General features: G+C 41.7%; 3 protein-coding genes across 3 annotated transcripts; 1 reads left to right on the forward strand and 2 right to left on the reverse strand.

Annotated features, from left to right (window-relative positions):
• Positions 1-68,014: 68,014 nt before the first annotated feature.
• On the reverse strand, positions 68,015-68,704 carry LOC147421650 (uncharacterized). The gene has a single exon (XM_086503577.1). It carries the CDS (start codon positions 68,702-68,704, stop codon positions 68,015-68,017), a length of 690 nt encoding a protein of 229 aa, XP_086359703.1.
• A 14,472-nt stretch (positions 68,705-83,176) lies between these two features.
• LOC147421651 (65-kDa microtubule-associated protein 1-like) lies at positions 83,177-86,876 on the forward strand. Its single transcript, XM_086503718.1, has 12 exons — positions 83,177-83,575; positions 83,661-83,753; positions 83,969-84,172; positions 84,311-84,565; positions 84,653-84,868; positions 84,958-85,113; positions 85,208-85,367; positions 85,485-85,636; positions 85,723-85,810; positions 85,889-85,962; positions 86,047-86,121; positions 86,225-86,876. Exons 2-12 carry the CDS (start codon positions 83,700-83,702, stop codon positions 86,579-86,581), a joined length of 1,791 nt encoding a protein of 596 aa, XP_086359844.1. The 5' UTR covers positions 83,177-83,575; positions 83,661-83,699; the 3' UTR covers positions 86,582-86,876.
• A 2,394-nt stretch (positions 86,877-89,270) lies between these two features.
• On the reverse strand, positions 89,271-91,469 carry LOC147421652 (LOB domain-containing protein 4-like). Its single transcript, XM_086503719.1, has 2 exons — positions 91,051-91,469; positions 89,271-89,973 (listed from the first exon to the last, which is right to left on the reverse strand). Exons 1-2 carry the CDS (start codon positions 91,219-91,221, stop codon positions 89,713-89,715), a joined length of 432 nt encoding a protein of 143 aa, XP_086359845.1. The 5' UTR covers positions 91,222-91,469; the 3' UTR covers positions 89,271-89,712.
• Positions 91,470-144,179: the final 52,710 nt, after the last annotated feature.

Consider the following 144,179-nt stretch of genomic DNA (forward strand, 5'->3'; position numbering starts at 1 on the left):
CCTTGACTTTGGAGTTGATGATGAGGTATCCATCTAGAGATTGTAGCAGCCTTGGTTGCAATTGGCTTCTGTTGGTTGTTGGTTATCATTGTTTGCCTTTGGGTAGAAGCTTGTGCTGCATGATTTCTCTTGGCTGTCCCAGATTGAGCTACAATTTTTAGTAACATATTTGTGTGTTACCTTCATAAAATCCTTGTGCTTCGAGTAGCATAACTAGAATAATTCGTTGATTCACCTGTTTGCGTTGGGTAATTTGACTAGCGAGTGACTTTGGTACCCAAACTTGTCGCATTCCTTGCTGCTTTGATTTTTCTTTTGCCTTTTGTGGTAGTTCTTTCTCCTGATTGAGTTGTTTGTCTTGCATTTATAGCTCGTCTTTCTCTTTGTGGAACTCTTTGGATGAGGAGAGTAGATCCAAGCTGTTACTTTAGGCTTTTTGGCCCAAACGTTAGTGTTTCCTTGGAAGTAGCCCTCAGCAGTGATTGACTCATTTGATGCTACACACCCTGTCACCTTTTGCTGTTGTCTTTGAACTTGTGCTTCATGTATCCAAACTGGGTCTTTGACTTTAATGTGATCTTTGGATACCAACACTTGGTTGACATTCTTTGGCTTCTTTTGTATGCTTTTTTGTCATGGAAACTTTGGTTGATAGACTTTTTGCTTTGGTTTCCATTGCATTGTAGGTGATGTGGCTCTTGATGTAGAGGCTTCGCGAGAAATTTGATGAAAGCTTGTTGAAGGTAAAGTCGTATGGCGAGGTTGATATACTTCAGTGTTTATCTTTGCTTTACCTTTTTTCGTGATGGTTGGTGAATTCTTCTTTGCATTGATTTGAAAAGCTTCATGAAGTCTTACCGTTGTCGTTGTTGAAGCTTTTGATTGTTGTCGAAAGAAGATGTTCTTCCAGCTTTCTGTCAAGACTAGACTCTCATTGATGTGATGGGAGTCGATTATGTGGAAAGTATCCTTATACTCTCCGGTACTCAACTTGAGTAGTACAGCTTCTGCCATGCCAAATCTAGGAGTCGGTATTTTTGAACTTGTGTATACTATCTCCTCTAGCTCAGTGATTGGCGGCTTTCCCATCATGATCCACGTTCCATAAGTCATTAGATTTTTTGTCACTTTTGAATCTATCACAGCTGAACATGTGATTTTGAGTCTTGTTTCTCTGCATATGTTGAATTTGATCATCGTAGGAGATAGTCGATCTTCTTCTCTGTCCCTGTTCTTCTTTTGATCTTGCATTTTCTGAACATTTGATGTTGAGCTTGGAAATTTTCTTCCTTCTTTTGCTTTCATTTACTCTTTTTTAGGAGTCGACTTCCTTGAAACAGCTTTTATTGATTCTTCAGGTATGTCAATGATGACATATTCTCGTTGTTGCTCTGCTTCCTTCATGTGCACTTTGGCATCATGCTCCATGACGTAGCTATCTATTTCACCTTTTCTACTTTCACACTCACAAACTTCGTTAGCTTCCTTCAACACCTTTATCGTAAACAAGGGAGTTGCATCATACCTATCCTCATCGCAAAACTTAGTAAGGGTCACCTCATTCACGCAGACATCAAGAGTCGCCAGTATTTGATCCCATCCAAAGGGTTCAAATAACTCCTCTAGAAATGACTCTGGTACATACGCCTCATCTTCTATTGAACGCTCTAGGATGCAATCTTGGTTTCTAAGACTTCCACTCTCAGGAGCTCCGTACATCCAAATATGCGCTTTGCTTTCCAAATTAGTTGTGGAGCTTAAGTCTTCCCCTGGGGTTCGCACTACATCTCTATAACTATGATCTTTGACACTGATTTTTGTTGTGACCTCTTTGTGTCTCAAGTAGATATAGTCATAGCCCCAGTCTTGTACCATTTTGAGCTGACGCATGAATGGTCTGCCCAATATGATGTCAAAGTTGCTGCTCTTGTCAAAATTCATTATGGCAAAAATGTGCTCATACTCTATACCACACGAGGACAATGATTTGTTCTAATATTCCAATTGGTTTCTCCGTGTATCCATCCGCTAATTGCAGTTTCATTCGAGTTTTTGTAAGAGCAGGCTTTCCCCATTTTTTCCATATCTCTTTGGTTGCAATGGCAATTCCTACCCCACTATCTAATATAGCAACCGTCTTTAATCCTTTGTACTCAAGTGGTAAGGTGGTGTTTCCTTCTTCTCCTTCACAGTAGTCACCCACCTTATTTACTGGTACTGGCTTTGTCTCTGGTTTCTTAGGCAAGGTGTCATCCATGTTTTCATATGAAAGTTGGTCATGTGAAGGGATTTTCAACCCCATCTTTTCTAGGCTTTTTCCCATTTGGCCCAATAGATGCGGTCTAATTTTTAGTAGCTCTGAGAGGTAAAGTGTGCATTGTATAGGAGAAGATATAAATTCGTGCAAGCTCTTGGTATCCATCATTTTTGGTGTGGCTTTCCACTGAGAAGGTACCATTTTAACCTCCGATTTTGTTTCAAGTTCTCCTATGAAAGATGGCAACGTCTTTAGGGAGTGTGGTTTACTCTCTTCAGATAGAGAGATCTTATATCCCCTGGGGAAAATTTGTGATCCATGTTTATCTCAGGAATAGGTGTTGACTGTAAGGTAGTACTACCATCTTTTTGGTTTCTGATTGATTCCCACAAGGATTGTGGCCACGGTTTTTGCACATTTGCAACCTCTCTTTTTCATACCCTGGATGAGGATACGTCAGCCATCTATCCTCCTGGGTTTGATTGGGTTTTAGCCTAGCTTCATAGGCTTTCAACATCGCATCCAAAGGTTCAAACACTTTGACGACCAAGACTAAACCTCCTGAGTTAGTCTTTGACTCTTTAGGTCCCTTTGTGTTCTTGTTCCTTTCTTGCTCTTGTCTAAGCTGCTCTCTTTTTTGATTCAATTCAGTTTCCAAAGCTGCTTTCTCCTTCAGCCTCTTCAATTTCATTTTGTCTCGTCTGCCTTTCCATGATCTTCTTCCGAAGTTTCTCACCGATTTGTTCTCAAATTTTGTTTGAATAGGCAATGTGGCTTTTTCAGTTGGTTTGTTTTTGGTAGCTTCTTGAGCTTGAGCTCGAGTCATCACGTTTAAAGGAATGGCGGGTTCTACCTCGGATCCGCTTGAAGAAGGCATCACGCCTACAACATTCATTGTTGCTTTCCCTTTGTAGTCTGGATTTTTAACACAATGTTGGCATAGATGGTCTATACCACAACGTTCACACAGAATACAAATAATTCGATTTGTGGACCCTTGTTTGGACAACTTCGTGCCCAATGATCACCTCCACACTCATAGGATGGACCTTCTTGTTTCATAGTTGGTGATCCAGTCAATGGTTGGTCTTGCCTTGTGAGGATGTTCTTTGGACCATACTCATGATTGGCTATGAACTTGAGTGTATTCGCATCCATGAAGTATTGGTTTCTCATGGGTTGTGGCACATACGTTGGTTGAGCGTAGTTGACTATCACTCTCCCATCGTTCAAAAGATGCGGTTGTTGCACTAGCACTTGTTGCGGCTTCTGTTGAGTGCTACACCATGGAGTGGGATGATCCCCTCCACAAGTACTACATCTCCTCAATTGAGATTGTTGTACAATCAGCTTTTGTTTGTAGCCTTGGTTTATTCTTCTAATCACCCCCTCGACCACTTGATCAATGATTGGTTCCCAAGGAGTTTGAACATCTCTCTTTGTTGTTGATTCGCTCTTCGGAGATGAAGCACTACTAGTCACATTGTTTGTATCTTCAGTCACCTCTCCGTAGGCCTTACTATTGTCAACTAGATAAAGAGCTTCTCTAGTGACTTGGTCAAACGTCATGCATCCTTTTAGATGTAGGTCCTTTTTGAGAGTTTCATTCCTCAAGCCCTCTATAAAGAGAACTGATAATCTCTCATCTTGCGGTAACTCTCTCATGGGACATCTATCAATGTATTGTTTGAAGCAAAGCAAAGCTTCCTTCACTCTTTCGTTCGCTTTTTGTTTGAAAGCGTAGATTTGGGACATGGTGTTATGTTTGATTCCCCTTTTTGAGAATTCCTCTACAAACTCTTGTAAGAGTTGTGCTATGTTGGGAAAATCATCCCTATGCAATGGTTGGAACCAACTCAAAGCTGTTCCTTCCAATGTCAACCCAAATCCCTCATATTGAGTATGAAAATCCGCAATTCGTTCAGCTCTCAACACTTGTTTGAAAAGTGAGACATGAGCATATGGATCCCCTGACCCATCATATTTTGTCTTGACACGTTGAACCACTTGATATGGTCTTAATCGTTGTGGTTCAGTCACCAATTTAACCAATTCGTGGTCTCTTGGAAAGACATCTCTCGCCCTATCCTTGCGTCTTGGAGAGAATCTTGGTGGAATCCTCTCTAATGTGTACTCTGGCATCGTTTTTGGCTGAAAGTAAGTAGAGATTAGAGTACCCTTGTATGTATATCTCTCGAGGTCAATGGGATCAACAAGTTTGTACTCACGTCCATACTTATCTACTTATCTACCATCAAAACTTGCACTCCGTGGGCATCTGTATATGTGAATGCATAGAGGTTCTTATGGGTGGTCAACTCTCTAGCATAGGGCTCTACACACTTGTAGAAGATATATGGATCCCCGTTTGTGAATCTATATAGGCCTCATAAGTGTAATCTGTAAGCACTCTCATGGATTCATTGGCTTTGATGAATCTCACGTTCGGTTTGTCGTTTAAAGGATGCCCCTCCTCTATGTATTCTCTCAATCCCCCTGTTGAAGGCATTGCAGCGTTTCTTGCGTTTTTCGTGTCTCCGAGTGGAGTAGAGAACCCTGGTGGTGGATGAGATTTTTCATGGTCAAGACTCACTTAAATTTTTCAAGATAGTACTTGACAAGCCCAACTTGGCTTAGTGCAATTTATCTCTTTTTGCCCCTGGTAAGGTCTCTCAAAAGTCAGGAATTTGTGACTCTTTTGGTCTTTGAAAACTAGTTTTGGGTACCCTAAAATTTTGGATTTAGGAAACCTAGTAAAATTCAGCTCTAAAACCGCAAGCTTTCTTCCTAGCTATACCTGACTCAATTTGGAGTTGTCTATCAAAAGTTAGAGCAATTTTGGTGACCTGCACTTGAGCACTCAAAACAGTCTCAGGACCAGAACACAGGAACTTTGGCTTGTATCTTGGCCTCCCAAAGGTATTTTTAGCTCAAACTTGAGATTTGGGATGTTCTCAAGTATGTGTACAAGATCACCAAGTCAGATACCCCCACTATGCTGAGAGGTACATGGATCACGATCCATGTTCCCTGTCAGATTTTTTTCTCCAAATTTTTAATGTGTGTAGACAAGGCATATGCAAGCTATATACCAATTTTCAGCAAATTTTGAGGTTGAGGTACATGGATCACGATCCATGTTCAACCACATCTGAACTTGATCTCTTGGCAGCTTATTGCACTCTATATCCACAAGCTAAATCTCAAATCTTTTTGGATTTGGACTTGTTTTGACAAGCCAAATGGTCAATACAAGATCTGCATTGGGTTTTCAGTCTGTCACCTGTTTTGTTCCGTTTTGACCCAAATTTGCTCAATTTTTTCCAGACTTGGACTTGGGGATATGTTTTCTTGTGTAAGCACTACTGATCTGGAAAGTTTCAAGTCAAGCTGTCACTATGGGTACATGGATCACGATCCATTTTTGGAGCCCAAATTGACTTCTCTTGGTATCATTAGAATCAGCATGACTAGTAGGTCCTATGGTATCAAAATTTTTGAAAATGGACCTCTGGATTGAAAGTTAGGTCAGTTCTGGCACTTGCACAGAGTACTTGGCAGTTCTGGACTTTTGGTTTGGTTTTTGGTATCCAAATTCACTTTTGAAAAGACCACTAGACTCCTGGTGATGTCCTCTAGCAATGGTGCAAGTTTGATATCAGTCTGTGACAAAGGAACATGGATCGCGATCCATGTACCTATGTGTCAGATTGCACTGAAACTTGGCACACAGCTTGTCCTTGGTCTCCTGATTCCTGCTATATGGTTTTTGTATGATTTGGACTTGTTTATGTCAGGCAAAAGTCAATTCACAAGTCTGTTTTAGAGTTTTCACCTTGAACAATTTATGGAACTTTTGATGACTTTTTTGGACTTTTTTGAAAAAACTCCTTTGGAGACTTTTGTTCACAATAGTCTCTACAGGCTGGAAAAGTTCCTGTCCAAAAATTTCTCAGAGGTAAATGGATCGCGATCCATGTTCCACCACTTTTGGATCTGAAAGTTTGGTGTGCTAATAGCTTGTGATGTTTGTAGCTTGCTCCACAAAAAAATTTGGATTTGGATCAGTTTTGCCCAACCAAAACTGACTTCTACAGTCTATTGTGGCAGTTTTGACAATGTTCTATTTTTGGCTCTTGTTGGAATTAGGGTTGCAGAGAAACACACACACAACTTGGAGAAGACAAAGGAAGCTCAAGGAACACGATAGAGAGTGTATAACTTAGTGTACAATGGAAAGATCGATAGCCCTAGAGTGATGGGCATTTATACAATGCTCGGGGGAAAAAACCTCCTAAAGAGGGAAAAAATGCCCCGGGGGTCCTAGTGTGTTCACACACATCACTACCACATGTATATGGTAACAAATCCCCCCTGGAGTGATGCGGTGAACGAGAGCTGGCACATGAGTAAAGGGAAGTGCCATGCCCTAAGGACATGATCAGTCCACAAAGGGGAGTAAGCCCAAAGCTTTGCAGAAAGCTTCAAGCTTCTCATGAGACAATGCCTTTGTGAAAAGATCTGCAAGGTTGTCCTGGGTTGGCACATAAGCCAAGCTGATCTCTCCTGTTGAGAGCCTCTCCCTGACATAGTGGAAATGCACCTCAATGTGCTTTATGCGAGCATGAAAAACTGGGTTCCTTGCAAGTGCCAATGCGCTCTGACTGTCAGTGTAGATAGTGTTGGTAGTGTCCTGTCCAACACCCAAATCAGCCATAAGGCGTCTGAGCCATACACACTCAACCGTAGCTGTGAAGACCGTCCTGTACTCAGCCTCACAACTCGAAGTGGCCACAGTAGGTTGCTTCTTGCTCAACCATGATATACATGAACTTCCAAGCATGAAACAAAAACCACTTGTGGACACTCGCGTGTCAAAACAACCAGCCCAATCTGAGTCCGAAAAAGCATGTAAGTCTGGCGGCAATGATCCCCCCTTGGGATAAAACAAGCCAAGATGTAAAGTGCCACTAAGGTAGCGGAAAATCCTCTTGACAGCCTGCCAATGCTTAGACCCTGGGCTATGCAAAAACCTGCTGACCTGTGAGACTGCAAACTGAATATCCGGCCTTGTGTTGCATACATAAATGAGGCAGCCAACAGCAGTTTGGTAAAGAGTGACATCAGCAGGATCGCCAGCATCATGTAGACTCAACTTCAAACCTGTTTCCATGGGAGTGGCAATAGGTTTGCAATCCTCAAGTCCAAACTTACATAGCAATGTCTCTATGTAACTTTTCTGACACAAGGCAATACCACCATCATACTGCTTAAATTTCATACCCAAGTAATGATGCAACAGCCCCAAATCTTTCATCTTGAAAGTAGCATTCAAATCAGCCTTAAATTCAGCAATATGTCTCTCATTTGGTCCAGTGATCAGCAAATCATCAACATAAATAACCACAATGAGAAGTAGATCACCCTCACGCTTTACATACAATGTGCTTTTTGTTGGACTGTTACGAAAGCCTTGTTTGACCAAATGAGTGTCAGCTTTCTCATACCAAGCGCGAGGAGATTGCTTCAACCCATACAAAGGCTTGTTACATTTGCACACTTTGTCCTCTTGTCCTTTTATGACAAAACCGCAAGGCTGCGTTACATAAACTTCCTCAAATATGTCACCATTCAAGAAAGCAGTAACAATGTCTGATTTATGTACATCCCAACCAAAATGAGCTGCCAATGCACATAGAAAATGCACAGTAGTCATACGACAAGTGGGAGCAAAAGTTTCTTCATAATCTATGCCTTTTGCTGTGCATAACCCTTTGCAATAAGTCGAGCCTTATGGCGATTGATCTCACCATCCGGCTTGCATTTCAACTTGTAAACCCACTTCGTACCAATGGCCTTTTTGCCAGGAGGTAAATCACATAAAGTCCATGTGTCATTTTCTATAAGTGCATCATATTCTGATTGCATGGCAGCCATCCAATTTTCTGAATTCTATGCTTCATCAAAAGACAAAGGCTCCTCAACATCATGTAAGCTAGACACAGCCAAAGCATAACAATCTGATGCATAAGATGCATGGCGAGAGCCTGAACGAGTACGACTAGACAAAGGTGCATCCAATTTACTGTCACGCAAAGTGTGCACCAGCCATTTTGGCATACCTCTAGCCTGCTCATGTTCAGCCCTTTCCTCATCAAGTACATCATGTACATCTGCATCAGTTATAGGCTGATCTAGAACATTTTCAGAAACCCCCATAGGTTGTACATTTGCCTCATTGGAACTTACATTCATATTTCCACCACTGAAAAGAGGCAACAAAGTGTCTTAAATGTCCTGTGAGCTTACATTACTGTCTCTAGTACATGACAGCAAGGGCTGAACAGAATCTTCCATAAACACTACGTCCCGTGAAACCAGAATACGTTTTGTTTGTGGATGATCCAACCTGTAACCTTTGCTTTTAGCACTATAACCAACAAAAATACATTTGACAGCCTTATCATCCAATTTTCTGCGCTGCACTTGTGGCACCAAAGCATATGCCAAACAGCCAAAAACACGCATGTGCTCAATAGAAGGCTTTCTATCATGCCATGCTTCATATGGAGTAATAGATTGCAAAGCTTTCGTAGGACACCTGTTAAGTACATAAGTGGCACACGTGATGGCCTCAAGCCAAAAAGAATGCGGCACAGCTTGACTTTTGACCATACATCGTGCCATTTCCATAAGTGACATGTTTTTCTTCTCAGCAACACCATTTTGCTAAGGTGTATAAGGCACTGTACATTGGTGTTTTATCCCACGACTAGACAGAAATGCATTAAATTCATGAGACATATACTCCCCCCCCCTCGATCGAAACAGAGGGTGCCCATAGTACATTTCGAGACAATTTTAGCCATAGCCAGAATTTGTTTGAAGCATGCCTGGAGATACCCATGCATGCCTGGAGTAATCATCAATGAAAGTCACGAAGTACAGGTAATTGCCCAAGGACGGAGTTTGCATGGGCCCACAAACATCACTATGTACAAGTTGCAACCTGCATGTGGCCCGAACTGAACCATCCTTTGGAAACTTAGAACGTTGCATCTTACCCAAATACAGCCTTCACAAACATGTTTGACAGGTCCTTCAAGAGGCGGCAAAGCAGCAACCATATCAGATTTCTGCAAACGTTGCAAACTGGCAAAATTCAGATGACCAAAACGTGCATGCCAAAGTTTTGCATCTGAAATAGCCCTTGAATCTGCAACAGCATATGCAAAATTTTGTCCACACTTGTCATACAAAGTGAGCTTATACAGCCCATGACACAAAAGGCCAGATGCAACAATTTCATCACCAAAACTGAGATCATCAACTGTATCTCTGTCATCCACAAATTTGACTACAAGTCTAAGTCTAGCAAGTGCGGATACAAACAAAAGATTCTTCTTGATCCCAGGTACATAAAGTGCATCAACAAGTGTGAAAGAACTGCCATTAGCAGCAGTAAGCACAATCTTTCCAATTCCCAGAACTGGATAAGAGGCATTGTTGGCACAAGTGACAAAATTCCCATGAGGGACAGACTCGAGAGAGGTAAACAATTCACAATGTGAGGTAATGTGCTTTGTAGCACCACTGTCGAAATACCACATGTGAATCTACAGCAACTGACAAGCATGCATCATGGACAGCAGGATTGTAAGTGCACTCTGCGCTAAAAGCCCATTGTGCATCAACATCAGCATTACAGTCTCCTTTCACAGAAGACTCAACAATGGCTGCATGTGTAGTGGAACCAGTATTTGCAGTGGAACCACCCTCTTTCTTCTTAGCCTCTTTGGCCGTCAACTTAGGACACGACTTGATCAAGTGATCATTAGCTTTACAATAATGGCAACGCATCTTCTTTTTGCCCTTATCACCAGAATTTCTAGACGAATTGCTGCTAGCAGAAGCATTAGGAACAAAAAAAATTCCACTCACAACAGAACCATAAGAAGTGGTTGCATTACTGTTACCACCCTTTCTTTGAGAAGCAATAAAACCCTGTTCAACTGCACGCTGCCTAGTCTTGTTTTTTCTAGAAAGTGACTCTTGCAACAGCAATGTGCATAATGCATCAAACTTGACAACTTCAAGATTTCCTTGGGTCATAAGTCTCCAAGTACTAGCAAAAGTCTGGTAGGAATCTGGTAAGGCATCAAGGACAGTCTGCACAAGGGAACTATCTGAAATGACTTCACCTGCAGAAATAAGTTGCTCATTTATATCCTTGACACTAGCAAGGAAAATGTCCATATCATCTTCCTCATGCATAATCTTCGACTCCAGCTCTTTACGTAGCAAAGCAATTTTAGCCTCATTGCGACTTGCATAAAGACCAGCCAAAATATCCCAAGCCTGTTTTGCAGATTTTGCTGAACGGATGTGAGGAACAATGGTGCGCTTCACAGACAACGCAATTAATGCATTAGCCTGCACATCCTTAACATCCCAACGAGCTTGTTCTGCCGTAGGCAAAACAACTCTAACAGCAACAATCCTTGCAGCAAGACCTGCAACATCCTCAACATCGCCTACATTCTCAGAATCAGGACGTACATCAATGCCCTGCACAATGTTCCAGACGCCCTTTGACACAAGAACATGTTGCATCATATAAGCCCACATAGGGTAGTTGTCCCCATCCAACGTGTCCTCAGCAGCAAACATCTTGAACACATATGTCTTGTTGTTGTCAGCCATGGTAAATGCTGCACCTGATGTGAAAACTGCTCGAAAATAGGAGAAATGGAAAAATGGAGCATATGGTTCTTTTGGGAAAGTTGTTCCAAATGGTACCAGCTACCTACTGCTCAAATCTCAGCCAAAAAATTTTCAAAATGTTTTCATGAGGTACATGGATCGCGATCCATGTTTGACAACATTTTGACATGAAACTTGCTCAGCTTGAAGTTCATGTTATGGTGATACTCTTCCCGAAATCTTTTTGAATTTGGACAAATATTTCCTAGTCAAAAGTGAGTTTTTCTGTTTGCCCTGCGGTTTTTGACTAGTTTCTGTATTTGGCTATTTTGACCAACTTTTTTCAATTTTTTGTTGTGGCCCCTTTTGGCAAAGTTGTTTCACTAGTTATCAGGGATGTACTTGTCAAATATCAGCCCCAAATGCCAAAAAGGTACATGGATCGCGATCCATGTTTGACAACATTTTTTCATGAATTTTGTTCTGCAGGTTCTCTATGCCCTGTAGAAGCCAAATCTTACCCCTTTTTGAATTTGGATCCCAAAATCTCAAGATTTTCCCAATTTTGTGTTTAAATCCATGTATTGGCTGTTTTTTCCCTAACAACCAATTCTGATGTGATTTTTGAGTTTTTCTTTCAAGCAAACTTGATCGAAGTACTATCCACTGATGTTCAATGTCACCGATCACTTTTCATAAAAAATGGTCTCTGGGGTACGTGGATCGCGATCCATGTTCCTCTACAGAATCTGGCCAAACTTCTCAGATTGCTTCTAGAGAGTCTGTTGATAACCTTGATCCACAAATTTTTGAATTTGGATCACTTTTGAGGTCTCTACCATCAAGTTTTTAGAATTTCAGAGTTATGGTTTTTGCCAAAATATGGTTTTCACCCTTTTTTTCCTCAATCTTTTAGCTCAATTTTGATGGTGGTAGTTTCTACTTACCCTACTCCTAAGTACTGAAATGAAGTACTCAGTTCCTCAATCCGTGCATGTAATTTGGGCACGACAAGGAGTACAAAATTCTCCACTGCAACATGCTCCTCCGCTCCCTTGTCTTCCATAACTTGTTCATAAACTTTGTAAAATTTAGAAATATCACGACCTTCAAAGCGCACCAATTTATCTATCACCGCTTGTCTAGCTTCACAAATTTGAGCTTCCATTTTCCTTTCCGAACTTTGAGTCATCATCTGTTGATGATGCAGATGTTAATGTATAAGTGCAGAAAATTGATGCATTAACTGTTGCATACCATTATCTTGGCCTGCCAACATAGTTGCCTCCGTCTACCTCGGTCTCATTTTGCATCGGTTCACCAAAATTGTCGGAGTGTGCATCTCTCAAGGGTCAAGCGGGATAGCACTGGGCTTTTGGCTATAGATGGAGATGCAATCTAGGTGCAAACTAAGGGAAACTAGTGTGGTTAGGGCCACTTTAGTGTTAATAAGATGATATAGAGGCGTTTAGAGAGAATTGCAAGAGATTAACACAAATTGGAACATAGTTAGTTGGCTAAAATCCAACTTAGAACAGATATTAAAATTTAATTAAGCTAACAAACAAAAGACGCTTCCATTAAACAGATATCTAGAACCCTGGATACAAATCGGTTGCATACGCCAACGTCGGTATGCCTGCTGATTTGAAATCCCCTACTTAGATAACCCAAACCCGATAGAAACAACCCTCATCTTGCCAGAAAAACTTCATCTTGCTTAGCCCTTCTCATGCTATCTTATCTTCAATATCCCTCTGCTTTGCGAGCTCAAGAGAGCTTCCAAAAACTCCCTTCTTCTTTCACCTATTTGCTCCCCTTCGTTGCATCAAGCTCTTGAGAAAGAGAGAGAGCATTTTGATCTCCTTGTGCCCACTGAAAACCCTTGCTTCTTCCTCTTCGTCCCCCTCTCCCGAAGAACTCCCGCCCCTCTTCTTGCCTTGAGTAAAAGGAACGGCCTTCTCGTCCTCCTTCCTTGGCTCTCCAACCCCTGAATTCTCCATAAAAAACCTTACTTCCTCTTCCTTCTCGGCTCTCTTCAAGAGCTCCCCTTCCAAATTGTCTGAAAACTGCCAAAAACTGCCCTAAACTATCAAAAATGGGGGCCCTCCTGGGCGTGTGCATGGACCCCTCCCTATTCTTGGCCGAGCCTTCTTCTTTTTTTTAGCACCCCACGGGAACCACCCCTTTTTATCTTGCTTGGGCCCCAAACTTTCCATGAACCACCACTTATCCAAGTGGGGCATCAGCGATGCCGTCGGTGCTCACGGACCTTGCTCTCAAAAGGGTTTTGCCCACATGGGCGCGGGAACCACACCCAATCGGCCTCTCACGTCACAATTCAATTGCCACCAGCTACTGCCAGCGTGCCACCAACCAGTCCCCCATCGGCACCATTCGCAAGTGTTAGTAGCAAGCTAACTCAGATACTATTTTTTGGAGCTCTCATTGTAAAAACATTTATTATTTTGATGAATCGGGAATATTGTAGCTTCTGTTTTCCGGATAAACCTTGTAATTGATCAGTCGGGGCTACAAGCTTCCAGATTGTATGAACCTGTCTTTACCTATCTTTAGTCAGAGCTCCCAGATTATTAGTTTTGACCACCAAAAACCTTGGCTAAGGTATAAAAGCCAATTTTTGTAAGTTATTAAAAAGTTTTTTGGATAATGAAATACACAGCGTGAGCTAACGGCGCTCACTTCTCTCCTTCTCGCACTTCCTACTCCCTTCCCGGTTGTCACATTACAGTTGCATCTGTTGCGTTGCAACCGAAGGTAAGAGCTCTACGCAATGACGTAAATGGACCAACCATGAGACTAATGAGAGCTACTACTGACTAAAGTATGATGGGAATGTTCAGTACGTGCCTATGATACCACAAGGACAATCCATGTACAGATATCAGCCTAATATGGCCCCAGCTCAAAGACCACCAATGGGTATGGAAAGACCTCAATTCGTGTTGGGTCAACAACCTCCATATCCGGGACATAATGCAGTGTCTGTAAAGTACATGCATCCAGAGGGAGTCATAAATGAACAAGCACTAGTGCCTGTTACACCATATTCTGAACCTAGTCCATCTACAGTACTGGTAGAAGGAGATTGGTATAATTCACATCTACCACCAGTGGAAGAACGTGTGACTTATACCCCACCAGAGCTTGCACCAATGTATTATATAGCTAATCAAGGTGTTAGACCTCCTATGGTAAGACCCATGATTAAGCCAAGAACTGGAAACTGTCATAATTGTGGCACAGATGATCGTTGGAAAAATGAATGCCCAGAGCCTGACATAAACCTCAAGCCAGTTGAAGCTTATTGCATACAATGTTGCAAAAAGGGAGGATATTTTCCACAGGATTGTCTTAAGAATCCTTTAAACAAGGGTAAAACAGTAGTGAACGTAGTTCAAGTGATACCTAGTAGCTCATCTGCGAACGAACCAATTGTTCCAATCAAGGTAATCACCGGAGCCCAGGCTAAGAAAAAGAAACATAACACGTCTAATGATTCAGAGAATACAAAAATTTCCTCTCAAAGACCAAAAGAAGCAGAAACAAAAGGTATGAGATAAGAAAACAAAAACTACGGGCTGAAATCTAGGAGAAAGCAAAGAAGCTATTCCAAGAAAAGGTGAAAGAAATTGGAAGTGAAATCAAAGAAACCACCGTGAAATCTGGAGGATCACTTTTGGGAGACAAAATTTTTGAGCCTATTAATATAGCCTTGGAAGCTTACCAAGCGGGACTTAAAGCAAGCCAAAGCATGGAAAAACTATCCTTCTCCAGACATGGAAGCAGCTAAGCTTGAAGCTTATCAAAATTTGATAAGAATCACTCAAGAGATGCTGAAAAAACAAAAACCCAAGCTCGAAAGTATGACAAAACCTGAAGAGCTCGTGATAGGAACCAATAAAGAAAAATCCAAAGTGGTGGTAGAACCCCACCTTGAAACAAAAGATCCAGAACTTATAGTGCTAGACAGCGAAGATGCCTTAGACGAAATTCCATTGGTAAAAGAAAACTAGCCAGGACACTTATGGGAAAAAGTTAGACAGATTAATGATGGGAGCTTAACTATGAATTCAGCTCCTATAGAGGAAGTTTGGTTAGGCAACCTACCTCCTGATATGGATATGGATGTACAATCCTTGTATGGGGATTGGGATCTGAAGCATGTCTACACCAATGACCTTGAAAACATTACCCTCTTACTTGGGAGATAACGAAGATGAATCCATAGTGTGTAAAACCACTCAAGTAAAAAGAGCGGAATAGACTCTAGAAGTAGACAAATAGTAAATTCATGTGGGATTGAATATCAACACACTTTTTCCATAGTAGACTTTGGAAAGAAACTCAATTACGAAATCATATTTGGAAGACCTTTGATGCCATAAGTACAACTCATCCAAGATTGAGAAAACAATTATCTGTACTTGAAGCAAGTGGGATCAATAACAAGGGATAATCTTTAAGATCACACTCATAGAGATGTCATGAAAACACCCATAGAAGAGTTCGATTCAATCTCTTCGGCTGAAACTAAGCTTCCATCTTGGTTGAACAAAGACACTCCTATTTGGATGTGTGGAGTTTCAGAAAACGGGAGCTTAAAACGAGAAGAATGTATCTTAGAAAGGGATTGTACATACGAAGCCTATGTACATTAACCCCTTCCAGAGCATTTGTTTGAGCCATTTGAGTGGACTCAAATTTTAGCAACAATGGATGTATGTGTAAATACGTCTATGACTACTCAATTTTGCAATGAGGACGGCTATGGCATAATTCCCATACAAATAGATCTCAACCCTTCACATTGGAGACAAAATATGGGATCCAAGGACTTGATGAAATCTCAACAAGTCTTTTCAAACCTCTACTATGATGCAACAGAGGAGTTAGAAGAACATGCAGCTACCTCAGATGATTCGGGGTCGGAAAAAGAACATGTGAGAGCTAAACTGCTCACCACGAAAGGAGGGGAGAAAAAGTTTTTTGACTTTCCAAACCAGAAACCGAGAAGACAAAAATGGTATAGACAAAAAAGAGACACCAAAAACGTGAAAGCTAACCTATGCCATCAAGTCTCCAGTAGAACACAGCTCTTGATGCAGATAGATGCACATGAATGTGTCGAGGACAAAATCATTGGTAGATATCCTTTAAATGAAGAACATGAAATGACAAAAACATCGAGAAAAACAAGAAAGGAAACTCAAGCAAAGCCTAAAAACCAGGACAAGGGTTCAACCATGACACGAGTCGAACAAAAAAAAGAAGTATAAAGAGTTGAAAAAAGCTCTAAAGGAGATATACACGACCAAAATGGAAACCACAGAAGGGGATGGTACAAATGTAATAAGAGTTCTATCCCATTACAAGAGTTATACTCTCCAAGATCAAAAAATCATAGCCGAACAACCTGTCGGGAAACTATGAAAACAGGGTGAGTCCTATGAAGGACCTGAAAACGCAAAAAAGATAGATCTAGCTGAACCAAGAGAAGAGCCTAGACTTGCCTACATTGCAAATGACATGACACAAGCAGAAGAGGAGCTTTTGCTAAGCTTACTGAAAGAATACTGAGATATCTTTGCTTGGTCTTATAAGATCTCAAGGGTGTTGATCCAAAAATCTGTCAACATACCATATCCATAAGAGATGATGCGAAACCAAGTAGACAAAGGCCATACCCATATAATAAGACATTTTCCAGAAAGATCAAAGAATTATTGAAATACTAAAGGAAGCCAAATTTATTTAAGGAATTGAACACACATATTGGGTATCTCCAATTGTGGTAGTACCCAAGAAAAATGGAAAACTACGGGTGTGTGTCAACCTCAAGAAAGTGAATGCACCTACCATTAGAGACAACTTTCCTCTTCCTATCACTGAGCATGTTTTAGAACGAGTTGCAAGTAAAGAAGCCGACACATTTTTTTATGGCTTACAGGGATACAATCAACTTTTGGTTGACCCAAAAGATCAACATAAAATTGCCTTTACAACGGAGTGGGGTATTTTTTCCTATTGGGTTATGCCTTTTGGGTTAACTAATGCTCCTGCCACCTTCCAAAGATTGATGAGCCATGCTTTTAACAAATACCTAAGGAAATTCTTAGAAGTATATATGGATGATCTATGCGTACATTCATCAATCCGGGCTGATCATTTTGAACACCTCAAAAAGGTATTTGAAAAATGTAGACTTTATAGGATTTTCTTAAATCCTAAAAAGTGCACATTTATGAGTAGACAAGGAAAAATTGTTGGACATATAGTGTCTAAAAATGGCATAGCTACTGATATGGATAAAATTCATCTTATCACTGATTTTCCTAGACCGGCAACAATCAAGGGGGTTCAAGCCTTCATGGACATTGTGGATATTACATATGGTTCATTTATATGTACGCTATAATTGTAAAACCCATGTATAGCTTGATTACACACTTTAAATGGACTGATGGGTGTGAAGAATCCTTTATGAAGGTTAAGCAAGCTCTCACTTCGGCTCCAATATTGAAAGCACCAGATTGGAATAAGATATTCCACATACATGTAGATGCTTCCAATTTTGCCATCAGATGTATACTAGCTCAACCAGGAGACAAGAAAATTGATTTTCCTATTTCTTATGCTAACCAACAGTTGAACATGGTGGAAAAGAATTATACCACCACCGAGAGGGAAGGACTAGGAATGATCTATGCTGTAAAAAAGTATAGACATTACCTATTAGCAAACAAATTTGTACTCTTTGTGGACCACCAAGCCTGATTGTATTTGGTCAACAAGCCATGCAACACAGGAAGAATAGTGAGATGGTTCATCATTCTTCTGGAATTTGATTTCACTGTAGTTGTAAAAAAGGGCACTACTCATCAAAGAGAAGATCATTTGTCAAGGATTGTTTTAGGAGAACCACCTAAAGGAGCAGATGATGATCTACTAGATTCATATCTATTCTCCGTGGAAATGATACCTCGATAGTCGGAAAATATGGTATCATTGATGACCATAGCTCAAGTGGATTCACAAATACCACTTCCTATCACAATCGAATTGATTGAGCAATCAGCTATGTATCAGTTTTACAAGATGGTAGGCTATACAAAAGAAATCGAGATGGAATATTGTTGTTGTGCATTAATCCTGAGGAGAAAACCCAATATCTAAGTCAAGCACACATTACCATAGTAGGACTTCACTTTGCAAAAGACGAAACTATGCAAAGGATCTTGAGACTTGGAGTATATTGGCCAACTATGAGGAGTGATGTTCGTTCTTTTGTAAAGGATTTTCCTCAATGTAAAAAACAAACACCCATACCTCATGTAACATTGATCCAAATGTCATATGTTCCTAAGTGGAGTAACTATCTAGTCACTTACTTATCGAGCTGAATATTTCCTGAGGATATGAGTAAACGCCATCAAAGAGCAATTGAAACTGAAGCAAGGGACTATGCTCTTATTGGAAACCAATTGTATCGGAGAGGTGAGGATCAACATTTGTGTCTTTGTGTAAATGAGGACGAATATATTCCCATTATAGAGCAAGCACATGCTGGATTAGCTGGAGGTCACTTTTCTAGTGAGACCACCACAAGAGCAATCTTACTGGAAGGCACATGGTGGCCAACACTTTTTGTAGATGCCAAAGAATATGTTCGAAGGTGTGATGCTTGTCAACGAGAAAAAATGCCAACCCATGTAGATAGCATACCCTTAAGACCAATGATGGAGACTAAAGCTTTCTCAAAATGGGGTATAGATTTTGTTGGGCCAATACAGCCACCTGCTTATAGAACCCAAGCTCAATATATCATTGTAGCTACGGACTATTTGACCAAGTGGACCAAGGCTAAAGCAACTCAAAAGAATGATGCCAGAACCACTGCCGCATTCTTATATGAGTATGTATTCACAAGATATGGACTGCCAATAGAAATAGTCAATGATAGAGGAACTCATTTCCTCAATCAGGTAATTGACTATATGCTTAATGAATTTATGGTCATCCATAACAAATCAGCTCCCTATCACCCACAAGCAAACGGACAAGCTGAGCATACGAATAAAATTCTTAGCTTGGTATTGACTAAAGTGGTTAGTTCAAGAAGGAAAAACTCGGAAATGAATCTCCATGCTGCTCTAAGGGCTTATCGAGTTTCATTCAAAACGGCTTTAAATGCTACACCCTTTAACCTTGTTTATGTTCATGATGCCATATTGCCAATAGAATTTCTATTGCCGACACTAAGGGTAGCTAAGGATCTTGAGTGGACTGGGCATGAATTGTCAGAGAGACTTGAAGATTTAGAAAACCTAGATGAGCAAAGGCTAATTGCTGTAGCTCACATATACGTACAAAAGCGAAAACAAAAGCAATTTTTTGATTCCCATCTAATTATCAAAATGTTCAAAAAAGGGGACTTTATTTTAGTCTATTCCCTTAAGCAACACATTCCCAAGTTTAAGAAAAAGGGAAACGGGCCGTTTATCATTCAAGATGTATCCCCAAGTGGAGCAATTAAGTTGTGTACCCTAGATGGTGAACCGATGGCTAATTGGATCAGTGGATATCGTTTAAAGAAGTACAATTTTCCACTAACCAATGAATTGCTAGAAAGAATGCATGCAGCTAAGCAAAAAAAGATAAAACGACAGCAGGTTATTGATGAAGCCCAAGAGGAAGCTCGGCTTTTGAATATTGAAAAGGAAAGCTGCTCTCAAGAATCAACAAATACCTATTCCCATCAACACTCTGGAAATAGATGACCGACAATGGGAATTGCAGAAAGATGCAGTGTCAACAAATGATGAATGGTTAGATGGAATGGACCTTCGCATCAAAGTACAGCTCAAAAATCATAGAACGAATGCATTGGTCGACACAGGAGCTCGAGTAAATGCAACCAGTTATTCCACGTACAAGAAAGCAAAAAATCAGTCTTTGACAGCAGGAATAGCGATTATCAAAGGATGGGACAAGAACCCAACAGCAACATTGGGAGTAGTCAACTTAAATGTGATAGTACATGGATGTTCATGTCCTCATCACTTTGTATGCTTACCAGATGAACACATGAATGAGACAATGATTCTCGTAATCCCCTCAATGCGGACTTACAAGGTAGTACCAGGCTGGGATACCAATTAGCACAAGCCATCACCTAAAGGCGGACAACTCGTTGTTCCAATTGCACCAAGCAAGGAGGAACGGAAAGGAGGTTACCAGTAGAAAAAACCAGGAAGCAATCAATCTTCTCCATCATATCGACAAGTAAATGCTACAAGTAGCATGCAAGGAGTCAGGCAAATTTGGGTACCAAAAGCACAGCTTAAGGACAAGCCGATTCAAATCTAGGTGCCCAAAACATCATCGACAATACCAGAGACGGTTCCAAGGTTCAAAACATAGAGACGAGCATCTCCGAGCAAGGAACCTAGCATGAAATGAATTTGGAAGAAAAAAGAGCATTTATCTTCTGCGCAAACTGTAAAACCGATCAAGCAATGGAGAGTTAAGTCTCAGAAGACTCAACCACACCATTCTAACCAAGACAAACCAAGATATCAATGGCGGCTAAAAGCTCAACAACAGTCACTAGTGATACCAACAGCTCAGAAAATCAGCATGCCAAAGCATCCTGAAGGTACAATCAAGCAAAGAGCACACAAGCTACAAGATTTGAAGAAAGCATCAGAAAACCTCGACATCAGAAACCCTTGAGTTAATTACTCAAGACCCAACTCTTGCACAGCATGACGGTTTGAACTACATTGATCTTCAAAGCATGGTAGAGCCAACCAAGGCTATGCATAGACACGATTGTTCAACCCATGCACACAGTCGTCCCGGAGTATGCCATCTAGGAGGGGTGGAAGGAACTAAGTAATTAAGGGCAATGTTTGAAGAGGGAGGAAAAAGTTTGATGTTTACGTGTGATTTTTTGCAAAATTACCTAATAATGCCCTTATAAATCATCAACAGGTGAAATTTAACGATAATATCTCCCCAATGAATGTAAATAGTATATGTACTATCAGAAAATCATCAAAAAATAGTCCTTTTTTGTTATTTTTCATCATTTTTCTTGATATTGAGACTTAAAAATGGAGAAATCCAACAAAAAACAATAAAGCTATTTTTTCAATGGATTTTCTTAATTATTAGATTTTTACTTTGCTTTTTTAGCGTATTTTTTTATTTTCTTTGATTTTTTCAATAACAAGGTCAAAAATTAATAATAAATAGCAAATGAGCTCAGATGGAAAAGTTGAAGATATACTGATGATCAGAAGAATAAGGCAGACAGGCACAAAAAATTTAATCAAACGGTAGATGGAAGCGGGAAGCCTAAATTAGGCAGCCATACCCACTTTTGCAAAATTCTTGCAGAATGAGCTACAAGAATCCGATTGGGAAAATTTTTGACTCTAACATAGATTTCATGGCCTAGTAGGACTAACAGTGAAATTTGGGGAAAATGGTTCGCGAAGTCCGAGAATAGATACCCACGATAGACGAAAACCACCTCATTTCCACTTGTTGCCTTTGGAGAGAGAGCTTTTCGACCTCCTTCGCGTGCATTTTTTGGAGTCTACAGTCGCCTGTTTACAGCGCCGTCTCACACAAGACATGAGGGGTAAGTTCTATACTTATCAATGATCCATTCTGTATGACCGGTAGCTAGTTTAAACCCCTGAAAAAAAACCCTAGAATCCGAGCAGTGCAGGAAGACCTACGACCAAAAATTGACCATAGCGGCCTGTCAGCTCAACCAAATCATACAAGATTTAAATTGTAGCATGCCCCTAGATAATAGAACACATCTATGTCAAGAGTCGACCATGCAGTAAGGGTCGAGGGGGATCCCAAGTAGAAAAGCTAGGTTTTTGACACATGCCAGAATTGGATTCTGATCCACTGACAGCTTATATACGGGGTATATATACAATGTATATGGTTGGTTTCATAAAATCAATCAACTCAAGCCCTCAAAAAGCAAAAAACAGGTCAAAGACTAGAAAGCATCAAATTTGACATGAGAAGTCAAATTGATTGCAAATGGGCCAAAATTGGATGAGTTACTTCAGGACTATGTAGCGGACAAGTCCATAGCCTCAAAAGTGACTAACCAACTCTACAGCCATGTAGCCACAAAAATCGGTGATTTTCAGAGTCGACAAAGCATGAAGTGATGCCGGCAACACAAAAATTTACCAAATTCAATTTAGGACTTGTTTTAGGTGTATAGACTATGTTTAGGTCAAAATTCTCAAGTTTTGCAAAAAAAAGTTGACTGCTGTAAATAATCACGATCATTTACTTTTGCAATATTTTGGCTTGAAAATTGTATCATCACCTCATCTATCACTTTTGTACACCTATTACATGCCACATTCAAGTATGAGCCAAAATGATCAATGATAACTTGAAAAATTGCCAAATAATGCAAAGAAGTCCTTTCAAACCAATTTTTGAGTTATATGTCACATTTTTTGATCCAAATGATCTCAAAACTCATACACACAGTCTGCATCATGCCTAAAACCAAGATGCTTCAAAAAATGCCCATTTTGATGAAAAGTTAATAATCACGATTATTTACATTTTGGTCAAGATGGAAGAAAATTGCAACTTTGACCTCATGGGACCAAAGCACATGATGTCCTAAGCCCACTAACCAAGTTTGAACAAATTTGGAGCTCAAAATGTTTAAATTCTTTTATATCTACTATTTCAAATACCTAAAGCCTAATTTGGCACCATTCTCACCCTGTGCACTCAAATGAGCCCATATTTCACTCAGAGTGTCTATTTGATATATACTTCAAGCCTATAATGCCAAAATTGCAAAAGTTGAAAAGATCCATCAGCTGTAAATCGCGATTATTTATTGTTGCAATTTTTTTCTTGGACTTCATGAATTTGATCTTTACATGTTTTTATACATCTATGCATGTTGAAACATTGATTTGAAGCAAATTGGACACAATTTGTCAGCAATTCAGACTGAAGGATATTTCAAAGCGGAATCTGCCAAAATTGCTAGCTTTGACACTCTATTCACTTAACAGGAGCCATGCAAGCTGGAGAAAAAGTCCAAGAAGAAGGTCCCTCAAAAGGAGAAGCTGCAAGAGCTGCCACCATACCAACTAGACCCCAGTTTAAAGACAGCCAAAGTAACCTATCTGTCGAAAGAACAGCTTGAGGAGAACAACACAACGGTTTTCACAAGTAGATTCAAAGGTGAAGAAGGACGTCAGGTAGAACTACAACTTTTGCCAAAAGAGGTCTACCATGTCGCAGCAAAGCCTCAAACAAAAGAAGCTAACAGAAGGCTTGGACTTAGAGAATTCTACGACCAAGAGCCATGTGGTGTAGATTTTCAGAAAACTTATGAGCTCCTGTCCACAATCAAGGAAGCTGGAACATCCTAGATTACTGACCAGCAAGGGCACAAGGTAGAAGTCGTAATTACTAAAGAAATAGCGGCTGAAGCTCTCAAGTTGCCAACAGAAGGGATGACCATGAGGGTTAGAGACAGAAAGACAACATGTACCTTCACCAAGGAAACCATTGTGGCAACCTTTGTTGATCTCATTCAGAAGCAAGTGGAAGAACCAGCAAGATTTTATCATCAACACTTCCACTTTCTAGCAAAGACACTGCCAAGGTACACAACACCCAATCATGCAATTGCAACCACATTTACACAAGTGCTAAAGTCGACAACCAGGCAACCCATCAATCACGCACAGTATGTGCTATCCACACTGAAGGGTACAAAGAAAGAGAGCAAGATAACCTATCCGGGAGCACCTGAAGTACTCACAAGAATAGCATACCATGCTATTGGCATGGCAGACAATTTGCCACCTGCCCCAGATCAGAACACATGGATTGTGTCTGCACTACCATCTCCTCGAGCCACAAGATCCATAAAACGAGTTTACAAATCTGATGAAGAATCTTCAGAGAGCTCTGATGCAGCACATAGCAGCGAAAGCTCAGACAATGAAGAGAGGAGATTCAGATGTGAGGAGATGAAGAAGAAGGCAGTGGCCGCACATCAAGAAGAGCCTCAGCAAAAAAAGGCAAAGATTGAATGAGAAAAAGAAACCTACGAAAGAAGTCGCCAAGCTATAGGTGAGGACCCTAGAAAGTGGGTACCAAAAGAGCTAAAGGGACCGAGAACAAAGAACCCTGCACAGAAAGAAGCAGGAGACCCAAAATATTTTTTGAAAAGAATGTACTAGGAAGTAGAAGCATTAAAGCTAAAAGAAGCCCAACAAGCTGAGAGAAAATCTAGAGAAGATGTGTTTGAGCAAGAGAAACATGCAAAAGAAGCAACAGCACGAGGAGAGACCCAGCATGAACAAAGTGATATGTCTCCCTGACCATCATCACCTATTACAGAACAACATGACCACCCCATGCCAAGCCCTCCACCATCACCAATAGATAGACCCACAGAAGGGCGAGCCAACCAAAGAAACGGATCCTGAACCACAAGAGGCAACAGATTTTGCACAACAAGCAGCAACTACTACTGACCAAGCTAAATCAAAATAATCAGAGCCGGAAAGGGCAACAAGTCCTGCACCACAGGATGCAACAAGTTTTGAGCAACTAAAGGAATGGGAAACAGAGGAAACCTCGTCTACCACCACCCAACAAGAAACGGCCGAGGCATCCAGGACGCCTCAAGAAGACAAAGTGATAGAAACAAAAGCACAGCCTCAAGGGGAAGAACAAACCCGGCCGCTACCACAAACAGACGCCATAGCCCCACCAAAGGAATCACAAGAGACTGCCAAAACGTCTAGGCAACTCACAAAAACTGAAGACTGGCGGACCAATGATGAGGTAATTCTCCAAGTTAATGAATATGCAAAGCACATGCAGGAGATGACAAAAAAAAATGAGATCAGCAACACTTAGCCGCAGTGCTAAGGCTAGAGAATTGGAAATGGTGATAGATTCTCTTCAAGGAGAGCTAGAGGACAGATTAAATGTCATCACCTATCTGCAGAAACAAGTCCAAGAATTGAAAGTTGAAGCTGAACAACACCAGCTAGCCAAGGAAAATCAGCAAAAGGAAATGGAAGAGCTAGGCGAACTTCTCATAAAGTTAACAGAGGCCTGCAAGACCAAAGGCGAACAGCTGATAGAAGTTACCAACAAACTCTTAACTAAAACTCTGTCATTTCAAAAGATCCAAGTGCTGCTAGATGTAGCAAACGCTTCACTACAATACTCAGAGTAGAGGATCAACGATCAGGCAACCTTCTTGCAACAACAGATTAGAGAAAATCCCACAGTTGCCTCGATCAAAGGTACAAACGAAGTTTATAAAGCACTGGAGAAAAAGAATAAAGATCTCGAGCTAGACCTGAAGCTAGAGCAGTCACAACGCAAAGACCTCACATTAATGCGGGTACAAAGAGAAGAAGAACTGCTCAAGGAGATAGCAGAGCTGAAGAGAGTTAACCAGCTACTGCGGGATGGACAGCAAGAGACACAGGAAGAAGCAAGTACATCCGAACAACCCCACATTGATATTCCCTCAGTCTCATTTGCTGAGATGGAAACACAGCCAGTAGAAGGGCTCGGGAGAGAAGAAGAATTTCAAGTACCATTAACAAATGCCGATCAAGAGCCGATGGTTCAGCTGTCAAAAGCTAAAGAAGATACGCTTCAGGAGAAGGTTTCCTAGGAGACGGATGAGCAGTGGAAAGCAGCGATGGATTGGGAGTTGAGAGTTATTCCTTCTGTCAATGTTGAAGTCCACCCCAAGTGGAGAAAGAGCTGGCTGAACAAGAATCCTAGATACTGATTCTCTTCATAAGAGCATCTGCGGCACTTCAAAGAGACACAAATTTTTGTCCTGTACCAAGAGTAAGGATGTGGCAAGCACACGAGGCAATGACAAAAAAGCGGCCTACATGGCTGAATTATCCAAGATTGCTAGCTCTAGAGAAGGGAACGCCAACAGAGGAATACACGATGAAAACCCTAACGGGCGCCATGGCATTCTTCAAAAGTCTCCCTGATATTTCATGTGCTATGCTCTACAAAATTTGTCGAATGCTGCTCACATGCATTGAATTTTTTCTTGAGCCAAAGCAAGCAGAAGCACCATGGATATCCTTCCTTGAGGGCAATAAGGGTCTATGCTACAACCTAAGCGGCCAACCTTTTGAAGAAGTCCTCTATGGCTTCTATGCCCGCTGCATGTTCTTGTCGTCTCATAATATGTTGGCATTTGAGGAAGCGTTCTACATAGGATTCTTCACTTGGCGAACAAAGATTTTTGGGCCAGTGATCAACAATCTGACTTCCAGATTCGTAGGCTACTCCGCCGTCGAGCTAAAGAACAGAGTCACTATGCAATTTTTGCGGGTTCCAAACAAAGAAAGAAAGATCAGGTATGAAAAGGCTTTACATGCACTTAAGGACCGCCTCGCCAGCCGTCAATCCGAAGATTATTTCAACCCATAAAGTTGTGTCAAGGGACGACACAGGCAAGGAGGGGGGAATGTTAGCAACAAGCTAACTCGGATACCATTTTTTGGAGCTCTCATTGTAAAAACATTTATTATTTTGATGAATTGAGAATATTGTAATTCCTATTTTTCGGATAGACCTTGTAATTGATGAGCCGGGGCTACAAGCTTCCAGATTGTATCAACCTGTCTTTACCTATCTTTAGTTAGAGCTCCCAGATTATTAGTTTTGACCACCAAAAACCTTGGCTAAGGTATAAAAGCCAATTTTTGTAAGTTATTAAAAAGTTTTTGGGATAATGAAATACACAGCGTGAGCTAACGGCGCTCACTTCTCTCCTTCTCGTGTCCTACTCCCTCCCCGGTTGTCACATTGCAGTTCTGTCTGTTGTATTGCAACCGCAGATAAGAGCTCTACGCATTGACGTAAGCATTTCACAGTATTTCGTAGCTTTTAGCATCGTCGATACGCTGCATAATTTCATCATAAGTAGGAATTTAAGCTTCTAAATCAAAAACTAAGTATAGGTGGGGTATTGGGGCATCATTGCTAAGCATTTAGATGCATCATAAGGCTCAACTTGTCGCAAAGGGTTATGCACAGCAAAAAGGCATAGATTATGAAGAGACTTTTGCTCCCGCTTGTCGTATGACTACTGTGCGTTTTCTATGTGCATTGGCAGCTCATTTTGATTGGGATGTACATCAATCAGACATTGTTACTGCTTTCTTGAATGGTGACATATTGAGGAAGTTTATGTAACGCAGCCTCGCGGTTTTGTCATAAAAGGACAAGAGGACAAAGTGTGCAGAATGAAACAATTCATCTCCAAAGCCTACATAACAAGCTGAAATTCTAGTTTTACTCTCTCTCTCTCTCTCTCTCTCTCTCTCTCTCTCTCTCTCTCTCTCTCTCTCTCTCTCTCTCTCTCTCTCTCTCTCTCGTTTCTTACTTTGTGTGGATTGCGAGTGCTAGGGCTCAGTAGGGGGCATTGGGATACCTGAGAGGGTGATCTCTCTCTCTCTCTCTCTCTCTCTCTCTCTCTCTCTCTCTCTCTCTCTCTCTCTCTCTCTCTCTCTCTCTCTCTCTCTCTCTCTCTCTCTCTCTCTCTCTCTCTCTCTCTCTCTCTCTCTCTCTCTCTCTGTGTGTGTGTGTGTGTGTGTGTGTGTGTGTGTGTGTGTGTGTGTGTGTGTGTGTGTGTGTGTGTGTGTGTGTGTGTGTGTGTGTGTGTGTGTGTGTGTGTGTGTGTGTGTGTGTGTGTGTGGCACGCGAGGATGCTCTCGCTCATGCACGTAGGCTGCCTGTGAGAGTGGAGGTGATGATTGAGCAAGAGCAGCAAGGAAAACACCATCAAAAGTGGCCCATTGGCATTGTTTGCCCCATCGGCATATTGGAATCGGACTTCTTTTGCAATGAAGCATCAACACCTAATTATAAGCGTATCTCGCCTTCCCTGCGTAGCGATCATAGCAGCTTTGTGTGCAACAAGACCCAGTGGTCAGCTAAACAGTATGTCCAGCTTCAACTACCTTACTCAGCTCGTTTGTGCAAGTGCAACTAGTTATGGCCAGCATTATGTCGCTCCAAGTACGTATAGCTCACGTAGATACAACAACCCTGTGCCCCCCGGGCATCCTTGATCAATGTTCATGGAAATGATATGCAGGAGGTCCCTATGCCTAATTCTCAAGATTCACACCAATTGTTTTCCGCGATGTTTGCCCGTGCAGCACAAGCCGGGCAAAACCGGAAAGGACTACTGGAGACCTTTCAAACCCTGGTTATATTTTGTAAATCATCAAGCTGGAGGGTACTTTGGATGTTTTCCGACTTAATGAGCACTCTCAAAGATTAGATATTTCGTACGATCAACCCATAGCAGAGGTTTGTCCTAGTGCTAGATATCATATTTCAATTGATGATCAGTTGGCCTAATCTGGAGTCGAATCACCAAAAACTCATTACTTGCCTTCGCATGCCTGTTCATCACATTTTCTGTTGATGCTATCAGGCTATTGGCGATGCATATGGTAGAGGCCGAAGAAATGGAAAGAGTAAACGTCGAAGTGGAGTACATGAGGGCAGGAAAGCTTAGCAGGATCGATCACACTGAAGCTTATGATGGTTATCCTCAAGTAATTAAGCCAGTAGCTTCAGTGCTAGCTTCTTGCACTTTTAGAATAGAGTGTGAGGGGATTAGTGGCACACAACTCAATGTTGAGGGGAAGGCATTGGGTAATATTGCCACTAGTGCAATTCATGGGACAGATGGTTGAGAAAATGAAATATAAAGAAACAATCTCCACCAAAAATGAAGAAAGAGAGAGAGAGAGAGAGAGAGAGAGAATCCCCGAGGGTTTGCCTATATAAAGGCATATAAAGCTATATGTTTACTCAATTCAAAATTATCATCAAGTGCGTCTTTTTATTTAATGTAAGTTTCTCTCTAAATCTCTATCCCAACCACCACTCTATAGGGGTGTGATCTGTTGATGTGGTAGTACAATTTTGGGTGAACGGCTGCGACATTTACCAACATTTTTAGGAGAGACCTTTTTGCATAAGATTAAGGAATCCAGCACAAAGTTCATAGAGAGAGCTTTTTCAATAGATTTGCCAACGTGCCCATTTTTCATAAAAAGCTCCCTCCAAAGCTTCCTCAAAAAGCTCCCTCCAATTCCCTACTCCTTCATAGACACCATATAAACATTTACGAGAGAAATCGCACATGATCAACATCTCACAAACTGAAGTGTGCATGGTAACTCTAACCTCTTGGCCGTTAAGAAACCAAAACGAAGGACCATAGCCAATACTATTCCATAGTAGAACTATCTGTGCATAGAGGTGAATACATAAGGATGTACATATGAGAGCGTGAATGCTAGAGCTTGATTGTGTGTGCGTCTGTTTACAAAAGAGAAGGCCTCCTTTTATAGGCTAAGAGAGTGATTCGGGAAGAGATTATGAGCAAGAGGAGTTATTACAAAGTAATCTCAATTAGGGACATTCTTCCAATGAGAGAGCTCCATGTACCCTGCTTATTGACCAATTTCCTCCTAATCGCCTTCATTGTGACGAGCTTTGACTCCATGCCACCTTTCATAGCTTGAGTCCAAGAGCTTCCTTATAATATTTGAGAGAATCTTGATAAAATAAGAGAAAACCCAACAATAATGGAGAAAAACCTACAAGAAATTAAGTGCATGGAGTTGGATAATCATGACTTCTTTATGCGTGGACAGATAGGCTCCACCATTTTGGCTATATCTCCCAAATGGCAGCTTCAAAAATTATTAAAAAACTAGGGGTTGAAAGATCATCTCAACGTCTACAACTTTGCTGTGGAGAATATTTTCAAATTTGGAATTAAAAAAATAGAGAAAAATCTCACAAAAATATGTGTCTCTTTTCCTTTCCATAGGTCTTCCAGGCGGTCCCCTCTTGACTCCCTGTGCAAGTCGTCCACAAGTGAATTATGCTTACATTTGATAATATTTTGTTGACTCAAACTCCATAATGCATAAGATTCTCCTCCCTTTCACTATTGACTCTTATTCTTCACCTGTAGTGACCGTTAATTAGTGAAAGTTAGCCATAATCAACATCCATTGAATTTTTTCGTTTTCATAGGGTTTGTTCCTACCTCTCCTTACTTTCGAGATCCAAATGTGTCGAAACCATAGCTATGTAAAAAATATATACATAGATGTTTATTTATTTTCATGCATCAGGTCCCTCCTCTGCAAAGCCTTGAAGCCTTGCCATCAAGTGCATACCAAGAGAGAGGTGGACCAAAATTTGAAACGGCCCTTGGCACCATTTGGTGGTCCTCTTCTACCACAAAAGTTGTTGCTTCTTGTTGTTGAATGCTCATGTCTCAAGGAGTTGGGCTGGTTTATTTGGTTATTAAAGCACTAATGGCATCCAAAGGCAAGGTTAAGAGGATATGTTCAACATGACAGAGCCTATAAAGCAGCTTAATGAATTCGAGAAAAGTAGTAAGGTGGTAGGTATCATCAAGTGAAACATCTAGAATGCTAGTTGTTTTCCTTGGAACCCGAGAACTTGGTGGCACCACTGTTTTCCTCCTTTGCCATGTGGGAAGTGGTCACTAGCAAGCTCCAAGAACTTCATCTTATGGAAGCATTTTCTTGCTCCCTTGCTCTGCTCAAAATGCTACCTTGTTGTGATGGACAAGCATGGTCTCTCCCTCCTCTCCATCACCTCATTCCCCATCTCTCTCTCTCTCTCTCTCTCTCTCTCTCTCTCTCTCTCTGTGTGTGTGTGTGTGTGTGTGTGTGTGTGTGTGTGTGTGTGTGTGTGTGTGTGTGTGGGACGCATGTCTAACCTCACCATCCTATCTTATTGCAGTATTAGCGAGAACCACGATTAATTTGTCAAACCATGGGACGAAGCTGACTCGACTAGTGCATAGAGGCTACAAGAGGTTGTCAATCTCTTGGAAAACAACTAACAACTCGCATCTAACTCAAGCTACACTCAAGTGACTGAAATCACCAAAAGCCAATCGCTCATCGGCAAGCAAATCACATCCGTTACAGCATCAAATGAATCCAAACGTAACGAAACTTCTAGGACAAGTTTATAAGACCTAAGCACACATGCCTATGGCCTCAAACCCTACTTTAGGTCAAGTTCGAAAATCATGATTATTAACAGCAGTGGATTTTTGACCTAGTTGTTTTCGACCCAGAATGCATCTAAATGCTTAGCAATGATGCCCCAATACCCCACCTATGCTTAGTTTCTATTTTAAATGTGTAAATTCCTAGTTATGATGAAATTAGGCCGCGGATCGGCGACGCCAAAAGCTACAAAATACTGTGAATGGCTTACGTCAATGCGTAGAGCTCTTACCTGTGGTTGCAATGCAACAAACACATTCGCAATGTGACAATCGGGGAGGGAGTAGAAAGCACGAGAAGGAGGGAAGTGAGCGCCATTAGCTCACACTGTGTATTTCTTATCCAAAAACTTATAAAAAACTTACAAAAAATTGGCTTTTATACCTTAGTCAAGGTTTTTGGGTGGTCAAAAGTAATAATCTGGAGTTCTACCAAAGCTGGGAATTGATTGGTTTATACAATCTAAAAGCTTGTAGCCCCGGCTCATTAATTACAAAGTTTACCAAGAAAATAAGAGTCACAATATTCCCGATTTATCAAAATAATAATTCTTTTACAAGGAGAACTCTGAAAATGGTGTCCGTGTTAGCTTGTTGCTAGCATTCCCCCCCTCCTCGCCTGTGTCGTCCCTTGGCACAGCTTTATGGGCTGAAGTAATCTTCGGGTTGATGGCGGGTGAGGCGGTCTTTTAGTGCTTCCAGTGCCTTTTGGTATCTTATTTTGCGTTCTTTTTCTGGCACTTGCAAAAATTGCATGGTGACTCTGTTTTTCAGTTCCACCGCCGAGTATCCTACAAATCTTGACGTGAGGTTGCTTATCACCAGCGCAAATATCTTCGTTCGCCAGGTGAAGAAGCCAGTGTAGAATGCCTCTTCAAAAGCTAGCATATTATGTGAGGGCAGGAACATGCATCGGGCATAAAATCCATTAAGAATTTCTTCTGAGGGTTGCCCACTTAGATCATAGCAAAGGCTTTTGTTCCCTTCCAAGAATGAGAGCCAGGGGGCTCCTGTCTGCTCGGGCTCATTGAAAACCTGTATGCATGTGAGTAGAATCCTGCAGATCTTATATAGCATTGCACAGGAGAGATCTGGCAGACTCTTGAAGAATTTCATGGCGCCTATGAGGGTTTTCACCATCTATTCTTCTGTCACTTGGCCTCTCTCTGGAGCTGGCAGCTTGGGAAAATTGATCCATGTCGGCCTTTTCTTCTACAGTGCTTCATGTGCTTGCCACGTCCTTACTCGAGGTACAGGACAGAATGTCGGATCTTTCTGTAAGGCCGCAGGTGCTCTTGTGAACAGAATCGGGTATCTTGGATTCTTGTTCAGCCAGCTTAGCCTCCACTTCGGGTGGTCTTTATCGGCGTCATCTTCTTGCATATCCTTATATAATCTTTCCTTTTACCTGTAAGAGTTCTACCTTGATGAGAGAGTATGGCAGGGATTGTTGGTGCCATTGAGCATTGATTTGATTGGAAGTGAGTTGAGTGACGTTGTCAAAGTGTAAAACTCTCAACTCCCAATCCATAGCGGCCTTCCACTACTCATCTTCATCTAAGGTGATCTTCTCTTTTAGTGCGTTGAGTCTCCAGCCTTTGACAGCTGGACCATTGGCACTGTATCTTCGTTTGTAATTTGGACCTGAAAGTCTTCGTCACCACTCGGCTCTGCTATAGACTGCATCTCAAAGTCAGCAAATGAGACCGAGGGGATGTCCATTTGGGGCGGCTCTGAAGTGCCTGCCTCTTCCTGTGTATCGGGCTTTCCATCTCTGAGGAGTTGATTCATTCTTTTCAGTTCTGCAATTTCCTTAAGGAGTTCCTCCTCTCGTTGGACCCGCATCAGTGCCAGGTCTCTGTGTTGTGACTGTTCAAGCTTCAACTTTAGTTCTAAATCTCTGTTTTTCTTTTCAAGTGCCTTGTACACTTCATTTGTACCCTTGATCGAGGCCACAGCTGGATTTTCTCTTATTTGCCGCAAGAAAGTGGCATGATCATTGATTCTTTGTTCGGAATATTGGAGAGAAGCTTTAGCGACATCTAACTGTACTTGAATTTTCTGAGCTGACAGAGAGGTGGTAAGAAGTTCGTTTGTCTCTTCTGTCAGCTGCTCGTCTTTCACCTTGCAGGCATCAGCCAATTTAGTAAGGAGGTCACCTAACTCCTCCATTTCCTTCTGTTGTTTGTCCCTTGCTATCTGATGATGTTCCTCTTCTATCTTTAGCTCTTTTACTTACCTTTGAAGATCAGTAATAGTAACCATTCTGTCATTGAGCTCTCCTTGAAGAGCATCAATGACCATTTCGAGTTCTTTGGCTTTTGTACTGCGGTTGAAGGCTACTGAGCGGAGTTTCTCCGTCATGATTTGCATCTGCCTTGCATACTCATTTACTTGTAATATCACTTCGTCATTGGACTGCCACTCTTGCAAGTTGTGATGTGCTGGCAGCCTCCTGTGTTGCTTCTTGTTGTATTGTAAGTGTTGGTGGTTCTGTAGAAGTGGATGGTTGTTCTTCTCCTTGGCCATCCTGAGGCTTTGATACCTCGGCAGTTTCTGGCTGAGTGAAAATAACTGTTGTGGTCTCAACCCTTACCATTTCTTCGGTTGCAGGCCTTTTTGCCTTCTCAGTCTCGATTTCTTTCTCATGTGTAGTGGTTTGTTCTTTTTTTGTATCTACCTCTTTATCAATTTCATCCGCCGGCTTGTGAGTTTCCTCTGCTGTCTGCTCTAGTGCTGGTTCAGCTTCCTTTTCCTCATGTTGTTCGGTGTGGTCAGCTTGTTGTGTAGCTTCCATTTGGTGGGTGAATTCGGAATCTTTTCCTTTTTCGATCTCGGCTTCTTCATTGGTCTCTGGGCCTGGCGGTGATGGTGGTGGACTAGGCATGGGCTGGTCCTATTGTTCCGGTGGTGGTGAGGTGGGTCGGGGAGATGCCTGGCTTTGCTCTTGGGTAGCCGCCTCCTCAGCTTTCTTTGACGCTTCTTCGGCCTCTTTCAGCTTTAAGGCTTCTGCCTCTTGGTCCATTCTTTCCAAATAGTCTTGTGGATTCTCGACCTCTTTTCTTGTATGATGTTTTGTTCTAGGTCCTTTCAGGCCTGTGGGTACCCAGTTTTCTGGCTCTTTTCCCTGTTCTTGCCTAGTGTGCTGATACACCTATTTTTCTCTTTCAAATCTTGCTTGTTTCTGAGCTGGCTCCTCTTGGTGGGCAGCCATAGCTTTTCTCTTCATCTCTTCCCTCCTAGCTCTTTTTTCTTCGTTGTCAGAGCTTTCACTGCTGTGACGCTCTGATGAGCTGTCGTCTGATTCATCACCTGATTTAAATCTTTTACCATATCTTATAGCTCTTGGAGAGGGTTGAGCTACCAAGATCCATGTATTCTGATCCGGGGCAGGCGGTAGGCTGTCAGCCATGCCGATGGCATGATAGGCTATTCTTGTTAATACTTCTGGCGTGCCCAAGTATGTTATATTACCCTCCTTCTTGGTGGCCTTCAATGTTGTCAAAACATACTACGCATGGTCCACAGGCTACCTTGTTGTTGACTTCGAAACTTGTGTAAAAGTGGTGGCCACGGCGTGATTTTGGTGTCGTATACCTTGGTGGCCGTTTTGCCAGAAAATGGAAGTGTTGATGGTACAGACGGGCTGGCTCTTCCACCTGTTTGTGGATGAGATCAACGAATGTAGCCGTGGATGTTTCCTTGGTAAATGTGCCCACTGTCTCTTGCCCGCATGGTCATCCCTTCATTGGGCAGTCTGAGTGCCTCTGCCACAATATCTTTTGTAATTACAACCTCGACCTTGTTTCCCTGGTTGTCTGATATTTGGGCGGTTCCGTCTTCTTTGATTGTGGACAGAAGCTCGTAAGCTTTCTGAAAGTCCACTCCGCAAGGCTCTTGTTCGTAAAAATGTCGGAGCCTCAACCTGCGGTTAGCCTCTTTGGTTTCTGGCTTTGCAGCTACATCATAGACCTCTTTAGGCAAGAGCTGCAACTCTACCTGATGCCCTTCTTCACTGTAAAACCTGCCAATGAAAACCGTGGTGTAGTGTTCTTCCAATTGTTCTTTAGAAAGGTAGGATGCTTTTGCCGCCTTTACTGACTCGGGGTCCAGTTGATACGGGGGCAGTTCTTGCAGTTTCTCCTTTTGGTTTAACTTCTTCTTGGCCTTCTCTGCGGCTTGCATTGCTCCTGTTCAGTGAATAGAGTGCAAAGTTAGCAAATTTGTCGGATTTTTCTCTGGAATGTCTTTTTAGACTGAAATGCTGATAATCTGGTCCAAATTGCTTCAAATCAATTTTTGAACAAGCAAAGATGCATAAAATCATGCAAGGGACAAAACTGTATGGTCAAAACAAAAATTTACAACCAAAGTAAATAATCGCAATTATTTACAACTGGAATTTTCAACTTTTTTGTGAACTTGGCTTTATAGGCTTGAAGTATATGCGAATTACATGCTCTGAGGGAAATATGGGCTCATTTGGATGCATAGGTTGAAAATGGTACCAGATTTTGGCTTTAGGTCTCTAAAATAGTAGATATAAAGGAAATTTGAGATTTTGAAATCCAAATCGACTCAAAATTGGCTAATGGGCTTATCTCAACATGTACTTTGGACGTATGATGACAAAATATCCAGATTCCTCAATTTTGACCAAAAAGTAAATAATCGCGATTATTAACTTTTCTTCCAAAATTGACATTTTTTGGCATGCATTGGTTCTATGCATGGTATAGAGCTTGGGTATGAATTATGAGGTGATTTGGATCAAGAAAAGTTGTTCATAACCCAGATTTTGGCTTTCAAAGACTTCTTTGCGTTTCTTGGCAATTCTGCAAGAAATGGGTGGTCATTTTGGCTCATACTTGATTTTTGGCATGTAATAGGTGTGTACACATGATAGGTGAGGTGAATTGACAATTTCCAAGCAAAAATGATGCAAAAGTAAATAATCGCGATTATTTACTACACTGACAAAAACTTTGCAAATCTCACAAATTTTGACCTAAACATATTTCATACACCTAATACAAGTCCTAAATTGAATTTGGTCAAGTTTGGTCCTGATGGCATCACTTTGTGCTCTGTCGACTTTGAAATCACCATTTTTTTTTATTACTCTATTTGTTGGGTTGGTCGGTCAACCATGAGGTTTTGGACTTGTTTGTAACATAGTCGTGAAGCTACCTGTCCAATTCTGGCTCATTTGGAGTCAGTTTGGGAGTCAGTTTGGCCTCGAATGTCGAATTTGATGCTTTGTAACCTTCGAGCCGTTTTCTGCTTTTCGAGGGTTTTACTTGATGGATTTCACCAAACCAATCATATACATTGTATATGAACCTCATTAGCAAGCCATTTGTGGAGTCAGGTCAGAATTCTGGCCTTTTCCAAAAACCCTAATTGCTCTACTGGGGACCCCCTTGACCCCAGCCGAATGATCATCTGATGGTATGGAAAGGTTCTATTATGTTAGGGCATGCTATGGTTCAAATCCCATCCGATTTGGTCAAGTTGGCAAGCCGCTATGGTCAGTTTTAGGTCATAGGTCTTCTTGCACTGCTCAATTTCTAGGGTTTTTTCTTAGGGCTTTATACTAGCTATCGGCCGTACAAAATGGATCATTGATGAGTAAAGAACTTACCCCTCATGTCTCGTGTGAGACGGCACTGAAAAAGGTCAACTGTGGGCTCCAGAAATGTCGCGCGAAAGAGGCTGAAATGCTCTCTTTGCAAAGGCTCCAAGTGGAAATGAGGTGGTTTTAGCCTAGGCTGGATATCAATACTTGGACTTCCCGAACCAATTTTCCCCAGATCCCCCTTTAGTCCTATTAAGCCGTGAAATCTATGTTAGGCTCAAAAATTTTCAAAATCGGATTCCTATAGCTTATTCTGCAAGAATTTTGCAAAAGTAGGCCTGGCTACCCAATTTAGGCTTCCATCTTCTGATTTTGTTGAAAAAATTTGTGCTTGTCCACCCTGTCTTTTTTATCATCATCGTGTCTTCCGTTTTTCTATCTGAGCTTCCCTGCTATTTATTATTAATTTTTGACCTTTTTATTTGAAAAATCAAAGAAAATAGCAAAGTGCTCTAAAAAAGTAAAGTGAAAATCCAACAATCAAGAAAATATCTTGAAAAACACAACTTTATTGTTTTTGTTGGATTTCTCCATTTTTAAGTCTCCTTATCAACAAAAATAATGAAAAATACCCCAAAAAGGACTATTTTTGATGATTTTCTGATAGTATATACACTATTTACACTCGTCGGGAAGATATTATCAGTGAATTTTCCTTTGTCGATGAATTATAAGGGCATTATTAGGTAATTTTGCAAAAAATCACACATTAACATGGAACTTTTTCCTCCACTCCAAACATTGCCCTTAATTACTTAGTACTTAGTGCCCTTCCCTTCCACCCCTCCTAGATGGCGTTCTCCGGGATGACCGCGTGCATGGGTTGAACAATTGTGTCTATGCATAGTCGTGATGGGCTCTACCATGATATGAAGATCAATGCAATTCCACTCAATATGTTGTGTAAGAGTTGGGTCTTGAGTAAATAACTCAAGGGTTTCCGATGTCGAGGTTTGTTGTTGATGTCTTCCAAAGAGCAAAACTTGTAGCTTATGTGCTCTCTCTTTTGATAGTACCATCAGGGTGTTTTAGCACGCTGATTGCTTGAGCTATTGGTAGCACGTTAGACTGTTGTAGAGCTTTTTCTCGCCATTGGTAGCTCGGTCGGCTTGGCGTTGCATGGTGTGTTAGAGTTTGTTGAGACTTAACTCGCCACTGTTTGTTTGGTGTTGTGGTGTGTTGAGAAGATAAGTGCTCCTTTTTCTCCCAAACCTTTTTCATGTTATGTTCCTTGTTCATAGATGCTCGATATTGTGCTCGAATCATTGGAACCGTCTTCTGTTTCTTTGGTGAAGTTTTAGGCACCCATATCTGATTTGGTTTATCCACAAGTTATGCTTTTGGTACCCAAATTTTCCTGACTCCTTGCATGCTACTTGTAGCATTTGGTTGTCGAGGAGATGGAGAAGATTTGCTTCGTGGAGTGGTCTTCTGATTGCATCTTTTCCATTCCTCCTTGCTTGGTGCAATAGGAACAATGAGTTGCCCTCCTTTAAGTGATAGCTTTAGCTGATTTGTATCCCAATCTGGTATTGCTTTGTATGTATGCATCCAAGGAATGCCAAGAATCATCGTCTCATTCATGTGTTCATCTGGCAAGCATACAAACTGATGCAGACATGAACATCCATGTACTACCACGTTCAAGTTGACTACTCCCAAAGAGTTGGATTCTTGTTGCATCCTTTGATTGTCGTTATTCCTGTGGGTCAATGCTTGACTTGTTGCCTTCTTGTATGTGGAATAACTGATTGCATTCACTCTAGCTCCTGTGTCTACCAAAGCATTGGTGCTATGATTGTTAGTTGTACTTTGATGCGCAGATCCATTCCATCTAACCAGTCTCGTCATCTATTGAAACTGCATCTTTAGGTAATTTCCATTGTCGATCATCTATTTCCAAAGTGTTGATGGAAATGGTATCTTTTGATTCTTGAGAGCATCTTTACGCTTGAGCACCCGAAGTCTAGCTTCCTCTTGGGCTTCATCAATAACCTGTTGTCGCTTCATCTTCCTTTGTTTGGCTGCATGCATTCTCTCTAGCAATTCATTGGTTAGTGGCAAATTGTATTTCTTTAAACGACATCCACTAATCCAATTAGCCATTGGTTCACCATCTAGGGTTGACAATTTTACTGCTCCACTTGGAGATACATCTTCAATGATCAATGGTCCATTTCCCTTTTTCTTAAACTTGGGAATGTGTTGCTTAAGGGAATAGACTAGAACTAAGTCCCCTTTCTTGAAAGTTTTGGTGATTAAGTGGGAATCAAAAAACTATTTTTGTTTTCGCTTTTGTGCATAGATATGAGCTACAGCAGTTAGCCTTTGCTCGTCTAGCTTTTCTAAATCTTCAAGTCTTTCTGACAATTCATGTCCAGTCCACTCAAGAGTCTGGCTACCCTTATCGGCAATAGAAATTCTATTGGTAGTATGGCATCAAGACCATAAACAAGGTTAAAGGGTGTGGCATTTAAAGCTGTTTTGAATGAAACTCGATAAGCCCATAGAGCAGCATGGAGATTCATTTCCCAGTATGTCCTTCTTGAACTAACCACTTTGGTCAGTACCGAGCTAAGAATTTTATTCGTATGCTCAGCTTGTCCGTTTGCTAGAGTGTGATAGGGAAATGATTTGTTATGTATAACCATAAACTCATTAAGCAAATACTCTATTACCTCGTTGAGGAAATGAGTTCCCTGATCACTTACAATCTCTATTGGCAGTCCATACCTTACGAATACATACTCATATAAGAATGCAGCAGTGGCTATGGCATCATTCTTTTGGGTTGCTTTAGCCTCGGCCCATTTGGTCAAATAGTCCATAGCTACAATGATATATTGAGTTTGGGTTCTATAAGCAGGTGGCTGTATCGGTCCAACAAAATCTATACCCCATTTTGCGAAGGCTCTAGCCCCCATCATTGGTCTTAAGGGCATGTTGTCTACTCGTGTTGGCCTTTTTGCTTGTTGACAAGCATCACACCTTCAAACATATTCTTTGGCATCTGCAAAAAGTGTTCGCCACTATATGCCTGCCATCAAGATTGCTCTTGCGGTGGTCTCACTAGAAAAGTGACCTCCAGCTAATCCAACATGTGCTTGTTCTATAATCGGAATATAGTCGTTTTCATTTGCACAAAGACGCAAATGTTGATCTTTCCCTCTTCGATACAATTGGTTCTCAATAAGAGCATAGTCTCTTGCTTCAATTTTAATTGCTCTTTGACGGCGTTTACTCATATCCTCAGAAAACGTTCTGCTCGATAAGTAAGTAACCAGATAGTTACTCCACCTAGGGACATGTGACATTTGAAATAATGTTACATGAGGAATGGGTGGTTGTTTTTGACACTGAGGGAAATCTTTTACAAAAGATCTAACATCTCTCCTCATAGTCGGCCAAAATACTCCAAGTCTTAAGATTCGTTGCATAGTTTGGTCTTCCGCAAAGTGAAGTCCTACTATGGTAACATGTGCTTGACTTAGGTATTGATCCTTTTCTTCAGGGTTAATGCATAAAAGCAATATCCCGTCTCGATTTCTCTGATATAGCCTTCCAGCTAGTAATTGATACATGGTCGATTGCTCGATTAAATCAATTGTGATAGGAAGTGGTGAATCCACTTGAGCTATTGTCATCAATGACACAATTTTTTCCAACCATCTAGGTATCATTTCCACGGAGAACAAATAGGCATCTGGTAGATCATCGTCTACCCCTTTAGGTGATTCCCCTGAAACATCCTGGACAAATGATCTACTCTTTGGTGTGTAGTGCCTTTTTTTACAACCACAGTGAAATAAAATTCAAGAAGAATGATGAACCATCTCACTATTCTTCCTGTGCTGCATGGCTTGTTGACCAAATATAGGTCCACAAAGAACACAAACATGTTGGCCAATAGGTAATGTCTATACTTTTTAACGGCATAGATCATTCCTAGTCCTTCTCTTTCAGTGGTGGTGTAATTCTTTTCTGCCATGTTCAATTGTCAGATAGCATAAGAAATAGGAAAGTCCATTTTCTAATCTCCTGGTTGAGCTAGTCTACAAACAATAGCAAAGTTTGAAGCATCTACATGTACACAGAATACTTTATCCCAATCGGGTGCTTTCAGTGTTGGAGCTGAGGTGAGAGCTTGCTTAAGCTTCATGAAGGATTCTTCACATGCCTCGGTCCATTCAAAGTGCGTAATCAAGCTATACATGGGTTTTGCAATTATAGCATACATGTAGATGAACCGTCGGTAATATCCACAATGTCCCATGAAGGCTTGTACCCCCTTGACTGTTGTTGGTCTTTGCAAATCAGCAATGACATGAATCTTTTCAATATCGGTGGCCATGCCATTTTTAGACACTATATGTCCAAGAATTTTTCCTTGTCTTCCCATGAATGTGCACTTTTCAGGATTTAAGCAAATCCTATAAAGTCTACATTTCTCGAATACCTTTTTGAGGTGTTCAAAATGATCAGCTCGGATTGACGAATGTACACATAGATCATCTATGTATACTTCCAAGAATTTCCGAAGATACTCTTTGAAAGCATGGCTCATCAATCTCTGAAATGTGGCTGAAGCATTAGTTAACCCAAACGGCATAACCCGATAGGCAAATATACCCCATTCTGTTGCAAAAACGGTTTTATGTTGATCTTTTGGGTCTACCAAAAGTTCATTGTATCCCGAAAAACCATATAAGAAGCAGTAAGCTTCTTTTTCTGCCACTCGTTCTAAGACATGCTCAGTTATCGAAAGAGAAAATTTGTCTCTAATGGTAGCTGCATTCACTTTTTTGAGATTAACACACTCATAATTTCCCATTCTTCTTAGGTACTACCACAATTGGAGACACCCAATCAGTGTGTTCAATTTCGTAAATGAATTCGGATTCCTTCAATTTTTCAATCTCTTCTTTGATCTTTCTGGCACATGTTTCGTTATAAGTGTATGGTCTCTGTCTACTTGGTTTCGCATCATCTCTTATGGGTATAGTATGTTGACAGATTTCTGGATTGACACCCTTGAGATCCTTGTAAGACCAAGTGAAGATATCCCGATATTCCTTTAACAAGCTTAAGCAAAAGCTTTTCTTCTTCTTCTGTTAGGTCATTGGCAATGTAAGCTGGTCTAGGCTCTTCTCGTGGTTCAGTTAGTCTACCCTTTTAGTGTGTTCAGGTCCTTCGTAAGACTCACCTTGTTTCCATAGTTCCCTAACAGGTTGTTCAATTATGATTTTCCGATCTTGGAGAGTATACTTTTTGTAATGGGATGGAACATGCATTACATCCTTACCATCCTCTTTCGTGGTTTCCATTGCTGTGGTGTATATCTCCTTTAGAGCTTTTTTCAACTCTTGATATTTCTTTTTCCGCTCGACTCTGGTCATGAGTGTTTATTATCCTGATGTTCTTCGTGAGTACCCTTCCTTGTTTTTCTCGATGTTTGAGACATTTTTGAGTTTCTGTTTGAAGGATATCTACCAGTTATTTTATCCTTGACACAATCATTGGCATCTATCTGCATAAGGAATTGTGTTTTACTGGAGGCTGATGGCATAGGTCGTGCTTTCACAATTTTAGTGTCTCTCTTTCTCCTATACCATTTTCGTCTTCTTGATTTCTGGTTTGGAAAGTCAAAAAACTTTTCCTCCCCTCCCTTTAAGAGTAGCTGAGCCCTCGTATGTTCTTTTTCTGATCCCGAATCTTCTAAGGTAGCTGAGTGTTTATCTAACTCATCAGTTGCGTCATAATAGAGGTCAGAAAAGATTTGTTGAGCTTTTAGCAAGTCCTTTGTTTCCTCATCTTTGTTTTCAATGTTAAGGACTGACATCATTTGGATGGGTATTATGTCGTAGCCATCCTCATTGCAAAATTGAGTAGGCATAGACGTATTCACACATAAATCCATTGTTGCTAAAGTTTGAGTCCACTCGAATGGTTTGAATAAATGTTCTGGAAAGGGTTCAGGTATGTAGGCTTCGTCTGTACAGTCCCTTTCTAGGATACATTCCTCTCATCTCAAGCTTCCATTTTTTTGAAGCTCCGCACATCCAAATAGGAGTGTCTTTGTTTAACCAAGATGGGAGTTTAGTTTCGGCCGAAGAGACTGAAACAAACTCTTGGATGGGTGTTTTCAAGACAACTCTATAGGTGTGATCTTTTAGATTGACTCTTGTTATAGATCCCACTTGCTTCAAGTACAGATAGTCGTTTCCCCAATTTTGGATAAGTTGACATGTCACATGAAAGGTCTTCCCAATATGATTTCATAGTTGATTTTCTTCCCAAAGTCTACTATAGCAAAAGTGTGTTGATATTCAATTCCATACGAGTTGACTATCACTTTTTCTAGTAGCCCTAGTGGTCTCTCAATGTGTCGGTCAGCCAACTATAATTTCATTCGTGTTTGTCTAATGGCTGGCTGTCCCTAGGATTCCCATACTGCTTTAGTGGCTATGGCTATGCCAGCTCCACTATCCAATATTTCCATGGTTTCAATGTCATTATATTTCACTGGGAGGGTAGTGTTTCCTTCTTCCCCTTCACAATATTCTCCGACCTTGTTCATAGGAATTGATTGAATCTCTTTGTTTTCCATTTCATTTTTCGAGTTTCCCAGATTCTTAGAGATTAACCCCGTTATCCCCACCTTCTCTAGGATTTTCTGTAAATCGTTCCATAAGTATGGCCTGAGTTTCAACAGTTCTCCCAAAGTAAGAGTGTGTTGGATAGGTGTAGACATTATTGAATGAATGTTGTCTACTTCTAGGGTCTGTTTGGCTCTTTTTACTTGAGTGGTCTTGCAAATGATAGATTCATCTTCGTTATCTCCCAAGTAAGAAGGAAATGTTTTTAATGTCATTGGTTTAGATATTCATGAAGCCTCTGATCCACAATCCCCGTATAAGTATTGTAAATCCATGTTCATATCAGATGGTAGGTTAGCTAACCAGACTTCCTCTATAGGAGCTGACCTTATAGTTAGGCTCCCATCATTGATCTCTCTTACCTTTTCCCATAAGTGTCCTGGCCAGTCTTCCTCTACGAATGGAATTCCGTCTAAGGCATCTTCACTATCCGGCACTATGAGCTCTAGTTCATTTGTTTCAAGGTGGCGTTCTGCCACCACATTGGATTTTGCTTCCATTTCTTCTACCACAAGCTCTTCCAGTTTTGTAATACTTTCAAGCTTGAGTTTTTGTTTATCCAGCATTTCTTGCGTGATTCTTACCAAGTTTTGATAAGCTTCCAGCTTAGCTGCTTCCATGTCTGGAGATGGATAGTTTTTCCATTTGTTTTCCATGTTTTGGCTTGCTTTAAGTCCTTCTTGGTAGGCTTCCAAGGCAGCATTGATAGGCTCGAAAATTTTATCAACCAGAATGGATCCTCCAGATTTCACGGTTGTTTCTTTGAATTCACTATCAGTTTCTTTCAACTTCTCTTGGGCTAATATTTTTGCTTTCTCTTCGTTTTCAACCCGTTGTTTTTGTTTTCTCATCTCATATCTTTTGCTTCTGCTCCTTTTGATTCTTTGAGAAGAAACTTTCGTGTTCGTAGAATCATCAGAGGAATTGTGTTTCTTTTTCTTTGCCTGGGCTCTAGTGATTACTTTGATTGGAACAATCGGTTCGCTCTCTGATGAGCTACTAGGCATCACTTGGACTATCTTGACTACAGTTTTTCCCTTGTTCAAAGGATTCTTAGAACAATCTTCCGGAAAGTGTCCTCTCTATTTGCATCATTGTATGCAATAGGCTTCAATTGGTTTGAGGTTTTTTTCAGGCTCTGGACATTCGTTCTTCCAATGGTCATCAGCGCCACAGTTATGACAATTTCCTGTTCTAGGCTTCATCATGGGTCTTCCCATGGGAGGTCTGACACCTTGATTAGCTACATAGTACATTGGTGCGAGCTCTGGTGGAGCATAAGTCATGGTTTCCTCCATTGGTGGTGGATGTGGACTATACCAATCTCCCTCTACCATTACTGTAGATGGATTAGGCTCTGCATAGGGTGTAACAGGCACTAATGCTTGTTCATCTATGACTCCTTCTGAGTGCATCTACTTTACAGGTACCGCATTATGTCTTGGATAAGGAGGTTGTTGTCCCAACACAGGTTGAGGTCTCTCCATACCCATTGGTGGTCTTTGAACTTGAGCCATATTAGGCTGATATCTTTACATGGGTTGTCCATGGGGTCTCATGGGCACGTACAGAACATTCCCATCATACTTTGGTCTGAAGTAGCACTCGTGGGTCTCGTGGTTCGTCCATTCACCCTCGATTGCACACCATTTTTGTGGCTTGATTGGTTGTCCCTGTGGGGGTATCCCTTGTCTTGGTCCTCTCATAGGTGCTTTTTGCGTATTGTTCATCATGTCATTCATCCTTTTTAGCATATCTTCTATGGCTGAGAGTGGTGCCGCAACAACCGTTCCCTCTTGTGCTGGTTTTGTGGATGTTGTCTTCTCGCTTTGGTTATCCTTAGGGACATCCTATTCATTGAAGATCTCACAATTGTCTCCTAGGTCAATAGCATCAGACACACACGCCTCTAGGGTTGTATGCTCCATCTGGCAATGTATTGTTTCATTCGAGTTGCACAATCCCTAACAGACTCACCATGTTTGAAGATTATCCGAAGGTATCTTATAAGTTCAAAAATTATACATTTGAAGATTCTAGATGGATGCAAGGAATACAGCTTAAGGATAGTATGAACCTTATCAATGCTTATAATACTGCACTAGAGTAAGCAAATGTAAATGCTTTCTAAATGAACAATGTTTTTATCTTATAAGACTAATCCTCTTTTGTGCACAAATTTAAATAGTATGCATGCTTAGAATGATGTTTGTGATGACGACGTCACTCAACTTTGGGAGTATGATATGGACTAAAGAGCAAACATGCTTGTGTCAGCTACGTCTCCCAAGCACCAAATGGACTAGTCATCCATTCTAGAATGATGTTGCAGGGTGAAAAGGGATCCTCTACCCGCTAAGAAACGTAGACTAATGACTAAGACTTTATCTCTTCTACCTCATAGTCGAGGACGACTATGATTTCAAGAGAGAGGTAATGGCATAAAATCTAATATCTAACCAACCCAAATGATTTTCTCATATTAAACTGATCATTCAATGTGGGAGAATAGACGGGAACAAGGATTAAAATATAGACATGTGCTTATGGATCTATCTCAGCACAAGGCCAAGGTTAAAGGGGTCCAAATGAGAGATGATATGTTAAAGAGCAATGCTACCTAATGGAGCTTAAATACCTTAGGGTTATCTTCATCAAAGACCTCCAAAAGTTAGTGTTAAAAAGTCCTCTGATCTTATGCAAGCTAGGGCTGAGACCTTGAGGTGGAAATCCTACCCAAGCATGAGGTGCTTGTCGGCTTGCTAAGTGTTAGTGGGAACCTTGCCCAAAAGCTTGAGGTGTTTCTCGCATGCTTAAATGACTAAGGTTCTTGATGTATTCAATTCAAAGATAAACTCTCAAGAGGCATCAACATTTCTATGCTTGATTGACTAAGTGCTTGAAGTATTCAATTCAAACCAAATGACTTAAGAAGCATAAAAGACACATGTTCAAATGATCCTCCACATGTGGTCCTCATGATGTGCTTGAATGCTATTGGATAGGTTTTAAAGGGGTCCAATAAGAATATATATACATAAAAATAAATAGTTAAGTTCTTTCTCTCAAAGAGGAAAAAGAGGACACATGTCCAAATAAAATAATTAAATAATACAAGAGAGGGGGGGGGGGGGGGGGGACCAAGCATGAGAGGGGGGTATACTCTCCCACACACACACACACACACACACATTCTCTCATTGTGTGGAGTGCAAAGTGCAAGAGCTCCATCTCCTTCTCCACGTTTGTTGAGAAGTGGAGAGCTTACACCAACACTCTTAGCTATGGAATGCAAATTCAACCAAGAGCCATGCTTCAATGCTTAAGCTTCCATCTTCATCATCTTCATTACTATGCTATTATGCTATGCTAAGCAAGAAGAGTGATGATAAGTGAGGAACTATTTCTTTCTCCTATGGATGATTCTTCTTTCTCTTCCCTACCCTCATGCCCCGCTAGCTCTCTCCACCTTCGAAGGTGTTTGAGGATTTGGAACTGAGGCTTGGGATAGTTAATGTTTTTTGCAAAGTTTATGTTAAGCTCGTGATGCATGAAACTTTCCATCTTCATAGCATCACTGAGGTCACAAGGAACACAAATATTGTATTGTAACAAGTCTCTCTTGATGGGAGAATCTATAATACAAACGCCTTTTGGAGGGGGGACCGGCTCCAAGTAAATCCGGTCCTCAACTATTGTCATGTTCTCTAATACTCTCTCTCTTGCAAAAGTATTGTTCATGCCAATTTAATTGAGTACTATGTTTATGTTTCTACCATCAATTAAGTTCACCCTCTATGTTCTCAAAGTAATCTCACAAAAATGCTCACTCTAATTCTCTTAATTCTGCTATTCTCAAAGTTCATAGGCCATTTCCATTACATGAAGTGAGTGGATGGATACAAAGTGTTCAAGTTGAGGATCATGCCAGTGCTTTTGGATCGTCAATCGGAGCTCAGATGGGCAAGTTATGGCTAGTTGAAGATTTGTTGCAGACCGAGTACATGTCAACTTGACCGCATCGGAAGGTGTGCCACCACTAGGTGATTTTTGGACCTTTCCAAAGCTTGAGATGATAGTGTGTGATGTATGAAGCCAGTGGGAATTGACGGCATGTCAATCAAGGTCATAGGCAGCAAGATATTCCAAGTGGAAGTAGAGTGCTATTGCCAGAGAGAAGGTAGCAGGTGTTTTTTTCATTTTTTGCGGCCTCAATTGGTGGCCATGGCAAAGTTGAAGTACGACAGGGTTTGCAAGAGATGAAGTCGGTGGTGTGGAGCTTTTGTTCGGGTTTTGCGGCTTGACCATTGGGTCTTGGAGCAATGAGCAACAGCATCTGAAAGTTGGATCAAAAAGTGGTGTGTACAATCTCCACCTAGTAGCATGACAAAGTATAGCCAATGCTCACACCAACTTCCATAACCATGCTCTCCTTGCACAACTATCACACTCCCTGCACTCCCTCACATGTATTCTATGTTCATTTTGCCTAAACACGTGCCCATAGTCTCCAACCTAAGTGCATTATTTGTACACCAAGCTATAGCTCTCTTAGCACTAGTCTGGTAACCCAACAGGACATAAAAGTGTCCTTTCAAGATTTTGGAAAATTTTTCCAAAACCATAGTAGATCCACTCATTTTGAAAAATCCCTTTATGAGCTTACAGTTCAAAGACTTAAAATTTCCCGTTAACTTCAATGGTTTGGTGGTCAAAACATATGGTTACTTTTGCCTCACTATTTTTTTTGGCAAAAAAATAGGTACAAAAAGTATGCATTCTTTGTCATTCTGCGGACCTATCATCAACGTTTCTATAGTCACGCTCAATACAGATACTATATACATATTTTCTTAGTTTCCTTTGAGCTTTTGCATCCAAAAGGATCCATGGAGTCTGTCAAAAGAATAATGGATCTCTTACTAAGTGGAACCTTGGAAGCAAAGATGAAGTGCTAAATACAGCAAACATGAAAAATTTGGGTTTAGCATTATGATCTCAGGAATCCCATAGAACCTACTCAATATCTAGTCAAATTTATAGTTTATGACTAGATATTGTTACTACCTACAAAATACACACAATTAGCCTAACAAACTAGCAATATTGAGAAAGCTACACTTGCTACACTAAAATGTCTTGTATTCTTTAGGAATCATAAAACTCAACCATCATCATATACTATGCTATATAGCATATTAGGTCCCCCAAAACTCAAGGAAGATTAGCTTTATGTTATACATGATCTTACACAATCAAAATTGCATTTGCATATCAAAAAAGGCACCAAAAAAATCATAAAAGTGATAATTTTGGCCAAAAAACTAGTTCTCCCTAGAAGTTTCAAAACATATTCAGAACTAGATATACTTATCCTCTAGCAGTCTAAACCACAAACATGAAGTTTAGAGCGGTATAGTTGCAAAAGAAAAAATAAATAAAAAACAGGACCTGTTTTTTCATACATTTTAGGTTCAAAAATGTTGTGCAAAAGTATGGTTAATGGTGAGATCGATACTCCAAAAAAATGTCAAGTTTTTTTCAGCTCATAAGGCAACTTTTGGATGTATAGCACCTACAAATTAATTTTCATACTCTTCAAATAATTCAAGAAAATTGGTCACTTAACAAGACACAAAAGTGTCCAAGGACTTAAAAGTGTCATGTTACCAGTCTAGTGTTAAGCCTTTTTACTGCATGTTTCAACAATCCACCTTTCTTCTACAGGCATTCTAAGTCCTACTACCGGTTCAAGTGCAGGTGTATTGGCTGGGGTTCAAAGTGCTATGCATAATGTAGCTTTATGCCAAGCTTCCATAAGCAAGCAATTGGATTAGAGTGATAAAGAAAAAAATTTGTTGCTAGTTTCTATCAAAACACATTCAATAGAATAGCTTATGAGGACATACAAGAAGTTTTCTACATTGTCACATGTGTTAAAAGGTCATAGATACAGCCAAGTGTCCACAACTTTGTCTTGGAGCTTGCTATACCAATAGAACAACCTCAGCCTTACAATCCAATACTTATGCTTACAAATATCCTACGCATAGATCACACAAAATGAAAGTGATTACAGCTAAAGAGCACCAAGAAAATGTTCAATCTTGACATGCCTGACTAAGAATTCCATCATTGTCATAGAACTTCCAAAGAAGCAACATACAAACAATTGTCATCAAACTTCGAGAAAACAAATCTACAAACACTGTAGTAATTGAAAAGATTTGGAAAAAATCCATCTATCGATGTCTTTGAAATATAAACCATAGTCACCTAGAACGAGAAACGGGAACAAAATCAACAAAGCCATCAAAGATGAAAACGGTTTGCTCACTTCACTACAATAGTTTCAAAATGGAGATATATATGTATATTATGTATAAAACATTTTAAACTCCCCAAAGAAACGACAAAACAAAAACGAGGAATCGGGGACTTTGGAATCGGAGTTTCTGATCCGGTAGACCCCGAAGCGGAGTTTCATTGTAGCTATGATATCAACAGGGACATGAATCAAATCAAACCATCGACATAGATCACTTGATTAGCCCATGAACTAAAAAGGTTGAAGTGTCTGCAAGCATGGAGTGGATGATGGGCGAAGGAGTGAGCACATTCCCAAAGCACTTTAGCATTGATTTATCCTCTTGGACGTTTGCAATGATTGATAAGTTTGTTCGGCCACATTGAACTTGCTCCTCACTGACAATCCGATGTGCCTTGTTGTAATCAAGGTCTTTGGCCATGTCTACAAAACAAACACCAAAATTAAGAGCACAAGTAAAACCAACCATAAAGTTCAATCAAGTTGAGATTGCCACTTAAATCAATTTAAAGACGATGACATAAATTTCACTTAATCCACCTTCGATAGTATAATGGCAACTTCAACTTAATGAAAATACCCTAAACTATCACTTAAACCATGATGTGACACTTAAATTACCGTTAAATTAACAACATAATAACAATTTTAACTCAAAAATGAGGCTTGTATTCATTCGTCTTTCGGTCGTAGATGAGAAGAAGGTACAATAATTATGCCAATTGTGTGGGATCATTTATACATAGCAACAAGAATGCAATTAAGTATGCACTTCAAAACCCAACATAGAGAATATACATCCGTAGCTTTAGAGAAGGGAGGAGGGTTAGTGGAGATGCACTCGGGGGCAAGCCAAGGGTAGTCTCAATTGTGATTGTTTTGACATTCAAAAACCAGATTTGTTAGCTTTGGAAATGTCTTTATAGTAAAAAATAAGGTAGAAGTGCATCAATATGTAATGCCACAATATACACCCTTGTCAGAAAAATACAACATGATGTTGCGAGGGTGAAGGTTGGTGTGGAAAAAATCATGATGATATAGATACTTCAAAGTTTGTAGAAGCTGATTGACAATGTGTAAAATTTTGTCTTGGAAACGCTTTATACTTCCAACTGTCTACAAAAACTCCTTAAAGGCAAGATTGCTTCCATTAGAGTGACATTCATGTATCCATTGCTCCACATGGCCACCATTCCAATACTTGACAATAAGCATTGGCCGTGGAGAGTTTCACACGATGCCAAGTGGCAAAATCATGCCTCAGTGCTGGATATTTAAATACATAGCTTCTTCCATGGCTTGTTGTGTTGCAGTTTGCCCATGTCGCTAGATCTTGAATACTTTAGCTACATACACAAGATCTATGAAAGCATGATGTAGTATACAAACTTGCTTTATGTATGCCTATCTGCCTTCTTGGAGTTGGGGAGCTTGCAAGTAGAAAACATGGCAGTCTTGTAGGAGATACAACACTAGAGGATGAAAGCTTTGGTCTAGTGCTCTCACTTCTGCACGGCCAGGCTTTGTAGCAACGATGGAGGGTTAAGTGGTAGTCGTTTTTTCTGCCTCAGTGATTGGCTCGGTAGGATTGACCACTCTTTGTATTTTGTTGGGGCCTTGTAGCTTGACCCTCCCTTTCATTTTTGCATGTAATTGATGGACTAACTGCATCCATTCGCACACTACCGAGAGAGAGAGTGTACATCAGGGTTTTATAAAGCATCAAAATCAATCAAGATTTGTCCCAAAGTTTGCTTGACAAGTCTCCGCATTTGATCGCTAGTGAAAATTTTAATGTCAAATGATACTGTGGAGAATGATTGTTGTAATCGCTCAAAGCGATGTTTTGTCAAAGTATTGAAAAAATCATAAAAAATGGAAGGCTCTTTAGACTCAAAACATCGACATAATTGCTTCTCTTTTTAGCACCATGTAGATAACAAACAATAGCTTTAGTGACGGATTTTTGATGCGCTCGTGATAACTTCATCCCTTACATGACTATTAAAACAAGTAAAAGTATATTATAAAAGGATAAACAATTCAGACATGTTAAATATGCAAACATGTTGCCTAATATCAATGTAAAATATTTAGATATGCAAAGATGATAGAAAAACTTGAAGTTAATGATTTGTTTTATTAAATGAAATTAAAAAATTCAACAAATGTGATTTTTGAATAAGAAATTATCATCGATAAATCTACTATCATTTTATCTTTAATGCACTATAAGATAAAATTTTCAAACACAGACCAGTAGAAGTTTACGTCAAGTAAAAGTAGCCCTATTGTGTGAGCTAATAGCTCTAACACAAGAGTGGACACTACTGTTTGAATGATTGAAAGATTAAACAATCAACCTAGTCATTGTTGAAGTGTGAGAACAAAGTCTCTAACACAGCACAATAGCCAACCAATTAATCAACACATCTAGAAAATGCTACCTGACATAGTAGCAAGTAACATGTAGAGAGTATATATCTTTGCTCCCCTATTGTAAGACAGTGATGAAAAGAGAAGCGAAGCTTCAACTTATAGTCTTCTTCTCTTTGCACAAAAATTGAAGCATGCAAATCTTGTTCGAGTGTTTCATTGTAGAGCCATGACAATGATTTTGAAAGTAGCCATCAACCTGGCCTTAGCTACGGCTACATGGACCACTCTACCTTGCAACGCCAACCCCTTCTAGCCATCTTTGAAGCCACAACATTCTCTACCTCTTGCTCATGCTCATGATTGCAATCATAACATGTTGTGAAAAAATATGTAATGGTCAAGAAGGCAATTGCTACTCTCATGTGTAAATTATGCAAGCAACAAATCCACTTAGGTAGTGATGGCTGTTTTCAGATATGGAATTCCATCATAAGTTCATGGATGTATTGTGATTTTAGTGAGCCCAGAAAAAAAGTGGCCATCCCTATGGCTACATATTTTAATCTCCATTCCCTCCACCAACCTTCTCTTTGCTCTATATGCAAGGCTATGAAACTGGCATTCTCCTCCACCAGGAAGGAGTTGCTGGAGAATCTATTGCTCTCTCTCTCTCTCTCTCTCTCTCTCTCTCTCTCTCTCTCTCTCTCTCTCTCTCTCTCTCTCTCTCTCTCTCTCTCTCTCCTTTTCCTTGTGCGCATACCCTTGCAATGCTGCACAGACATAACCATGATTTTGGACTTCACATTCCCAAGCATGATTGTTACTTTCGATTGACCTTCCCTCAATATGTGCATGCATGGTTAGAGTGAAACAAATTGCATTTGATGATGAACAAAGACAAGATCAACACATAGCAACATTTCTAGCATTAGCAATAGCACACTTTGGCATTACCATTGGTTTAATAGAGCAAAACCATTTTCTTTAATAAACAAAACCATTTTGCATTACCGTTGATTCATTAAAGAAAAACCATTTGCCTACATAGGGCCATGCCGACACATTATAGAGGTTTGAGTGAGTGAGTGAGAGAGAGAGAGAGAGAGAGAGAGAGAGAGAGAGAGAGAGAGAGAGAGAGAGAGAGAGAGAGAGAGAGAGAGAGATCAATTATCTCTAACCCTGATCATGCAAGCAAGGTGATGAAAGAAGGGGCAAGACGTCCTGAAAAAGTGCACAAAAAGAAGTACATACAACATCCACATGACGAGAGAGTCAAATGAGAGTAGCATTGTCACTGGAATCTCTCTCTCTCTCTCTCTCTCTCTCTCTCTCTCTCTCTCTCTCTCTCTCTCTCTCTCTCTCTCTCTCTCTCTCTCTCTCTCTCTCTCTCTCTCTCTCTCTCTCTCTCGAACGCGCGCACACACATGCTACTCTCTCTCTCGAACGCACGCACACACATGCTACTCCTTTACCTACCAGGCCTAGTGCCTCTTCAACTCCTTAGGCATCACCTCCTCATGTCGATTGACCTCTTGGCTACTCACCACCTCGCTCCCCAGTTGTTGCCATGTGGAACATGTGAAAAGGCTTATCCATAATAAAGTAGAATAGACTACAATTGTATACCAAACTTTGGGTTACATGAGATGGAGGATGGGCATGCGTCATTTTTGTCGCGTCAAATTTCAATACAAAGCCTAGCAAAAATAACCAAAGAGCTTGCAAAATCATTTGTTGATGCATCTCTAATGCTCTACGCGGACTCCTGCTTGGTATGGCCACCATAGCTTGAGGCGTAAGAGATTTCCCGGCTGTGTAGTGTGAATTGGAATCCTTATTGCTCACCTATAAGTGGCTCACAACGCCTAGGCTAGCCCCCATTGATTTCTAGCTCGCGATGATCTGACTCCCCTCCCTACCGCTTGAGTGCGCAATGGTAGCAACAAAGAGTGCCTGCCCGTCTCTCTCTCTCCCCCATTCTCTATGTTGCGATAGGACGTTGGGACACTGGCGAGGAGTCTCATCGAGTTTTCACCTTATGCCCTCGTCAAGTGCGAAAGAGTGAGTACCACACTCTACTTGAGTGCTCAACTTTTGACCACATTAGGTCCTCTTTTCCCCATATATTCAGCCATGAGCTCTCCCTACATACCTTCCTCTCCCAACCATGATGCGGACTCTCTTATTGGCGACGCTCATTTCAGCCATTTTTGAGCATTGAGAGTCATGTATGACCTCCACTCACACCACGTGACATGTTCATTTGGTCCCAGAGGAAATTCTATACCATTAATGTGGCCTCCCATGGAATATTTTTTACCACTTTTGAACTTTTGGTTTGACCTCCGAGGACGATAATAGAAATCTCTCTCTCTCTCTCTCTCATCTTCACTTGCTACCTGTAAGCGGCTCCGGCTCACGATGCGCTAGCTAGTCCTCCGCTGATTTCCAGCTTGCGATGATCCTGCTCCCCTCCATGTTAATTTTGCCTCAGGATGTCACCTTTTCACCTCAGTTTCCTTACTTATTGCCATGTGTCATGGCCTGAATACTCCCTTCCATAATAGAGTAAATAGAAAGTAGTCTATTGCAAAGGTTTCAAAATCGTGAACGAAACATGGTTGAGCCTAACCCCCCATGCCAATCCCTTCCACTATAATGTCATGCTTACCCCACGCACAATCAGAGGAGCTAGAACATTGCATTAAAAATCTTGAAAAAACTCATAATTCTAATCCCCAACACATTTCTATGGTAAACACAATGGCTTTGACATAGCCATGGCACTAGAGTCACACTAGGTAAAGGGAGTGGAAAACATCCTCCACATTGAGATGTATTGTCACCAAGAGAGGAATAACAATGAGGTCCTTAGAAGCCACTACACTCAAGACAATGAGTGCCATTTCGGGACTTTGAAGAGGGTAATCGTGATTTTTGGATAAGACTTGGGCTGTTTTGAGTCGAACACCTTTAACACTAGGTTGGTAATGGGACACTTTTATGTCCTGGGACACTTTTATGTCCTGTTAAGTGACCATTTTCCTTGAATTATGTCAAGAGTTTCAAAATGTATTTTGAGGTGCTATCTAACTAGAAAGTTGTCTCATGAGCTGAAAAAAACTCGACATTTTTTTGGAATATCAATTCCATCTTTAACCTTGTCCTTGCACAACATTTCACAACCTAAACTGTGTGAAAAAACGGGTCCTATTTTTGGCTTTTTTCAACTTTTTGCAACTATACCACTCTAGAATTCATTTTTGTGAGGTCTATAATGCTAGAGAACTATCTTTAGTAGGCCTCAACATGTCCTGATGCTTCTAGGGAGAAATAAATATTAAAGTTGTAAGTTATGACCAAATTACAAAAATTGTCAAATCCTGTTTTTTAGCCAATTTTAGCCCTTCTCTAATTTTTTTGGTGGATTTCATGATATCCAAATGCATTTTTTATTTTCTATGTCACATATTGTAACATAAAGCTAATATTCCTTCAGTTCTGGGGCACCTAGTACCCTATTTTGCATAGTATACAACGATGGTTGATTTTTTCAATTATAGAAGAAAACGAAACATTCTAGTATATCAAGTATAGCTTTTTCATTATTGTTAGTTTCTTGTGACAACTACATGTATTTTGTAGGTAGTAACCATATCTAGTCATAAGGATCAAATTTGGCTAGATATTGAATAGTTTCTATGGGATTCTACAACTCATAATGTTGAACCCAGTTTTTTCATGTTTGCTGTATTTAGCACTTCATCTTTGTCCCCAAGATTCCCCTTGGTAAGAGATGTATTATTCTTTTGACATGCTCCATGGCTCCTTATGAACATAAAGGACAATAGGGAACTAAGAAAACATGCATATATTATTTGTATTGAGCATGGCTATAGAAACTTTGATGATAGGTTTGCAGAATGGTAAAAATTCAACTTTTTTGTACCTATTTATTTTGGCAAAACAAAAAATAGTGAGCGAGAAGCAATCATATGTTCTAATCACCAACCCATTGAAGTTAACTAGGGAATTTATCTCAAGTCCTACAAAAATCCCTAATCTTATTTTTATGCAACAAAATGTAAGAAATTATTGTTTTGATGAAAATGCACTGGTCCATCAACTTTGGAGGCTTGGTGTGACCAAAAGATGAGAAATTTTACAAGTTTCTTATTTTTTACATGTGTAGTAGGCCTTGAACTATAACCTCATGAAAGGATTTTACAAAATGAGTGGATCTACTATGGTTTTGGAGGTTTTTTTCAAAACCCTGAAAGGACACTTTTATGTCCTGTTAGGTTACCAACCTAGTGTTAAGGACACATTCAAATGACATCCATTGTCTTAATAACTAGATCAAGGGATGGACATTTGTTTTAATCCAACAAGAGTTTGTTTTTGGTCTACTTAAATGAATTTTCTCTTGCTAGAATTGGTCATTCTAGTGACAGAAAATAAAAATAGTAGAAGGGCCAATTATGTACAACAGGCAAAAGGAATGTATTTGTGAGCTAGAGAGTTCCAAAACTTAAATACATTCTTCACAAGTGAAAACAAAATTTGATAAGGATTCAATCAGGATCTTATGGGACAAAGACGGGATATTAACAAGTCCAAAAGAGTCCAAAACGGATCCCGAAAGCCTCCGAAAGTAAAAAAGATAACCAAAAGGTGGGAATGAGAGCTAAGGTGTTATGATACACACTTGCCAATCTAAAGCTATGTGGAGATAAGGTATGTGGTACACAAGCCTCCCATGCAAAAGATAAGGTGAGAGGAGTGGCTCTTAAAAATACAAAATTGGTTTTTCAAAACCTAGGATAAGTATTTTTGGAATAACTAAAAAAAAAAGTGTTTTCGTACATAGGGGCCGCTTGGCTTATAAAAAACGGCAAGATGAAGAACTTTGTAGGTTTTTCATTTGAGGACTGCAAGAGGGAGTTTTCTGCGGTTTTTTGTAGGACTGCGCTAGAGAGAGCAGGGACACTTATGTCTTCCTGTCTCATGAAGCTCCATGCAATCCTCAGCCCAAAGAAGCTCTCTATGCTCTCCTCAAGGCTCATCATCTTATCTTTCTCTCTCTCCCACACAAGTCTCTATAGTTATGGTTGCTCAAGTTTATACTATTTAACTATGCAGGTTACTCTTCTCAATGCTTACATATCTTCTTTCCAACCCGATTCTTGCTTAATCCCAACAGATTCTATCGCCTGCAAGGTGTTTAGGGCCTTGGTATTGAGTTCAACGAGGTGTTTTAGGTGAAAGTTGTAATCGCAAACTCTTGTCCACAATACTACATGGAGGACTATTGGGGACAAGTCAAACATGTTTATCAAGTAGCTGCTCTTGCAACAAGAGGACAAAATATCAATCTCGCTGCTAAGAGACCACCTCTTCAATGCTATGAGTGTGGAGGTCCACCTCGTGTAGCTGTGTGTCCTATTAGACTACAAAAGAATGCCAAACTAGTGCATACCAATCAAGGGAGCACATCTACAATGCCGATACTCATGTGTAATCGATGTGGCATAGATCATTTGATTGCCCAAGGTCCTAATAATCCGAATGCACCAAACATCACACCATTAAACTTAATTGAGATTACATAGGTGCCATCACAAAGTACATTGGTACCAGTAAATGTACTCACACGATCGATGCTCCAAAACCAAGATTATAATCTTGAAGAAAGAGACATGACCTCAGTCGCCCGATCCAAGAAGAAGAAGAAAACACAAAGGAAGAGATCACAAAAGGTAACGAAGTCAAACCCTAGTTCAAAGACTAACATAGGGACTAGTGATGACCCGTGTATATGAACGACGCTGAAAATGATTTTGATTCAGGTGAGACCATGGAGACTAAAACGACCAGTAGAAAAGAAAAAAACAAGGATGATCATGATGAGCCACAATGGACATAACCCATGGAACGTAGGAAGAATATCGGAACTTACCCAAACCCTATAGAGAAGATCGAGTGAGTCAATCAATTAGGGAGTTTGGTAGAAGAGACCCAAAGGGAGCTAGAACCAACACCTAGGAAGATCCAAATTACAGACACAATATCTCCTACATGAAATCAACCTCACAAAGACCATAGACCTTCAGCCGTACCTAGTGTCATCCAAGAAGAAAGTGACTTTAAGTCATTGGGAAGTGGGCGTACTCCCTTCTTGTTGGAGAGAATGTTTATAGAGGGATTACTTGACTCTATTGAAGAAATGGAGATCCCATCTTCCCCATGTCAAGGGACTGAAGGCCAAAAAGTTCCGTTAAATATTGCCAAATTTATGGATTTCATAGCTTCAAAAGTTAGAACCACCATCATGTCTAAACTATATGGAGACCCCGAGCTATTCCTAGCTCTTCGAGCTTTCCTCAATGGAGAACTGAAGGTCAGGTTACCACAATTTTGTAGATAGGTCTAATGAAGTGCCAGTGGAGGAGAAACCTTAGATCCACAACCTAACCTGAATGAGAAATCTGTTTTTGAAATACCTATCAACAAATCAGGACAATACTTTGAAGGTGATGAATCCAATGCGACCCTACCAATCACTACCAAAGGATTAACGGTGAATGGAATCCTTGATGGGGGCGCTGGGGTTAGCATTGTGACTAAAAATTGTTGGGAATCTATGGGGAGACCTCATATTGGGACTACAAACATAGTTGTAAAGATGGCCAATGGGACCATTGTTAAACCTATTGGGATGCTAGAAGATCTCAAGATCAAGGTTCTTGGACACAAGAAAGACACACCTTCATTTTTCCAAGCACACTATGTCATCTGAGATAATATTAGGACGTCCTTTCATGAGGGAAGCAAAATGGTGCATGAATGGTCTAAAAACCATGTCTACTTACAGTTCCAAGACTCTATTATGCGAGTTGATCTTGTGACTGATCGAGCATATCCTCTGGGAAATGGATTTATAATTGACCATCGATCTAACACCACGATTCACTCGGCCCCATTGCGGTATTGTTACACGTGTAAAAAGGACACTGATGTTGGAGAAGATTCCCCTTATATGGATGTTACATCCTTTCATGAGGGAAGAAAAATGGTGCATGAATGGTCTAAAAACCATGTCTACTTACAGTTCCAAGACTCTATCATTCGAGTTGTTCTTGTGACTGGTCGAGCACATCCTCTAGGAAATGGATTTATAATTGACCATCGATCTAACACCACAATTCACTTGGCCCCATTGCAAGGACACTAATGTTGGAGAAGATTCCCCTTATATGGATGTTCTACCTGGAATGACTGAGTCTGACACGTAGACTGGGTCCACCTGGTAGCAACCATAGACACTTGGATAAATAGAGGGACAACTTGTGTAACACCTGAGGGGGACGAAGTGCCACAACTTGTACCTTTAAATATGATAGGAGCAATGCATATAGCTTCTGATGACCTACCAGATGAAGGCTTGACTGACATTGGAACCAGTAGCGTCTCAGAAGAATATAGCCAACACAATTTGGAGTTGGAATCATGAGTTGAAATTGACTCCGAGGACGAAGAATCCGAGTTAAATGTGGGGACAAACCACTCAAGGCCGAGTGGTACCCTAGATGACAAGCTATCCTGGAGAGGAGAAGACACGAGTAGCAATTCATCTAGCGACTCTGCACTAGAGATTGGCCATAATAAAAAATTAGACAAGAGGAGTAAGCACTATAAGAGGCAACGATATCGAGCCAATGTACGTGCTAGGGTAAATGAAAAGAAATCTACTGCAGAATGGCTCACTTATATGGGGCATGTGATGCTCATCGGAAGTTGGTAGATAATTGGGGTGAATACCTTCAAAGCGTCATGTAGTGCAGCCCACAACCCATTGAGATTGCACAATTAGAGGCGGTAGAGAAGCCAAAGTTGAGTTGTACTATAAGGAGACGCCAAAACCGAGAGTTAGCTCAACAACTAAGGGAAGTGGAAGCAAAATTGCACTCCACAACACAACCATATCCCATGGACTTACACCTTGCACTTGATCATTTCAAATCCTACACCACGGAGGAGCATAAGGTTGTGTATACAAAGCCCAAAGAACGCATACTAATGGAAGTAATAGATTCTATGATTGTCCGATGGTAGTTTAGAGGACCAAGCTAAAATCGCTTTTATAGTTGAATTTGGAGTGCTCGCATTTTGTGTTGTGGCTTTTGGCTTAACTAATGCCCCTGCTACATTTCAAAGATTAATAAACACAGCTTTTAGGAAATATTTAAGGGAGTTTTGCAAAGCGTTTTTAGATGACCTTTGTGTTTATTCTTCGTGGAAAGAACATCTATCATGTTTACAAAAAGTATTTGAAAGGTGCAAATTGTATCGCATCTCATTGAACCCTTTCAAATGCCAATTTTGGATTAAGCATGGAGTCCATTTAGAGCATATTGTGTGCGAGAATGGGATTTCCTCATATGAAAGCAAAATTAAAGCCATTGCTAATTTACCACCACCTACAAACTATAAGGGAGTCCAAAGATTCATGGGGCATGTTGGTCATTATCGACGGTTTATTTTAACTTTGCTAAGATAGCTTGTCCATTGTACAAGCTTCTTATCCAGTTTCACTAGACTGAGGAGTGTGACCATGCCTATGAATTATTAAAAAGGGCCCTAACAAGTGCTCCAATCCTGCGAGTGTCCGATTGGAACGTAATTTTCCATGTGCATATTGATGCATCAAACTTTGCTATTGGGCGTGTTTTAGCTCAACCAGGAGAACATAAATTGGACTATCCCATTAGCTTTGCAAGTTGCCAAGTGAATGATGCTGAGAGGAACTACACCACTGCAGAGCGGAAAGGTTTAGCTATGATTTATGTAGTAAATAAATTTTGCTATTACCTTCTTGCCAACAAGTTTGTTTTTTATGTGGATCATCAAGCGTTGTTGTATATAATAAACAAACCATGTTCCACGGGAAGAATTACGCGATGGTCTTTAATTCTTCTTGAGTTTTATTTTACCGTTATGGTGAGACTCGATGACAAATTGCCCGATACTTCCCTATTCCTAGTTGAGACCATGCCTGAATGGAGTGAGAAGATTGTAAACTTTTTAGTTAATGGTTTTCCACCCAAGGAGCTTCGTAAGGATATAACTCGAAAGCTACTAAAGGAATGTGAACCTTATTCTCTAATTGCAGGTACTCTCTACAAGCTAGGGAAGGACGATATTCTTAGACAATGTGCTCCCGAGGATGAGTATTTGTACATACTGCAAGAAGCACACATGGGCATAGCTGGAGGACATTTTTCAGGACAACTAACTGTTAAGAAGGTGTTGCAATTAGGCTATTGGTGGCCCACCTTATTCAAGGATGTATCACTTTTTGCAAAGGGATGTGATGAATTCCAACGTTACAAGACCACACAACGGAAGGATCGGATGCCCTTACATCCTATTAAAGTGTCCCAACCATTTGAAAAATGGGGTTTAGACTTTGTAGGCCCAATTAGTCCGGCAGCCCATAACACCCAAACCCGATATATTATTGTTGTGACTGACTATGTGACAAAGTGGATAGAAACTAAGGCGATACGCAAGGTTGATGCAAGGTCAACCACTAAGTTTCTCTTTGAGAACATTATCACGCAATTTTTCAAATTGTGAGCGATAATGGCACTCATTTTATAAATAAAATGATATAAGGAACTCACAACAAGCTTCATGATATCCCACTATAAGTCATCACCTTATTATCCACAAGCAAATGGCCAAGTTGAGAGTACCAACAAGACTTTAATTTCTATCTTGACCAAGACCGTAGAGGCTCATCACACCGATTGGGATTCAAAGCTAACGTCGGCTCTATGGGCTTATTGTATTGCGTATAAAGTGGCCATTAATGTATACCATTCAAAATGATACTTCCTAGGCTTATGTTTTCCTCCATAGCACCCGCAGGCATGACCAAAAAGCTTTGAGCCACGACCCCGTTGTCATAACTGACAGGAGTGTGCAAGATTCCAAGGACAACAGTTTTCTCTTGTTAATACCATTGACTTGGATGGCATTCTCGGATAAAGACGGCTTTCCTAACTGACACCACACTCCACAGGATAACAGATTATGTTTAGGTTATGTGTCCAATAAAGAGTTAGATAGCACTTTCCCATAGGTTCTATTTAACTCGATGGGGTATCGTAGAGGTGGCTCAAAATCTACCAAATTGTTCTTAGATTCAACTTGAAATGCATGTGTAACTCCTGGTTTGGCCTCTTGTTGGCGCCTAATATGTTGTTGTCACTCATGAGCCTCGGCTTGAGCTTGTATCTTTTTCAATTTTGATTGTGCCTTGGTTGCCTTTTTCTGATGAATGGCACGTAGCTCCTCTTGGCCTAAAGGATCATAGTATCTTTTAAATTTACTCCTATTGAAGAATACAATGGTTTCCACTCCATCAAGAGTTTCCACACGAATGGTACCTTGTGGGGTGAATTCACATACTCTATATGGTCCTTTTCCCACATATTTCAGCTTTTTCTTCTTGTTACGCACTCCATACATAAGAACTTTATCCCCAACCTTGATATCCTTGTTCTTTAAATGACGATCAAACCATTTATTTTGCCTATCGTTCTCCACAAGTGCATTTTGCACAGCCAATTGCCTCTCTTCATCTAAGCGCTCAAGGATATATACTAAAGAGTTACCATCCCATATATACAACAAAGTGTACTATCAATAGAGGAATGAGCCTCCCTCGAGTCCCCCAACATCCCAGCCCGATTCAGTAGTACTTTTTAATCTAAGCAAGCAACTGGGGCTGTCACAAGTCCTCTATTTCCCCCGCAGATGGCCTCACCACAGCCACCATCGAGGGCCCACCCTCCCATGGACGCTACTGCACCGCAAGGTAACCCCCTTCTGTGATTCTCCCCACTTCAATTATCAAACAACATGAAACCGAGTATGTTTCCAAGGCTATCATTGGGTATTTCTTTGGTCCGCTCCACCACTCGAAGCCCTCAAAGCAGCTCCAAGGGGTTTAACAACAACTTTTATGTTTTCCTCCTCAAAGACGAATCTGTGGCCATCAAGCTCCTCGGTGCAGGATAGTGGATGTTCCGCCATTCTCCGGTCTACCTAGTGAGGTGGACTCCATCCTTCACACCCACATCAAACCCTCGGTCTTCCTGGTTTGGGTTTAGCTACCTAACTTGCCTCTTCACTACCAGCCCCTCATTAGGTCCATTGTGAACCCCTTGACAACATCCTGCCCGCGGGGGGGGCTTTGATAGGAATCATAGGATGTCTCTCTCTCTCTCTCTCTCTCTCTCTCTCTCTCTCTCTCTCTCTCTCTCTCTCTCTCTCTAAGACCGCGGGGGACTAGACCATGCAACTCTCCACCTAACCGTGCCATATATAGACTCCTAGCCCCTAAATATAGCGCCCCTTGACCGCATGTCCATCCTGGCCCTTGGCCCTGCCCTTGGCTGACATTACTCCCCCCTTTGGAGAAGCGTTTTCGTCCTCGAAAACACAAGTGGTAGTATCTTCGTAAGAACACTGATGTTTTCCTTATTGGCATCCTCTACACGGGCCAATTGTCCATATGACCGATACCTGGTGCAGTGAGGAGGTTCAATGAAACCAAGAGCAACATCTTGATTTTCAACATTGTTGTCCTTTTGCAACCACCCGTATCTAAATGGTAAGTCATGATAACTCATGTGAGTATCTTGAAAAGCTCATAGCTACTAAAAGATAGAATAGGGAGTGTCCTCATGTCAGACTTCTGAACATTTTGGAACACACAGAACCACATGTTCACCCCTAACAAAGGTTACATGCCAACATACTCTGTCAGCACACCTACTAAGTCCTTGACTTATGAAACTATCGGTATCCAACCCCACCACAACAGGTGTTCAAAGTTGAAAACCTAACCTAAGAAAATTCTAGAATAAGGAGAGAATCACCTATTCAAAATGCATTGTGCTAACGTATGCTCTTAGCAGATCCTTTAGCACGGTTTACTAACGTATGCGCTTAGCATATCCTTTAGTACTAAATAGAATACTTGTAAGCTGCCCATCCAACGTGGGATGAATAACAGCAGTAAGAGTGAGGTACTTTCCCCAACCACTTACAGACAGTTTTCCACGACTGACGACAAACTATGACTCAACCATTGAGTATCCAGCCATATACTCGATATAGAATGGAGACAACCAACTAGGTTGAAGGTAGATTGGAGGTTCCAGCAACCAATCACTAACATCCATACTCAGCCATCACCTTGTATGGTAGGGTGTAAACTCATACGAAATCTGCAAGAGAGATTGCACTAGCAATGCAAAAGGGTGCAGAAAGAATAAAGTCCATGTATTTGCATGCCGCTCCAAATAAATTTGTGTTAAACACTAGGGCCCATAACACCCAGTGTGCATGCATTTAACACAAACATATCCAAACCACAATTCCATGACGAGACTTTCCACGATACTTACGTGAAAATCTTGCAACAAAGTTGGACCATAATAGAATGTGACAACCCGGTCACACCTAGGAACCAACCATGAGACCTTCTCATGAACGTAGCATACTTTGCAGCAAAAGTTGGACCATAATAGAATGTGACAACCCGGTCACACCTAGGAACCAACCATGAGACATTCTCATGAACGTAGCATACTTTGCTATATGTAGAAACGACCCTCCGTTAAGGTGGTTTCACAGCACTTGTAATCACAACAAGTCTGTACTTAGTACCCGACAAATTTTGGCCACTGAAATTGTTCCTGATACTATGTGCGTTAATTGGTCTAATGAACGGATGCGACCAGCACCTAGGGACTTCGTCGCGACACATCATTTCGAATTGGGCGCCAGTGTCAGTCCCAGAGACTCATATTCTCCACATGTGGAATATGTCTCAAGTAAGGATGCCAGGAAAAGTGACATCCATCAAGTACGAGTTGTACTTGTGTGTGGAGGTAACTACGAACACTCTGCGACACGAGTGAGAGGGACCCTCATTATCATGCTCCACACTGGCTAAACCAAGCTCCTTGAGTTCCTAAACCATGTTGTATCCCATGTGACAACATGTGCCAAATCGAACCCTACAAGTAGGTTCGTAACAACAGAAGGCAAAAAGGTAGATTGGACACTTGGCCCAAAATACTTTGTGCTGACATGCCCTTGGCATGGCTCTGTAACATTCAAGCGTACTTATACGTCTTGAAAAACCAAGTAAAGCATACTGAAAAAGGAATAACACCAAATCAATAGATGCGTACCTGGAGATTTGAACGGAATGTTCACTTACCCGTATTCAAACGGAGAGGAGCACGTCTCCTACGTGAAAAAAAACAAATAGTATTGCACTGGAAACCATGGGTGTTGCCCTCGCAATCCAACCCCTTTGGTTAACATCTACGTAGTCAAACCCCTTGGTAAGACCCTCCATAGAAACTGCACAACTAGCAGGTAACGGTTATCAACATAGTCAACCGTATACATATTGATTGGAATCAACCAAAAGTTGAATTTGTCCACTACCGCGTGGTAGATTGCGAAATTCGTTCCTTGAAAGGCTAACGGGGAGAGATCAAACTGTGATCCTCAATGCCTATGGGATGATGTAGCAGTCACCCGCCGGGTCGTACCCCAAAACAATATGTCCATAGACACTCCGAAGTGCTATAGAGAGAACATGGAATCCACACAAGTGGACTGCCTAGCTCTGGTGGACAGCCATGCTGTCACAACTGATTGCTGCATCTATACTTCCTTGTATAGATCAGCTGCTATGAGTTGAAGATTTATCAAAAACTCAACTTGAGTGTTGCACTGAAATCATGTAGTGCAAAAATGACACTGTAAACATCCTGAATGACAAGACCTTTGCTTGTCCATTAACGTCAATGTATACTTCCCTGGGTAGATCTGTTCACTCTTGAAAACAATCACCCAAAGAATGCCAATAGTTGGGTCTTACCCTTGGCCTAACAATGGCTCTTAGTCTGTGTGTCTCATAGCCCTTGTGCAAATTAGTGTTCAATGGACGAACCGATGAAGACTAATTTGAGTAGCATCTTAGCCACGTGCTAGCGAAAAGTTAGAGCACCTTGGCTCAGGCTGACTCACAAGAAAAACACGTATCAAAAGCTTCTTAGAAGATTTTCATTATTTCCTTAAAAAGAGAGAACGAGAGAGAAGAAGAGCATGCTGGGCTGCGGAACTTTCCTTGAACAACTATGATGTGTATAGTTGATTGCCATGCTCATGTGCATCTTATGCCTAACATGCAGCGTATCCTAGAAGCATGCAACAAGTTTCTGCTATGACTCTCTCATTGAGAGAGGTAACAGAAAAACACAACCACATCTTGATCTACCTACCTTGCAGGGTCGTGGTTGTATGAAAATGACGTAGCATTGGCACTTTGCCTGTGAAATAAGTCCTAGATTTAGGTTCCTTTTAGTGTTGTTGGGTGTTGATAGAAACCAACCATCAGGTTCAACAATCCATCACTGAGTCTGTCCTTGACAGAGTTGCGAGTGTGATAGCGGAAGCATAATGCATAAAGTGGTGGAAGCCATGCCACCTTCTTAGCATGCCTTGTATGCAAAAACGTAAGCCCTTGGCTACTATAACGGTCTCAAGCGTGAGAACCAAAATCATAAGTGCTTTGCACAGAATAAACTAGTACGGATTCTGTGAGCTGACATTCCCTATTTTGCCAGTTCCCCAAACTTGTGTGCCAAAGCCCTTGATTCCAAATCAATGGCAGTATCTCGGCACAAGGGAGAAGCCATGCCAAAGCACTTTGCTTTGCACAATGATAGTAATTGTCATGAAATTTTGTAGGAGAAAACTTGCTCACAGATGGCTCATAGCCATATGTGGATGTCGGATAGATGGCTCATAGCCATATGTGGCTGTCGGATAGATGGCTCATAGCCATATCTGATGTCTCCTAGATGGTTGATAGCCATATTTGTTGTGCAAGTGGGAGTTGGCGTGTACACAACTACGCTCTCTTGCGCCATATATGCCCGTTGGGCATGAAATGAAATAACTTGCAAGCATATTGTCAAATCCTTCCCAATTTTGTATGCTCCGAGCATAGCCCAAACGTGGGGAAGCTCAATGCAAGATGCAGAAATTGAAGCCTTGCTTCATATAACTATGTCTGGCCTCGTTGCCAACAAATACTATTGACGACATATGCCATAACAAAGAGAATCAACCTTGTCGATCATGTACAAAAAATTGACCTTGTCAAGCAATTTCAACTGAAAGTGGTTAGCTCTGGGCTAGCATCTTTGTCGGCTTCTAAAAGCAATGACAAGAGGTCGGCCATGCCGAGCTCTATGCACCCTTCATGAAGCCGAGCCATAGGGTGTGCCGTTCTCCTTGAGATTCCATGGGCATCAAAAGTGAACTGTTGATGATCCGTGTAGCAGATCAGGGCTGCAAGTACTCAAGCCATGCTTGAGCCATGTTGGAATGTGAAACAGTGATTCGATGCCAACAAAATGGTAATGCTTAAAACAACTGTCACAAGCCGTGCTTGTGCTGGGAGTGTCTAAATTGCACTCATATATGTTGTAGGCAAGTATATGAGGCTTGTCATGCTTGTTCTAACCACATAAGCACCTTGTGCTTGGCATGTGTGGAAAAATAGTTGTCACCAGCCTTGCTTGTGGATGCGAGGCCAAAACACTTACTCGTCTAGTGCATGCAAAAATTACACAGCATGTCTGAAAAACTTTAGCAAACAAAAACCAAATCTATGCATACCTTGCCTTTGAAGGTCAAAGAGCTACAACAGTCGTCATCGCACTTGCTTGCTTGCTTGGTTGCATGCAACCATAATCACCTAACCTTGCTTTTGTGTTGACGGGTAGCCCTTTCGATTGCCATGGCGACAAGCCCCAGGAGTCTGTTGCCTCGACTGTAAAGAATGCCCGTCGTAGAAACGGTGTGTGCTTTCCTGAGCAAAACGCCGAGGGTGGAATGCCGAGGTCGAATACAATTGTCTGCAGATATATGCAAAAAATTCTGTGTGAAAAACGGCCCATACAACCTTGCCGATGCCGTGTCTTAGTCGCAGCCCTGGCCGATTTCGAGAAGGAGACAGTGTCCTGTGGTGTGGCGGGGCCCTTGGGATGGCCCGTGGGCACCCTAGGGCGCCCACCAATGTAAAAAGAAAGTAAAAAGAAGACGTTTTTGGACGATGGCAGCAACTGCTGCCTGCGCAGGCCAAAAACCTTGCATGGGGACGCGCTACAGGCGCTGGCTGGCCAAGAGAATGTGTCGACATCGCTTCCTTGGCCCAGGGCGATTCTCTAGAGACCATGCATGGCCGATTTGATTCAGGTCGCCGACACACCCTCGTCCATGCTAGGGTTGTTGCCCACGGTTCTCTGTGCCGAGAAATCTTGCCATGACCGGTTGAAGATGAGAGAGAGATAAAAGCCAAAGAGCCATGCATTCCTTTGCTTTCCCTCTCTGCCATGGCCTTCTTGCAGCACGACCTTGCCATGCATCCATGAAAGGACTCTGCCATGCTGCTCCTTTGTCGCCGAAAGGAGGGCGAGCTTCCATGAACCGTAGAGAGAGAGAGAGAGAGAGAGAGAGAGAGAGAGAGAGAGAGAGAGAGAGAGAGAGAGAGAACGAAGATCCATGGCCTCCATGCCTCTTTCTTCCTCCCCCTTCTCCCCTGATCTCTGATACCAGTGTAAGACCGCGGGGGACTGGACCATGCAACTCTCCACCCAACCGTGCCATATATAGACTCCTAGCCCCTAAATATAGCGCCCCTTGACCGCATGTCCATCCTGGCCCTTGGCCCTGCCCTTGGCCTGACATTCTCTCTCTCTCTCTCTCTCTCTCTCTCTCTCTCTCTCTCTGTATCCTGCTAATGGATAGATGACTCTTCATCTATGGTAACTACCTGGGGTACCTTTTACCCCTCGATACTATTGATAACACTGATATCTCTCCCTTTTGGAAATTTATCTTGCAAACTTCCAAGGGAAGAGCCTTTTTTCTCTAACTCTCTTTCCCTCTACACCCAGATAGGAATAATTGGGAATTCTATCGTGAAGTATCATTGGGCTTCTCGCAACCCTGATAAAATATCTCTCTTGTTTTTTTCCCACATTGTATCTAGGTATCCATTGTAAAACAATCAGGCTATAGATATTCTACTGCCATAATTTATCACTAATTTCCACCTTAAAATCCTTGACAATCATAAGAAGGCATAATGTCTCATATTTACTGAGGGTATGATTGCTCTCCGTATGCATTGAAAATACTATCAGATAGGTACCCCGGTTAATGAGACTTTCTTTGAAATATCTCTTGTGTAGCACTGCTTGAGGTCGTGATTTTGGACTTGGTACATTTTTCTAGGCCTATGGCTCTTGTGGGGAGAGGTAAAGGTAATAATACGTGGGAATAGAGCCCATGGGGGGAATAACTAAAAATTTAAGGCGCCTATTGGGGCTCTAAGAGTATCACTATTTTTTTGGGCCATCATGCTAGCGTGACAGCGATACACAAGCCAATGCAGGAAATGATTGCCGCCTGCTCCATTTTGGGGCTGTTGCAAGTGGCACCGCCGCATATCCTCTGACTTGGTGGGTGGATACTCAAGGGGTGTAGAGCCATCTACTACGGATCGGGCTCCACAGCCAATAACCTTATAAGGTGAGCTGCGGCTCACTTAGCTTCCATTGGGTTAAGGTTTTTTTTCTTTATTCTGTTGTGTGCATTCAAACGGGTGTGTGCTTTGTACTCTGCAAGCAATTTTGGTGATGGCTCCTAGCAAGAAAGCACAGGTCGACTCTACAGAGGTACTTATGCAGAATTTTTTTTGCATTGGTAAATAATCTTTAGGATAAGAAGGGTATGGCATATAGTTATTTGTTGATTACCGCAGAGAGTACTGTGTGGCGGTGCCATGTTGTACATGCTCGATGATTATGTGGAAATACTTACCTGGGATTGGCTTGATGAACTGGCTGTAAGGGTATATGTTGACTGAACTTACAAATGGTTGCATGCTTGTCTATATATTGATAGAGAACTGGATGTGAATTTGAAATGATCGACTGGCTTCTTGCCGATCCTTTGTATAGGATACTCGAAGCTACTCTATGCTGGCCTTAGAGGTTGTCGACTGACCATTTGTCTAACTACAAGAATAACAGATTATGATGCTCTTCTGAGTGACAGGTATGAGGTATTGCATGCTTTCTAAAGTACTTACCTAAAGTTGATTGGTTAGTCTCTCTCTATAAAGGCTATATCTCCAAATCTGTAAGGTATTGGTCGGGGTTGTAGCATGTCTCTTGGTATCCAATTTAAGGTTTGGATTTGGAGAGGATAAGGTCTGCGGCTTTGGATCTGGTTTTCTCTATATTTGAGTTTATGGTCGGATTGACTTACCCTAACCCTTGGCGTGTATGGAAATGACATCTCTCTGTGCTTTGATCATGTTACCTGGCTTCTTTCGCACTACTTTTTGACTGTTGTTTTTCTAGACCGACTGGGTTGCTGTACAGTCACTACTAACAGGCTGTTTGGGATGAGTATGCTTAGACTCTTGGCACTATATGTTGGTGGCATATTGGATAGAGTGAGGGTATTTGCTTGCGGATTTATTTGTTGCCGAGCAAGAGACAGTTGACTGTTTTTTGCAGTATTATCTGACTGTTGTTTGTAAACCGACTGGATTGCTTGCTTATATATGATGAATGAACTTACAAATGGTTGCATGCTTGTCTATATATTGATAGACAACCGGATGTACAGAACTAGGCTGGAAAAATTTAGTGGCTCTTTTATGGTGTGACTTTGAATTGATCGACTGGCTTCTTGCTGATCCTTTGTATGGGATACTCAGAGCTACTCTATGCTAGCCTTAGAAGTTGTCGACTGACCATTTGTCTAACTACAAGAAGAATAGATTTCAGATGCTCTTTTGAGTGATAGGTATGAGGTAATGCATGATTTCTAAAGTACTTACTTATAGCTGAATGGTTAGTATTTCTCTATAAAGGCTATATTAAAAAATTTGGATGGTATTGTTCGGGGGTGTAGCATGCCTCTGTGTATCCAATTTAAGGTTTGGATTTGGAGAGGATAGGGTCTCCGGCTATGGATCTGGTCTTCTCTATATTTGAGTTTATGGTTGGATTGACTTACCCTAACCCTTGGCGTGTATGGGAATGGATATCTCTTTGTGCTTTGATCATGCTAACTGGCTTTTTCGCACTACTTTTTGACTGTTGTTTTTCTAGACCAACTGGGTTGCTGTACAGTCACTAATGACAAGCTGTTTGGGATGAGTATGCTTAGACTCTCGGCACTATATGTTGGTGGCATATTAGATAGAGTGAGGGTATATGCTTGCGGATATTTTTGCTGCCGAGCAAGAGACAGTTGACTGTTTTTTGCACTATTATTTGACTGTTGTTTTTAGACCGACTGGATTGCTTGCTTATATATTTGCTGTCGAGCAAGAGACAGTTGAGATGATTACACTTATGGTAATTTGAATTTCGGGTAATCATTATAGCGTAATGGAACCTGCAGGCAATCCAATATGCTTTAAAGGTGGTACTGACCATGTATCCATGGCATGGTGGGTTTAGTTCGGGTGTATTATTGGGAATGATGAAATAAAGGAAGGATCGGATCCTTGCCATGGTTTGATATAGGATAGCTTATGCTATCGTATGTTTTCTTAGCCAATTTGCAGTTTGGGTTGCCTTTCTTGCTATGGATATTTTGCAGACACTTTTTCGGGTGCGGACTGTTGCATAGCTCACTCTATCTGTCAAGGAGTAAAGTGTGAAACAGAGTGCAGTTTCGGGCTGCTGGACTGCTCTTCCCTCTCAGTTTGAGGGATCTGACATACCCTAAGTCTTAGCATTATCTGATAATGCTGAGTGGTGGGACTGAGTTTTAGTGTATGACTATGTGAGGTTCCTTGCCGATGATGGAAAGGTAAGCTTTCTATTGCTGGTCTTGACTGGTTTTTTTTGCCGACTGTTTTTTATGACTCTTTGCAGTATTTGGTAAATGGTATATTGGTAAGTGGACTGGCTAATTTGACTGATTTGCTGATGGATAAAAGACGAGAAAAAGTTCTACTTTTGGCTGACTTGGGTCTCGGATCTTGTACGACTGTATAAAGTTCCGTGAAGATCCTTGCCAGGGATTGAGGTATGTAAAGGCAGGATACCCCTTGCTGGTCTTAACCGTTTTTTTGCCGATAATTTTTTGTCAACTGCTGGCAGTATATGGTAGTGGTATATGGGAAAGGGTTACTGGACTTTTTCGACTGGATTACTGGTGAATTAAAATGCTGCCTAGACCGATTGGCTGCTTGTAAAAGGTTCTTATCATTACTGTGAATTTCATTTGAAATGGGGCTGTGGCTCAAAAGATTGTTAAAATTTATTTAAAATTAGGTTCTCTGAAATCTTTATGATGGTAAAAGTACTGGAAGAAAAAGACAGCCCTTGTCATTGACTATTTAAATCTGATTGATAACACTAAAATCTAACTACATATTAACATAAGAAACAATTGGAATAGCATGAACATTGTTCTGGGCTATAAAAACTTCACTTAAAAGAATGGAAGGAAAGAATTCAACTGGAACCAGAACTGAAAAGTTGTTTTCAAATTCTAAACCTTAGCAGCATGATTTTTTTTCTCTTTTGGTACCTTGGTGACATGGATGACAACTAGGTCACCCCAGTTACTTGCAATGCTGTTTGGAAGCTAACGAATGGTTTGTTTTCTTACTGTGGATGCAGGTAAGGGTGTCCTTTCATTGGCTGCTATTTGAGAGGATGAAATGCTGTATACTTTCTACTGTAACATTTATCAGGACCTTCTTTCCCTAATATGGCCTGACATTGGCATGTATTTTTTAGATATTCAGTCGAAAGGAATACATGATTATGGACTTTGACTGTAGACATTGGTTTTTGTTGCCGGTTGAGGGCAAGGGGAAAGGGAGAAATTCCACCCGAAAATAGAGAAAAATATAGTAAAAACCCACAAAATAAGCCTAATTTTCTAAAATTTCCTCATGGCAAATTCAATGAAAGGCATTTTGTTTCCCGAACACTGTTTTTGCAGGTGATCCAGTCATGGCGATGCTACCTGCCACACAGTGCGAGTGAAGAGACGTTGAGTCTCCACAGATGGTGACTCATTTGATTAGCGTCTATGTGCATGAGAATATCGATTTGAGGATATTGGGAGAACCTCTTGAATTGATTGTAGACATGGGTAAAGGGAGATTCACATAGGTAGGGGTTCTGCCCCCGCCACTCATCAGCTAATTCGTTGTCTTTTGCTAACTGCCACTAGCGTGAAATACTCCACTCTTCAGCAAGGCGGGGGTAACGACCTGAGTTTTCCAACTCTGTCAAAATTGACAGAGTTGAGAATAACGGGCATAGTTAGCTTGCGAAAGCATGCGGGGGTTAAACGACGCCCTTGCACGACAAATGTGGGTCGCATTGTGCAATGCAAGGAAGCACAACGACAAATGCGAAAAGAGAAAAAAGGCAAGGATGAGGGGAGCCATATTGTGATGTTGTTGCTCAGCTAGGTTGGTGCCAGCAGAAGGTCATCCTAGACAGGAATAACAAGGTTGGAGACCGCCCGACCCCTCTATGCATCTCTCTTGAACATTGTATTTAGTTGTAAGACCTGGAGAAGTGTTTGAATGATGACCCTAATTGATCTTCCCTCTCTCAACTCTCAAAAGTGGATTAATATGCATAGTACTATGCTCGTGTGTGTGTGTGTGTGTGTGTGTGTGTGTGTGTGTGTGTGTGAGAGAGAGAGAGAGAGAGAGAGAGAGAGAGAGAGAGAGAGAGAGAGAGAGAGAGAGAGAGAGAGAGAGAGAAAGAGAGATGAATCAATCCACGCTATGGATGTCCATAAGTGCAATGCCAGTACATAAGCAATGAGTGAGGATGTGTAGTGACCATGCAAATGTGAGATGAACAACTAGGTGCTTTGCTTGCAACGCTGCGACACTCACAAAAACACTACATAATAGTGTCGTAGGCAAGAACAACCCATACGTGCAGCCAACTTTTGCGAGGCAAGTTTTGCAAAGGCGAGAGTGGGTACAGGAGTCTTACATGGTGTATAGGTTCATTAGCATTAAGGACGCCAAGATTCAACGATGTTAATGATCAAAGGAGTGTTGTCATGGTGCTTTTGATGAGTGTAAATTAAATCGCCACCATTCTATTCTAGGCAATATCTTGCCACTCTCCTCCTCCACCATTCGCCGATGCTGCCTTTGCTTTCAGCTGTCTACTTTCTCCCATCTCCTTTCTTTTTTTCTCCTCTCTATCTTCCATGTTCTCCTATCATAGAGAGTAGTCAATCCCAATATTTATTGCAAGGGGTAGAACATGCCTGTTTCATTCTAGATAGTTGGAGGTTTGATCTTTGGTCTACACTCAGCTTATCTTCAGAACTTTGGTTGTGCTTGGCCGGTACACTTACCACATGAGGGTGAAAACAAGCACCTAGATTAGCATGATGACAACAGGATTCTCATTGCGCACATTCAAGAGGGTGTTAGAGCAGTTATTGAAAAGATGCAACTAGAGTAGTGCGGTGACCAAAGGATCTTGGACTGGATCAGACTACATTGAACTACAATTGATCAGCTCAGGTGAAACTTTGATCCTAGCAATTTTTGGCCATTATATGAGCGCTTCAACAGTGATGTGGTCACAAATGGGGCTTTCCATGGAGGTGTATTTTTATTTGGAGCATTGCTAAGGATGGCAAGACAGTTTGCTTTGCCCAAAGGACAAAAAGCAGGGCATTTTCCAATTCTACATGTAGTATTTCCCTCTACTAGAGGCCAAATTCTTTACATAAAGAGATTGAGAGTCAAGGGATCTTTGGGGGAAGCAGCTCTTGGTTGTTTTTCTGATTCAAAGTGGGCTCCTCTCGAAGTGTGACCACCTACAGGCTCTTGGTAGTTTTATATAATAAGATGCATCACATTGGTTAACATATTCACATTGAGACTAACGATCAAAGGCTTGTGGCAAGAAAAATTTCATTTCTCTATGTTTGGTTGGGATCTTGGTCTAATGCGTGTGTGTGTGCGCACACACAAAGTGCCAGCTTTTGGAAAAAGCCCATTACTACCAATTTTGCTACTTATGTCTCACGAAAGCATTGGTTGGGTGACAACGCCAACAAGGCTTGAGAGGGCAATAAAATCAGTGCTTGGTGAAGATATGTATTGTTTTGAGGTTGGCATAATCAAATTATTTAGAAGCAAAAGGTGTTTCTTTGGTGGCTAAGTTGGGAGGGCTTGCATTGGGAGCCATCCACGTGTCATTCATTGGAGGAGCTTTTTTTTTTTTTTTTTTTTTGGGGGGGGGGGGAGGGGGAGAGAGAGAAGTTTTTCCTAGGACACCTTATTGTAAGCATATGATTAATGGTGTGTGCATACGCGAACAAATAGGGAGAAGATCGTTCACTTGGATCAACCCTTGAACACCTTAGTGATGGTGAACATTAATGGGGTTGCACACCCGCCAAGAACCATCTTCTCCCCTATGCTAGGGTTATAGGGTTTATCCAATTGCATGAACTTCTCCCTCATTGTGTGCACTATTGAGACACTCTTTGCCTTCTTAAGACATACCTTTTCTCTTCATTCAGATGTTAGTGCAGGATATCTTCTCAAAATCTTCATCCCCTTCTGTTGCAAAGCTGCCTTTCTTTTTTTATTTTTATAACCAATGCAATTATCTATGCCCACATCTTGACAAGATGTATAATTATGAAAGATATTGATAAAAGCAAACAAGTTCATAAAGATGAGATTATTGGTCAGCAACAATCTTTGGCCCACATGTATGTCGATGTTTGTCGGCTTCTCTATCCGCAATGTGGTCTCCTCAAATGCATTGTTTGCATGACTTACCTAATAAGGTCAAGGCCAAGTAGCATTATGCGAACATGGAGTCATGCAAATTGAAGTGTATTTTGGAGTCATTCTATTGATGATGTGCTTTCTTGGATAACACAATAAGTTTTCTATTGTAACCACAATAAAGTCCATGTGTGGTGCACCTCGGAGAGTAGAACATGTGGTTGAGGAGATTTTTATTGAGGAAGTCTATTATGGGATTGTACTTATCGCAAGTTATGTCAATAACATGGATATGAAAAATAAACTCTTGGTCAATATTATTGATTGCAAAGTGAGGACCTGTCAAAAAATGTGATTAACTATGCTTGCATCTTAAATACATGTGGCATTATGCAAGAATAATGTGCTTAGTATTGTTGTGCTCAACCTGTATGCCATTGATGCATCTAAAGTTGTTCAATGCTATGAGGAGTGAAATGTCAGGTTGTGTGTGCTCTCAAGGGTATGTCAAATTGGTAAGGCAACTCTGAAGATCAAGGGCAGGCAAGGGGCAGTGGATATGTATAATTTATGTGGTTTTTAGGACCAAAGTGCTCTGCCATGGTACCTATCAAAAGTGGCTGGTCAAAGTGTGCAAAGTACATGAATGGAAGTGCCAAAGGTAGCCTTCAGTGTGTCTACAGGCCGGTCCAGACAGCTCCTCAATCAGAGCTACGGAGTGAAAGAAATGGCGGTTTGAAGTTCAAAGTGGTTTGCAGATCCTTGCTAGATTGGCAAGTTGCAGACAAATGGTTAGAGCTGAAGTAAATACGTAGACTTGAAGCAATCGTCTTATGGTGCATGTCGGTCTTTTCGGATCGAAGATCAAAGTTCAAATGACCAAGATATGAGTAGTTGAAGTTTCATTGTGGGCCAGTTATGTGCCAATTTAACTTCCTCAGTAGATGTGCCATTGGGAGTATTTTTGAGATCGCGAGGGTTTTGCACGAACATTATATAACACAAGAAGGACATAGGAAGTTACAGGGCATCAATTAGAGTTTGGAGCAGGGAGTTATAGCGGATGGAAAGTGATGACAATTGCCGACATGGTGGTACTAAATGAACGAGGGCGATTTTTGGTTATGCCATCCAAGGTCTCAATGAAGTCAAGGTGTGGTGCAACTTTTGTTTGGCGTATTGTGGCGAGTGTGTGTAGGTAAAATCATGTCGTTCTGAAGATGTTTTTGAGAGGAGTGGGGTGTTGTGAGTACCTTGAAACCAGAGAGGCATTCTGGTGTGTTTTTGGGTGTGTTCCCATTCCCCCTCTCCACCATCAAGAATGTTATCAAGTAAGGGTCCATTTTGTAAAGCACTAGCCTATTTTGACAAATAGGAATTGAGGTTTTCTTCTCCATATACAATCATCTATACTTCATTGTGGAGGCATGTGACATTATGCAAGAAGTTGACATGGAAACAATATCATGATGAGGCTGGAATAGTAGTCATCTTGGAATTCTTTATTTGTACCAATACAGTAGGATACTTCCAAATATTTGTGATAATGGGTTACTTTACGAGGACACGTGTATATTGGTCAGTATGTATGCCAAGTGTTGTGTTTCTTGGATTGCTTCCAATTTAGGATGTTATTTCTTGAGTGCACTTATTGTAGGGTATGTCAAGCATGTGTAGGACAGTAAAGATATTAGTTGACTGGCTCCTCCTATGCTTGCATCTTGGTGAACATATGCACGGCCACATTATTAGTGAGGGGCAATGATTTGGTCCACACATTTTCTGATGTAATGTACTTTTTAAATACTGAAAGTTTTTTATGAGCTCCATGTTTGTAGTGTAGTCTCTTGAAATGCAAAGGTCATACAACATAGTCAATAAGGGAAGGGCCAAAGAGCATTGACTAAGAGTGCATGCTTAGGGAACATAGTGGTCAGTATGCGTACAAATTTTACTATATCTTGGACTACTTTCTCAAAATTTTATGTTTTGGATGGCACAACAAGATTTCTTTTGAGAGCACAACATCTCATTGGAGAGCTGCCTATTAGGGTAGAGGGGCCAGTTGTGGTACGGCCCCCAGAGAAAGGACAAATAAAACCATAATATAACACACTTGATGACCAAAAGAAGCACGAAAAAGAGCAGCCAAAACGGCTAGTTGATTTGAAATAACGTCATTTCATTGGCCAGTGTGTCGGTTCAAGCCTCCGTGGTCACATTTTACCTCTTTTGGTCTTCGTTGATCTTCTTATTCATGCCGATTTTTTATACACATGATTCCGAAAATGGTGCCGCAACCATCGGCTCTCAAATCCAACCAGCCCCAAATTAATTCTCGTGAAAGCTTGTGAGAAGGCGATTAAAATGAGCAGCTAAGCGCAAGAAGTCGAGCTCGGAGGAAAGAGATTGAAGCTCCCCAAGTTACCCGTCCCCCTACTGGCTCCTCTACCCTAAGGATGTTCTTTCTTTCATGACGCTTATTCTAGGTTGTGCCAAAGATGGCTAAAGAAGCTCTTGGTCATTTTTGTTGAGTGCAAAGTGTGAGTCTTTTAGCAAATATGATTAGCTATGCTTGCATCTTACTGACATGTGGCATTATGCAAGGATTGGGAGAAGAGTGTTGTGTTGATGAACATGCAATGAAAACATTGTTCTACACTATTACCATCATGTCAATGAGAATTACATTGAATACTACTGAGCTTTTGGCTAAGATTAATGGGCTTTTCCTTGTGTGTGTGTGTGGGGGGGGGGGGGGGGGGGGGGGGCAGGGAGGGAAGAGAGAGAGAGAGAAAGATAGAGAGAGAGAGTAAGAGTCAAACAAACATTTTTCATTTTTTTTTTGTGTGTAAAATTGGTACGGATTGGACCATGTTTAAGTTCTAGCTAAGTGAAGAACGATTCTAGGAAAATTTATTTGTTATCTTTGTTCAAACCAAGTGAGTAAGGGAGAGAAAATTACTTTTTGGCCTGCCCAAAGGGCAAAGGCTATAGAGATGCCTTCTCTTTTGGCTGACTAAAATAGAAAAAAAGTTGAGTTGTATTTCAAGCATTTTTTGATAGGCCAAAAATGTTGATTGGTTGAAATAAGATAGTGGGCACTCATTTAAGTGAAGTGTGTGTACATCTAATGATGAAAATGTTTTGAGTTTTACTACTGTTTTCTTTTCTTTTCACTGGAAAAGGGTGTAAAGTTTTACTACTATTTTTTGAGTGCATAGGAGTAGGCATTACTATATCCAAAAAATCATGAACTTGCAGAGTTATACTTGATGGCTCTACTAGTAGGGAGTGCCAATTTTGGTTTGGGGCTGTATTAAGGGGTATCTATTCTAGATACTCCGCGTAAATGATTTTTGAATTGGGTGAGTTGAAACGAAGGGTGGGGGATTTAATAGATGTCTCTACACACTCTCTCTTATCCCTGATGCTTTGCAGGTCTATCTGTGTCTCTTTTCGGGTACACGCGAGAGGAAGATGGGGTCTGGAGCTTGAATGTAGGGTGTTGTGAGCAGGGACACTGTCAGAGTCTAGGTGCAAAGGAGAATACGCAACCATGGAGAGTGTCGGGGAACGACTGATGCTGCTCGTGATAGTAATGTGCGTGCATGTGTGTGAAGCACAACGGGCTCCAAGTAGGGGACAGGGATGGCAGAGTGCAATGGTATAAGGCTAACGATTCGTGACATTGTGTATGCTGCAGATCTGTTCAATGCAGGGTGGAAAAACTTGGAGTGTGTGCACGCATTGCAGCGCCTGAAAGAATTAAATGGCAGGCGGAGACACGAACAATGATAGTGTGTGTGTGTGAGAGAGAAGAATGAGGATAGAGAGGGGAAGGTGGAGACATAGGGGGAGTATATGTGGTTGTATGTTGCTTGAGATGGACAAGGAGCGAGTATATTGAGGAGACCAAGGTAGGCATGGAGGGCAGCAGGCATGGAAAGGGTGACAATGCTATTGATAGCAAAAGCGAGTGATGGGCTGCAGATAGTCTCTCTCTCTCTCTCTCTCTCTCTCTCTCTCTCGTGTAGGTGAATTGGGCAGTTCGTGGAGCCAGAGGATGTATGATGCTAGGCAAGTAGCGATTGATTGAAGGCAACCATGCAAGGAGCAGAGCAGGCACGACGAGGCCGGTGGGAGCACCCTGCAGGTGAAGGGGGATGGGGTTTTGTGAGGGCTTGTTTTTTGAGAGAAAAGGTGGGACCAAAATGTCCTCTCCAGTTTTCCTGTAGCTCACGTGAACTCACAACCGATGGGTTTTCGGCTGCCAACATGTTCGCAACCAGCATTCCAGGTGAATTGGCTCTATGTGCCCGCTCAATAGGTTGGTTAGAGGGCATCCACATGGCACACCAGCCATTTATGGGTCTTGGGGCATGTAGAACAGAGGGAAGATCCCCAGATAGGGACCTCCCACCCCCCTTGTATCGTGTTGCAGATTGGTTGAGTACCAGCGTTTTGGGCTCTGTGTGTGTGTGTGTGTGTGCATCTCTTTCTCATGCGATTACCCTCCCCAAACTATTCCTTGCATTTTCATTTGTTACAGGTTGGAACCACGCCGAGGAGGGTGTACATACCATATCAGACAGACAGAGAACTATTGGGCTGCCCACGTATCCCTTGCTAAAGATCTTCACTGATGCACAGTGGTTCATTGCTACATGCTGATTCAGAAACGGGGTGGTTGTTCATTTCAAAAGAGGGTTGCTATCTCTGGTTGCTGCCTTGTTCACCTTTGTTAGTGCCACTTTGACATGGTATTAGAGTAGGGGTGTGCTGAAGGCTTGTTTGAGGTGCTGGTTTAACGTGATAAAAAGCAACGTATGGCTGTGGTTGCTGCTGTTTTTCTAACTATTTGGGGCTGATTTTCTGTTGTGGTGGGCTTTCTGGTGCCACTTTGGCATATTATTATAGCCACAGTGTCCTCAAGAGTTGAATCCTCGGTCGGAGCTTGTTTGAGGTGTCACAAACTGATGATGTGGCATGACATACACATTTACTAGTTGCCTCGACAGTAGCTTTCTGACCCAAGTAGCCGAGATAGTCTCCTGTTTGTAGTCGTCATTACTTTCTCCAATGCCGGGGGGCTTAGCAAGTGGGGGTGCATAACCACAATGAGCGGGTGGCAGAGGAGGGGCAATGTTCATTGCCATGCCAAATTAGGAAGAGGAAGGATGCAGTGAGGGGCTATGGAAGAGAGGGTGTGATTGATAGCCTTTTGTGTGTGTGGGTGTGTGTGTGTGTGTGTGTGTGAGAGAGAGAGAGAGAGAGAGAGAGAGAGAGAGAGAGAGAGAGAGAGAGAGAGAGAGAGAGAGAGAGAGAGAGAGGAGGGAGGGAGAAGCTATTGGCACACAAAATTGAGCACAAAGAATGGCTTCTATTGACTCCTATCAATGGGGAAGTTGCTTATTGATGAATTGGGGAGAGAGAGAGAGAGAGAGAGAAGACACAGTACCACATGGATATATTTAAATTATGATTGTATATTTAAATATAAATACCTTAAGCTTAGAAGGTAGTTAATGGATTAACTAAGTACTTCAAAAATCACGAAAAGAGACATGCTCTGCTATAAACATGGATATAGGTATGAACTTGGTGATTATCATATCTAGTTTAATAATGATGCTTCTTATTTGCATAGAAGTTTAAATATATTGTTTGGTGATTATCATATCTAGTTAAATAATAATTCTTCTTATTTACATAGAAATTTAAATATAGTGTTTGTATCTTAGAGAATCAACGTTCAATCGTTAGCATTGTGATATATATTTTGAAGAAATTATGATTACATTGTTTTTTTGTATTAAATATACTTTTTCTTTCTATTATATCTACTTGAAGGCGCAGGCCTTGTGATTTTATCACTTGTTTAGTTCAAACAAAGTGAATCCCGTAGGGAAAGAGAGAGGTGAAGAGTGTTTCCATGATGTAGAACAGACCCCTACAATGAACTCACTTGTGGCATTAAATATGTCCACTACCTAGCCCAACATATATCTATTTGGCAGAGGAAAGGTGAAAGGTTTACTTAGTGTGCATCTTTATGATCAATTACTTAAAAAGGTTGCTGATTTTTCTTTCAACAACACTTTATAGACTAATCTCTTTGTTTTTGAAGAAACAAGTAATGTTTGAGCATCCCATTTCGTTTGAGAGAGAGAGAGAGAGAGAGAGAGAGAGAGAATTTTTGATGACACAAAAGGCCGTTTTCTAGGAAAAATTTCAATTCATTATAGCTTATACATCAAGTTATAAACCCTACTACAGATCTTAAAAGCATTGGGTCATGCAAAGAGTGTCGAGTTGTAGCTTCATCTTCAAAAAATGATATAACCATGGGTTAAGACACGGTGTCCTTCATGGGGTTGCCTTTTGAGAGTTACTAGATGGCTTCTACTCTCTTCTACATAAGATGCCACTGTTAGTAGTTAGATGGAGCACCTTATTGGTGCTTTGGAGGATGATGTAATTTGATAATGAAGCATTAAAGCTAATATAGGCTAGTGGCACTACATTATGGATGAATAATAAGTGTTTTCACTTTGGAGTGAGGAGAGGGAGAAGAGGGTTACCAAAATTGGGCTTTGCCTCCTTTTCACTTAAGCAACGCGTGGGTCACATACTAGTACATATGATAGGAGTATTTGATTTTCTTTCCAAACCTTGAAAGCACACTAGTGTTAACCAAGCCTCGCTGAAGCCAATCTCGAGATTATAAAAGAGAACTACTTTGCAAAAAAAAAAAAAACGATGCCTTTCTTTGTGTGTGAAAGAGCTCTAAACCTTTAGATGTTTGGAGTTCTGATGGATGTGGATGATTACAGTGGCCAATCTAGGCTATGCTAATACAGAAAAGCAAAACTATGAAAAGCAGCAGATGGCAGAGGATGTCAAAGGAGAGTGAGCTGGCTCACCTTTTGTGACAGAAGCTAGCTTTGAAAAAGGTTTCCCAAAGCCCATTTTCACCCTCGGGCCTCCACTTTCACACACACACGTTCTCACCCTGAAAGATTTTGCTTCGTCTCAAGACTCTCAACTCTCTCTCTCTCTCTCTCTCTCTCTCTCTCACACACACACACACACACTCACACACTCTCTCTCTCTCTCTCTACTTATCTCTGCTGCAAAGTAACCTACATACAGCCCTCATCAGCCTATACTCGCTCGTTCCTCACGTCTTTCTTTTCAGCTCTCAAAAGCTTTTGTAACCCCCTCCAGGCACGCACGAGCACACACACAGACACACATCCCTCCCTCTCTTGCTCACAAGCATTCACTCCCTCCACACACCCACACACACACACACACGTTTTCTGCTCCTCCAGCAGCTCACTTGTCTAGACTCCAAACCCCAACTGCGATTCTCTCCTCCTCTTGTGGTCGTACATCTTTCGGGCCGAATGCTATGCTCCCAGCTCCTTTCAGTAACTTACTTAAGCGGCGAACGCGGCTTTATCTTTAACCTCTGACAAGGTACATTGTTTGTCCCTCGCCTTTGCCGTCTAGGTCTCCTTCTCCAAGCTGAGTGCCTTCGTAATGCCGGCGATCTTCCCTGCAGGCATCAAAAGCTTTTTCTTCCTGCAGGAAAACTGGGGAAATGGTGAACGGTGAAACGGAGACTACTTGCGGTTCTCTACTTCGTGAACTACAGGTACCGATTTTGCTGCAGAAAAAATCTCTATTTTCCCGAGTGTCTCACAGGTACTGTATTTGGGCACTCCGAAGATTTGTGGGGTGTGCGTGTAAGCTAGCGGAAGCTTCTTATTACTTGCATGTATGTGCATCGTGCACTCAAGCTTGCACTCATCGGATGCAAGCTTTGTTACTGCAACCGAAGGGACTTCTTATCTTTTCCTTTGAAAACAGCACATCTGGGATGAGGTTGGGGAGAGCGATGCAGAAAGGGACCAGATGCTGTTACAATTAGAGCAGGAGTGTTTGCAAGTATATGGCCGCAAAGTTGACCAGGCAAGCAATGCTAGGGCACGTCTTCAAAAAGCTCTCGCAGACTCTGAGGCTGAACTTACCTCTCTCATTTCTCGCCTTGGTGACCGATCCTTGCTAGGTCGGGTAAGGCATTTCCACTTTATTTGAAAGTGCCCAGTCCAGATCTTCTTGCCCGTTTATAGTTGTGACTGCTCTAGAGCTGGTTAATGTGATCTTAACTGGGTCATGTTCTTGCATTTTTTCTTTGCGTCCACTCCTTAGTCAGAGAAGCGAGTGGGAACGTTAAAAGAGCAGCTTGCTGCCGTACAACCACAATTGGATGAGCTACGGCAGAAGCAAGAAGAGCGTATGCGGCAGTTTGTAGATGTTAAGGCTCGCATTGAGCAGATCACAGCTGAAATTTTAGGTTTGGTGTCAAATGAGAGCAGTGCCTACTCCCCAGCCACAGAAGATGACTTGTCTTTGAAAAGGCTAGATGAGTATCACTCCCAGCTGCAAGCTCTTCAGAAAGAGAAGGTTGGGATTTTGCTTCTGCAATAAACATTTTCTTGCCTTTCAGTAGGACAATTGTATTTTATTAATGGGGTAAACCATGGCATGCAGAGTGAGCGGTTACACAAAGTTTTGGATTATGTTGGCACTGTTCATGAGCTATGTGCTGTGCTTGGCGTGGATTTCTTCAAGACTGTCACTGAAGTGCATCCTAGTCTGGACGACTCTACAGCTGGCCAGTCCAAGAGCATCAGCAATGAGACATTGGAAAAGCTGGCAAAGACTGTTACATCTCTGAAACAAGAGAAAAAGCAGCGAATTAAGAAGGTAATGCCGACTGCCCATGATAGAATTCTGTTTTATTATACCAGTTTTGGTCCGCTCCCTTTTCTAATGACATCTTTGAGCTCAAACAGCTGCAAGATCTGGGGACATCCTTGATTGAAATGTGGAGTTTAATGGATACTCCCACAGAGGAGCAGCAGTTGTTCCAACATGTAACCTGCATCCTCAGCATGTCAGAGGATGATGTCTGTGCTCCACGAGCTCTTGCTCTTGATAACATTGAACAGGTTAGTGAATTCAGCTTCACTACATTGCAGATATGATTCTGTTTGTGTCCAATTTTGGTGAAAGGTAAACTTCTGATAAGGTATTATAATTCAGGCCGAGGTGGAAGTTGAGAGGTTGGATACATTAAAAGCCAGTAAAACAAAGGAACTGGTCATTAAGAAGCAAGAGGAACTGGATGAGATTTATAGGCAAGCCCACATGGATCCAGATCCTAATACCACACATGAAAAGATCATGGCTGTGATTGACTCTGGTAAGTGAGCAAGGGACCTGGATAAGGAACCTTGTCAAAGGCAAGCTCGGGCATCTCCTTCATTTGTTGTAACTCTTGTTTGTGATTATCTGATTTGATCATATCCTTTTCTTCAAGGTATGTTTGATCCAGCGGAACTTCTTGCTAGCATGGATCTCCAGATCAGCACAGCTAAAGAGGAAGCCTTGAGCAGAAGAGAGATAATGGAGAAAGTAGAGAAGTGGATGTCAGCCTGTGAGGAGGAAAGTTGGCTCGAGGACTATAGTAGGGTAAGCACTTGTCTAAGAATTTCTACTGGCTATGCATTGGGAAGTCCTTCAGCATGGATATTCCTAAGGGATGCCTAAAATTCCAGGACCAAAATCGGTACAATGCAACCAGGGGCGCACACCTTAACTTGAAGCGAGCAGAAAGAGCTCGAGTTACAGTAAACAAACTCCCAGGTTCGTTAAGTACAATGTTTCATAGATACATCAAAACATGTTTGCATATTGCTTCACCGCCGGTGACTGTCTTAACAGTTTTGGTAGACTCCTTGGTAGCAAAGACTCAATCTTGGGAAGAAGAGCATGGATTTTCCTTCGTGTATGATGGGGTCAGTGGCAGTTTATTTCCTGTTGAAAATGAAAACTTATCATCGTTGTCTAGACTTGTGCTTTATGTTTGAAATGTTCAAAAGGTACGTCTGCTGGACATGCTTGAGGAGTACAGTCTACTACGCCAAGAAAAAGAAGAAGAGAAACGCCGTGCACGGGTATGAGTTGAAGCGTCATGGTGGTTTTCTTGCATTCTCTGTTCTAATACCTGTCTTGATTGTTACCATGGGCTTATGTTCCACTGTGTTGACTGTGTTAAAGGACCACAAGAAGCTACAAGAGCAACTTATTACAGAGCAGGAAACGTACTTTGGCTCAAGGCCAAGTCCCAACAAGCCACTTAGTGCAAAAAAACCCGCTGGTGCTCGCATGAATGGGTCTGTAGACATGTCAGTCAACAGGCGTCTTTCTCTTGCAGGTGGAATGATGCAATCTAGCAATACGGATATGCTTGTGCCTCGTGTTAATGGTGTGACTCCAGTGCGTGTGGGGAAGGATGGGAAAAGGGAGAGAGCTCGGCCTGCTGCACCTGCAAATTTTGTAGCACTAACAAAAGAAGATAGTGTTTCGGTACCATCTGTGAATGGTTCGGACCCAGCATCTCCAATAGCAGTGTGAGCTTGTTTTTGTGTTTTCGTTGCTAATGGCCTTGAGACGTATGCTTACCCTTTGATACACCTAGATGACAGCTATGGCTAAATGAATGCCCTAATAACCTTAGATGACACTACCGACTGACTGTAGTCTTGTGTACCATCCCTGTTCAAAACTTCTAACCTTTAGAACCCCTAATGTAGAAGAAGATCGTGTGCAAACTTTTAGAAAGCCTTGTCTAGCAGTATGCTCTGTGTGCTGTGCTTTTCCCAAACGGCGTAATATTTGACTATCTTTAATATGGTTTGCTTGGCCTTCATCTATTTCTTTATAGTTCCAACTTCGATGAGAGGATACAGTGTGCGATGTCCCGGTGCTCCTCTTTATCTACTGTCAATGATTGGTGAAAACTGTTAACTCATATATTGTTCTTGCATATATTGCAAATTACGTTTCCACAGGATAGCGAAATTGAGGTTTTTAGTAGAAAAGGAGGCAACAGTAAAATTTGTTCTATGCAGCAATGCACATGTGAGAAGTGTTTTGAGTGTGTCTCTCTTAGCATCTTATCATTGTCAATGATTGCACAGTCATACTATGCGAAAAATCTTCCTGGCCTTATGTGGTTCTCAATGGCATTGGAAAATGTAATTTAGTTTTGAGTGGGGCACAAGTTTTACGCACGCAGATTTCCTTGTTGGACTCATTGGTCATTTTGAGCTATGAAAATTTTTCTTTGGAAGTGCTGATGAGCATGCAGAATTTCTTCGTTGGAGTCATCCGTTATCTGTTATCATGATGAAATGTGCCGTGGCAGGCCGTTTAGTTGTTTATATTGGTTGTTAATGTTAAAATTATGGTGATGAGCTTGAGTCAAATGTGATATGCAAGAACAGCCCAAATTCGAGGCTTCTAATCAGTAATGTCTCTGATCTCCTATGAGTGAGTGCAAGACACTGTTGGAGGGCCTTGGCCAAAGTCCGGCCTTTTATGTGTTATGCTTATGCTTTTGTTATCCTACTTCCTAGACCAGTGACTTTTTCTGCTTTGAGCAATAGTTTGTAGACTGTCAGTGTGCAGCTGTGCAAGTTTGCGGATTATGCGTAGTAAGGAACTTGATAAATATTTAGTCTTGCTACTAAACTGTCAAGGTTGATAGGTGAAAAGAGCTAGGAATTACTTGAAGAAGCCAAACATAAATCTTAGTCAGGGATTTCTGCTTCTGTTGGACTTTGAACCGTCTCAGAATTCGCAGCAATCCTTGAGATCAGGGTGTCAAATACAGCAGCATATATACCGAGCTCTTTGCCTATGCTTAACCTGCTTTGGTTTCTACTAAAATCTCACCTGTGTATCATCAGCCCATTAATTGACAATGCGAGTCACTTTTAGTGAAAATGCCCGACGTGTTGTTCTTGGCATGTGTACCTTTTTTCTCTTTTGATGGTGAGGAGAGGAACATAATTGACCCCGGCATATGCAGCTGATACAAAGTTATTTCCACAGAACACCCGACACTTAAAAAGAGTATACATGGAGTTGAGAGAGTAGAGATAGCTTAATTGTATGCTACTAGATTTTCAGAGATATTAGCAGATTTTCTGCCACTCGTCTGGACCCTCTAATAGAGGATGCCAATTATTGCCCAAGGACTTATTTCAGCAAGATGCCCCAGCATCCGCTATTGCCACATTGAGAAGGATCACAGTCGGTAGAGAGAGATCGAGCTTGCAGACGACCCAGAGCTTCAGGATATTGAACCCAGAGTGCATTGGAGGGAGATTTGTGAGATCTGCTTACATTAGTGCCACCTATGGAGGGTGATATAGCAGGTTTACTCAAGACTCTGCTGCTGTAATGCAAAGCCACTTCACTCCCTACCCACCTATGCCTTTCATTCTCCAGCCCCAATTTGGAAACCGATGGAGCTAGTTAATCTTTTGCTTCACATTGTTTTCAGCTGCAGCTCCATCCTCACATGTTTAATCTCACCCACATAAACTCCACCCGTTCACTGTTAATCTTCTAGTGATTTTTAAAAGCATTTCTATATTTTCCTTCATGAATGTCCAGAGACTTTTCCACGAATCATTCTGTCTCTGAAGCCACTAGAGGATGTCAAATTAATCTCTCCAATTCTCTTGAGGAGAGAGAAACATAGCGCCCACATTAGGCCAGTTGGTGAATTCAAATAGTTGAAAACCTAGCATGCCAGGCTAAAGGGCCAATGGCATGACTATCCAGGAGAGGGAGAGAGAGAGAGAGAGCCTGTAATCTAGAATAGTATTGTTGGCTCTGTCTATGCATTGAAGTTCACCAACTGGCCTATTGTGGTTGCTCTCTCTCTCTCTCTCTCTCTCTCTCTCTCTCTCTCTCTCAGGAGCTGAGCTGATGCCTTTGATAGAGCTTCATACTTTGTAAAGGTATGACATCGCGTGCCAACAAAAAGTGCATATACATGATTCTACTTCAGGACTCAGCCTAGATAAACTTAGAAAACCTGCTAGAACAAGGATCAGTTCGGGTCGTAGATCAGTACTCCTGCACATGAACTTGACTATATTAGTATCAAAGTATTAACATGATTGCTGTCATGAATCTCTCTCTCACTCTATTGGTTTCTCCGATCTCTTTCAGTAATCTGAGTGCAAACAATTCCCTGTGCAAACAAGATGAGAAGATGCAACTGAGAAGAAAAAAAAAAGGGAAAACATTGCCACAAATGATAAGAGACATTGACAATAAAGAGAAACAAACCGGTACATGATGCGGTAGGTGTACAAACAATCTGTCTACATGCAATGGAAGCTATTCACTGACCTAACAGAGTCTAATTGATGTAAGTTCTAGAGAAGTTTACATTACATCAATTTCCTCTGCATTACAGTACTATGACCTCAGAGGCGACATATTTTAGTCAGCCTTCCACCAGCCACAGGCTCATGTGTGGAACAATATGTGATGCCTAGTAAGGACTTCAAGCTTGCGCACATGTTTCGTGCATCATGTGGCTCGAAGCCCTAATCATCAGACAATTATACGATGAAGATGATAATATCCTAGCCCAAAGTTATGGAATATCTAACACTAAGCAAAGTGAGCCTCCGCATCAGTTGTACCATAGCCATAGCAAGAGGCTCTCTACGCTCATCCCTCTATCTAGAAGGAGAGGATGGCGCTATGGGAGGTGAAAACGTCGTTCCCTTTGAACTGGCATTGATGGGGTTTGAGCTCTGGTACATCCGCAGGCATACAATTTCCGCTTGCGCAACTGCTAGCTGCGTCTGCAATTCGGCTACTTGTTGCTGCAGAGATGAGATAGCACCCACACAGCCGTACACGGGATCCCTCACCCTTGCATTGGCTTCATATACCATACTGCTCACAGCATCCCCTCTCTGGTGCTCTGGAAGCTCCTGAAAAATAACACAATATGAGTCTTGCAAGTGAATAAGCATCTGAATCATGGCTTTGCAATTATGCTTCAGATGTCATCCGCCTTCCTACAAGTTATAACCTGTGAAAAGACTACATGGTGGACTTGTTTGGACAAGAAGGTCCTGCGAATAGGCTCACAAAATTGTTAGAACTAATTTCCTTAAACTCTATAGATAAACCCTGGCACCGAAGACATAGTAGTACTATGTCCATGTGGCAAACAGATTCATGTGCACATGACAGAAGTTTACCTACAAACTTCCTTTCTAGATTAACACATTGACACCCAACAATCATCACAAGGGTTGCTATAGACAAACCTTGGCTCCAGAGGTGTAGTAATAGCATGTCCACTTGGCACACAGTACCATGTGCACGTGACCAATGTTAACCTACAAAGTTCCTTTCCAGATGAATACATTGAGAGACTCGACAATCATCACAAGGGTCTCAAAGATTTCTGTGTACATCATAGCTGGATGCACAATTTTGCAAGCAGAGGCGTGTGCAAACAATCAATCATACATACAAACAATCAGCTTCATCTCATGTAAATTGTTTGACATTCCCAGTGACGTCATCAGCACCGGATAATGAGCATGAAACTAGGTATCAACACACACAATCACACAAACGTGCGCGCGCGCACACACATTTGTGCAGTATATAATCCTCTTCAATCAACCCCCATGATATGGTACATGCTTTGAACAGTGATCGCATTGACATCATTCCCAACACAAACTTGGTTCTATAAATCCTCCCAGCAATTGAGTGCCATCCAGTGGGTTGGGTGCAAATGTTATCGCAAGTGTGTCGCATCCAATTCGGTGAGAATTGTATCCGCACTAAGCAGCAACATACCAGAGTCATGTAGCATGATTACCTAGTACAAGTTACGTCGACACTCACTGGCGCACACAGGCACATACACGCAGTGGCACACATCAGAATGTTGCGTGAAATGATTGGTTCCGATGTGCATTTCAATGGGAGTATCCATTGAAATTATGATTGTACATAGTACATGTATGTCCAGATATTGAAGGATTTACCTGCAGAAGCTTGTTAACATTGCTTGCACCGAAGACCTTGTGGACGCTGGCGAACTTGAGCGGTTGATCGGCTGGGAAGTAAGGGGCAAAAACACACTCTTTTGCACACCTGCGTCTGAGAAGCTTGCAAGCGGCGCAAGGGGAAGAGCTAGCGCACATGTTTTCTCGCATGCTAGAATGCGCACACACATACACACGGAGAAGAAGCAGAAGACACGGCCGAGAGAGTCAGCTTTTCACCTCACGGCTCAAGGCCCTCATGCACACAACGGGAAATGCGAAACCTGCGAAAGAGAGAAAAGCATGCTTCCAAGCTCTGATGCGACGTTGCGATGTCGGAAAGTAGTTGTTCTTGTTCTGTAACGAGAGAGAAGCCCACGTTCTGCTGCGGTTTAAGAATGCGATTGAGAGGGAATGCTTGCGAGATAGAGAGAGACAGTGTGTTCATGTGCGTGTGGGCAACTTGTGTACTTTTGTGTAGAGAGAGTGCAATGTGCATGTGCTAAAGTTTCTCGAGAGGAGGGCAGATGGAGGCTCATTTAATGCCCAAGTCCCCACCACTGTAGTCTATCCATCAAGACTTAAAACAAAAACCTTTAAAATTATATGACTGAATTATTGTACTCACTTGCCATACCTCCCTCAGCCCATGGGGTCTTGAATGGAGCCCAAGCCATGGGATCGACGATGCGCAACACATGCACAAATTTCATGACGATGGACATCCGTTGGATGACGGCTAAGTTTACTTTTTATGGTTGAGTTTACTTTCATCTGCACTTGTTTACTTTATGCTGCGAAATGGAGGGCTTGACAACCAAACCCACTCAGCTGAGACAGTCAGTGCGTGTGATTTTTGTGGACCGTCCACGCCCCTTGAGATCCGTGCGAATCTCTGTCCGCCATCGATCTTATGGCTTGGGCTTCATTATATACCTCGTGCCACTCAGTGTTGTGGTCATATCTCGTGTCTATTTGACATGCGAGAATATTGAGGGGATCAAGGGTGGTGGTGTGTCTAGCGATTGCGGGCGAAATCGCACCATCAGATGCGCGTGTTGTAAATTTGAGGAATTAAAATGCAAATTCAGGCCCAGGTCCTACCTCCCCCACCCAGAGACTTGAACACATGAGACCTCGTTTAGCTGCCAGATGCTCGAACCACCCACCCATGCGTGCTTCTAAACAATAATGAAAGTTTGCATGGTTTTGTAAATGCAAGCAAAATGTAGATTTGGGAAATTTGCTAAATTCATGTGCTTCAAGCGGCATTTGTAAATTTCTATCACAAAGTTATATCAACAAGGTCATCACCCTACTGTGGGGTTCAACCTTGTGGTCTAATCCCGTGGGAACATGCCCTTATGGCATGCATGAAAGCTTCAGTTATTTGCATGGCCAGTTGCCTTATAAATATGTAAAGGCCTCTTTTATACATTAATACAAGCGTTATTTTGGTTGCTGTGTCGAATCTCTCTCTCTCTCTCTCTCTCTCTCTGCTTTTTTTGCTCCTCCACACCATGGCATCTCCTTGATGGCATCCACCATACGCGAAGCCTAACACCTGGTATCAGAGCTTTGGAGTACCACACCTCAAAGGCTTGTGTTCGAAAGGCTTTGTGCAGGAGTAGTTGCTCATGGAGGAGAAGAAGACAGCATCGACTTGCTCAAAACCAAGCACAATCAAACTCTACAAAAACGTTCTGGCTTGACATGAGTTTTTCAACACTGAGACGGACTCCAACTGTGGCACTATTGGCTACAAAAAGCAAAGCGGTTCTTCTCGTTGTCGGCGTTGTCTACAAAGCATCCACCATTTTTTCTTTTGTTCCTTTTCATACTATTTGTGAAGGGCCCTCTTCTATTTTGAGCTCTTAGCCTTAAGCAAGAGCCTATTCATGCTTGACCTCATCCGTGTGTAGCATGCCAAAATCTATGGTTGCTTTTATAGATGAATTTCCTTGCAATGCAATTATGTCAACAACAGAATCCAAGCAAAGAAATAAAATCTTCCCTACTTAAGGTTTGTGTGACTCGTGTGTATCGGCCATTTGGGTATCGGGGTTTGCCGAAGGGTATGAAAAAAAATGTTTTGGAAGAATCAATTGATACACCCTTGATGATCGAGGCTATGCTAGAGCACTATTTCGATAGGTTGCGTATGCTTCCTGGTGGCTAGCCAGTACAATCAAATTGTGGCTCGGATGAAGTGGATTCACAATGTGCAAATGGACCGTGCATCGTGGAAGCTCTCTGGAGAAAAGATGTCGATTCACGCTCAAAGTTGTCGAAACAATATCAAAAGTGGTGTCTTCTAGTTCTCTAGTTTCTTTAAGTTTTCATAGTTTGTTTATCAATTGTCTATTGTCAAAACAATCATACACTTTTTAGTCAAAGCCTCTTTTTATCTGTTGTTGTCAGTCATTCCATGATACACATTTGTACGGGTTAGACACTGCCACACATACATAAGTGGTAAGACCTCCCAAAAACATTTGTTCTCAGCCCATTTTTGTCCTGCTTCTTGTGAGGTTACTGGGTACACTTTAAACCTAAGGTTTGGCAGTGAACCAAAAACTCCATTTTTGGTAGCTAATTTTTAACCTATACCCTATCTGTTCAAGGGGGGGGGGGGGGGGGGGGGGGGTGTTCACTATCATACCACCAGGTTATGAATACACCAAAATCCTTGGTTGTGAGAGAACCTAAAACTCACGGTTGACGAGTACACCAAAAACTCGAGGTATCATGAGAGTGGTCTGTCTAGTTCGCGCTTGAAGGGGGGATTGTTGGGTTTAAGTCCTATGGTCTAATCCCGCGGAAACATGCCCTTATGGCATGCAAGAAAGCTTCAATTATTTGCATGCCAGTTGCCTTATAAATATGTAAAGGCCTCTTCTATGCATTAATACAAACGTTATTTTGGTTGTTGTGTCGAATCTCTCTCTCTCTCTCTCTCTCTACTTTTTCTACTCCTCCACGCCATGGCATCTCCTCGATGGCATCCCCCATAGGCTAAGCCTAGCAGGCTAGCACCTGGCTAGGAGGTTCCTCGGATGGAAAGTGAAGAATTGAAAAGGAAGCCAAACTTGGCTTTTGAATAGTTGTTGTAGAGCTAAGCAAGATGGAGGCTTGGGTATTTTGTATATTGAGAAGCTAGATACAAAACTTGCACCAAAATGGATCGTGATTCCTTAGAGCTTTCAATTCAAATAACTAATGGGCACTTAGATTCAAAAGAAATCTCAGCTGATTTGTCTTGCGAAGGAAGATGAATGATAGAAAGGTCTTGGTCTTTCAAAAATCTTATAGGCCCCCATACCTATCATACCAAAGGGTTCCCAACTTACTTTGCAAACCTTGGACTGATCGAGTATGTGGATCGTGTGGGATACTTCGCTCAATAAAATCGCCGGTCGAACCTCTGGGAGCTGCTATAAATGACAGTGAGGGTTGCTTTGCCCCCTCACTTAGCCGTAACTGTGTTGTATGTGTCTAGGAAAGAGGGGTTGAGGTTCTTTCTCATCGTGCACATTGCTTGGTGGATTGTATTACTTGCTTGCATGGAGCTGGTCGAACAAGGCGTGGCCTCTCAGGTTGGTGCCTGAACATGCATTGGTCTTTTTTAAAAGCACTTCTAGGTTACTGCTGCCTAACCGGCTTTATTTGATGATTAATGATATTACTTTGCTGACTATTGATGAAACCGTTCTCCTTGAAGGTTTTTATTTCTGCCGCTAAGGCTGTTTGTTATTTAGCTTGAACTTTCCTGTAGAAGTATGTACATTATTATTATACGGATATTCTACAAGGGGTAGGTATTCTCCTATTGTGAGAGTTGATCTACTTCTGTAACATAGGTTTGTAGTAGATCTAGAATTGTAAGGTTTGCTATTTCACTTTGGCCATCCATTTGTGGGTGATATGCAGAGGAGAAATTTAACCTTGTACCTAGATTCTCAAAGAGACCCTTCCAAAAATTATTGGTCATTCTAGGATCTTTGTTTGACACCATGGATGTTTGCAAGCCATGGTACTTGAATATCTGAGATATGAAGAGAGTTGCCATTTGATGTGCCTTTAGTCTTTTTGACATGTATAAAATGTGCTTGTTTGCTAAACCTGTCGACTATTGTCCATATTACTATATTCCCATGGATAGACTTGGGCAATCCAAAGATAAAATCCATGGATATGCTCTCTCATGGTGAATTAGGAATTGGCAATGCCTGAAGCAATCCAGGTTGCTTCCCTATATCATACTTCATCTTTTGACACACTACACATTTTGAAACATACTCTTATGTCTACGTTCATAGTGGGCCAATAGAAGTAGGTTTCTACTCTCCAAAGAGTAGGTTCAATCCCTCTATGCCCTACATAAGGAGGAGCATGGGATTCGTACATTACTTTCTCACGAAGTGAGTTAGTAACATATAGCCTATTGCCATAGAGGAGGTAACCATCCTGCAAGGTGAATGGTTCCTCTTTCTTCACTGGCTTTAGAGATTTTTGGGCTATAGAGCTGTGATGGACCCACTTTCTATAATTCTTGTTTAGGTTGACTAGTGTGAGGTGGTCCATCTTAGGCTATAGTTCTGGATTCCTGAAAATGGCTATCATGGTCTTTAGACTTTGCCGATTATAGGATTGCAGGTTAATCCATCTTTACTTACCTAAATAATTTTTTAGGTACACACTCAAGATAAGATGATTGCTCCCATGAGAGTCATCCATGACCCACTGAAACACACAAGGATAATGGAACAAATTACACAATACCTAAAGGATCACCCCCCTAAAACATCCCATTCCCATAGAACTAGACCTTTTCTTGCTAGAAAGCCAAAAGGCAATGTAATCTCTTATTCAAAATAAACCCTAGACTTTCTAATTCTTCAAACTTTTGTTACAGGCCTTATTCCTCTCCTAAGGTCTTGAGTTAGCTTCAGAACCTCTTTCTGTGGCTTCCCTTGTCCTTCGATGTATAAGAAACTTGGATCCATCACTACTTATCTATGATTCTGCCCTTGCAATTGAGAAAAAAATGTCTATGCTCTCCTTCAATGACTGGTCAAAATTTGGTTGGTTTAGACAAAGATACTCCTGATGGATTAGCTATGATCTCTCAATACATCGCCTAACTACCTATATTAGCTTTGCAATACAATCAAGATCTTGCTCAATTTTCTTCTTCTGATGTTGAACTGGCTAATTTTCTTAAGAAGTTATGTGGCTTCAATCCTACTTTCGTTAGTACCCCTAGTACTCCTATTGTCCCACAAAATGGTGGCCTCTTTTGTAGAGACAATGCCACTCTGGAAGCTGTTAAAGAATTCCAAAATAAATTATGCACCCTCAATGACTCTACCCGTTTAGAGATGTTTCCTAAAGTCTCAAAAGTCTTCCCTTTTCTACCAGTCAGACAAATTGAAGTTGAGTCTTTTGGAGTAGACCATCAGCTATGGCTTCTTCCCAAACAAAGCCTTTTCAGCACCCATACTCAATGAAACTTGGGTCTATCTTGCCAACCTACCTGCTTCTACAATCAAGGATTGGAGACTCAAAGTACTAAAAGGTGGACAATGTATGGACAAAGGGGAGCTCATTAAGGCCCCTTTTAACCTTACTTTCATTGATCACTCTAAATGTGCTTCCAATTCAAATGAACCCTACAAATTGCCTCAAGAGTACTCGCATCTACCGGAGGAACATTGGGCAGCGACTAAGGAAGTTGTGGCCAGGAACCTTTGCTACAAGCACCATTCAAGGAAGTCAGATTTATTAAAGTACATCACTCTAGAGTAGCTACGTGAGGAGGTTCTTGAGCAAGAACTTTCCTATCCAGTACTCAAATGGCTAACAATAGAAAAGAAAAAAAATGATGCCATCAATTCTATTAGATGACGAGGGAAGCTACAAAGACGCATATCTTTCAGAATGGATCACAAAACAAATCAAGGACGCTAGACTTGAATATAAAGAGAAATTTATGCGGGAGAAAAAACAAGCAATCACAATGAATTCATTTGCTCCCATCCACCTTCAAATCGACCCAACATATTGTCCAATCATCAAGAGGAGATGGTGGGTTCATTTCGAGCAACTGCTTGTATCTCACCCAACATGACTAAATTACCTAGTATTCCCCAAACCATGAGAGGCACCTTCACTTTCCCACATGAGGAAGGCCATAAAGCAAATGATTAGCCTGGTTCGAGGAAAGCCAAATATCGCATGCAAGATGATGCTAAAAATAAGCTATATGCTCTCAACATGCATCAACACGTTCATGAACACAGAGGCCACTAAAGTCAAATGGACTTCATTCTTGGAGGGCTACAAGGGCTTGATCTTCAATTTGAATGATACCCCCAAGATGAAGGCAATTTACGAACTATTCTCAAGGATCATGTTCCTCCCTAGCCGTGCTACATGCAAACCTTTCAGGAAGCATTCTATACGGGCTTCTTTGAGATGGACTCCACCATGTTCATGTCCATCTGCAATGATCTCAGATTAAGGTTTTTGGCATACATTCTACACGAATGAGAAAACCCCTTAACCAGAATCTACAAGCCACAAGAAGAAGACCAAGTGCAACAGATGATGTTGGCATTTCAACAGTATGTCAACGAGCAAAAGCAAAGGAAGCCCCTGTGAAAAGATTGAAGTCTTGTCAAGGACAACAAGAAGCCACGAGGGGGGAGTGTTGAAGCAAAGGAGCCCAATCACACCAATCCAGATGGGCCAGTCAAACCTTTTTCCCTCATTTATTTTCCGCCGAAGCCGGTGTTGTAAATCCTGAACTCATTAGAGTCTGATTATTTTCAAACCATTATGTACTTAGTGAAGAGGCTAGATGCCAAAGCCCATCACATTTTTGAAGTAACTATCCCTTTCTAGAAAAAACCCAATTTTCCACCTTAAGTATATAAGCCAAAATTTGTAATTATTAAGGGATGTTTTTTTTTTGGAGCTCATGTAGTGAGAGTATGCCTACGCTTGTACGCTCACTACTCTTTGTACGGGTAAGAATGTTAACAAAACTTCATGTGTTTTTTCCTCATGCTCATGGCATCATGTACATGTTCAATGTGCTATGTTTGAGTGTGTGTGTGTGCGACGCAATGAGCGGTTTAAGCTCTAGGTCACCTAGTGTGTTTAACTGCTCATTTTGTGTTGCTAATGGTGTTTTAAGTGAAACTGAGCATGGACAGAGGTAAGTAGGCCTTAAGAGGAGCCAAACAACCCCTCATTCTTCATTTTTGTGAAGTTGAGAGGTGGTAGGTTTTGATGTTGGAAACCTATTCCCTATAGCCAAGAGACCCCCAATCTCAAGTTTCATGTCATTTGGAGTTGATTTGACCCCTTTACGACCATTTGAATGTTAGTTAGACCACATGGGAGACTTAGGAATTTTCCACTTAGTTGCTTCCTTGTAGTAACACCTCTCTCCTCAGTGCATTGTCACATAGGACTTTGCATTTGATGTTTCCATGCACTAGTCGGCTCGGCTACGGCGCGCCGACTAGTTGGGTCGGTTACGTCCTTGGATTGACATTATCATGCTGGCTTGAGTTCTCTCTACGCTACATTGTTCGATTGCGGCGATCCACTAACAATTCCTTAAAATTATGTACCTCAAAATGTATTTTAAATTAGAATGAATTTTTAATTATGTAACCTCAAAAGCATTCATGAGATGTTGGCTTGGGTTTCTTTGACATTCATTGATGTTTTGATTTTTTTCCAAGCTATAGCTTGCTCTCTATTTAGAGCCCTACTAACTCACCAAAATTGTTGGGAGATTTTATCGATTGTAACAGATTCACAAAGACTTGTTGGTTTTCTTTTCCATTTTTTGGGTGAAAATGTCTCATCATGTTGGTTTCCATTGATATTTATCTCAATGTCATGCCCTCAAGATTGTATGATTTTTGTTTAAAACAATAAAGTGCAGTCTTGTCTCCCAGTTGATTCACAACCCTATAAATAGATCAACCTGGCTTAGGGTTATCATCCTTACAATGAGAAATAGGCCAAGGGATATGGGTAAGGATTCTAGATCCTCTTTCTCACTGTGCGCTTTGCTGCACGTGTCAAAGACTGGGAACTTACCAAAACACCGTGTGCGATCCACGAATGGCTACAAGCACACAACTAGAAGATCCTAGCAAGCTCAAAGGAGCAAGGGTGTGTCACTCACCGCTCAATGCTTCCATCGTGAGGGATCCTGTGCCGCAAAGAAGAAGGAGCCACCGTCGTCGCCGTGCTCAACCGCCTCGCCGCCGCCGATGCCACCACAATGGTCGATCACTCTCTCTCTCTCTCTCTCTCTCTGTCACACACACACACACACACACACACACACACACACACACACACACACACACACGAAAACGAAGGAGAAGAAGATAGAGAAGGAGCAAGAACACTTCTTAGCTTGCACCTCCAAGAATGAGGATTTTTAGGTCAAATGGACCTTTTATAAGAGTTTGATCCATTCACACATGGAAGCCCACAATGTCCGATCGTTGCAAAACTACTATAAAAATAAGATAAGTGATGCGCTTCTCATCCACGATCACCTATACACCTATTGGACTGAATAGTCCAGTCCATGACTCAATCAAATAAATGATAAGGCGTCCGTCAAAGGTGATAGGGTGTCCGTGACGGTTAACATGCCCCCCTTCCTGATGTAGATTTTATCCTCGGAAGCTATTGAGATGAAGCCCGTTCGTAGAGGTGGAAGAGCATCGAGATTGAATGTCCTTAGCCTTCTTCAATCACTGCAAAATCAACTAAAATTGGCATAGTAATTGCATTCTCATATACAATTAAAAAGCATATGTAGTTGTAGGCACACAAAAAACAAGTATGGGGTCACTAATTTACCGGTCGAAAGGCACTAGAAGTTAACTATTAATACCATGGGCAAACTTCTCAATTCTCTTTGGTCAAGTAAGTTGTTTAATCACAAGAGCAAAGTATTTCATGTCCGAGGGCTGACTAGAGGCTATACCTAGAAGACCTTGTAGTTAAGCTACGATAAAAAGAATTGCTTATGAAATCATCGCCTGAATTATTTTCTTTGTTTGACCCCCCAAAGTTTTTTCACATTGATTCAATTTTAATGTGTGTGCTTATTTTGTATGCCTTGGGCTTTTTGCTTTTCAAGGAAAAACGCTCACACTGGGAACCTCTAGGGCTCTAGTACCATAGGCAATATATGTGAGTGAAGTACCAAATCAATCTAGGATTTCTCTTCCAGCTTAAGATTTTACACTATGGCACTTTTGATTTTTTCTGTTTGTTCGTTTTCAACATTTCAATTTTGTAACTTTGGGGGGTCATATGACACTGTTACCCTCCCCATGTTCCTCTCACTAGTAAACTCCCTTTATAATACTTAAGCTAAAGGTCAATAGGGACTAAGTCCACTAGAAAGACCTAGTATATTGCACAGAATGCTGCTTAGATTGGATTAAGAACCTAAAGTAACCATTGATTATTAGGAAGGCACGTTCCATGGTATTAAAAGAAGATCTCTTACGCCTAACTTGGTCAAACTAGCTTAGTTAGATTGCTTGATTCTTAAACCTAGACAAGGGATTATGACATAAAATTATATTGAATCTAATGTTTAATCTAAGCAAATGTGTTGAATATTGTGCTACCAATCACATTTAAAGCAGACAAACATGGATGCAAAAAAAGACAAGAGGCAATGCTAATGAACAAGAAACACCTGTTCGTGTTGATGATCGCACTCGATTCAAAGAGTGAACGAGGGAAATATTCCATGAATTTCAAAATTTTAATAACAACAACGCGTTCTTGTACACACTAGAAAACACAAGGAATACCTTTAGGAGACACATCAGTGGGAAGAGGCACCAACCTTTATTGAACACAATCAAACAACATAAAGAACCTAACCTAATTATTTGCATCCCCCTAGAGAGTCAAGGGAGTAGGACATTGAATAGATGGGCGGATAGCCCTAGGTCTAAACCCCTATTCTCATCATTGTCGAGAAAAACAAACTCATCATCCGTGAGACCATATGTGCTATCCGTGTAATCATGTAACTCTTCCTCATCATTAGAGACACAAATCTTCACTAAGAACGTCACTAGACATCTATAGTCATCTTGGTCAAATGGGTAAGTTTGTGCAATCGGAGAGATGCTCTCTACTAAGTAGGGATCAGTCGTGGTCAAGAAACGTATCAGCCATTCTAGTTCCTCAAAATTCTTCTCACACGCTAGCGTATCTACCAATTCCCATTCATAGGCAAGCACCGGGTAGACTATGTGAAACACTTGTGAAGATGATGGTTAGTGTGCAAATATTATAAGGGTCATGTCAAAAGGTCGTGTTCTTGTGCATAATGTGTTTTTATGATTTTGGGTCATGTACTAGAACTTGTAGGTTTCTAGCTTTTTGTTTGGTGGCTCTTGCTCTTTTACTTTTTTATTTTTGTTTTTTTGAGTATAGGGCTATATATATATACATTCCCTAAGATTAGGAGATTGAGAGGTCAGGTAGGAAGGTTAAGAGGGGAGCAAGTGAATGATGGATGTCAGCAAACACTCCCCCCCTTCCTTGGGTAGATCATAACTTTTGGAACGATGTCGTCACCTTTTGAAACCAATTGTTCCAAGTTGTTAGGGGTGAAGACTTTGACCAATAGTTTTCGATCGTGTCCAATAAGATGTTATATAGCACTTTCCCACAAACACTATTTAGCTCAATAGGGTATCATAGAGGTGTGTTAGAGTCTAACCAATCATCCTCTGTTTCAACGTGAAATGCATATGTAACTCCAAGTTTGGCCTCTCGTTGGTGTCTTATATGTTGTTGTCGCTCCTTAGCCTCAGCTTGAGCTTGTATCTTCTTCAATTCTGCTTGTGCCTTGGTTGCTTTTTTTATTATGGATGGAACATAGCTCCTCTTGGCTTAAAAGGATCATAATATCTTTTAAATATGTTCTCATTGAGGAATCCAACGGTTTCAACTCCATCAAGAGTTTCCACACGAATGGTACCTTGTGGGGTGATTTCACATACTCTATATGGTACTTTTTCCTCAGATTTCTACTTTTTCTTCTTGTTTTGTACTCCATACATAAGGACTTTATCCCCAACCTTGATATCTTTGTTCTTTAGATGACGGTCAAACCATTTCTTCCTCCTATCTTTCTCCACAAGTTCATTTTGCACAGCCATTTGCCTTTCTTTGGCTAACCTCTCAAGAATATATAAACGCTCAACTAAAGGGTTATCATCCCAACCTTCTTGTGAAGCTACCCGTAGACTAAGAATTACAAACTCCCATGGCATAACTTCTTCTTGGCCATCTACCATTTTGAATGGTGTTCAATTAATACCCACTTTGTAAGAAGTACGATAAGCCCATAGAGCTGATATCAACTTCAAATCCCAATCTATGCGATGAGCTTCCACTGTTTTGATCAAGATATGAATTAAGATCTTGTTAGTGCTCTTAGCTTGGCCATTTGCTTGTGGATAATAAGGCGTGGACTTATGGTGGGCTATCATGAAGCTTGTTGTGAGTTCCTTTATGACTCCATTTATAAAATGAGTACCATTTTCACTCACAATCTTAAAGGGACAACCAAATCTTGTAATAATATTCTCAAAGAGAAACTTATCGGTTGACCTTGCATCAGCCTTGTGTGTCGCCCTGGCCTCCGTCCACTTTGTCACATAGTCAGTGGCAACAATAATATATCGAGATTGAGTGTTACGAGCTGCTGAACTAATTGGGCCTACAAAGTCTAAACCCCACTCTTCAAATGGTTGAGTCACCTTAATAGGATGTAAGGGCATCTTATCCTTTAATAGTATGATCTTGTAACGTTGGCATTCATCACATCCTTTTGCAAAAAGTGATGCATCTTTAAATAAGGTAGGCCACCAATAGCTTGATTGCAACACCTTTCTAGCAGTTAGTTCTCTTGAGAAATGTCCTTTGACTATACCCATGTGAGCTTCTTGTAGTATGTATAAAGATTCATCCTCACGAGTACAATGTCTAAGAATATCGTGCTTCTCTACCTTGTAGAGAGTTCCTGCAATTAGAGAATAAGGTTCACATTCTTTTAAAAATTTTTGAGCTATATCCTTACAAAGCTCCTTGGGTGGAAAACCGTTAACTAAAAATTTAACAATCTTCTCACTCTATTCAGGCATGGTCTCTACGAGGAATAGGAAGTATTGGGCAATTCATCATCAATTCCAGTAGGGGCTTCAAAATTGGGTATGCGAGACAAATGATACACTCCAAAATCGGTTATAAAAGCAGTTTTAGCTTGGTCCTCTAGTGCAATTGTGATTTGATTGTATCCAGAGTACCCATTAAAAATCTATAAGCTTCCTTCCCTGCGAGTCTTTCAAGCACATGTTTCGAATATGGCAAGGGGTGATGATCTCTCCTAGTGGCAGCATTGATCTTCTTGAGATCCGCACACACTCTGACTTTCCCATTATTTTTTGGCACAATAACTATTGGAGACACCCATTCTCAGTGCTCAATAGGGTATATGAATCTGCATCATTTCAATCTCTTCTTGAACAATCTTTGTATACTTAGTATTCATTGGGTAGGGTCGTTTCTGGACTGGTTTAGCCATGGTATTCATGGGAATTGTGTGTTGCACCACGGAAGCACTACAACAAAAAAAGCTGTCATCGACGCATATATCGACGCACCACGTCGATATCTGCGTCGATATAGACGTCCCTGTGAACCTGTCGCTATTTGCATTGATATTTGCGTGGAAAGGCTTTATTTGCGACGCCGATATCGACGTAAATAGCGACGCAGATATCGACGACCATAACAGAAATTTTTTTTCTTGGGCAGAGGGCAGGTAGCTTGGCCTGTGCCCAGTGAAAAGATGGACACAGCCACCACAGCCAGACTTCCTGCCCTCTGTCCAAGAAAGCGAGCAACACCAAAATCAATTGTGCTCCCGCAGAAATTTCGGCAGAGTTCCCTTTCTTTTTACATAAACTTTTCAAAAAAAAAAAAATCATGTATACGTCTCCTACATGCTATCCATGTAGGATCTCACATGAGATTTAAGGCCAATGACCATAACGAACCATAACCATAACTTAAAAGCATAACCATAACTTAAAACCATAACCGACCAATATAACCACTTTGATCATAACCAGAAACAAAATTAACAATAACCATAAGCATAACCAGAAAGTTAAGCATAACCATAAACAAAACCTGAACCATAACTATATATGTCTATACAAGAATATGAGAAATAACCATGTCTATACAATGACAATGACAATAACCATGAGGGTCAGGAAAACAATAACTGTCTGAACAATAATCATAACCATATATATATGTCTATACAAAAGGAGACACAGAAGCGTGTCTGTGTCTCACAAAGCATATATATGAAATCCGGTCCATTGATGACTAGGCGTCACAACTTGCACATAGGACAACTCACAAAGTTAGTATTGATATTACTTCACATTTACTTACTTAATTAAATCAACTCACACATATTAACGTCTCACCTCAAGCGATCAGTGAGACTGTAAGGCTGCCCAGTCTACGGGCTCTCCTGAAGCATCAAGATCATTCAATACTTCATAGATACCTCTGCGATATCCATCTGACTCCTTCTAACGTGTCGGGGCTCGATGCATCGCAAGATTTTGCGTTTATACAAAAATCAAAGTAATAAGAATACATGATTCATCGCGTTTTAAGAAACGCTATAGTTAAGATTGGATTAGAAACTCACAAACTCATAGCGAAAGGTGTCGAAGCCTCCGCTGCCAAGATGAGATGTCCCCCTGGTTGTCTGTCGTATCTGCGCGGCCTCACGCTGCTGTCTAAACCACGTGGCCGCTGTTCGCTCATCCTCCCTGATCTGCAGCCACGTCTCGTGTGGGATGCCCGAAGGCTTCGGCGAGCCGGTCGAAAGCCTTCCGAGCTGCATCTCGTCGATGTTTCACGGTGTCCCGTGCAACACCCTTCATCCATCTCCTCGGAACAACGTCAGAACCCGGAGCAGGCTGGTACTCTCTCAGCATAGTCTCCACTATGTAAGTGACTTTGTCCTTTTCTTGCTGATCCCAAGACGTCAGAATGATGGTCGAAAATTGTAGCTCCGCGAGCTGGTGAATCCGCTGTCTCATCTCAGTCCCGACTCTATCCATGTCAATAGAACCATCTGGCCATACAGTATAGAGCTTGGAGGCACTAGGATCGTGTGCCCCCCAAGGTGTCCGAGGTGTGCCAAGAGGTGTGTCGAGAGGTGTACCTGGGTAGGACGGGGGTCCTGAGCGAGGAGGGGTCGAAGCATCTGTGGACCCTCCTCCACAACAACCACCATCTCCACCTGACGATCGTCGAGATCGACGAGTGCACTTGTGCTGCGAAGATGAGGACGTACCCGTCTCTGCCCCACCCCTAGGTGTCGAAGCGGCCGTGATGGGAGAAGCAGGCATCGTACCCATAGGCGTCCCCCCTCCCATAGGCATCCCCCCCCCATAGGTGTCCCCCCCCTAGGCGTCGAACCCTCGGGTGTGAAGCTCGGAGGCGTAGTAACCGTGCCTCTGGCTACCCAGTACTGAGAAGCCTCTGCCATTTGAGCAGGCGTCATCTGTGTAACAAAGCCAATGAATGCATCTGCACTCATAGAAGCGGGATCTGGAAACTGGTCTACCATACTAAAGTCCTGCACAAATAAAGTAAAATAAAGCGTCAGAACACAGTTGTTTAAATTAACTTTAAGATTAATTTTAAATCAAATTCTTCACACAAACACTTACAAGCCTAGGCCTCGACGAGTGAGGCATCATCGATAAGATCTTGCACCGTTTCATCGTCTATCTCTAATTGCAAACATAACTCTGCCCCAACTCGTTTTGGCAGATTGTCTTCATCCATTGCATCTTCATCTACAAGTGTCAATTCTGGCTCGTTTGCGTCATCCCTCGTATATCTGTCAGCTTCCTCTGCCATACCTTCATCCATCTCATCTAATGTCACGGCCAAATGGACGTCTTCTGACTGACTTTCCTCCAGGAGATCTTGCCCTTCAAATACTTGTTTATTTCTTGGAGCAACCTGAACCACAAACCACCACTGTCGCTCTCGAGGGTCCAGTACAAAGACAACTTGCTCGCAATGTTCGGGGAGAGCAAATGTGTCGCTCGCATCTGTCCAAACCCTTGTAGAATCTATTTGCACAAGTTTGTTTCCATCTCTGCGTACCGTTGCATTGCGACCAGAAGTAATCACCTTGAACCACTTCACATCCAACAAAAACATCTCAAACCGCCTGAAGCTTACTTTCAGGATATCTGACACCAGACCACAGTAATCTAGGTTGCTAGTGCTCTCATTCGTGTCTCTGGCACTAGCCCTTCTCTTTTACATGAAACTAACCATTACCACACTGTCAAACGTGTTTCTTCTGCTGTCAATTTGTTGTGTTCTGAAATGCTTTCCATGCGACCACAGTGCCATGTATGTATGATACTTCCAGTCACATCCAATAGCCAGCTCTTCCTCTTCTAGAGATATGGGTTCTCCGATCTGTCGAGCTGCTCTCACTGTCTTGTCCAACCATGCCATTGTAGGGAATTCAGGTAGAGGAGCGAGATAGTCTGGCAAGGGTAAACCTCTAGTCGTTCGGCTTCGCCTGAAATCCTGTCGCTCCCTATTGCGTCTCTCTTTCTCTTCTTCGTACCTTTCAAGCCATTTTTGCATCGGCGCTGAATTTAGTATACAGAACTTCATGATCTTTTCTCGCATGGCGTCGTTCATTTTCTTCGGCACCCCTTGCCCTTGCGGCTCCTCTCCCACCAGTCTTGCATCGCTCCACAGTCGAGGCATTTTTGGGTCAGAAACGGATAGAAATTCGGTCGTCAATACAAGAGACTCTTGCACCAGCCATCCTTCTGCCATGCTCCCCTCTGGACGCGCTTTTTGGCGAACAAAACCCTTAAGTGTTTTCATGAACCGCTCTAGAAAGAACATCCAACGGCTTTGGACTGTACCTGCCACTGCAACCTCATCTACTACATGGACAAGCAAGTGCATTTGGATAGTTAGGCACCTCGTGGGTAGATACTCTCAATCATGCAAACTACCTCAATGGAGTTAGCCCTTGCGACTGCAATAGATTCATCCTGTATCTCCTTGGAAGAGATCCACCGCACTAGCTCTGAAATCTTGTATATACAGGTCCGCACTTCCTCCGTTAAACACCCCTTGATTGCAATTGGAAGAATGAATTGCAAGAACTTATGCCAGTCGTGCGATTTCAGTCCTGACAGTTGATCATCACCGATGAATGCTGTCTTGAGATATCACATATATCCTGTTGGCGTCCTGAACTCTGAAATCACCCTTTTAACTTGTCGCTCTTCGTTTTTTAGCAATACCAATGGCGCTCTTGGAAGTTTTGTTTGGCCAGCTGCATTGGTGAAAGGCCACAGCTCTGGCATCTTTCCAACTGACTGCAAATCATCTCGTGAAGCTCGATTATCTTCCAGAGAAGCTCTCCCACATTCTTGAATATATGCATTGGATCCAACAAATGGTTAATTAGTAGATCACCCCAGTACGGCAACGAATGGAGAATGGACAAACGTTTCATTCCTGGAACAGGTTGCCCCTCATGTTGCTCCCATTTGCGACGCCACTCTTGTACATGCATAGGACGACATTCGATGCGACCAAGCTGACCTTCGCGCAAGTGATAGCCATCTGGAAGATAACGGTGGTGACCTTGATAAATTGTCTTTCGAAGAGAGGCAGAATAGCGCACATCCAAAGACTGCCCGCAAATTGGACATGCATTGTATCCCAAAGTTGTTAGCCCTGCATATATTAAAGCATGAATCAGGCCAAGGCAAAGTGCTTGTGAATAGCGAGAATTTTGTAAATCAAGAACCATTACCAGAAGCTTCTCCGTATCCTGGCCAATCATGCATAATCCATATAAGAAGTCCATGGATCCTTGCATGTTGTTGTCCTACTGGTTCAACCGCATCTGCTATGTCGATCCCATGCCATAACTCCTGGAGCTCGTCAACTAGTGGAGCTAGATAAACATCCATGTTTTTTGCCTTGAACTTACCAGGTATAATCAAGCTTAATATCAAATGACCCTTCTTGATGGCAAGCCACGGTGGGAGGTTGTAATTGATGAGGCACACAGGCCAAGTGCTCCATGACGAGCTTCTCAAGCCAAATGGATTGACTCCATCCATTGCCATGCCCAAACGCAAATTGCGTGGTTCACTCTTAAAATGTGGCCAGGTATCTTCAATGTGCCTCCAGGCCTTTGAATCAGTAGGCACCCTAAATGTTGCGTCAGTGGATCTATTCGTAGAATGCCACCGCATCAACTTTGCAATGGAACCACAACAAAACATGCTTTTTATCCTAGGAATAATAGGGAAATGCCGCAACACTTTAGCTAGCGCTGTCTCGCCAACTGCATCTTGTTTATAGCGCATTGCTCCACACTTAGGACACGACAGACAATCTGCGAATTCATTGCGAAAAAGAATGCAATCATTTGGACATGCATGAATCTTGTTGTAGTCCAAGCCAGCTGAGGTCAATAGTTGCTTTGCGTCTGGCCTGGAGGGGAGCATTTCATTGCCAGCCGGGAGAAGTTGCTCTCGCAACAACCTGTTTAAGTCACATTAAATTAAAAATATCTCCAAGTACATCACCGTTGCAATCGAAAAATCTCTTTTGTAAATTACGTACCTAAACAAAGCAGTGACGCTTGCATCTGACCACCCGTACACTGGTTGAAGATTCAGAAACGCCAGACAAGTACGAAGCGTCGATATTTTGGCTCCTTCATAAATTGGTTGACGTGCCAACTTTCTCAACATGTCTTCAGGAGATAGGCGTACGGCTTCTGGTGCTGCTTCGTTAGCGTTCTCCTCGCTTGTCTGGAAGAAGACATCCAGCATCTCCTCCATGCTGTCGTCTTGTGTCTGTAAGTCCTTTTCTGCTTCCATCCTTGGCTCTATATTGGTCGGACCTTCACGCATAATCCTTTCTCTCTCTCTCTCTCTCTCTCTCTCTCTCTCTCTCTCTCTCTCTCTCTCAAATGTAGGTGCTATGTCGCGAAAATCAATGCTCGTTCCGTAGGAGTCGTATCGTAGATTCTGTACGGTTTCTTTAGCAAACTCTCTGTACTTGTACACATGCTCATTACATATCCTACGCTTGAGCAGGATTTGATACTTGCAGAGCGTGCACGAGCATGCAATCTTTTCCTCCATGTTAGTTGATGACGTTGCCATCTACAATGATTATGAATGTTGTTTTAATATATATACTCCTCACAATGTAAACTACCTCGCATTCTCTAATCCTCCATGTTAGTTGATGACGTTGCCATCTACAATGATTATGAATGTTGTTTTAATATATATACTCCTCACAATGTAAACTACCTCGCATTCTCTAATCTTGCCCAATCTCCGTACACCTCGGTCCAGAGGTGTACGGAGATTAGGACCATCGGATCAAAATCTCGTCTTTATTGGTCAAATCCTATATGAGTAGACACATACGTGCACTCCCAGGTTTACATGACAATGCATGTACGTAGCGGGCAAAACCCCTTTGCCGCTTTTAGTTCCATAGTTTCTTCAATATCCAACGGCTATCCGTTTCTTCTATCCGTTTGACCTACGGCTTGCCATACGCGCTGTTGACATTGATTTAAGACTACCTAATGGACTACGGATGGTTTCGGTAGGCATAGAAGCCATTTCCGAAGTTCGTTTGCGTTTTTTTCGTAGAAAAACGCAAACGGATTTGACCTACGGCTTGTGTATTTGGCGTTTCTTCTATCCGTTTGACCTACGGCTTGCCATACGCGCTCTTGACATTGCCTAAAGACTACCTAATTGTCTATGGATGGTTTCAGTAGGCATAGAAGCCATTTTTGAAGTCGTTTGCAATTTTTCGTAGAAAAACGCAACCGGATTTGACCTACGACTTGTGTATTTGGCGTTTCTTCTATCCGTTTGACCTACGGCTTGCCATACGTACTCTTGACATTGCTTCAAGACTACCTAATGGACTATGGATGGTTTCGGTAGGCGTAGAATCAGTTTCCGAAGTCCGTCTGCGTTTTTCCGTAGAAAAACGCAATCGGATTTGACCTACGGCTTGTGTATTTGGCGTTTCTTCTATCTGTTTGACTTAAAGCTTGCCATACGGGCTCTTGACATTGCCTAAAGACTACCTAATCGTCTACGGATGGTTTCAGTAGGCATAGAAGCCATTTTCGAAGTCCGTTTGCGTTTTTTCGTAGAAAAACGCAACCGGATTTGACCTGCGGCTTGTGTATTTGGCGTTTCTTCTATCCGTTTGACCTACGGCTTGCCATACACGCTCTTGACATTGCTTTAAGACTACCTAATGGACTACGGATAGTTTCAGTAGGCGTAGAATCAGTTTACGAAGTTCGTCTGCGTTTTTTCGTAGAAAAACGTAATCGGATTTGACCTACGGCTTGTGTATTTGGCGTTTCTTCTATCCGTTTGACCTACGGCTTGCTATACGCGCTCTTGACATTGCTTTAAGACTTCCTAATGGACTACGGATGGTTTCAATAGGCATAGAAGCCATTTCCGAAATCCCTTTACGTTTTCGTAGAAAAACGCAACCGGATTTGACCTACGACTTGTGTATTTGACGTTAATTCAAACCCATTGACCTACGGCTTGCCATACACGCTCTTGATATTGCTTTAAGACTATCTAATGGACTACGGATGGTTTCGGTAGGCGTAGAATCAGTTTCCGAAGTCCGTCTGCGTTTTTCCGTAGAAAAACGCAATCGGATTTGACCTACGGCTTGTGTATTTAGCGTTTCTTCTATCCGTTTGACCTATGGCTTGCCATATGCGCTGTTGATATTGCTTTAAGATTACCTAATGGACTACGGATGGTTTCAGTAGGCATAGAAGCCATTTTCAAAATCCCTTTGCGTTTTTCCGTAGAAAAACGCAACCGGATTTGACCTACGACTTGTGTATTTGGCGTTAATTCAAACCCATTGACCTACGGCTTGCCATACACGCTCTTGACATTGCTTTAAGACTACTAAATGAACTACAGATGGTATTGGTAGGCATAGAAGCCATTTTCGAAGTCCGTTTGCGTTTTTTCGTAGAAAAACGCAACCGGATTTGACGTACAGCTTGTGTATTTGGCGTTTCTTCTATCCGTTTGACTTACGGCTTGCCATACGCACTCTTGACATTGCTTTAAGACTATTAAATGAACTACGGATGGTTTTGTTAGGCATAGAAGCCATTTTCGAAGTCCGTTTGCGTTTTTCCATAGAAAAACGCAACCGGATTTGACCTACGGCTTGTGTATTTAGCGTTTCTTCTATCCGTTTGACCTACGGCTTGCCATACACGCTCTTGACATTGCTTTAAGACTACTTAATAAACTACGGATGGTTTCGGTAAGCATAGAATCCATTTCCGAAGTCCGTTTGCGTTTCTCCGTAGAAAAACGCAACCGGATTTGACCTACGGCTTGTGTATTTGGTGTTTCTTCTATCCGTTTGACCTACGGCTTGACATACGCACTCTTGACATTGCCTAAAGACTACCTAATTGTCTACGGATGGTTTCAGTAGGCATAGAAACCATTTCCGAAGTCCGTTTGCGTTTTTTCGTAGAAAAACGCAACCGGATTTGACCTACGGCTTGTGTATTTGACGTTTCTTTTGTCCGTTTAACCTACGGCTTACCATACACGGTCTTGACATTGCCTTAAAACTACTTAATGGACTACGGATGGTTTCGGTCGGCGTAGAATCAATTTCTGAAGTCCGTCCGCGTTTTTCCGTAGAAAAATGCAATCGAATTTGACTTACGGCTTGTGTATTTGGCGTTTCTTCTATCCGTTTGACCTACAGCTTTCCATACGCGCTCTTGACATTGTCTAAAGACTACCTAATGGACTACGGATGGTTTTGGTAGGCATAGAATCAGTTTCCGAAGACCGTTTGCATTTTTTCGTAGAAAAACGCAACTGGATTTGACCTACGGCTTGTGTATTTGGCGTTTCTTCTGTCCGTTTGACCTACGGCTTGCCATACACGCTCTTGACATTGCCTTAAGACTACCTAATGGACTACGGATGGTTTCGGTAGGCATAGAAGGCATTTCCGAAGTCTGTTTGCGTTTTTCCATAGAAAAACGCAATCGGATTTGACCTACGATGTAGAAGCCGTTTATGAAGTCTGTTTGCGTTTTTCTGTAGAAAAACCCAACCAGACTTCAAAAACGGCTTTTATTTTGGGCTTTTCTTCTATCCGTTTGACCTACGGCTTGTTATATGCCCCCGCCCAACCTTTTTTGAGGAGGAAGCTTGTCTCTAGAGGCAACGACGGCGCTGTTGTTGCTCCCTACAGGACTTTCATGTGTAAAGGTGAGAGTTGAGCTTCGAATGTATTTTGAGCTGGTCAAATGAAGTCATAGGCTGTATCAGACGATCCAGGTCACTTTGCTTCGACATGCACAACGCCCGGTCAGACTACTGACCATGGAGGATATTGATGAGATCCGCCAACGACAGCTGGATCTCCTATGATCTACCTATCCCAGCTAGCTGTTTTAGCCGTTTAGTCCACACCCAACAGTTTAGGATTCCATAATATTTTATTTTGTCATTTTGTCATCTTTTTACTCTGACTTTGTATTAGATCCACCACATTGTAACTTTCTTGTCTCATAGGTCACTTTGGCCTTTCGAAGACGTTAATATAACATTTCATTTCATCTCTCTTTAATTTTTCTTTCTTTAATTTTAATTTCCTACGCGCATACATTAATTCTCTCTCTCTCTCTCTCTTTGATTACCTACACACACACACACATTTCTCTCCTCTCTGTCTCTTTCCTACACACACACACACACACACACACACACACACACACACTTCTCTCTCTCTCTCTCTCTCTCTCTCTCTCTCTTTCCTACACACACACACACACACCGCTCTCTCTCTCTCTCTCTCTCTCTCTCTCTCTCTCTCTCTCTCTCTACACACACACACACACACACACACACACACGATGTAAAGAGAGAGAGAGAGAGAGAGAGAGAGAGAGAGAGAGGGGTTGGGGGGGGGGGGGGGGGGGGAGAGTGACATAATACCTGCGCAGCAGGTTTCGGCCACGATTTGAGCAGACGCAAATGGCCCTGCGCGCACGGGTTTCACTTTTTTCCCCCAAATTTTTTAGCGTCGCAATGAGCGTCGATATAAGTGTGGCAAATAAAGCTTTCCATGCATATAGCGACGCTCATTGCGACACATATATCGACGCCTATATCGACGTGCTCTAATTCCGTCGATATATGCGTGGAAAGGCATGGCCGTCAATATATGATGCGTCGATATCTTCATGTTATGTTGTAGTGAAGATGGAACACCTTTCATATCATGACATTTCCAAGAAAATATATCCTTTAATTCCTTGAGAATTTCTTTAAGTACATACTCCTTAGTCTCTATCAGATGTAGGGCAATGAAAACAGGTTTGGACTCCTCATCGGGGTCTGCTAACTCTATTTCCTTAACTATCACTGGACCATCATAGACTCCATTTCTTCCATCGATATGGTGTTCTCTGGGCCTTTGTATACACAACTTATGTTCCTCTATAATGTAGGACTTGAAATGATGAGGTGCAGGGTGTAAGTCTGTGGGGTCTTGTTGCTTTGTGGACTGTGATTTCTCTTCCGCTTCCTTTTGTTGTCGAGCTATCTCAATTTTGTCGTCTCCTTATGGTATGGCTAAACTTTGGCTTCTCTATAGCCTCTAGTTGTGCGATGTGAATGGGTTGTGGACTACACCACATAACGCTTTGAAGGTATTCACCCCAGTTATCTACCAGCTTTCGATGAGCATCACATGTCCCCATATAATTCAGCCATTCTATGGTAGATTTCTTTTGATTTATTCTAGCACACACATTTGCTTGATATCATCACCTCTTATATCTCTTTGTCTAATTTTTTATTATGGTCGATCTCCAGTAAAGAGTCACCAGATGAATCACTACTTGTGTCTTCTCCTCTCTCGGATATATTGTCATCTAGGGTATCACTGGGCCTTGAATGGTTTGTCTCCACATTTTCACAAAGATTTAACTCAGATTCTGATTCCTCAGAGTCAATTTCAATTGATGATTTTGACTCCAAATCTTGTGGGCTATAGTCTTTTGAGACGATACTAGTTCCAATGTGAGTCAAGCCTCCATCTTGTAGGTCATCAAAAGCTATATGCATTGCTCCTATCATATTTAAAGGTACAAGTGGTGGCATTTTATCCCCGTCAGGTGTTACTTACCCAGGTCATCCCCCTATTTCCCCAAGTGTCCATGGTTGCTGCTAGGTGGACCCAACCCACATTGTCAGACTTAGTCATCCCAGGTAGAATATCCATATAAGGAGAATCTTCCCCAACATCAGTGTCCATTTTACATGTGTAACAATACTATAATGGGACTGAGTGAATTGTGGTGTCAGATGTATGATCAATTATAAATCTATCTCCTAGAGTATGTGCTCGACTAGTTACAAGATCAACTCGAATGACAGAGTCTTGGAACTGCAAAAGTAGACATGGTTTTTAGACCAGTCATGCACCATTTTTTCTTCCTTCATGAAAAGATGTCCTAAGACATCTTAGATGGCATAGTGTGCTTGGAAAAATTAATAATTTTGTGTCCGAACACCTTGATCTTGAGATCCTCTAGCATTCCAATAGGTTTAACAATAGTCCCATTGGCCATCTTTACTACTATGTTTGTAGTCCCAAGGTGAGGTCTTCCCATAGATTCCAAGCAATTCTTAGTCACAATGCTAACCCCAGTGCCACCATCAAGGATTCCCTTCACAGTTAATCCCTTGGTAGTGATTAGTATGGTTGCATTGGATTCATCGCCTTCAAAGTATTGTCCCAACTTATTGACAGGTATTTCAACAACACAGTATTAAGTGTTCTTCCCCTATTGGCATCTCCCTAGCTTCATCCATCTGTGCAAATTGTGGTAGCCTGACTTTCAGTTCTCCATTGAGGAAAGCTTGAAGAGCTAAGAATAGCTCGGGGTCTCCATATAATTTGGACATGACGGTGGCTCTAACTTCTAAAGCCATGAAAGCCATCAATTTGGAAATATTTAATGGCACTTTTTGGGCTTCAGTCCCTTGACATGGGAAAGATGGGATCTCCATTTCTTTGATAGGGTCAGGTAATCCCTCTGTAAACATTCTCTCCAATAAGAAGGGAGTACGTCCACTTTCCCATGACTTAAAGTCACTTTCTTCTTGGATGATACTTGGTATAGTTAGTGGTCTATGGACTTTGTGAATTTGCTTTTGTGTAGGGAACATTGTGTCGATAATCTGGATCTGCCTAGGTGCTGGCTCTAGATCCCTTTGGGTCTCTTCTACAAACTCATTAATTACTTGACTCGCTCGATCTCCTCTGTAGGATTTGGGTAAGTTCCTATCTTCTTCTTGGGTCCTGGCCATTGTGGCTCATGACGATCTTCCTTGTTCTTTTCTAATGGTCGTTTTGATCTCCATGGTATCACCTGAATCAAAATCCTCTTCAACGTCGTTCATATATACGGGGTCGTCACCAGTCCCTATGTTGGTCTTTGAACTGGGGTATGACTTCGTTGCCTTTTGTGACCTTTCCCTTCGTGTTTCTTCTTCTTCTGAGATTGGGCAATTGATGATGTGTCTTTCTTCAAGAACATAATTTTGGTTTTAGAGCATCAATCATGTGAGTTCATTTACTGGTACCACATGCGTACTTTGTGTTGGCTCTTCATCGGTAACCTCAATTAAGTTCAATGGCATGATCTTTGGCACATTTGGATTACTAGGACATTGGGCAATCAAATGATCTATGCCACATCGATTAAGCATGAGAATCGGCATTGTAGATGTGCTAGCGTGATTGGTTTGCATTAGTGTGGCATTCTTTTGTAGTTTAATGGCACAAGCAACTACACAATGTGGACCTCCACACTCATAGCATTGAAGAGGTGGTCTTTTGGCAATGTATTGATATTTCGGCCTCTTGTCGCAAGAGTAGCTACTTGATAGACATGTTTGACTTGTCCCCAATAGTCCTCCATGTAATATTGTGGACTTTCTTCAAGTGCATCAATCCCATAGGCAATATTAGGGTCTATATCTTCCTCACAACCTTCCAAACCAGCAATAGATGCTGACAATCCACCTGATTCATAGAAGTGATTCTTGCATGTGGTGGTTGTGGTCCTAGCATTGGAGGTGGTAAGGGTGTTGTTTGAACAACATTTTGGGCCCTAGGGACCATGTGTTGTGATGTTTGTTCAAGAGGTGGGGCCGACATCAATGCAGGCACTCGAGGTGTGCTTGTCCATGCTAAGGTTGGTCTATTGGCCATCGCGCGTTTAAATACTATGCAATCCTTGGCTTGATGACCATACCTACCACAAGCATTGCAATTCCCATTATATTTTACTCTAAACATAGGGCATTCATTGGTACTATGCGGACCATAGCAAATTGAGCACCATTGTTGCTCCCTTCTTGGATACATATGATTGTTTTGTGGAGCACGATTGTCTCTAAGACTCTCTTGAATGGCCTTGATGAGATCTACTAAAGTCATCTCAGATATCTTTGGCTCTTTATCAATAGGCGTTAGGTCATTGAATCATGTCCCGATGCTTGCGAGTTAGTAGATTAAGGCTCAATATACACTCTTTCTCCTTGAATCATTAAATTGTCCTCCAATTGGATCGCATTGGTGGTGACTGCTTCGCAAGTGGTGATTCCTCTAATGACTAGGGCATTTAGATATCCTTATGTCGTAGTTCCCTAATGAACCTATCAAGCAATTGGTTATTATTGAAGCCCTCATTTGAACTACAACACAAATTCAAATGCTTCAAGCGACTGATAAAGTCCCTCACCAACTCTCCTTCCTCTCGTTGGGGTTTCTGAAGCTGAGATGCTACATCCCAAAGTACTCCCACTGAGGGCCTAGAGCCTAAGGTGGAGGAATAATGAGTGCCCGCATAAATGGAGACACTCTCTATGTGATTGTCCTCTAGCAACAACCAGAGTATAGGTGCATGTGATCTCAACACTCTAAAAGTGTTGGTGAGTGCCCGTGAAGGCCGCTCACCTAGTTTCTTAGGTGTTTACAACCCAATTTTTTATTATTATTTTTGGTCCTTTTTCTCTAACCAAGCCACGAAATATGGCGTGTGATAGCTCAAAACGTGCGTCTTGGCTAGAGGGATGCGCCGTGCTTTACAACCCCCTATTTGGTTACGTAAAGCCCTCGGAATCCTACAAACAGTCTTTTCCTAGTTAGAGAGAAGGATAGAATTAGTAAGTCCAAAGGGTGAGTGTGAAGGGGATGGTGGAGGACTTGAGGAACTTGTCCCACATGCCCTCCCTTCACTTGAGGTCTTAGTCTTTATATATATAGTAGTGTGTATACTATATCATAAGACTGAGGACTAAGGCCTGTGCCTGGGCTCGGGCTCGGGGCTTGATCCTAATCCCTTCCTTTTAAAATGATATTTTTTTAATTTTCTTTTTTGTTTTGAGTTTTCTTTTTGGTCCCAAATATTTCGAGCGTTAAATAAAAAAATCTAATTGAAAAAGTTTTTGTGGATAATGCTGCATGTGGACGTCGAGCTCACACATGTACACAACAGCTCCTAGCAGCTTTGTCTAACCTCCTTACAACTAAGAGATCTAATTAACGCTAATTACCTCTCCTCACACACTCTCTAACATAGCAATGCACACTGTCTACACTACTATTGCACACTGTCTACACTTCCTAACATAGCAAAACTACTCACTCACAGAGTACTCAATCTACTCACTGTCTACTGCACATTATAGATTTACACTAACTAACAGATTTGCTAACACCTGCACATTACATGTCTAACAAAGCATGTACACTACAGCACTTAACAAAAGCTAACAAAACCTGCTAAAACTGCACATTACAACCACTTAACAAATCTAATACAACTCAACAAAAAACTAGAAATGATAGAAGTGAATAGCTTCAAGAGGTAGCACTGAGTGCTCCTCAAGCTTAGATCCCCAGAAATGGTGCCAAAAATGTGTGCTTCGCCACACATGTCAAAGGTTGGGCACTTGCCAAAACACCGTGTGCGAGCGACGAATGGCTGCAAGTACACAACTAGAAGATCCTAGAAAGCTCAAAGGGGCAGGGGTGTATCACTCACCACTCAATGCTTCCGTCGGGGGAAGGGTTCTATGCCGCAAAGAAGGAGCCACCGCCACCACCACCACCGCGCTCAATTGTCTTGCCACCACCGATGCCGCTGCAATGCTCGATCAGTACACACACACACACACACACACACACACACACACACACACACACACACACACACACACACACACACACACACTCTTCTCTCTCTCTCTCTCTCTCTCTCTCTCTCTCTCAAGCATACACAAAGTACATGAAGGAGAAGAAGATAGAGAAGGAGCAAGAGCACTTCTTAACTTGCACCTCCAAGAATGAGGATTTTTAGGTCAAATGGACCTTTTGTAGGAGTTTGACCCATTTACACACGGGCACCCAGAGTGGCCGGTCGTTGCAAAACTACTGTAAAAATAAGATAAGTGGTGCACCTCTCGTCGGCGATCACCTACACACCTATTGGACCGACAAGCCCGATCCATGACTCAATCAAATAAATAATAAGGCGTCCGTTAAAGGTGATAGGGTGTCCGTGACGGTTAACACTGACTTCCTGTGAGGAGCAATAAGGAGAAGAAAAAGGAGAGAAAAGACCATGAAAAGGAGAAGGTAGAAGAGGAAGTAGAAGAGATATACTCTGAGCTTGTTTTCATAATCTCCACTCACTTAATAACTCCCCCCATGGTTGGCAGAGTATCTAGGCCCTTTAGGCGTAGGATTGGAAGATGGCATGGATTATGCATTGGGCCTTGATATGCTACTGTCAACACAATTGGACTTGGAAAAACATGTAGAGACAGATGCAAGGGCTACCACAATCACAACAAAAAATATTGGGAGCTATATGAGAGATGGAGCAAATGAAGGTTGTAGAATTTACATGTAACCTCTTTAGAACATAATTTAAAGGACTCGAAATTTTGGTTCTCTTTAAACATAATGGCATCTTTACAAAATGTTGTCATTATAATATGTTGTCTTTACAAAATGTTCTCTTTACATAATGTTGTCTTTACAAAATTGTAATGCATGCCATACTAGTCGAGAACCGAGAGCTTCGAGCGTCGCCTAACTCTAACCTTATTCTTTAATACATAAAGCAATAAGGAGCAATGGTGTATTATCCACTACAGCTCCACCCACACAAAGCGTACACTCTCCTGCACTCTTGCACCCGTAGTCACGACGCATCCGTTCATCTCACAAGTGGTAGCAAAGCACGATGGCTCTCTTGGGTCCGACGGTGATGCATGCATGAGCTATCATCTTGAGCTAAGGCTCAAAGCCTTACAACATGTGATTTTCTCTGAGTTTTTTTGGAAGAGCTCGAATGTGGAAGATTGCTACGTAGTGACTCTTGAGCTCAGAAACAAAGCTAGCTCAACCCAAAATCACTTTGTCTCAGGAGCTCTGTCAAGCAAGCAAGCTAACTCAATGACTCAACATTACATGGCATAATTTCTTCTCAAAAGAAATGCTGGCAGCATTGTTGAATTAATGCTACAAAACTTTAGAAACTCAACACCACTGGAAGCTCTCATCAATAGCGCTACAGAGAATTAAACATGTCATTGGATTCTTTAGGAGCGCTACAGGAAATGAGAGTAATACTCCTTGTGTGTGTGTGTGTGTGTGTGTGTGTGTGTGTGTGTGTGTGTGTGTGTGAGAGAGAGAGAGAGAGAGAGAGAGAGAGAGAGAGAGAGAGCATAGTCATTACCACACATAGAGCGTGTGTGCTTCTCCGAAATTGGCTTCGTCTCTCCAGCTCTAGATATCCGACATTGAGCTGTAATGGGATTGATATTTTACTATTTATTGCAGTTGACAGGTGGAAAAGGCTTGACTGATTTAGGCCTATGCGAACAGATATATGTTTAATGTACATTTTATTATTCAAGTGATATTTTATGAGGGAGCTTTGGCCATTTATGACCGGCCGACCAGTTTGTGCTCACTTTGACCATTCAAGAAATCTATAAAGTAAATACGTGCAAGAGGGAAATGGTCAATCTTGCACGGGGGGAGATTCCAGTTAGTGCTCATGTCTTTCTTCTCTTCTTTCCTCTCTTCTCTCTCGCCATGCGGACGTAGCACTCCGCTCGTGATTTTATCGCTTGTAGCATGTCGTTCTTAGTATTTTGCAAGGCTCGTGATTCTTCCATTTGTAGTAGTGGTATCAAAGCAAAGGCTACGATCACATGGCTATGGAAAGTTTTTATCTATAATAATCAAAGCTAAGTCTTTTTTCTTCTACCCATTTATTTTTCCTCTTTTGTTTCTTTCTAGCATGAGTAGTTGGTTGTCATCGAAAGATTGCTACTTAAGGATGTACCTGTGAGAAACACATTTGTCTATTTTGCTTCTTTGTATATAATAATAATAGAAGATACTAATAAGGACCGAGACATTAATTATAGCATGAATCAGAGAGCTACAATGTTATAGTAGGAACAAATAAAAAAACGAGGAGAGTTGAAATTAGTATAGAAAACCGTTTCAAGTGATTGAATTCAATATCACAAGCAGTTTTGAATGATCTTTGAAATACTTCAAATCGCTTGAAGAGGATGAGAAAGGAGTAGTAGTGAGATAGACTCTGAAAAGGGAGCGAGAAGAAGAGGGGAGATGAGGCTTGTTTAATGTAAAACAAAATAGGACCAACCGCAATAGGCCATCAAGATCTTTCCTCTTGTAAAAACAGGAAAGGAAGAATCCAGCTTGGGCATCAATGCTTGAGTATCAAGCTGAGTTGAAAGAATGAGAATGCTTCATAGTCTTGGAAATCAATCCCGAGGAATATGAGAGAACTATCTAGGTAGCCCTTGTAAGAGCATGGTCACGCGAAGCTTAGTTTTCGGTAATTCACGACAACATCTGAACGCGGCAGGTATGGCAGCTCAGAGGGTGACGGGAAGCAGCCTGTAGTGAGAGGGAGTGTGAGGCGTAGATAGGGGAGAGAAAAGGAGAACTCACCGGCACGCAACGGGCTTAGTTTGAAACTATGCCAAAAAAGGCATAGTTACAAATTCTCACAATGCTATGCCGATGGAAAGCTGCGTTTGTCAAGCTTGGTCAGCAGTTGTCTGTGGAAACTAAGCCTCGGGTGATCGATGCCTAAAATCGTGCAAAACGACCCTTTAATTAGCTACTTTTTTCAAATCTGTGATGAGCCACAGTATGATTTAAATTTTTTTATTCTAATGAAAAGAACACTGCGGGAGGTGTGCAGCGTTGCTCATCATCGGGGAGAGCTGCTTGTCACCATGAGCAAAGTTGACATGGTTTGTGGGGACGCCAGTAGGCTACGATCATCCTGCGGGGCACATCACGGTCGACAATTGCTAACAGACAATATCAAGACGATGGTGGTCTTCGCCATGCAACAAACGTACACACGTCGTACTTTCTCTCTTAAACGCAGCCTGCCAATATGCACGACAAGAGTCGTCAAGCCATTGGTTGCGCCAGCCCACTCTCTTTCTCTGCCTTTGACGGCGCATTGAATGCTTTGTCTATCACCTCTATCGTTGCCTTCAACTCAGGTCACCGTCAGTTTAAGTGGTTGAGCGTGGGCGATGCCATGCATCCATCCCTCTTGTTTAGTTCACGACCCCACCGCCAATCTGACGATGGGCTCAAGAATGAGGGGCTGCCGGACTTTTCTTTTGCTAATCAGCCCTACATCGAGCCTGATTTCTTCAACAGAATGTTCGCCTTTCCTCTGCCAATTCAAAACTCTAGTATCGCGAGCGGGAATATCAATTCAAGTGATACTGTCCAGTTGAACATCAGACACAAGCACATGTTTCCTCAAGATTCTTTTAGGAATGCAAAGAGGTGATGTGTGTCCTCAAGAGTTGCCTGAGGTCTGAGGAAAGCTACCCGTAGCAGATGGCTTGCACATCAGGCAGCCTCACCGGCGGTTGCTTCAAGCTGAGACTTTCACTGGTGCAAGTTCAGTGCCTGGTGGCTCGCCATCCTGTACTCCCTACCCTTCTCAACAACCAATTACCTTTTTTGTCACCCACTGCAACTCAGGCAGGCACGCAGTTGCCAACCACTCATTATATTTCATTTCTATTTTTATTGTGAATCTAATGACTCCCTACACCCTCACCTCGCATTCACACAATTCACGACGACTCTAAGCTGTCACATGTGATGCTTGCGTGCTTGTTCCTCACACAGAGCCTTGCTGCCCAGTGCCAGTAGCCACAGGTGGTTATCGCTCTCTCTCTCTCTCTCTCTCTCTCCCCCCCACAACCGCCAGTATGAGTGTGTACAGAATCGGCAGGCATTGACGAATCTTTGCAGCGATCGCTGCAATAGTTTCTCGGGGAGCACTGATGCCCGCCATTCAGACATTGATGTTCATTTTTCAACTTTATTTTACTTCATGTCATTTTGTACCCAGAAATTGTATAAGATCCATAAGGATTGTATCAGTTAGGTCCCATAGGCCTTTAGAAGATGAGTAATATAACATTTCATTTCATTTTGCTCTCTCTCTTCCCTCTCCCAGTATAGCTCCTTACAATGGCGCACATTGATGAAGTTCTTCGATCACGATCAGTGCAGTCCTTTCTTCGACAACGTCGGACAGTGAATGATGATGATGGTTTACTCCTAGGATTTTAGTGAGTCTTTCAATTTACTTCATTTTAATTTTTGTACCAAAGCATTGGTTTACATCCACAAGGATTGTATTAGTTTGGTCTCATAGGCCTTTGCAAGTGAATGATGATGATGGTTTACTCCAAGGATTTTAGTCAGTCTTTCAATTTACTTCATTTTAATTTTTGTACCCAAGCATTGGTTTACATCCACAAGGATTGTATTAGTTTGGTCTCATAGGCCTTTGCAGACGGTTAATATAACATTTGATTTTATTTCTCTCTCTCCTTCACACCCACCCCCCAGCTTTTGTGTCCTGGCTATCATGATGCGCACTTGGTTACGTTCAAGCCCACCACCAACACCATCTACCTCATCGAATACTTGCATGGCAACACTTTCTAGTCTCCACCTTCGTATGCTAACGGCGAGCACGGAAAAGAACTTGCTCTGTTTATTGGCACCTCTATCTCGCACGTAGTGTGCACGTAATTTTTAGGCCTTTTGAATCTATTTTAAGATGCTTCTTTACAGTGTTCCTTTTGAGCATATGCTAGACACCATGTAGTCCACTGTATTATAACCGATTGAACTTGTAAACTCCCGATTAGCTCTTTAGCTTGCCTTTAAGAACACTAAAAAATTTTACACAAGTTTAGTGTGATTATCGGCAAAAGTTTAAAATTTTGACCTAAAAACCGCGAGCATTTCAAGTTTGCACTTATTTTCCTCGGTTAGCAAAAATGTATTTTTCTAGCCCTGTCAGTGTAGACCATAGCCGGGCATCAGAATTCAAGTTGAAATTTGTTACACCACAGCTAGGTATTGTCCTCAGCATAGTATTTTCAAACGTAGAACGAGGCACAATTTAAATTAAATATGAGAGAAATGGTGAGACAATTGACTTAATTTGAACATTTTTACACTAAGTTTTCTTTAAAATATCTAGGGCTTCTCGCCTTCAAATTTCAAATTCAGAGGTAAATCTCACTTTTGTACATGAGATTACACTAACCCTAGGTTTTAATTCAAGCATTGCTAATTATTACTTGGTCTAACCACCCCCACCAACACAACCCTTACTTGTTTTTGCTCTTGTATTGAAATTAAACCTAGAGGCAGAGTTCCCAATGTTGAAGGAATCCCCAAACACCCTCGGGGGGTGCACCTTTAAGAAACTATTTATATAACGGGCATTCAGGTATTTTAAAAAACCCTTTACTTACATGCTTAAGGTCATAAAATGACCCCTTTTTCTTCAAAAGCTTACGAGTTTCTCTCTAAAATCAATTAAAAAACCCCTTCTATTAATATAATTTTGTTAAAAATTTAAAATATTGGCAATTAAAAAGCCCATTCATTTGAACTCACGTGGTAACTTACATGTCTAACAGGTGAACCCCCCAAGCAAACACCACACTATCAAGTGGCTGACTAAGATTGACACATACTGTTCCTAAGCCTACTAAGCATGATTGGCACATAGATATAGATAGATCCATATCTAAGTTATAGGTATTTTAGGCCATTTAAAAAAAAAAGATAACTAAATAAATTCACACATTATTACTGTATATTGAGAATAAAAAAGTCATGAAATTTCTCTTGTTGATCATTGCATTAAAAGTGGTTGAACATTTGTCCTTTGGTCTAGTTTGCAAATTCTTTTTAGATAATCTAATTGTTTATTTTGAATAACATTCATCAAATGATGGATTTGCTGCTGCCATCTACTTTTAAGAACTTGTGTAGCATTTGACAGTTTGCGTAAAACCTATTTCCGTGAACCACCTCCATGTACGTAATTTCTCAATGGTTTCTAAAGCATTTTAATTCTCTTTAATGAGTCAATTCCTAAATATATCTATTGTTGACATATATCTTAAGATCTCGTCATTACGAACCATCTCTTATCTGCCTATACCACACTGCTTTTGCTTAATATACTACTACGATAATACTCACCTTCTCTACTTCCTTGTGAGTTATTTTCTTTTGGTACATTTAAATTTAGGGGGACAAACTCACAGAGTCTGCGATAAGGATAATACCATTGGACAATCTAAAAGGAAAACGATGCTTTGTTTATCTATATTCTCTTATGGCATATTGTGAAATTAACCATCTCTAAAGTTCTAGCTTGTGCTTGCACTAAATGTAATTTCTATTGAGAGGATTTGACATTAAGGTATGCAACTAATCACACAAATTGAGGTGCTTTGGGTTATTGAACACCAATTTGTAAGTACTTTGCTCCTCAACTATACGTCAATGTGGTGTCACATAGGTAGTAAATGCTTTGTGTTTTTTATGCCTTGTCTAGTCCATTGGTCACGTGCACACAAATTTGCCGATTTCACCAATGTGTAAATACTCATCTTGGTGTAGATTTGCCGATTTAGGCAGTACCAATTATACATGTAGATTTGCTGATTTAGGCAGCACACCGACAAATTGTAGATTCATTATTTTCAACAATATCAAGTGCCGACTCACTGATTTAGGCAGCATCAATGCAAATTTGTCAATTTAGGCAGCACGTTGTTGTGCCACTTTGTAGGCACGAGGTGAAAGATACAAATCTGTGTAGTTATTTGAGGTTTTTCCAACTTATGAATAATGTTAAGAGCTATTATGTCAACAAGTGTCGGAGATGTATGCTTCATGTGGGTTTCTAGACCAAGATGGGCTCTAGATAGGGGGAGATAGGGTGGCAGGTGAAGAATGTTCGAGGTGATGGTTTTGGTCTAGATGTGTAGAACTTGAAGTGCTGAAGGGACATGACTAGATGGCTCATCAAACGGAGCCACAATGTGCAAGTTACGATGCTTTGAAGTTGGAGGTGGTTGTAGATCTGAGACGGGTAGGCTAAGTGATGCAAGGTGGTTTGAGCCAGTTTGTAGTGTAGTGTATGATTTATGGAGCTTGGCAATCTTTTCAGATTGTCATTTGGAGTTACGGATGCCAAGTTATTGCCAGTCAAAGTTTTGCCGGGGGCCAGGTTGGTGTCGGGTTGGTTGCCTCGAGAGATGTGCCATGTAATGGTTTTGGAGCTCCGCTAAGAATTGTATTATTCTATGCAGCAAGTGAAGGCTACAAGAAGCTACGGGGCATCAAACAGAGCCCAAATTGGTCAAATATTACAGTTTGAAGTTGCCAACAATGGTTAGCAGTGTGGTATCTGATGTTTCTTCCCAATTTTGATGCACATTGTTTGAGACCATCAGATGGCCGAGGCACGTCACATGCAAGGGGAATCCGAGTCCGCAAAGAGCTTTTTTGGTGGGAATTTACGGCTCGACGGTCGGGTCATCGAGCAATGAATGGCAGGTGTATGTAGTCAGGGCAAAGTGGATTTTTTTTTGAGGTTTTTTTTGTAGTAAACTTTTGGGCCTTGGAGGAATAAGGAGGGGGGACCCTTGTGGGCCGCCACATGGCAGGGGTTCTACCCCACATGCACAAGCAAGGGACCAAATGGCGGGGTACTTATACTGCATTGCTCCCCCCATATGGGCATCACAAGGGAGTAAACTCCTTGGGGAGCTCGTGGGCTATGGCGTGCTGCCGAGTGGCGCCTGTGGTGATGCTCGCGGCTGAGCAAGGAGACGGGGGCAGTTTTGGCCTTGCTGTGGGACGGTGTCTAACCTCACTCCTATCTTATTGTTGGAATTAGGGTTGCAGAGAAACGCGCACAGCTTGGAGAAGACGAAGGAAGCTCGAGGCACACAATAGAGAGTGTGTTACTTAGTATGCAATGTAAAGATAGATAGCCCTAGAGTGATGGGCGTATATATAATACTCGGGGGAAAAAACCTCCTAAAGAGGGAAAAAAATGCCTCGACGGTCCTAGTGTGTTCACACACATCACTACCACATGTATATGGTAACAAATCCCCCTGGAGTGATGCGGTGAACGAGAGCTGGCACATGAGTAAAGGGAAGTGCCATGCCCTAAGGACATGATCAGTCCACAAAGGGGAGTAATCCTAAAGCTTTGCGGAAAGCTTCAAGCTTCTCACGAGACAATGCCTTTGTGAAAAGATCTGCAATGTTGTCTTGTGTTGGTACATAAGCCAAGTTGATCTCTCCTATTGAGAGCCTCTCCTTGACATAGTGGTAATGCACCTCAATGTGCTTTGTGCAAGCATGAAAAGCTGGGTTCCTCGCAACTGCCAATGCGCTCTGACTGTTAGTGTAGATAGTGTTGACAGTGTCCTGTCCAACACCCAAATCATCCATAAGGCGTCTGAGCCATACACACTCAATCGTAGCTGTGAAGACTGCCCTGTACTCAGCCTCACAACTAGAAGTTGCCATAGTAGGTTGCTTCTTGTTCAACCATGATATACATGAATTTCCAAGCATGAAACAAAAACCACTTGTGGACACTCGCGTGTCAAAACAACTAGCCCAATCTGAGTTTGAAAAAGCATGTAAGTCTGACGGCAATGATCTCCCCTTGGGATAAAACAAGCCAAGATGTAAAGTGCCACTAAGGTAGCAGAAAATCCTCTTGACAGCCTGCCAATGCTTAGACCCTAAGCTATGCATAAATCTGTTGACCTGTGAGACTGCAAACTGAATATCTAGCCTCGTGTTGCATACACAAATAGGTAGCCAACAACAGTTTGGTAAAGAGTGACATCAGTAGGATCGCCATCATCATGTAGACTCAACTTCAAACCTGTTTCCATGGGAGTGGCAATAGGTTTTCAATCCTCAAGTCCAAACTTACATAGCAATGTCTCTATGTAACTTTTCTGACACAAGGCAATACCACCAGCACACTGCTTAAACTGTATACCCAAGTAATGATGCAACAGCCCCAAATCTTTCATCTTGAAAGTAGCATTCAAATCAGCCTTAAATTCATCAATATGTCTCTCATTTGGTCCAGTGATCAGCAAATCATTGACATAAAGAACCACAATGATCACTAGTGAAGCATGCTTCAGAAGCTAAGTTCCTAGACATTGTACCAGCGCTGGAAACATGGCTTCTAAGTTCCATCCAAAAGAAAAACAAAAGGGCACACTTAAGATTCCCCTTCAGGTATAAAAGTTTGAATCCTTTGCCAATATAAACTAAATTGAAAATCTACCTGGTATATTGCAATTTTAGAGGATAAAAATGCACTAAATCTTACCTTTTTTGGGAGGTAATTTGTGACAAATTAACTGCTAAACATTCAAATACAAATCTCAATTGTCAAAAAAGAATAAAGATTAGGGAACCATGAACAATCCAATCAAATTAGATACAAGAGTATTTTGGGAATTTCCACAAATTAAAGGGTATTTTGACGATTTTTCCTTTAAGAAAATAGAGTTAAATTGAAAAAGATGCCAAATTGTCCAATATAAGGGGTCGTCCGCTGCTAAGTCTTTCTTGTTGTCCCTCAGATCCTGCAGATGCATTTGCGTCATCAACCTCTTTAACTAAGGAACCTGAAGGTTTTAAAGGTAACGACCAGATGCCAACATTCAAGTCTTATTAGCAATAAGAAGTGGAGAAAGTTGTGTGTGAGGTTGTGCAAGCACATTACACATGCATCAAGTCTACCTGCATTAGCAGTGTTGCAGAGAGCTTGTCCTTGGTGGCCAAAGGTGACGTGTTGAAAGAAACAAAGACATCTTACACCTAATGAATTTTATTTTAAAACTCCTAGTAGTGGGGTAGTGTGTCAAGCGCTAACACTCACCAATTGAAAGCACGCACGCATGTGTGTGTGTGTGTGTGTGTGTGTGAGAGAGAGAGAGAGAGAGAGAGAGAGAGAGAGAGAGAGAGAGAGAGAGAGAGAGAGAGAGAGAGAGAGAGAGAGAGAGTGAGAGACTTAATGTTTGAAGAGGAAGACACACAACCCCTTGCCAGTGTGGACGCCAGCACCTATTGAGATTGAACGAGGGAGAAAGAGATAGTCTCAACTTGAAAAAAGTGACACACTCAAGAAATCATGGGTCTCATTCTTATTGATCACAACAAGGTGGATCCACTAGATATACAGTTGCAAGAAGGAAGCATGAAGTCTTTATCACTGCACCACTCAGAGGAAGCAATTGCAGACCAAACTCGAATGGTTGGTACCAAGGAGTGGGATTTTGGAGTCCACCCTAAGGAGATTCTTAAGCAAGTGGATGCAGTGGCAACTTATTGGAAATCTAGGTCAACCTAGATGTAGAGATTTTGTTTGATCATATCTTGTTTGATGCATTTAAGAAAAGCTTTAAAGAACCCTTAGCACAAGGGGTGTTCATAAGAGTCACAAAGAATGAATCCCAGCATGAGAAATATTGGAGTACGGTCTTGCATGCATATAGTCGAGATGAAGTGTTTTTGAACCAGTGGATTGCAGCCTATCTTTTGTATATGCTATGCACTTTGGTACAACATGTATCAAGCTTGTCTTTGAGCTACAAGGTTGGTGGATTATTACCAATGTCAGGAAAGGCAATGGACCTTTTTGAAAGCACCCAAGACGATAGTGACTCTTTTGCTAGCTTCACATGTGGTGGAAAGCTAGGTTTTGAAGACAATTGAAACTTGCCACATCAACAAGAAAGCCTTAGATGGAGGACTCTTGGTACAATCTTGGGGATCATGATCCTAAGTATTGTCTTGGAAGGAGCTAAAGTACTCAATTATCTTTTCACTTATGGTGGTTACCAATCCTGTCCTTTTTGGCATGAAGCAAGAAGTCTTATTGTTAGGACAATTCAAGTGACTATCCTATTCTTTACTTGGGATCCTAGAGGATATTCACAAAAAAATTTGGAATTTGCATTAGGAAAAATATGAACCCTCTAGGGGCCCTTTGGGATTAAGGTTAATTAGAGGCCAGCCAATGAGAAGAGGGTGGTGGACACACTCTATGCCCTCAAAAATGTAGGGGGACAAAGTAGTCTTACACTTCTTAAATGGGCTCTTACATAGTGAGAAGGTGGGGTGCGGGGGTGGGTGGGCCATATGGAACCTCCAACTTCCCTCCTTTTTGATCCGGTTATGAAAAAATCCCAAAAATTTGAAATTTTTCAAAAATTTCAAAACGCAAATTTCATCTTCTTAAAACCCCCCTAAAACTATTTTATGGTCAAAAAAGCATTTTTTGATCTCAAAAAGTCAAAACGTGCATCCAAAAACCCTAAAATTTAATTTTTAAAAAAAACTTTTAAAAAATCTATTTTTGCTATCCAGAGCTATTCCAAAAGTAGTTATTAGGCAAAAAGTGATTTTCTCTCTCTAGAACCCCTTTTCCAACCCCTCCTTGGATGCAACCATCACACTCATCCTCTACTCCAACACTCTCTCTCTCTACACCATCTCCATTGCTGCAGCAAGGAAGCTCCTCTCTCCTCCCCTACCACCTTCCATTGCCACACCAAGCAAGAGTTATCCACCTTCTCCTCCCAATGCCACACCAAGCAAGGGTTGTCCACCTTCTCCTCCCATTGCCACAAGGGTTAACCACTTTCTCATATCACTTTATCCCACCTACATTGTAGCAACAAGCAAGGTTCTTCTCCTTCTCCTAGTTTTCTTTGCTCAACCATGGCCAACTCTACTTCGCAAAGGCGGCCAAAGGATGAGGTCACAGCACTTGCATGCCACAACACTAGAGGTGTAGATGATGAGTGGGTGCCACAAGAGTTCACCAAAGGTGCTTGGGTATACATGAAACCATCTGCTGTTGGCCCTCATCGTGTGCAGAATCGTGCAAACTTGGATCTTCATTGGAAAGGAAAGCTCCTTGGTTTCAAGAACCGCAAAGACAAGGGGACCGTAGCCATTGTGCAACATGTTTTCTCAATGTCAACCATGCACTTGCAACAACCACCTCAATTTCCAACACATTGTAAGTATATGTTTTGAGAATACAAAGCTACGTGTGAAATCACAGTGTAATGTTATTATGGATTCATACTTAACATTTGTCATGCATTTATAGTCATATTTCCATCCTCGTTGGTGGAGGAGCAGCCACTACATAGTCTCTCCGGCACATTCAATGCTATACATGCGGATATTGGAGCAATAATGTTCCCACATCTTTGCCCAACCAAACTTGTTCAAAGAAGGATTTTCTTCTATTCTCACTCCTATATTGTCCCTACTTCTACACAAGCATTTGGAACGCTTGAACCCATCAAAGTAACTTCCTTATTAAGTATGGAGTGGCCGGTCCCAGATTTGTGGTCGGTAGCATCTTTCAAGCAAAAGATGATAATGGATGTCCAAAACTCTTTGAAATACTCTAAAGCTTCTAGGTCTATGGGCTTGAGTTGGTGTTTGCCTATTCATTGTTTTGTGCACATTTTTAAAGAGTTTGGATTTGTGGAGACTACCACAATGCTTGTATGTAAAGATGCGCATTACGAAGAATTAGGAAGGCTTTTAGAAGAGGACTAGGGTTTTGTGGAGGGCATGCACAACGGGGACTGGTACCGTTGTAAGGTTGGAGCTTCAGATATTGGAATGCGCTATTTGAAATCCCGCACCTCCTTGTACATACGATTTCACTATGATCGTTGGATGTGCAAGCTTGGAGTGTGGACTCCCTTACAGAGTGTAGACGGCGCTATTGCAAGCTTTGACATTGCAGTGAAGATGCCCAACGATGCTTTGGAGGCAGTCCAAGTGAACAAGCATTGGACTCTCAGTAATGTTCGAGAACATTTGGTTATTATGGGTTTTGAGGCCCTTCAACAAGCACAATTTCGTTTACAAGGTCACAAGGTGAGAATCCTTCCACCACATTTTCAATACATCATGGTTTGTCGATCATTAGATGCTTATTGTAATGAATGTCCGCAGATTGGGAAGAGAATGGAAGACAAATTGAAGGTCGAGGAGGACTGTGGGATAGATGGAACTATGCTATCAATCTTATAACTTTGTAACTCTTGCAATTTTCATATTGATCCCATCTGATGATCCAAAGCTTGTATCTGTGGTGCATGGGAGCATTGACTTGGATGCAAAGGGCAACAGGGAGGAGGACGACAAGGAGCAGGAGGTAAACTGTATCCTAATTTTCATGTTACCATTTTATCCTTCATTGTCTTTTTTCTTTACCTTCATAGGTTTGTGACAGGATGTTGTGGAGGTTGATGATTTTGCTGCAAGGACGGGTGGCAAGCAGACGGGCTTCGGACCTCAAGCTTCCCTTGCACATTACCTAGGACAACTCCCCCCTGGCGATGTGGCCATTATCCATAATGAATTTACTCCCCAAGCCCATTTTATGACTTGGTCGTTAAAAGCTTTGAGCAAGTTTTTGTGTTTGAGCACCATTGCTGAAACTGCGCATCAAGTGTTCCTAGTGCGTAGATCCCTTGTATGCACAGCGTTTGGCACTAGCTTTCGTGGTAAAGTGCTTACCCAGATAGGGATACATGCTTCCATTGGCTCAACTGACCCAAATTCCATAGCGCAGTCCCTCTTGACTGGGGAGTTGCCTTACGCACAAAATAGGCTCCAGGAAATGGTCAAAAAAATTATGAACTCCTCAGATACATGATGTAAAATCACCGTGCTGGAAGGAATAAAAAATATTTGAAATTGTCTCTCTATATTGCAAATTCTTTTGAATCTGATTTGTCAATCTTGAAAATTGTTTCAATTGGTGATATGAATTGTTTTTTGATTGGTGACTTTGTTATTTCAAGTTCTGTATGTAATTGCAGTCAATTTCAGTATATTTGTGCTTTTTAAGTACCCTAGGGGATAGATTAGTCTATAAGGGGCAAAAAAATGCCTGGCCACAAGGGCGCGCAAATGGCCCATCCATCAGTTTTGGGTGGGCCATTTGCACGCCCTTGTGGCCAGGCATTTTTTTGCCCCTTATAAGCCAATCTACACCCTAGGGTACTTAAAAAGCACAAATATACTGCAATGGATTGGTTTTGCATCATTCATTTAAATGCACCCTTTTCATATGGCAATTCCAACATATGTTCAGACTCAAGGACACTAGAAAATCTGAAATCAATTATGAAATGAATTTTCCAGCACACTATCACCTGCTTTAGCTCTACCTAGTACACCCCTCCACCAAAAAGTCCAATTACATTGGACATTTGAAAAATCCAAATTAATGTTGCATAGACACTTGGTTTCACAATATGTTATTTGTTTTGATATCCTATAAGGAATTCAAAGCTTGAAATGACCAAAAAAAGGTGTCCACAAGGATCCATGTAGAATATTGATGCAAAACCAATAGGTTTTAGTAAATTTGTGCATTTTAAGTACCCTTGGGGATAGATAAGCCTAAAAGGGGTAGAAAAAGGCCTAGCCACAAGGGCGCGCAAATGGCCCATCCATCAGTTTTGGATGGGCTATTTGCGCGCCCTTGTGGCCAAGCATTTTTTTGCCCCTTATAAGCCAATCTACCCCCTAGGGTACTTAAAAAGCACAAATATACTGCAATGGATTGGTTTTGCATCACCATTTAAATGCACCCTTTTTATGGCAATTCCAGCATATGTTCAGACTCAAGGACACTAGAAAAGCTGAAATCAATTATGAAATGAATTTTCCAGCACACTATCACCTACTTTAGCTCTACCTAGTACACCACTCCACCAAAAAGTCCAATTACGTTGGACATTTGAAAAATCCAAATTAATGTTGCATAGACACTTGGTATCACAATATGTTATTTGTTTTGATATCCTATAAGGAATTCAAAGCTTGAAATGACCAAAAAAAGGTGTCCACAAGAATCCATATAAAATATTGATGCAAAACCAATAGGTTTTAGTAAATTTGTGCATTTTAAGTACCCTTGGGGGTAGATAAGCCTAAAAGGGGCAGAAAAAGGCCTGGCCACAAGGGCGCACAAATGGCCCATCCATCAGTTTTGGATGGGCCATTTGCGTGCCCTTGTGGCCAGGATTTTTTTGGCCCCTTATAGGCTTATCTACCCCCAAGGGTACTTAAAATGCACAAATTTACTGAAATTGACTGCAATTACATACAGAACTTGAAATTACAAAGATAATAGACAGAGTAGACACAACTGTTGATCATATTGTCATTGGAAAGTCAAATCATTACAAAGATAAGGGTGTGCAATACAAAAAGAGGGATAACTTCGGCTAATGCTCGAAGTCTCGTCGCAAACGACATGCAAGCTGCATATCTTTTGGCTGTGTTGTCACTCGCTTTGCATGAATGGCGCATAGGTTGGTATCTTCCAACACCGAAATGACGTGGGCCTCTGCAGCTTCTTGAATAGCCTCTAGCGCTATTGCTTGCATTCTATACTGATTTCCATATCTTTGAAGCACCTCCTTCACAGTGCGAGCAAAGGGGGCGCGTCGAATCAAGAGCTCCGTCGTCTTCTGGTAGTGGCGGATTTCTGCAAATGCCCTTGCTATTTTTCGGTGCCGCTGTTGTTGTCTTGGGGGCACTTGCACATTTGCTGGCGGGCGGCGTTTAGGCTTCTTGAAAAACTTAGACTTGCGCCTATTTACATGCTTAGGGGCTGGTTCTGCAGCCTCTTCTGATTCTTCTTCTTCCCTTGGTTGCCGATCTTGTCGTGTGGGGAGAGCTCCCTGGCCTTGAGGCAATGTCTTCCCCCCAACGGGCACCCGGTGTGTGCGCGGTATCTTTTCTCGCAGCCATGGTGGCTCACTCTCTGATTCGGTGTCTGTATGGACCACCCGAGTCCTGGATGGTCTTGCTTGTGATTGGGGGCGCGACGGCTGCTCCCTATCGGACTCTGATGTTTGCTGGCCCTCTGCTTCTCTCCAGCGCTGGGCACGTTGCTTCATTCTCTTTCTAGGTGTTATATCTTGATGAGGTGGAGATTCAACAGTCCTTGATGACTCTCGTGCCCTACCACCATGCCCACTACCAGAAGAGTTCCTGGAACGGCTAGGTGTTCGTGGCCGTTTTCTTGTGCCTTTAAGCCATGACGGCTTCTCACATCCTTGGAGGGTGTTTTTGTTGGCAGGCGGATGCTCTTTCGCGGTTTGTTTGGTGCGCGCCATTTTGTTGGTAAGAGCTCACCTGTTCTTAAGAAATGAGTGATTTATGAGAGCATGCAATATTTATAAGGGCCCATTTAAAAAGAGCCCTGTTCACACTAATTTTTTTAAAACAAGTATTATTTTTTAAATAAACATGTCGCTAAGAGTTGGACCCTGTGTTCACGTTTAGTGACTAGTGCAGTATCCACTTTGATCCTTGTCGCACTCTGCATCACCGCCATGCAGCATGCTTGGTGGGACCTTGCGACATTTTCGACTTGTTGCTATGCTCTTGATGACTCCATTTGAGCACTTCAATAGCAATCTTGGATTGTCGCGGACGCTCCATTGTGAGCTTACGAGAAAATGTTGTGCGAAAAAACCAGTTGAACATCTCCTCCAAATAATTGGATTGCACCATTCCACCACCATGTCGAGTATTTTTGAAGTACACTCCCCTTGCTCGATAATGGGACTTCTCCATGCCTTGAGTGCTAAAAATTTCAAGCGATCCATACTTGTGCATAAAAAATGCACCATGCGCAAACAAGATATGTTATTCACATGAGTAAACGATCCACATTATTAAATAAAAACAATCCCTTGTAATGAATACACCATGAATGACTTACCATGTAATGTGTGATGTTATTTTCACCCCAAGAAAGGGTGAAGACCTTGGTAAAATCCGCCAAAGCTTCTTGAAATGATTGACGTTGTTCTTCTGTTGTGCTGTTAAGTCCCATAAGCTTGACCATTTGATCAAAATGGGCCCAAACTTGCTTGCGCTTGTTTGCAAGCTTGCCATTTGAATCATTGTCAGTAGTAGCTTTGCATAACTCCTTCCAAAGCTCCTAAAGGTTACCTGTCTGCTGGTTGGAGCTGTTTTGAGCATCATATCGACTTAGCTTTCCTTGGGAAACTCTCTTCAAAAAGTGTCTAGCTTTTTGTCCACTCATTGACACTTGTTGAGCAATTTCATGGGCCTCCCCTGTGTTCTTTGCAGCAACTATAGACACATTTCCACAGTGACAGCCAATGGAATTCAAGAGTACCTCCACTCTTTCGATCGCTTCCTAGGACTTTTCCAACGGTTTCATTGTGAAAGCATAGTCAATGTGGAGCTTCAATAGCCTATCAGAAATGCGCATGAATGCGTGTAATGTACAAAAATGTACATTCGATAGAGGAAATCGAAAGATTGGATTCCAAGCGTGGTCCTTTTGATCACGGTCTGGGGCATTGAGCATGGGACTTTCTTGTTTGAAATAATGAATTTGTAACACTGTATTTTGCTCAACCCTCGCATAGAAATATCCTCCACAAAGTCGTACAATAGCGCTTCTATGTTTCCATAGTTTTCCTTTTTCAAAGGTTGGAACCATGTAAGGGCAGTGCCTTCCAGGGTTAATCCAAAACCTTCAAACTGAATGTGAAAATTAATGAGGTGTTTAGCTCTCAACACCTGTTTGAATGATGTTGAATGTGCATGGGGATCCCTGATCCGTTATACTTTGATGTCGTGCATTTTGCAGCTTGAGATGGACTCATGGGTCTTGACTCAATGACATATCTCATCATCTCCGGAGTTCCTAGGAAAGTATCCTCATACACCATAGACGTTGTTTCTTCAGGTACAGCTCTCGGTACTTCTCTTGTGGTCACATTTGGCACTACTTGCTTAGTAAGGTGTGGCATAGGTGACCCTATAACGACCATAAATCCACCTCTATCTGCATTTCTCTCTAGATGAGTATAATTCACTCTATTTGTCCTTGTAGTAGAATAAACTCAGCTCGGTTCTTCTCTCAGCTTTGTCAGTGTTTCCACAACTTCAACTCTAGCTTTTGCAGTTCTTGGCTCTAGGTTTACGCTTCAAACACTAGGCATGGTCAGTTGGTCAATCATTGGAATCCCTCGATAAGTGATTTTTTGAGAATCCTTTCTTGATACTACTTCAAATTTGTTTCCAAACTTGTCTAAGATTAAAACAGTCTGTAGTTGTTGAAGCAAAAAAATATAGGATCTTCTCTTTTGTGGTCGCTTTGTATCCAATGGATTTCCCTCTGTACATGCTGATATCTTCTTCTATGGATGCCCAATACAGATATATGCATGTATCATCTATCAAGGCATGTTTTGTTTTCAAGCAATGGACATGCCTGAGATGTTCTAAAGATGGCAATGGCCATTATTAAGGCACTGCATCTCTTCGGCTAGAACTAGCTATCTCTTTCTCCGGTAGATCAAAACTCATTTTGTAGAAACCAAAAGACTCTAAAGTCATATCAGACACGTAGTCCTCAATGATATATTCTAGGACTTCCATAGGATCTGCTATCAATTCTAGATTGATACTCTTTTCTAATGAGACTCTATTCTTAGTCTCTCTATAAGACCTAGCCTTAGAGTTATAAAAGCTACTGATGGGTTAGTGGTTGCGCAAGTGGTGGTGCAACCAAAGTTGGTCGGCCATAGGAAATGGCACAACAAAATATATTTCTTGAGTTTTGAATGTGAACTCTAGTGGTTAGGGGTGCAATGATTATCATGGGCTATAGAGAGACATGCTATTTGTGTGCTAGGTGTGTTCCCCTTTCCCCCTATCCAGCAACGTGCTCCCTAATCATCGATGATTAGCATTAGGCTATGGAGGGTGCGTTACGTATTATATCATTCATGACTTACGCAAGCAAACCTTAGCTTAAACATGGTGTTAGGGTTAGGGTTAGAGAGATCATGATTAGGGTTAGGTTATGCCAAAGACAAGAGCAGAGAGAGAGAGAGAGAGAGAGAGAGTAGACACAATGATAGGACTCAAAGTGCAAGTGCTTGATCAGAAAATAGCCTCTCTATAGACTTGGTGCTTTACAATCATTGGCTAGATGGGTTTCAGCCTCTAGCTATTGGACCATGTTATCATCTATCCTTTCTTAGGTGGCTAGAGGGCTTTCATATAGTGGTGCCACAAGTTGGGCTTACCCTAACATATGCCCCCTTAAGCCAAACTTGGGGTTTACAAAGATTTCATGTGTTCATGTATAGATGGGTATCATTTTGGTGAGTGTCAAATGTAGCACCCAAAATACAAAGTGTACTCCCCAAAGAATTTTCAACTAGGTGTAAGACCAAAGTTGCAACATCCACCCCAAAGAATTGTCAATTGGGTGTAGGATCAAAGTGTGCACCTCACCTAGAGGTTTGTAGGCAACTAGGTGGTAGGTCAAATACAAATGTGGTGCTTTCAAATGGTTTTGTGTATTTGCCTCCAGTGTTAGAGGGTCAAATGTGTTGTTGATGCCATCTTCTATGTGTGTGATCGTGTTTGTGCTCAAGATGATGGGCAGTCTTACCATACACTCATTGTGTAGGCAGTGTCTAAACCCGTGCGTGCAAGTGCCTTCGTGCACAAATGTTTCAAACATTTTTTCTTGCCTTCACACTCATGTGATTCATGTGCTTTGTGGTTGAGCCTTGATGCTAGTTTTGTTTTTGTTAAACTTAAAGTTGGATGTATTATACATTTCCCCAAATGCACCCTTTGGCTCTGTCTGCAGGAAAAAAACCTCCCTTGAGGCAGTTCTTGATGTCTTGAGACAGGGGATTTGCCCGTGGGAAAAGACCTCTAAGAGGGGCTTGGCTCAAGGTTTGAGTCATCGGCCCATGGGAATTGGCCCTAGCAACCCGAACGTCATCTAAAAAACAATTGAGTGCCCCTATTGAAGTCCGGCAACGAGAATTCGGCACATGCTGTGGGAACATTTGCTTGCGGATCCCCGACTGGGGGAGTCAAGCAAGATTCAATGCTATTTGGCGTTCGTCCATGTTGCTTGAAAAAGTATCCACGGCCTTCGAGACCACGATCTCCACGCTAAGCCAACAAGACTTATGGCCTTCCACGTGAGACACTCCAAAAAGACTATGTTATAGCGGCCTTCATAGTGTTTAGACACAGATACACACCTAGATATGGAAATATGATTAAGTGGCTTGATCCCCTCAGATTTTGGAGCTTACGATCTCAAATTAAAGCTACTGCATAAGTTTTTCAATTGGAGTCTGTATGTGAAGATTATGGCCGTTTTTGTGAAAACTATTTTTCACTTGCAACACAAAACTGCTTGTAACTTGATCTCTGCTAGGTAATTTTTTGCCCAAACTTAATCATTGCAATGTACATGTCATGCACAACAATGTCGTAAAATCTAGTGTCTACCAACCCAAATGATTTTCTCATATTAAACTAATCATTTAATGTGGGAGAATAAACGGGAATTAGGGTTAAGATATAGACATGTGCTTATAGATCTATCTCAACACGGGGCAAATGGTAAAGGGGCCCAAATGAGAGATGGTCTATCAAAGAGCAAGGCTAACCAATGGAGCATAAGACATTAGGGTTAACTTCATTGAAGACCTCCAATAGTTAGTGTAAAAGTCCTTTGACCTTAGGTAAGCTAGGGCTGAGCTTGAGGTGGGAACTCGGCCCAAGCTTGAGGTGGGAACCCGGCCTAAGCTTAAGGTGCTTGAGGTGCCTGATGGCTAAGATGCTTGAGGTTCTTGATGATTGAGATGCTTGAGGTGCCTGTCATGCTTAAGATTCTAGGCTTGTACTTGAGGTGAGAACCTAGCCCAAGCTTAAAGTGCTTAAGGGCCAAGCTTGTGGTGGGAACTGGGCCTAATCTTGAGGGGCTTGAGGTGTCAAAAGTCAAATATCCAATCCCTACAAGGAGGGGGCAAGCCCTACATGAGGGGGATGAGAGATAACACACACACACACACACACACACACACACACACACACACACACACACACACACACACACACACTCACAAGGCATGCTTAGTACAAAGAAAGCACAGGGGACACTTGTCAAGTTCCTCCTCATGTTGCCCTCATGGTGTGCTTGAAGCCTATTGGTTGGCCACCCAAGGGGTCCAATGATAATTTAAGAGATTTAATAATTGTCTTTACATTTATCAAGTCCTCTCTCTCAAAGGGGAAAGGGGGACACTTGTCCCAAGGCTACCCTTGTTGCTTGTAATGCCTCCTCCTTGTGATTGGCTAGGCCTAGAGGGGTCCAATGATCTTCAAGCATGAGCTACAAGGGGGGGTCGACCAAAGCAAGGGGGTTGCTTAGGGGGTATACTCTCCCACACACACTCACACACAATCTCATTATTCATTGTGCAAAGTGCAAGATCTCTCTCTCCTTCTCCAAGCAAGTAGAGGTTGAGAGCCTACACCAACACTCTTTGCTATGGAGTGCAAATCCAACCAAGAGCCATGCATCAATGCTTAAGCTTGCCATCTTTTCCATATTCATTACTAGGCTATTATGTATGCTAGCCAGAATAGTTATGATAAGTGAGGAGTTAATTCTTTCTCCTATGAAAATGTTTCTTCTTCCTTTTCCCCACCCTCATTCTCTGCTAGCTCTCTCCACCTTCGAAGGTGTTTGAGGTCTTGGGAGTGAGGCTTGGGATAGTTAAAGCTTTCTTCAAAGTTTATGTTATGCTTGTGATGAATGAAGATTTCCATCTTCATTGCATCACCTAGGTCACAAGGAACACAAAGATCGTATTGTAACAAGTCTCTCTTAATAGGAGAAATCATAATATAAATGCCTATTGGAGGGGGGACCAGCTCCACATAAATTCGGTCCTCAACTGTTGTCATGTTCTCTAAATTCTCTGTCTTGTAAAAGTATTGTTCATGCCAAGTTAACTAATTGCTATGATTATGTTGCTATTTTCAATTATGTTCACCAGCTATGCTCACAAAGTAATTTCTCAAAAGTACTCTCATTAATTTCCGCTAGTCTCAAATTAATATGCCAATTCCATTACATTGGTATCAAAGCATTTGGTTTCTCTTTTCTTGCTTAAGAAGAGAGGTCCTTAAGTAGCCTATAAATGGTTGATGTTGCTAATTATATTAGGGTAAGTGGAACTAGGATCTATTATCGATTTTGTTGAGCCCAATATGTGGGATATGGTGCACACCCTCGAGAGCTTTGGACTTAATAATGGAGTCTTTTTAGAATTGCCTAAGGCTTTATTATTATTGAGCCATAAGAAGTCCAAAAGGAGCTAGCCCTCGGCAACTTGCTATGTTAGACCTACTCCACTACTCTCTATAATTAACCACTTCGAGCCATGGGTGTAGATACTTCATAGCCGATTTTCAAAGGCTTAGAGGAGTGGCAACTAAGGTTTTGAATTGCCAAAGCATACACTAAGTACATACATAAATTTTGTTAGCATGGCTGACAGTAATCAAAAGAGTAGAATGAACATTGATAGCTTTGATTTTGCACATGAAGATGCTAATGATTATGCCCCCATGTTCGTGAATTATATCGTTACTAGATTGCAGCAAGCTATGGGCAACCCTGCTTTGCAAGCTGAAGGTACGGAACAGCTTCGCACTTATGGGATTTCCCTTCCTCTCCAAGAGGAGAGAGATCTTAGGAGGCCTCTTGAAGAGAGCCTTAAAAGAAGACTCTCTCCCATATGAGAGGAGGAATCCAAAGAGCAAGAAAGCAATGAAAATTTAAGTTCCTTTGAAGATGTGGCTCCACGAAGACGGCGGTCTAGACGATCGCCCACTCCTCCCAAGAGGAAAAGATCAACATACAGTCCTCCTCATCATTTTGAAAGGGAACAAAGGAAACAAAGGAAGTAAAGGGCTAGAAAGAGGTCACTCTTTTCTCCTTCTTCTCACCTTCCTCCTCTTCAGACAAAAGCTATGGCTACTCTCCTAGAGGATACAAGAGGGGAGGACATCGCAAATCATACCATACATGGCAAAGGTGACAAACGCTAAAGAAGTTCAAGGAGGGAGGAAAGAGTATCTCTTTTCTCACGTATGATGGCACCTTTGGTTCTACTGACAAGGTGTTGGCCTTCATCCAGCAATTTGATGCAGCCTTTAGAGATGAGGGCTTCACAGAGTCCTCTAAGCTACGCCATGTAGCTATGCACTTCCAAAAATCAGCTCGTTAATGGTGGGCTAGACTTCGTGGCAACGATGAAGCCCCAAAGACATGGAAAACTCTACGAGTTTCCATCATGAAGCAATCCTTGCAAGCGATGCAAAGGACAAAGTGCTTATCGAATGGCGCAGCTTGAAGCTTCTCTCTCATGAGTCTATCCATAAGTATGTAGACAAGTTTTGGGATTTACATCTCAAGGCTACTGTCTTTCAAAAGATAGACTTTGCCGAGCAAAGGTAGCAATTTTGTGCGGAATTACCTGAAGAGATGGCCGAATACATCAACTCTCAATGGCCTAGTTCTATCAGCGAAGTAATCCATCACACCATGGTTGCTTCACGCATCAATTTCCATCAAGGGGCTAGACAAAATGTCAAGCCCATGGAAAACAAAGACAAAAATGATGCAAAGGGGAAAACCAATGCTCAAAATTCTTCCCAAGGCACTTCCAACAAAAACAATAATCGGTCCAAGGAGAAGGGACTTTATAACAATTCTTCCAAGGCACTTCCAACAACAACAACAACAATCGGTCCAAGGAGAAGGGAGTTCACAAAGGCAAAAAAAAACTCTCTCCTGAAGAGCTTGAAGCTTTTTGCAAGGACCATAAGTGTTTCAAGTGTGGAGAGCAAGGACATAGCTATCGTTCTTGCCCCAAAAAGAATGCTCGCAGTGAGACTCTTAGAGCTTCCACCATTGAAGCCCCAAAAGAGGATGTTCATTGCAAAGGATCATCACTTTCATATGCTTGGGGAAAGGTAAGCGAGCATGATGCCTTCATCTTGTTTGACCCTGGCTCTACTCACAACTTCATATCAACAGAGTTGGTCACCAAGTTGGGCATTTAAGCTTTTGGGATGGGAGATATCATAATGGCTGACACAGCTTTCAAGGGACAGCAACCCTCCATTACTCCCTTGATTGGGAAGTTGAGGCTTCATGTCCAAATGTATGTCGACAAAGAAGACTTTTTCATCTCTCCTCTCCAACATGAGGATGCTATCCTAGGGGCGCCATGGTTTGGTCGCATGGCTGCCAATATGAAGTTCCCTGAAAGGAGAATCTACTTCACCTACAGGGAAAAGAACATGTATATAAATGATAGTGAGCGTGTTTGCACTATTCCACTTGTAAATCCTCCTGCTTTTGATAAATCAATGAAGAGCTCAGTTTCTGCGTACATGATTTTTGTCAAAGAGTCTCTAAATGATCCTAATGTTTCATCAAATGTAAATGATAGGAATCAAGAAGAGATAGGCTTGTCTAATTTTCTAAAAGGATTCCAAGATGTGTTCATCGATGAGATCCCTATGAACTTACCTCAACGAGGGGATGGACCATCACATTGAGCTCCTTCCAGGAAGCTCATCGCCTAACAAGCCTCCTTATCGAGTATCTCAAGCTCAACAAGAGGAGATCATGCGGTAAGTACGAGAATTGGTAGACAAAGGGATGGTGAGGCCTAGTTCCTCTCCCTTTTGTTCTCCAGTCCTTTTAGTGCAAAAGAAAGATGGTACATACCGTATGTGTATGGAGTATCGAGCACTAAACCATATCACTATCAAAAACAAATTTCTCGTGCCTCGGGTAGAAGATTTGTTTGATAAGCTACAAGGCTCTACCTACTTCAGTAGGATTGACCTTAAAAGTGGCTATCTTCAAATAAGGATAGTGAATGAAGATATCCTAAAGACCGCGTTTCGCACAACGTCTGGTCTTTATGAATATCTTTCATGCCTTTTGGCTTGACTAATGCACTAGCTACGTTCAATCTTCTAATGAAGAAACATTTTAGACCTTACCGCAAATTCACTGGAGTGTTCTTTGATGATATCATCATCTACTCCAAGTCTTTGGAGGAACATAAGCAACATCTCCAAGTGATTTTTCAAGCATTGAGAGAGAGCAATCTTTTTCTCAACCGAAAGAAAGGCGAATTTTTCCTTCAAGAGATTCAATACCTAGGTCATATTATTTCTCAAGATGGTATCTGTATGGATCCATCAAAGTTAGAGGTAATAAAAGCATGGCCTAATCCAAAAAATCTACATGAGCTAAGAAGCTTTATTGGTATGTGCGCATACTATAGACGCTTCACATCAAAATTCTCTCAAGTAGCAGGACCACTACACAACTTAACTAAGAAGAACGTTAAGTATGTATGGATTGATAAGGAGCAAAATGTTTTTGATAA

This window comes from Adiantum capillus-veneris, chromosome 27 (assembly GCF_014529385.1).
Source record: "Adiantum capillus-veneris isolate H3 chromosome 27, ASM1452938v2, whole genome shotgun sequence".
Taxonomy (NCBI): Eukaryota; Viridiplantae; Streptophyta; class Polypodiopsida; order Polypodiales; family Pteridaceae; genus Adiantum; species Adiantum capillus-veneris.

Coding starts and splice junctions, on each gene's coding strand:
- LOC147421650 (XM_086503577.1), bottom strand. CDS start 68,704: ATGGCAGAGTCCTTTCATGGATGCATGGCAAGGTCGTGCTGCAAGAAG.
- LOC147421651 (XM_086503718.1), top strand. CDS start 83,700: ATGGTGAACGGTGAAACGGAGACTACTTGCGGTTCTCTACTTCGTGAA. Junction 85,368..85,484: donor CATGGCTGTGATTGACTCTG/GTAAGTGAGCAA, acceptor CTTTTCTTCAAG/GTATGTTTGATCCAGCGGAA. Junction 85,963..86,046: donor TTTCCTTCGTGTATGATGGG/GTCAGTGGCAGT, acceptor AATGTTCAAAAG/GTACGTCTGCTGGACATGCT.
- LOC147421652 (XM_086503719.1), bottom strand. CDS start 91,221: ATGCGAGAAAACATGTGCGCTAGCTCTTCCCCTTGCGCCGCTTGCAAG. Junction 89,974..91,050: donor ATGTTAACAAGCTTCTGCAG/GTAAATCCTTCA, acceptor GTTATTTTTCAG/GAGCTTCCAGAGCACCAGAG.